This window comes from Scardinius erythrophthalmus, assembly GCF_964197995.2.
Source record: "Scardinius erythrophthalmus genome assembly, chromosome: 11".
In the NCBI taxonomy this organism is placed as follows: domain Eukaryota; kingdom Metazoa; phylum Chordata; class Actinopteri; order Cypriniformes; family Leuciscidae; genus Scardinius; species Scardinius erythrophthalmus.
Window position 1 is genome coordinate 8,569,144 of NC_138231.1, and position 134,287 is coordinate 8,703,430.

A 134,287-nucleotide genomic window follows, 5' to 3' on the forward strand; every position below is an offset into this window, starting at 1 on the left:
AGCCATAGGCAAAGGTTTATTGTAGAAAAAATAAAGAGTAGGAATATTATAATTAAAGAGTATATAAAGCCCAAAACAGTGTAATTTACATGTTCACACAGATGCAATTCATTCTCTCCCATGTAATGTGGTCTTCAAGGACAGTTAAAGACAGTTACATAACAGATGAGTATAACTTCCAACACAAACAGAAAACACAACACAGAGACAGACACCAACTCCCAGCATGCACTGCGACAGTGGGGACACATGCTCCCATTTGCATTCCAATGCCATTTCCAAAGCTCATGTATGGGACTTCAGAAAGTAACATTATGCATTCATGTACATCAATGTTAGGAAAAAGCTCAAGTATCCCTTTTATTTGCCTTACGTGAATGCTCTGGCTGCGTTCGGAATGGAATACTAGCTTCTTGCATATCGCCTCCTGTTTTATACAGTATAGTATGCGATATGCAATGAGAATGTTTCAGAAAGTAGTATGCTATATTGTTAGCATGACTGCATTACGCTGCATGTTTAATTCAGCAAGTGGCATGCAGTAAGCATCTTAGAAATGAATTAAGAAAATGAAAAAAAAAAAGATATATATATATATATATATATATATATATATATATATATATATATATATATATATATATATATATATATATATATATATATATATATATATATTAAGTGCAGTGTTGTCATTATAATAAATAAATATTAAATGAGAATTAAATTAAATTCTGCTTTTGCAAATAACTGAAATAAATAACTTTAAACTTCAGTATTACAATTCCTAAAACTAAAACTGAAATAAAAATAAATGACAGCAAAATAGAAATACTTTAAAGAAATATATATATATATAAAGTGGCAAAAGCACATAACAAATAAAAAAATAATAATACAAATAAAATATCATTCAAAATATGAATACATATTATATTAGTATACAAATAATATTAAAATAACATTGATTTTATGTAAAATGTCATAACCTTTAGCAGTAATGAAATTAATAAGAAAACAATGTATAAAAAGATGTTCAGGTTCATTCATCACTGGATGAAATGAAAGGCCAAACAGAAAGCATTGCATTGTGAGATACAGTACCCAGCATAGTGTGCTCTGTTGTATACTGCAAAATATAGTAGGGTATTCCATGCATACAGTATATTTTAAGAAATGTGTACAGTATGGTAGTATTCCATTCCGAACAAGTGTACCGACTACAAAAGTACAATAAAAAAAATCAAAAATAATAATAAATGTGAATGATTTTTTGCTTGGCAACTTAAATCCTTCAGTGTATTCCCCTCAAATAGCAGCGATCCAAACTGGAATTCTAACACGACCCCAGTCCGAGACCAGGGCGGCGCACTCATTATTCAACTTAATTAAGGAGATCGGAGCCCTAATTCTGGATTTCACGCTCTCTGTTAGGCAGAGAGGAGCCTGGGAGACGCAAACACAAAGCAAACCATCAGAAGTTTCCGTGTGCATTTCCTTGGCACATAAAAGGGATACCACAGCTGCCCGGGCGATGTGTTTGTCCGCTGGCCCGTGGTGCAGAGAGCGAGGCGTCTGCCGTGATGAGGTGCGCCTCACCTCGTCAATTTCTTGGGTTCGGTGAGAGGGGTCGGTGGGGGCAGGGGTTTGCTCGTGTTAGGCTCCAGCTGGTGAATGGGGGAGTTGGGGATTGGTTCGAGGCGGTTGGGCTGGGGCTGTCCGCTCCCTGTCCCCGTAGCCTCCACATTGGCCCTAAGATTGGCCGAGCTGCTGAATCGGGTGGCTGACTTGTCGTTCTTTCGCTTTTGCTACATAGGACGACAAGAAAAGCAAACAAAAAAAGGAAGTTGGGAGAGCTTGATGCTCCATTTTTAAGAAGTTCTCTTGATCTCCTAATGATTGCTTCCTAACAAACGTCCCACTGAAAGTCAAGCTCGCAACACTCAGCAGAGGAAGCATCAGTCGCTCTCAGCCAATCAAATCAAAATGAGTCGAAAGAGATGTGTCAGAGGAAGAGGCTGTTGAAAATTTTCAGACTGAAAAAAGAATGGCTTGGAAAGCAAAGAAGAACTGGATGTCTAAACAGGAAGAGAACGCGGAGTAACAAGAGACACTGACACTCACACACACACACACACACACATATATGCACATGTAATCACTGACACTTGGAAGTTATAGAACACAGATGAGGGCAACAGTGAAATATCTGGTGAAACAGAATGACATTGTTTAGACTGGGTCAGGAACCGCTGTGATGTATGGAACAAACATCATTTCCTCTTAAGCTCTGGAGAAACATGTAGTTATAAAGGGATGGTTCACTCAAAAATGAAAATTCAGTCATAATGTGTAATATATTCATGTATAATGTACTGGTCTCTCTTTTTTTATGCAATAGCAAGCTTTTAAGCTTCAAAATGTGCCCATAAAAGAATCATCAAAGAAGTCCATAGAACTCTGCTGAACTCTATACGACAGATCTGAGTGAGGAACAGACGAACAGAAAATAATTTCCTGAATCAGATTCAATGAAAATATCAGAAACTAAATCTAAAACTATTAAAATAGTTTTTGTTAACTGAAATAAAGCTGAAATAAAATAAACTAAATATTAGATGTAAAACTTAAATATAAACAAAATTTAAAAAAGAAATGTTGCCTTGGCTTCTTAATCAAATACATAAAAGTTAAATGCTTATTTAAGTGCTAAAATTTCTACAACTGAATTTTTTTTTTTTTTTTAATGAATACAAAATGACATAACAAAAGACTTAAACTAATTCAAAATATTAATACGTATTACAAAAGTATATAAATAATACTAAGATAAATACAAAAATATTTTAGCATGGGTAGTACTGGTAGTATTCCAGTGGTGTTGTTTTTGGCGGCCTGTTTTAATTTTAGTATAGTCTTTGTGTCAAGCTGTCATTTTAGTTTTTATTAGTTTTAGTCACGTTCATACTCTTTTTAGTCTAGTCAAGTTTTAGTCGACTAAAAGTCTGAGCATTTTAGTCTTATTTTAGTCAGAATTATCCATGACTATTTTCGTCTAGTTTTAGTCGACGAAAACTGATGTCATTTAGTCTAGTTTTAGTCAATGAAAATTGTATTTTAGTCTCTTTTTAGTAATGCAATTTTATTTAACCCAGTCAATATAGTATTTCAAACAAGGTTATCTTATTATATTTAGGGCTGTGACGGTGGCAGTTTTTTTACCACCGCGGTGGAAATGGACCAACTACCGGCGGGGGTTGGGGGGTTGTTTTAAATTTTTTTACAAATAAAAGTGTTTATTTGAGCGATTCCGTCAAAGAAACAACACACATTTGTATGCATGTAAAGCATTGAAATAAATATCAGTAAATAATTGTAACTTAAATAATATAATAAAGTTAAATCTATTTTTTTTAAAAACTTTCGTTTTATATTTCCACACAAAGACGCATGATATAGCCTACTCTGCGCTTTGAGAGGGATGTGGGAAAAGAGCAGGAAAGAGACAATCGATCTCTTTTCTGATATCTTCATGTTTTCTACTTGATGTAAATGGTCTGAAGAGCGAATTTTATCCTCCACAAGGGCAAGACATTTAGGCTATGTTTGATATTGCGCTGCCAGAGAAAGTGAAACTAAAATCAACCGTGCGTGTGAAACACGCTTTACAAATAAACTTGGCGTGCCTTACTTACCATGTCTAATAATACATAAGCACAAACTGTGTTAAAAAGAATTTGACATGCAAGAACAAATGTAGGCTATCTGTCCTACAGCGTTTTTCAACTTTACCACAGTAAAGAATACGAATATACAGCCTGAATTCTACGGGGTGGCTAATTCGTACGAATTCATACGACCTCACTCGTACGAATTAGTAAGATTTTTGCTAAATCGTACATATTTTACGAATTGCCCAATTCGTATGAATTCATACGAATGACCTACCCCTGACCCCGCCCCTAAACCTACCCATCACATGCGTTTAGACAAATCGTACAAATTCGTACGAATTAGCCACCTTTTTATCACTCGTACGAATTCGTACGAATTGGTCGTGAGATAGCGTTGGAATATAATAGGCCTAATTAAAAGCGAACCAATAAAGAAACGTTTATAATCCCCTTAGAAAATGGGTGAGACGTGAGTGAAGATTTGGGAAAAGAAACAAGAGATTCCATGCTGGGACGATTTTTGAATATTCGATTAGTTTATTTAATTATAGAATATCGAATAGGTTGTGCGATTATTCTCTAAAATAAAATCTCCATGTTTTCGGTGCTGATGCGGTGGTGAAGTGTTCATGTAACCGGAGGGTGATGCTGCCAATAACGCACATAACAGCTGTCACAAAGAATGATTGGCAAAAGTAATGATTATGAATATGTCAAATATATCAATGAGACATTTTATTTGTTTATTAATAAACTAGTGTTTTCTGTGTCAGTGTCGGGTTGCAAAGATCAATTTGACGATGCTGACTCGTCATCTTCGCAGTGAACGCACCTATAGAGAGAAATGCACATTTCATACGGATTAGCCTACATAAACAGAGAGTAGGCTAGTCGGTTTCTTTTCGTTTTGATTTGTTTTGTTTAAAAGTAGACAATTCCAGCTTTCTATATGGAATAACTAATGGAATATTGTTAAAATCGCTGATAATCGGGTGACCAGATCGCAAACCAGAATTCAAAGCTGACAAAGCTTAAATTTATGGGCTCACGCACAACTCTCTCATTCGTCGTGACGTCATAACATTGTCTCGTCTCGTTTTCGTCAACGAAAATGGAGAGACATTTTAGCATAGTTTTTATTTTGTAAACCACATTTAGTCTTGTTTTTATTCGTCCACAATATTGCATTATACATTTAATTATAGTCATCGTCACATGACCAGCATTTACGTTGCATCTCGTCTCGTTTTCGTCAGGTGATAAAGGTTTGTTGACGACGCTATTTAGTCATAATTTTCGTTGACGAAAGCAACACTATATTCCAGTGTACAAAATAAAAACATTTCATTCACAAATAAGAATAATATAGATATCATATGGCTTCAGAGGAATTTAAATATAGCGTACATGCAGTATGGACTATTTTTATGATACTTTCTATGTGTGTTTTTGTGTCCTTTTTAAAGCTTGAAAGCTTCAGTCTCCATTCATTGCAATTGCATGTAAGAAACCAACCAGTACAATAAAATACATTCTCTTGTTTTCCATGCCGGTTTGGAATCACACAAGGGTGAGTAAATCGTTAGAATATAAATTTTTGGGAGAACAAACCCTTTAATAAACAAGTGTGTGTGTGTGTGTGTGTGTGTGTGTGTGTGTGTGTGTGTGTGTGTGTGTGTGTGTGTGTGTGTGTGTGTGTGTGTGTGTGTGTGTGTGTGTGTGTGTGTGTGTGTCTGTGTGTGTGTGTGTGTGTGTGTGAGAGATAAGAGCTCCAGCATGCTCTTGGTGAACAGTGTTACCAATGATCTCCAGTCTGGCGTGTCAGTTGTATTGCACTTTGATTGCACCACAGTAACACTGCATCCTAACCAGGTACAACACTTCTGCTAAAGTCATTTTCACAGTAATATCTTTGATGTTTAATACTTTGAACCAATTAGATTTCACTGTGGAAGCAATTGACCACTGGTTGGGAACTCAGATTTGCAATGCACACATGTAAAATATCGCTTTTTGTGTCATACCTGGCTAGGATACAGTGTAAGAAATGACATTCAAGAAGATCTATCAAGCCCCATTGAGAAATGCATTGATCCTACAACATTTCCAAAACTTAGTGAGCTGCCTCAATGTCTACTCTCTTTACATTAGAAACGATGTAGAGAGAATGTACAGTATGCACCTATAAACATGCAATTTGTTTAATTTCTTTGTGCTCCGCCAAGCTATTTTGTATCTAAAGTGTGTATCCCATGCAAACAGCCAGCATCCAAACTAAAATGGAGCCTGATCAGATCACTAGGTTTTGGAACAGCAACTATGTCTTACTCAAACTAAATAATTACCAGCTCCACACACAAGGGCATAGTAGAGTACGAGAAAGAAATCCTACCTTGACAAGAGGGTTAATGACACCAACATTGGGGTTTGTGTTGAAGATTTTGTTGAAGTTGGTCTCTCTGTTTACAAGCTCCAGCTGGTAGAACTTCTTGTCATCCTGTAAAGAAAAGTAGATGCTCTCACGATTTTCATGGAATACCATTTGTCTACAGAACATACAGTGCACTAAACACAAAAAATTTTTGCAAGCTTAAATATATGAATAAAAATGGTATTATAAGCTTCTATTAAAAATACTAGATCTTGTGATGATACAAACTGTAAAATTGTTTAATATATTTATATTTTTTTTGTATATGCATTTTACATGACACAGTCAGTTATAGAAATTCGATTGCAATTTTAATACAAATTTTAAAAAATATATAGTTTTAACATCAAAACCTTGCCATGATAAAATGTGAATTGGTTTTCAAGTTTAACATTATAATATAAAATATAAATTCATAATTGTAAATATGAACAATATGTTAATTATGTATGTTCTCCCTACCACTAATGTTCCTCAAAATAATTATAAACTCTCATTACATTAATTACATAATGACGTGACATCATCATTTAACTCACATTTGACATTGATACTGTTTTTTTTCGTTCTTGACTTTCATCAAATATCACATTTCCACTCTGTCACATAAAACAAAGAAAAATATAACTATAAACGTCATATATTCTTCAATATCAAATCATATCCATGTTATTTTCATTTCAACTTTGATTCAGGTCAGCTAATTAATCAAAGCGCATTCAACTTTATTTGTGATAATGCATCAGTGAATTAAAAAGTTTTTAATTTCAATGCATAAGGTAAATTCTCTGTTGAAAAGACCAGCACATCTGCTGTAACTATAGCAGGTGCTAGAGTGATTTTATTGCAGTCTAAATCGGAATGATACAAGAAACATGGATGTCAAACGTCTAGCAACATTGCTTTAGGAAAGCATTTGGTAGAGAATGCGGTTGTTCCTGTGTTTAGAGCAGGATTAAGCTGGTCTTTTCAGCAGGGTTGTCTGTCCTGTAATAGATCCCTCCAGTCTTGCGAGACTGCTAATCTCAGCAGGATGTAGCAGGACCGTGCACCCTTGGGATACCTCGTCTTGTGTAACAAGATTCACAGCTGAGGAATTGCACAATAAACCTGAGATACTGTGAATGAGCATATCACACTTCTTAAAGTGCTCTTACCACCAGTTTCTTGACCAAAGATTCTCTCTCGGCCACCATGTCCTTCAGTTCGGCTATTGTCTGCAGATCTTCAGGCCTGCTTTCTCTGTTCCGGAATTTGTCTTCTGTCCCCTCCAACCTGAGGAGCAAAGACAAATCTTCAACCTTGAAATGTGTGGTTAACAATATCTAAATGCATAGTTGCATTTTATTATTAACATTTAACCTTTTTTTCTCCAGTTCAAGATGGTGGATGGAGTGAGAGAAATGTAGATCATCAATAAAAATATCAAGAATCGACAATTTTACCCAATTATTTGTTTTTATGCTTATTACAGTATTGCAGCATTAGCTTAGCAACAAGCTAATGAAAACTATCAACTGAAATAGCATGCAGAGTGCTATTTGTGTGAGCTGTGGAGTTGCTATGTAGAGCACCGCAAATCGGTCACTTGGCAGCAAGACAACTCACATGGTTTAGAAACTGAGCAACCAACCCTCTCTCCAGTCTGTTTACAATCAGTCTGTCATCTGTTTGAGCTTGCGACTCATTGCTGAGAGTGACATTTGACTATTCTGACACTTTCAGCTCAGTTAGAAAACAAAGCTGATGACTTTGCGCTTTGAACACAGAATTATTAAACACCATTGATCAGATACTCATGATGATATTGGCATCTATACTTCATTTTCTCTACTTCTCACTGGATTAGTTTGATAGTTAAAATCATCAGAACTTTTTTAATACCCGTCGCTTAATCATTCTTTCATCCGTAATTCTTTGATCATAAATGTCGTTGAGAATCATTATCTCCGTGTTTCTGCATTTTTGGATGTTTCAAAATGTTTGCTGAATCTTTAATGAGCATGCAATGTGACTCTTCCCAGAGGTATATGGCTGTTTTCATATGAAACCTTCCCTAAGGACTTTACAACAACTTGTAATGATGACTTTATGACTTTACAAATCAGTCCATCAGTCTATCCATCCATACATCCATCCTATCCATCTATCCATTCTATCTATCTATATGCATCCTTCCATCTATCTGTACATCCATCCATCAGTCAATCCATCTGTCCATCCATCCATCCTATCTATCCGTTTGTCTATCTATACATCAATCTTTCCATCCATCTGTCTATCTGTATATCATCCATCCATCAGTCAATCCATCTGTCCATCCATCCATCCTATCTATCCGTTTGTCTATCTATATATCAATCTTTCCATCCATCTGTCTATCTGTATATCATCCATCCATCAGTCTATCCATCTGTCCATCAGTTCATCCATCCGTCAATCAGTTCATCCATCCGTCAATCAGTTCATCCATTCATCTGTCTCAGTTCATCCATCCATCTATCCACCAGTTCATCCATTCATATCTATCTATCTATCTATCTATCTATCTATCTATCTATCTATCTATCTATCTATCTATCTATCTATCTATCTATCTATCTATCTATCTATCTATCTATCTATCTATCTATCTATCTATCTATCTATCTATCTATCTATCAATCTTAGGGTTAATATTAAGAAATGTGCATAAAGAAGTATGCCAAATAAAGTTTTTTCACTAGAGTATCTATCTGCTTATCAATAAATAACTAAATAACTAAAACTTTATCAAATTAAAACTATATATTTACTCATAATAGAGAGTTCACTGACTCTAATAGACATAATAGCAGTTCACTGAATGGGCCTTTCTGAGTAAATAAAGTTATCTATTTAAAATGAGAGCAGCAAAGACCAGTGCATGGTGCCTGCAGAGTGCACTCGAGCGGTTAGAGTAGTGAAGCCCATGCGCCGCACATGAGGATCACTGCACACATTCAATATTCATGAGCCTTAAATAGGTTGAAATTCAAAACTAGTTGGAGGACTCGGTTTGGGGAAACTCAGCTGTCATAATAATTAATTGCACAGAGGACAGGACTGTCATTTCAATAGGTTATGTTTAATTAGCTGGCAATCTCTGCTCTTCAGGGAAACCTGGAGATGGCAAGCTTAGGAAACGCTGAGAGATACAAGTTCTGACTGCTTCACACGAGACCCCATTCTGTTCAGTCACAGATTGACTGCTTCTCACACTAAAAATACTTGCACCAGGCAAACGTTCAAAACATCATTTAAAGGAATAGTTCACCTTAAAATCCTTTACTCAGTCATGTCATTAGAAAACCTGTATGAGTGATTTTCTTTTAAGGAACCCACCAGAGATCTTTTGTACACAATGCAAGTGAACGGAGCTGTCAAGCTCCAAAAATGACAAGAGAGAAAGAGAGAGAGACAAAAATAAACCATTAAAATAGCATAAAAGTAGTCCAAATGATCCAAGTCTTCTAAAGTCAACTGATAGCTATAAATATTCAGCCACCAGTGTAGTAAGACTTTTCATTCATAAATCTTTCTTCTGGTTTTAGACATGAATCTCACTATATCATATTGAACTATTTGCCTATTAAATGTTTGGAGGAATAGTTCGAAAAAATATATTTTGCAGTGCAGTGTAATTCCCTCAAAAAATAAAGTTACTGTCTTTTATCCGATTTTCAAATATTGTTCCCCCTTTAAATCAAAGTTTGTAATATTGTCCTTCATCTCAGAGCTGGTCGGTTTGATTCAAGGCTTAGAGCTCTTTATTAAAGAATTTCTTGAAATTTCTATGAACAAAATGAATAAGAAAAATGGAAGCGAGGCCGCTGAAAAAGAGTTGTGATTTATTAGCACACGGATCACTTCCTTTGATTCCTCTGTTACATTCAACTTTCATCCAGCTCAGAGTTTATTTCTTAGCTCTGACACAAATGTTCAGTCTGAGTAAATAACATTTACAAAGCACTGTGAAAGCAGCAGCCATTTTCTTTGTTCTTCTTTCTTTGATTTTTATTTAGGACATGTTCATTTCTGAACAAATGACAAATGAATTGTTTTTTTAGTCAATCAAGCCAGCAAAAAAAAAAAAGATTTTACAAAGTACTTATTCAAAATATCCCACTTTGGCAATGAAATTGAATTTTGCTTTCCCAAATATGTATTCTATTAATATTTTATTCATTTATTAAGAACCAAAAGAATCGCTAATAGGATTCAATACCACTAGGGATGGGAATCATAAAGATTTGAACAATTTTGATTCTGAAGATCAGACTGAAATTTACTAATTTGTGCTTCAACATATTCTAACTTGGTACATCAGGATCAGAAACCAAATAGACAGATGCCACCTAAAGACATTTGGCATTTAATAATGGCTTAAATTTGTTTAAATCTCACATATGATTTCATAATATCTGTAATACAGCTCATTCGGACAACTTTTATGGTGTTATGGCGCTTGACAGCATCTGTCTGCATTTAAATAAAAAAAGCAGCAAATAGGGAAATTATAGCCTTTGTCTGACAAACATGAATTATCAATTAAAAACACTTCCTCAGACATTTTGGATGAGGAATGTTGTCTTTGTTGAATTCAAATCTATGTTTCTCTTCTATTTTGACAATGATCAAATTGTCAGATCAACTCTGACAACAATATCTACAGTCAAAGAGTTCTCCCACAACCCTGCCAACTTAGGTATTCTCTGTGCGTGTATAAATATAGAAAGTTGGCAGGGTTGTAGGAGAACTCTTTGACTGTAGATATTGTTGTCAGAGTTGACCTAATTTAGGTGTACTTGAACAAGACAAGAGCACCAACAAATCCAGCTATTAAACAGCTTGCCTTGTGGTAAAAATAGTTCATCTGACTCCCTGAATGCGCTCAGTGTTATCAATTCCGAATTATAATGAATAATTTAGATTCTGGAAATGTGTTTAATGACATGGAAAGGCCCTACACCATACAAAATACAAAACGATTTTATCAATTTGAGTCTCAAAGACAACTACAGTATATACACCTACTGTTCATATACGGTTGTCTTTGAGACTCAAATTCATAAAATCGTTTTTATCATTTAAACTCAGTATCCGATATCATTCTTAGTGCAAACAATGGAATCAAAGTGGCAATAATTCATCAAATGATACACAGATACTGACAATTTGAGTTTCCATGAAGAACCTTTAACATCTATGGATTCTTTCCTCTGCACAAAGGGCTCTTTATAAGTTCTTTAAAATGTTCTTCACACAAATAAAATAAAATGGTTATTTTAAAAGGCAAAATGTAAGATTTTTTGATCAAAAACCAAGAGAACAATGTATATTTTGATGGCTTGTGTACTTATATTATCCCAAATGTGTCCAATATGAAAAATTAACTATTTTAACCAGTGCGACAGCCTGTGTCATTGCGTCACCTGTAAATGACGTCATATCCGCATCACCCTCGATTTCCGTTTTTACTTCCGTAGAAACCATGGAAACACCAAAAGATGCTTTAATATATTATGTGTTTTATTAGACGGGTGAGCAACTGTTTGGACACCTTTATCAGGTTAGTCTTATTGTTTGAATCTTTTGTTTTCTAGATTTACTGCGAGTAACGTTTTTTACCATGCTATTTTGTGGCTAATGTTAGTGGCTAACATTTGCTTTATTTGTAGTAACAGTAATACAGCATTTTCTCCACCATACAATATATTTTAAAATTAACTGCATGCCCTTTAGCGGTGTGCAACAAGTGTCTCATACCAGCCACCGAGGAACGCACAGAGTAACGTTAGTGTGATTGTTTCGACCAAGTAAAACACACTGCTGTGTTACCCCACAATTTTAATTCGTCAAATAAACTGACCAGTAAGGGTAGTAATTCAGCACTTGAGGCTATAAAATAAACATACACATAATAAGCATAATAAAAACAGCAACGTAAAATGTCCCGGGCTCTCTACCCTGCCTGCTTCATACCACAGAAACGTTAATTAAACTTGAAAAATTAGCTCATAAATGAACATTATTTCTGCCAGTCAGATTGCTTTCCATTGGCTGTGGAGGTGAAGACAACAACTCCCATGATTCCACGCTCATTCACTGAGTCATCAAGCTACGTCTTTGTTATTGTTTTGAATGAGCGACCTCTAGCGGCGAAACTTATATACTGTTCCTTTAATTAAGGCCTGATCACTGAATGGTTCTTTGGGGAACCAAAAATTATTCTTCTATGATATCGCTGCAAAAACATCCCTTTGGAACCTTTATTTTTTAAGAGTGTGGACATATGCACTGTGACCCTTCTCAGATCACAACATAAAACTTGTTTTAACAAGCATGTTTTGTGGCTAAAGGCATTTGCATGTCTTATCTGAACTATCTTGACAGCGTCATCTGTTCTGCTCTCCGTTCTCGCTAGATGTATTTCGAGATATCTTGTCTTACTCCCTTCCAGTATCTCTTCAGAAAAACTGTCCTAATCTTCTCTTTGAGTCCACATCATAGTCTGGTGTCCTTTAGTTGGCATTTTAGCTGTTTCATAGAATCTGTCACCAAACAACCAGTCAAAACAGAGGTTACAGAACTTCCATCCCCCAAAATACATACAAGGCACTATTTTAAGGATCTAAGCGCATGGTCTAAAGCGTAGGGCGCAAGTTCACTCAGGATGTGTCCGAATCCACTTTTGCTAGTTTAACGACGGGTAAAATGGTTTAAAAGGGTTATCCCGATTCTCTTAATCAGTAATGGGTGTGTTTTGGGATTTACATGCATTAAACCAATCAGAGTCTCATCTCCCATTCCCTTTAAATGCCAGTTGCACTCGCGCCATGGCAGATTCGCTATTTACATGACGGAATTTGATAGTGGAAAGACCGAACACGTCTCCAGAGTGCAAACTTAAATGCTCGTGCGCAAGCAGACCATCTACGGGACAAGCCGGATTCCACCATATCTTTATGTACACAATAATAATCTTTTACATTGTAATCCTTTTCATTTTAATATTTGGCATGTTTGTGTGCTGCTGTGTATGCCTGTGTGTTTTAATAAGCAGAATGTAAGCGCGTTGTGGACCTGCCTATAGGCGCACATTACTAACGCGTTCTTTAAAAGAAAAAAAAGATGGCGCAGTCTATTTCTGTTGCCTTAAAAAAGCAACGCGCCAACCATGCGCCTGAACACAACTCGTTTTCAGACCAGCACGCCCATGGGCGCACAAATGGGCACAAATGCATTTGCTATTTAAACAACGTGGCGCAGGACGTGAAAATGATAACTGCGTCAGGCTGAAACTAGCAAAAAACACTTGCATCGTGCTTGGCGCTGTATTGCGCTGGGTGTAAGATAGGGCCCATACTGTATATTACATACAAACATCCACTCACAGGATCTGCAGGGCTTGGATCTTGTCCTTCAGCAGTTCCTGGGCCTTGTTGAAGTCCGACAGCATGTTCTGTGTTTCTCTGTGGTGGAGAGCGTTCAGCTCGGCCATCTCCCGCTCATGTTTCTTACACAGGTCCTGCTCATGAGCTCTGAGAACACACACATATACACACATGACACACTCTCAGTGATCCTTCAAAACTCACTCTAACCCCACAGCGTTGCAGCTGCAGGCCTGAATTACAGAACTTTTATGCACAATAAAGCACAACAGGAAGGTTTTGGAAGTAAAAGTCTCAATCATTTTCTCCACAGAGATTTGAGATAAAAAAAAATTATTAAACCTTTTAGACTGAGTCTTTGTCTTAAAGAGTCTCATTATGAAACTAGTAAAGACAACAATACATTATATTTTTAATTAAATACATTTGATTGTCACTGATTAGAAGTCTAAAATACATAATTTGAATTTGTACCATTGTTGCAGACAAGATTCAGATTCATAATAGTTTATTGTATGACTATATGATAAAAAATAAAAAAATAAAAAATAACTTTTCTTAATCTATAATTCTATATTTGCATCTTGGTTTCCCGTAACATCTAAAAATCCATAAAGCAAGAACATTTACTATTAATTATACATTTATTTATAATAACAGTTTAAAATTTTAAGGGTTGGTAAGAAGTCTCTTATGCTCACCAAGACTGTATTTATTTGATCAAAAATACAGTAAAACAGTTATATTGCAAATAATTATTTTGCTAATATACTGATTTGGTGCTTTAAGAAATATTTCTTATTATTATGAGTGTTGCCTATAATATTTTGGGGGAAACCGTGATTCCGGGATTTTCTTTTTTAGAATTCTGATGAATGAATCAATTGATGAGTACAAAAACAACAGCATTAACAGAAATATTATAACATTATAAATGTCTTTACTGTCACTTTTGATCAATTTAATGCATCCTTGATACACTGTGCTGTATATTCAATTTATATAAAGATATCAAGACTTCTTTTAGGAGAACATTGCGGTTATTTTTCATAACCCATTCATATTTTTTCTTTTTTAAACATAAATCTCACTACATTTGCCAGTGGGAAGAAAAATAAACTTAATTCAATATATATATTCTTGTCTTAGACAGAAGTCTTTTTAAAGGATGTTTAAAACTGTTTGGAGGACTCGTTTGAGAAAATATATTTTGCAGTGTAATTCATTCCCTCAAAAGATAAAGTAAACTGTCTTTTATCTGATTTTCAAATATTTTTCCCCCTTTAAATCAAAGGTTGTAATATTGTCGTTCATCTCAGAGCTGGTTGGTTTGATTCAAGCGAGCTCTTTATTAAAGAAAAATGGAAGCAAGGCCGCTGAAAACGTGCAGTCACGGTTGTGATTTATTAGCACATGGATCAATTCCTTTGATTCCTCTGTTATATTAAACTTCCATCCAGCTCAGTGTTTATTTCTTTTCTCTGATACAAATGTTCAGTCTGAGTAAATAACATTTACAAAGCACTGTGAAAGCAGCAGCCATTTTCAAAAGACAACACACTTCCTGCTACATACTTATGATTTTTTTATTTAGGACATGCTCATTTTCCATATTGCAATTTCTTTGCTATAGAACTTTTTCCAAAACACATTCTCTACAATACAGCCACACACTGTGATGGCTTCACATAAAGAGCAATAAAGCAGGATCTCCTCTCGGTAAATGATATGCCCCTGGGAAACGGTGCTGCAATTTATTTGCCGCTTTTATCTCAGGACCTGGATATGTCAGTTACATAATTAAAAGTGAAATGAGATCAGCACCCCGTCTTGCATTATGATGTGAGTTACTAAACAATCACATCATCTCAAAACAGCTGCTATGTATAATGAAATGCCTTTTTTACTAATTAACAAAAGAGTGAAATATTAGTATCACCCCTTGAATAAAAATTCTAATCCACTTGATTTCTCTTTTTAAAAATCTGTGTTTTTCTTCTTTAAACAACTACAAAAGACTAAACACCATCAAAAAGAGCGTGACAACATGACAGACAAATCCTGACTTTCTAGTCGAGAGCCTGGTGTGCTTTTTTTTCTTTCATTCTGGTTGAAAATTTTTTTTTTTGAATTTCCATCTCTTTCATCATCACCAATGACTCTTGTCACATACAACCAAAGGAGAATGTAACATTAGTTGTTTAAAGATTGCCAATGGTCTCCACTCTTAAAAATAAAGGTTCCAATTTATTTTTGCAGCAATACCATAGAAGAACCATTTATTAGTTCCCTAAAGAACCTTTCAGAGAACAGTTCTTAAAAGAACCATTTTAATAATCTAAAGAACATTTTTCGAACCTTTAGTGGAACGGAAAGGCTCCATTAATATTAATGGTTCTTCATGGAACCTTAGATGCCAATAAAGAACCTTTATTTTTAAAGACCCTGAGGTTTTTAATGTTGTTTATATGTCTATGTGGTGTTTTTAATATGCTTTAAGACAAACCATGTGCAAATTCAGAAGTCAACACCATTGCTGAGTATTTTCTCCTTAAAACTGAACCAAAGACAGTCTCAATTAGGTGTTTCTGACCTAACAAACCAGATATGGGCACTCAAGTCACATTTTAATAGACTTCAGACTTGACTCGGACTCGACCAAAGGACTCGTGAATATTTTAAAAACGACTCAAGTCTTTAATCCTTAACTATTGATATAATAAAAAAAAAGAATTAGTGTTTTATTTGAATGGTTTTATAATATCTGCGTCACATATATTTCCCTGTGTCGCGGTAGTTTGGACTTCGGACCTTTGCCATTGAGTGTGATTACGTATGTCTGTATATTGCGCGTAAACTCCGAAATGTCATAGCGAAAGTCCCATGAAACATGACGGGAGAAACCGTGCCAAATGTTATTTCATTTGGGTTTATTAGCATGTCAAATCGGCTAGATGCAAAGAATGAGGGAAAACAATTAAAGAACCTTTAATGACAACATCAAATTTGATGAAAAATCGCATCCACAAAGGTTAGTCACATTATACTATGGTGTATCTGCATGGCTCCTTTGGATTGCAAGCCTGTTAAACATTAACAAAAGAAATCTAGCCTTTAAACCTATAGCACTATATTTTACAGGTTATATACAGCTTTTCTCTCTCTTAATGTATGTCTATGAGAAAGAGAATATAGAAGGATGTTAATCCATTTATTACTTAAAGCGCATATCTTAACACGTTGCAATCAGCATGTGTACAGTTTTCTATTGACGTAAACATTCCGAGGTTTGATATTTTCAGATAATGACGGTCGTCAATAATAACGGCGCTGTATAACAAACTACTGTATGACAAACCACGACTGGCACCATCTTGCGTCCACTTAGCGATTGTATTGAAAATAACTAGCCTACTTGTCTTGTTGCCAGGACGATTGTTTTATACATTGTAATGGATTATAAAGTAACAAGCTGGATTTACATTATCCCTTAAATCTTAGGACCTTTATTACAAACAAAACAGATGATGAAAAGATCATATATTTTGTCAATATAATACAAATAATAGGAGTTTGAGAAAAAAAAAAAGTTTTTGTAAGGCATGAAATGACTCGAGACTCGACTCGGACTCGTGACAAAAGACTCCAGACTTGACTCAGACTCCAGTGATAAAGACTTCAGACTTGACTCAGACTCCAGATGAAAGACTTGTGAACATCTCTGTCACAAACTACCTAGTAACCAATCAGGTCAACGTGTGATCATTAATGAGTGGATCTCTGAGCTGGTGTGAGTGAGTGGAGGCAGGGCTAATTCGTATATTCATAGAAACGTATATGAGGCAAGGGTGTAGAGTTACATTCAAGCTATTTTAAGGCATGAATAATTTTTTTTCAAGGAATCTTTTTTTAAATATGTCATTTTGGTGATCAAAGATGAGTTTTAAGGGCTAAAATGATTGACTACTGGGGGATTTTAAGAGTGAAGGACGACCCCACGCATAGAGACGTGAGGTGAAATGTACTCATCCCTAATCAAAGACTCACCTGATCTGCTGATTGGCCTCGCTACGGATCTTCAAAACCTCTTTGCCCTTGAGTTCCAGCTCCTTGGTCAAAGTGCTGATGTTCTCGTTCAGGGTGTGGATCTCGTGGTCCAGATCCGCAATGTGCTTCTTCCTGCGACTGACCTCATCCTGCAGATCTGAGATGCGACTCAGTAGCTCGCGTTCCTGAAAAACACGAGCATTCAAGGTCAACCGAGGCCACGATAAAAGCCAGATTGTCCTTACTTGAGAATGCCATGATGTGTTGTGTTATGTAAGAGTGTGGATTGTGTGAAGGCCTCATCTGTGGTGAAGGCTCTTCCAGAAACATCTGAATTCAGACAGACATGGGGTTCCCGCGGATGCTATTTTCACTTCGCACTTGAGACTATGTGGAGATCTAATATTGATGGCACCTCTCTCTGTTTCTCCTTCCTTATCCAATACATGAATAGTTTTGTTATGAATAAATAAAAAGGACGCCAGCAGATCTACAGCATTGCATGGAGGTTTTAGCAGTACAGTTTCATCTCTTGAGGGACGTCAGAAGTTAATGGGCCTTGAGTTCTGAAGTTACTGAAAAACAACTTTCGGCAACTTTAAGTATTTAGTTCCTTTTTTTTTTTAAATGGCAAAAAAAATTATGTTTCTGGTGACATGCTCTGTAAGAACTGAGTAATCTGTTTTAAAATGAGTGAGCAAACTATTGCAGAAATATATCTCAGAGCACTGAGAAGATTTATGACTTTGAATAAGACTCTGAATATAACAAAATACCACCAGTCTTAGCACTCATCATTTCACAGTAAGAAAACAGACAAAACAATTTCTTTTCTTTTTTTCCAAAGTTTTTTTCAAAGTTCGTAGTTTAATTCCACATGACCATATTTTGCCTTCTCTCTGACCTTTACAATTAAACACAGGGTGTTTTGTTACTTACTGTTAAGGTTTCTATATGCAAATGACGATACGTTATGATTGGCTAAACATTCTGTAGGCAAAATGACTAATATATTCAACCTGATTTTACCGAATACTAAAAAGGTGTTTTCCACGATATGGCATCCATTATAAGCAATTGTTTTTGATTGCACCAAAAAACCGAGACACTTTCCACATACATGCATGAACCTAACTTTATATACAGCACTTTATAAGAGCCTGGAACTCTTTAAAATGAACAGTTTAAAAAACAGATTTGTGCTATTATTTTCAAGAAATAAATTGTAAAATAAATACAAAATAAAATGAAATAAATACATAGAATAAAAGGAATGATAAAATAAAATAAAATAAAATAAAGTAAAATAAAATAAAATAAAATAAAATAAAATAAAATAAAATAAAATAAAATAAAATAAAATAAAATAAAATAAAATAAAATAAAATAAAATAAAATAAAACTGAAGATCTCTGATACAGGACAGGTCAAAATCCATTTTAAAGATATAGTTCACCCAAAAATGTAAATTTTGTCATCATTTACTCTCCCTCAAGTTGTTCCAAACATGTATGAGTTTCTTTCTTCTGTTAAACACAAAAGAAGATATTTTAAATAATGTTGGTAATCAAACAGTTGACGGTAGCCATTGACTTTCATAGTACGAAAAATATACTGGAACTCAATAGCTACCGTCAACTGTCTGGTTTCCTGTTTTTCCATTCTTTAAAATATCTTCTTTTGTGTTCAACAGAAGAAAAAAACTCACACAGGTTTGGAACAACATAAGGGTGAGTAAATGATGATAATTTTTTATTTTTGGGTGAACTATCCCTTTAGGACAAAGACATTTGCATTTAAAACTAGCTATATGTTCTGTTTGATAACAAATTATCAAACTTATTTAAAAGTTGTCACTTCACAAAACATCACATTTGTGCCTTTAATGCTTTAAGCAAATTTAAAGCAATGTTACAACAAAGTGTACGGTATTCATAGAGATTGCAACATAGGCAATCTCTACACTGTAATGTTGAGACACAGCCGTATACGTCCGACTCCAGTACAACCCGGGTTAGATTAATTAGATGCCGCTTGTCTCAAGCAATTTTCCACTCCACTGACACTTTGACTTTTAAATGCCTCGTTCACAGGAAGTAGAAGAAATCGTCCTGGATAATACAACTGAGCCAATTTCCGCTTTAATGTGGTTAATGGCTCTTGCTTAATCAAATTACAATCTGCTCATCCAACTTTGAATGTCTGTAAATATCATTTCACACAACAATTAGCTTACTAACGGTATCAGTGTGTGTGGCAAAGAAAACCTGTGGCCCAGAGGGGCTTCCTCCGGGGCCAAATTATATGATAAAGGATGCCAATGTCAGCAGAAAATGTAATAAATGGCAAACGTTTGTGTGTATCCCCGGCATAAAAACTATTTCTAACGTATACTCACTTACATACAAATATATCAACCATTCCAGATGACCGTGAAATACCCTGAAAGAGCATTTCTTGATATCTCCAAACCACAACAGATGGTTCATGTTGAGAATGAAGCATTAAACAGCACGTACACTTCTAAGAAAATCTGTCCAAATAGTAAAACTCAGAGTCTTTGCCAAGCTCTGTTTCTCTCGCTCTGCCCATGTCTCCCTCAGCAATGGTATTATGCTTCAAAGCAGTCCAATAACCATAAATTCACAGACAAGCAAAGTGCATTGTACATACTTGGCATTCTCTCATCAGATTCATGAGGTAGTCTTACAATGAACGTTAAGATCTGGACAGTCTGGCCGCTAAAAGAAAGAAGATACTGTAGACCAACAGCATGTCAACAAAACATTTGCTCTTTCTGCTGTCATTGTATTAGCTCATGAGTCTCTAACAATCTCTGAACTATAACCAGGGGTGCACTTAACTGGCGCGCAGATGCGCATGCGTGGAACAAATAAACGATGCGCAGCGGAAAATGTGGAGGGAAGCGCTTTAGAGTGCCAACATTTTTGGTGACAAGGACACGTTTACTTACTGCAGTAGGATATTTCTCCATGTCTGGTAAGATAGCTATCATGATGATAAGTGGGTTCATTAATTATAAGTTGTTAATAGGGGTGCAACAGATCACAGTTGCCATAAGTGAACAGTTGAGAAAGAAACCAGATGTGTGTCAGTATATTCGGTCCGTGCATTCGGTCTTAGTGACAGCAGCCTAATATTCCTGCTGTTGTCTGTGTCATTAAAGGGTTAGTTCACCCAAAAATGAAAATTCTGTCAGTAATTACTCACCCTCATGTTGTTCCAACCCCGTAAGACTTTCGTTCATCTTCGGAACACAAATTAAGATATTTTTGATGAAATCTGAGAGCTGGATCACTCCTCCACAGGCTTATGGACACTATAACTTGCTGGCCCAGAAAATGTATTAAAGACATTGTTAATATAGTCCAAGTGACTCCAGTGGCTCAATCTTAAGTTTATAAAGCGACGAGAATACTGTATGTGCGCAAAAACAAACAAAAATAACGACTTTATTCCACTTTTCATTTCCTTCTCTCTGGACCTCGAGTCTTTTTACGTAGTGTAATAGCGTAGCGCGTCTGTGTTGCACGTCACCACGTATCACACATGACCAGAGTCGCCCAATAGTGAGCCTACGTGGTGACATGCAACACAGACGCGCTACGCTATTACACTACGTAAAAAGACTCGAGGTCCAGAGAGAAGGAAATGAAAAGTGGAATAAAGTCGTTATTTTTGTTTGTTTTTGCGCACAAAAAGTATTCTCGTCGCTTTATAAACTTAAGATTGAGCCACTGGAGTCACTTGGACTATATTACAATGTCTTTAATACAACTTTAATACATTTTCTGGACCAGCAAGTTAAGGTGTCCATAAGCCTGCAGGAGGAGTGATCCAGCACCAGATTTCATCAAAAATATTTTAATTTGTGTTCCGAAGATGAATGAAAGTCTTACGGGGTTGGAACAACATGAGGGTGAGTAATTACTGACAGAATTTTCATTTTTGGGTGAACTAACCCTTTAATGTTAATAAAATAAAACAAAATACAGCCTTAACAAAGATGAACCTATATTTAATTTCCACAGTGAACAAATAGTGTTATAGTGAAGAGAGCAGTTAGGAGGAAAGTGTGCCGCGTAAAGTTTGAGTACCAAGCAACATCTCCATGTGCTCCCTTGAGAACCACACCAAAAAAGTTATGTGCACCCCTGACTATAACACTCATGTGCTGAGGCTCAGGTGTGTGTTGGGGAAAAACCAAGCCGTCTTTATGTGTGACGTTAATGTGCTGGAGCAGAGCTGTCAGGGGGTCTGCCTGTGACATTTCCATTTACACTAACTCAAGCCTGGGACTCCAGCAGACCGCAGGAGCAGCGCCTGGAGAACACAGCGGTCCGGTTCTCATCGTGCTCATTAGGGCTGTCACTTTTTATTCGATATTCGAATATGCATTCGAACATGACGTGAAATATCCGAAACCGAACTATAAATAAACTATCCGGTTTTTAAAGTGCCATGTTTTGCGCATTTTTTACAGTCTATGATTAGACCGTTTGCTTTTTATTTTATTGTTTGCTATCTCATCCAGTAGCGGCCGTTCTAAACGTATTGTAGAGTAGGCCCATGACCAAATCAAGCGAATAATAGCCAATAGCCAGCTTGTTTTGAAAATGGAAGATAACGACAAGACAAATGAGTCGGCGCTGTAATTCCTGCCTATTACCAGTAGCACCTCAATGCAGTACACAAGATCCGAGGGGAGGAGTCGGATCTTATATAAGGGGTGGAGATTGGTAGGTTTAGGTATGTAAGGTGGGAGGAGTTGGATTTTATCCGACTCCTCCCCCCGGATTTTATGCTCTGCAGTGAGGACCATCTCCCTATTACACACACACACACACACACACACACGACCCACAGAAAAGACGTGTGTCAGTATCGAGTTCTCTTTCAGGCTTGAACAAACCATAACACAAATTATGCCAAATGTCCGTTTTGTCGAGTGTCCTCATAAGAGCAGTCTTAAATTATTTAAATAAAGTCTTAAATGAACGTAGAGATTTGTGAGAAAATGCGACGCGTGTCAGATCGCGTCTCTGTCCGCAGCGGCTGGTCTTAAAGTGTCATTAATGTTAATCAAATAACAAAGGTAAGAGAGTACATTACTCACTCAGACCCGGCGCCAGGAGGATTATTATACCGGTAGCCTAATCATGAATGCACTCCGCTATCTTTTAACACATCTCCGGCGAACAGCTTTTTCACGCAAAAGAAAAACTCTTCATGAAGCACAGTGAAATTCAGCGACCATGTGGCGTTTCCTGATGGATCGAGGTTGTTCGTTAACTTCATTTTACATTTTACTTGTAGATATTCAAATATATTCGAATACATTTCTTGATATTCAATATCCGTTCGAATTAGATTTTTCTCAAAAGTGACAGCCCTAGTGCTCATGCTCTCAGACCGATACTCTCTCTCACTTTCTCTCACACTCGACTTGAGGGTAGACTCTTTTCAACTGGGCCACCTAGCAACCATCCAGACACCTTATCAATGCCCTGACAACGAAATTTGCACAGTCAGGTATCAAAACACAGACTTAAGGACTGTTCAAACCAACAAAAGAACTATACTAGCATCCACACCAGAGGACGATACAGTTCTGTTTATTCTGAGCACAAGCTGTATGGAGGTAGATTTGTGTCTTTATTATTCAATCAAAAAAAAGGTTGCTTCAATCAAAAAATATATTTTCAATCAAAAAAACCCGTTTCAATCAAAGAAAAAAAGTGTTTGAATGCAAAAATATATTTGAGACTCAAAAAAATGCATTTGAACACTATTTTTTTTTGCTTGAAAATGTTTTTTTTGATAGAAGTGAAGGTTTTTTTGTTTGAAGCAACTTTTTTGATTGAAGTATTGTTGTTTTGTGTTTGGGCCATATTATGGGTAGGACATTTGTGTCTTTATAATTCAATCAAAAAAGAAGTTGCTTCAAACAAACAAAACATATTTTCAATAAAAAAATCACTTCAATCAAAAAATAAACCTTTTCAATCATAGAAAAAATGTTTTTGAATGCAAAAAAATATTTGAGATTCAAAAAATTGCACTTGAACACTTTTTTTTTGATTGAAAATGTTTTCTTTGATTGAAGTAATCTTTTTTGTGTTTGGACCATGTTATGGGTAGGACATTTGTGTCTTAATTATTCAATCCCAAAAAAGTTGCTTCAATCAAAAAAAAAACATTTTCAATCAAAAAAAAATAATTTCAATCAAAGAAAAAACTGTTTAAATGCAAAAAAAAAAAAATCATTTGAAGTGTTTTTTTTTTATTGAACTTTCTTTTTTTTTGAATGAAGTGAAAAAAGTTTTGAAGTCGTTTTTTTTTTAAATCATTTTGACACAAACGTACCGCAGTGGGGGCGGGTGCTTCCCCATTGGTCAGACATGTTTGAGTGACAAGTGTCTACACCAACGACGTCTTTCTGACAAGCAAGTCATGGTCGCCACTCGCCAGCGAGCCAGGAAGCAGTGGTGGAGTTGTTGGTAAGTAGATAAAACCGTATTAAAATGATTGGTGTCACGTTATTAGCCTACTCTGTTTGATATTTCGATTAAACATACAGCTTGCTAACTTAGCTCACGTTGACTAATTTGTGTGATGGTGTTAGATATCTGACGCCTCATATTGTCAGGCAGGCTAGCAGGGTGCGCTAACGGCTAATTGAATTGTTTATTTCACTTAAGTAACGTTACAGAGGCTTGCTATGTGCTAGTGCTATATTGTGTTATAATACGTAACGTCATTAGTGGTCAAACAACAGTCCACAGGCCAACTGTTGCCCACAGCGCTGCCTGTTTAGCAGCAACAGGTCATGCAGAGCCTGAGTCTATCTTCTCACACAGCCCACAGGATTACAGCTATTTGACCGTCCCGCTCTCTCTCTCGCTCACGGGTAGTGGTCTCCCCACCATCACAGTCAAATGCTCGCAGACACAGAGGCAGATGCTGTTATTTTGAGAGCGGGGCTTACATATGCCGTCCCGTACGGAAAATAATGTTGCATACCACCGGTAACATGAATATATATTCCGTTGCTCGGTGCGCAAACTAGCTGTGTCAGGCATTATTTATAAGTAGCCTAATGTCCTGCACAACTCCACATGGAAAACTGGCAGTTCAATGAAGTGATGCTTATTGTCTGACATAGTGTACAAGTAGTTACTAGCTTAAAGTATTGTGCCAATAATGATCCTTCTGGTAAATTTGGCATTCAGTTGAGACACAAAAGCTCTTAGTTTAATGAAAATCCTTGGAAAAGAAGACAAGATGGTTTGTTTAATTAGTATTCATTTATTTATATTTCTAATATCATATAGTATTGTCCTGTCAACCCATTACAAGTCTTGCCTTATTCAGTGTTGATTTATTGACATGTTTATGTAAGATGTTTTATTAGAAGGTGTGTGAGTGAAAGTTGTCTGAAGTTGTATTTTTCTATTTTATTGCTGATTGATAATGTAGGACTCTGGTCCTGGCTTGGCCTAAGTTTTGGTGTCTCTAAATGCTGTGCTCTGTAGGCATGACACATTAATTTCTTTAGTTACTTTTATTATACAAGCCATCAATTTTAATGGCTTGTTAGTGTAACCGTTAAGCATAATGGCATTAATGCTATATATAGCGTACATTTAGCCAGATATTTTTTTTTTTTTTTTAAAGTAGCTAACTAGCTAAAGCCTTAAGTAGCTGAAATTAAGTTGTCTCATGTCTCTGTCTGCAGCAACACACACACACACACACACACACACACACACACACACACACACACACACACACACACACAGACAACGATAGCTACCTACATTAACTGCAACATCTTTCCAGGCAGCAGATGGACTAATTGTTTTTCCTGTTGATCAAATTATGTTTTTTTAGGCCAAGAACTAACATCAAAATTGATGGCTTGTATAATAAAAGTAACCATACGACACTATTGAGCAGTTATAATTGAGAGTGCAGCAATACCTGTATCGATATCAATACTGCTTATCAATACTTCAAATAATTTGATGCAAAAAATAAAGTATCACATAAAGAAATTAATGTGTCATGCCTACAGAGCACAGCATTTAGAGACACCAAAACTTAGGCCAAGCCAGGACCAGAGTCCTACATTATCAATCAGCAATAAAATAGAAAAATACAACTTCAGACAACTTTCACTCACACACCTTCTAATAAAACATCTTACATAAACATGTCAATAAATCAACACTGAATAAGGCAAGACTTGTAATGGGTTGACAGGACAATACTATATGATATTAGAAATATAAATAAATGAATACTAATTAAACAAACCATCTTGTCTTCTTTTCCAAGGATTTTCATTAAACTAAGAGCTTTTGTGTCTCAACTGAATGCCAAATTTACCAGAAGGATCATTATTGGCACAATACTTTAAGCTAGTAACTACTTGTACACTATGTCAGACAATAAGCATCACTTCATTGAACTGCCAGTTTTCCATGTGGAGTTGTGCAGGACATTAGGCTACTTATAAATAATGCCTGACACAGCTAGTTTGCGCACCGAGCAACGGAATATATATTCATGTTACCGGTGGTATGCAACATTATTTTCCGTACGGGACGGCATATGTAAGCCCCGCTCTCAAAATAACAGCATCTGCCTCTGTGTCTGCGAGCATTTGACTGTGATGGTGGGGAGACCACTACCCGTGAGCGAGAGAGAGAGCGGGACGGTCAAATAGCTGTAATCCTGTGGGCTGTGTGAGAAGATAGACTCAGGCTCTGCATGACCTGTTGCTGCTAAACAGGCAGCGCTGTGGGCAACAGTTGGCCTGTGGACTGTTGTTTGACCACTAATGACGTTACGTATTATAACACAATATAGCACTAGCACATAGCAAGCCTCTGTAACGTTACTTAAGTGAAATAAACAATTCAATTAGCCGTTAGCGCACCCTGCTAGCCTGCCTGACAATATGAGGCGTCAGATATCTAACACCATCACACAAATTAGTCAACGTGAGCTAAGTTAGCAAGCTGTATGTTTAATCGAAATATCAAACAGAGTAGGCTAATAACGTGACACCAATCATTTTAATACGGTTTTATCTACTTACCAACAACTCCACCACTGCTTCCTGGCTCGCTGGCGAGTGGCGACCATGACTTGCTTGTCAGAAAGACGTCGTTGGTGTAGACACTTGTCACTCAAACATGTCTGACCAATGGGGAAGCACCCGCCCCCACTGCGGTACGTTTGTGTCAAAATGATTTAAAAAAAAAAACGACTTCAAAACTTTTTTCACTTCATTCAAAAAAAAAGAAAGTTCAATAAAAAAAAAACACTTCAAATGATTTTTTTTTTTTTGCATTTAAACAGTTTTTTCTTTGATTGAAATTATTTTTTTTTGATTGAAAATGTTTTTTTTTTGATTGAAGCAACTTTTTTGGGATTGAATAATTAAGACACAAATGTCCTACCCATAACATGGTCCAAACACAAAAAAGATTACTTCAATCAAAGAAAACATTTTCAATCAAAAAAAAAGTGTTCAAGTGCAATTTTTTGAATCTCAAATATTTTTTTGCATTCAAAAACATTTTTTCTATGATTGAAAAGGTTTATTTTTTGATTGAAGTGATTTTTTTATTGAAAATATGTTTTGTTTGTTTGAAGCAACTTCTTTTTTGATTGAATTATAAAGACACAAATGTCCTACCCATAATATGGCCCAAACACAAAACAACAATACTTCAATCAAAAAAGTTGCTTCAAACAAAAAAACCTTCACTTCTATCAAAAAAAACATTTTCAAGCAAAAAAAAATAGTGTTCAAATGCATTTTTTTGAGTCTCAAATATATTTTTGCATTCAAACACTTTTTTTCTTTGATTGAAACGGTTTTTTTTGATTGAAAATATATTTTTTGATTGAAGCAACCTTTTTTTTGATTGAATAATAAAGACACAAATCTACCTCCATAAAGCTGCAGTTTAGCCGTCTGCTGCTTTAAATACTCGAGCTCTTAGAGCAGAATGGATTCTGAATTCTGAAAATCATTTTGAAAGTGATTCCAATGATATTGTTTCTCTGTTCTCTATTCTGCTCTAATATAAGCAACAAAATCAAAATGTAAATTACATTTATGCTTTGTCATTATGGTAACAACCTGCTTTTGTAATACTAAAATTTAGATTTTTATCTTTTAATCAAATGGCAAATTTGCCTGGACTGAGGTCGAAACACATGGATAAAAGGCAGCGTATTGTTGCATAATCTGACTGCATATGAAACCAGCTTTATCTGAATAATTGATTGTAGATTTTGAATGCACATAGTCACACAGTGTTTGAAGAGTGCAAGAACAACAATGTCCCGAACATCAGGTCAAAATTTAGCTCAAAGCTCTCTAAACCTCTCTTGAAAGACCCTCAGAAAATGTCACACCTGTCATGACAGAGCTAAACCTGGACGAACAGTCATCTGACATCAGCAGGTGTACCTTTTCCTAAAGAGACGTGGCTTTTAAAGTCCAGTGCTCATTCAACCGTACAGAAAGAGCTCTTTCAGCTCTTATCCCTGAAGTTGAAAGGGTATAATTTGCGAGGGCTGAAGTTAACATCTTTAACCTTTTCCATCAAAGACAGAGGTACTATAAATGTCTCCCTGGAGGAGTACTTCAACGTGCATGATAAGCATCATTAATGTTGGCCAAAGAGAAGACAGTTTAGAGGAGGCTGATTAGCAGGTGTCTGGGAGGATGCGTGAAGTTGTGCTCATCCTGGGTCATCTCACATTCCCTTTAAGAGCAGGTGCTATCTATCGTAATAATGTATGATTTGCAAAAATGAAAACTGCTGCGTCTGTGTGTAGATGAGAGAATCAAAGTGTATGCGCGTTGTGCACACGCTACATTGATTATGGCCCTTAAAATAGCATATGAATAACATGCGCAACGCGCCACTGACTTTAAACAGTTTTTTTCCGGCCAGTGGCGGAATTGTTTTCTAAACCTGCAAAATAGCATGAGGGAACGTTTGCGCCGGAACACGCCTCCTCTTTGCACTGAACCGCCCCGGGGAGCGCAAGTGTATTTCTTAGTTAACCGACGTGCGTCTGTGGAGGGAAAAGTCCGCATTGCGCGGGTGCAAAATAGGAATGATACATGCGTCGGTGTACAAAGTCAATTGCGCTGGGTGCAAGATAGGGCCCATAAAGTCATACTGTGAGATATTAAATCAATTCATGCCATATAAATTAGAATTTACATAAAATTAAGTTGCAATTGTGAGACAATTATTGACAATTATGCATAGTAACCTTACCTTTTTATTTTATTATTACTTTACTTTTATTCAAAATGACTTTTAGTGCATTTTTAAGTGCCTTGTAATCTTAAAACTATTTTTTTTTTTTACTAGGACTGTCAATTGATTAAAAGTTGTAATCAAATGAAGTACATGGAATTTGATTAATTAAATAAATTGCAAAGAATAATAAATAAATAAATAAAACCTCAAATGAAGATAATTCAAATACATTCCATTATTGTGCCAGGCAAAAGCAATCAATAGTCAGAGATGTCTGCCTAAGTGCCTTGCCGGGGAGCGTTTGATTCCTCTTTCTCTCATTCCTCATACATGCATGTTTATTATTGAGTGCAAATCAGCGCTGTCAAAAAAGTGGTGACCCGTGTAAGAGAGCGTTAATGGTTATCCATCGGCCAAGAGATTCATGCTGTAGAAGCCCTGAGCAGCAAAGGCTTTAATAAATACTGTGTCTTGTGAACGCAGGCACTCGTTCAGAGGAAACAGACCCCTGGGAGCCGTTGGGCCACTTGCAGAGCTGCCAAAAGACCATGCGGATGAAACGATTAGGTTTGTACTATTCACCTTTAATGCATATGAACAAAACTATTTATAATGCTGTCATAAAGCATGAGAGCTCCCACACCACGCACTAGGTATACATGACCATGCTCACTGTAAGATTCAGAATCAAGTTATGAAACTTGAATGTTAATGGCCAGGGGTTAAAACTGATCTCAAGCCAGTAGCCGAACACACAAGAGTCTGCTAGGAGACAATGAGGTGTGAAGTAGCAGTGCCGATCGCTATCGTGGTAAAACTCAATTCTTTGTATTGTGGCTTTGGCCAGCTAATCTTACACAGCTCATTAAACCAGGCATGGAAACTGGACTCTCACTGGGAAACAATTAACAATAAGACAAAAATGGAGAGAGTGTTTGGGAGAATGCGGTTATGCAGTATGAGCAAAGTGATTCTTGAAAACCCCCACAGAGTCTCTGTTACAAACTTCAAACTTTTAACTCCTGTCAATATGCTGAACGTGTTTGCCATTTCTTATTGAACATAAAATCTATCAATCTATCTATCTATCTATCTATCTATCTATCTATCTATCTATCTATCTATCTATCTATCTATCTATCTATCTATCTATCTATCTATCTATCTATCTATCTATCTATCTATCTATCTATCTATCTATCTATCTATCTGTCTGTCTATCTATCTATCTATCTATGTTGTTCACTAGTGCATCAAAAAAAACACATAAAAAATAAAATAATAATAATAAAAAAAAATACAATAAAATACCTTTGTGTGACTGAAAGTCAATAAAATAAAATAGTCTGGTTAAATAATTTAACCAGTTTAATTATCCACTATTTAAACCACTATTTATCCAGTACATATTTTAAAAGAACTGACAAAGCAATGTTTACACCTTCTGTTGAATTATTTCAACTAGAAAACCCCTGTTTCTCACGGCTCTTTCATGACACATCTGCCTCTGCTGTCATAACTAGTGGGATCAGCAGGAGTCTTGGGGGAAGGTTAAGCATTTTTTCCCCAGCCTTATGATGTCAGGGATGTTACTGAGTGTACGTGAGGGCATTACAGAAACATGAACACAACAAAGTCAACTGTGTCCCTGAGACCACTGCACAGTTTGATTGTAGATGCACATGAAACAATTCTAATCTCACAAGACACAAACATTTCACAAATATTTGACCCAAGAAGCGTGCATCTGTGTTTTCCATGTACGCTCATTTGTTATTCCTGGATGATGTATGAAGCACTGTGGCTAGAAACACTTAGTGAATGCTTAGCAAAAATTGATTCCTTCCCGACGGCAGCAGGGCAGAGTTTGTTCAACTCCTGAGAGAGCTCAACAGCTCTGATGCTGTTTTATCTGAGTTTGCAGCCTCTCTTTAGCAAAGATCACACCGAATTTGCCCTTTGACCTCTGTTATTGTCTGAGGGACATTAGGCAAGTTCTCACGATACAGATTTGAGCCCCAGGAGCAGGAGAATTAAACCTGTTGTAGTAGACCTCCAAAACAAAACTAGGAACCTTTAAAATCGCTTAATAGGGGTACTAAGCGATTTTAAAGGTTCCTAGTTTTGTTTTGGAGGTCTACTACAACAGGTTTACATGCATCCGAGGTCAAAAAACACTTTCATTTTATTATAATATACATTGCCCATCACCTCATTTATCTGAAAATGGTTAGTTCGAAGATGCAGTCTCTCTAAACCCCTCCTTTCCACGAGCCTACTCTGCTCTGATTGGTCAGATGGCCCAGTCTGTTGTTATTGATCTACCGCTTACAGCGCGTGCCGGAAACGAAACGGCCATTACCATATCTGAATTTCAGCTCTGAAGGCTTCCTCAGCGCTTGATACACAGTGATAAGAACAGTAACAATGTCATCGGTTTTACTGTATCAATTTGAGCCGAGTCTTCATCCTTTGGAAGTGCATGCAAAGTGGACTTGTTTTCGCAGCGCAGAAATGGTTCATGTCGACAACCAAACTCTTCCAGGCCTCAGCTACAATTTCAGCGTTATATTCGAAAAAGCATAATTAGAATTGATATGGTGCTACCAAAATAAAGGCCTGGGTCTGGGACATTAGTTATGTTTCCATCCAAAGTTGTGAATTTAATGTGCAAAATTGGAATATTGCATAAAATATTTGCAAATTAAGCACCGTATCCATCCAATGTGTTCCAACAAAATCAGCACTTCCTGGGAAATTGGCACAAAATATGTCATAAGAATGTAAGTTGGTACAATCGGGGGATGCCACCAAGGCTATTTTTATCTTCCATCATAAAATCATTATACTAAATCATTTTGATGACAGACATTGGCCTAGGCATTTCAGAATGACCAAACCAACATCTGAGATGCTGTGCGATGTGATTGGTCCGCTGGTTAGTCCAGTTATCCAATCAAATCCTCGATTGAGGCAAAATCAAGAGTTTTTTTTTTAATGCAATATCCTAAAATGTGCATAAAAACAGGTGGATGGAAACATAGCTACTGTCATGCTCACAAAATTCACCTGGAGGCTTAATTAAACGTGTAATTATTATGTAAAAATAATGAAATAGTACTTTTTTTGGTAAAACAATTTTTTGTTGTCTTTGGCATTTACTCTAATCATGGGCCATCACAGAGATGCAAAAGCACATTGAAGTTTGATTCTGTGTGTATGCGTGTTTCATGGATACGTTTTCCCATGAGGGCTGCATTTAAGACTCAAGCTGCACAACCTTTCAGTTGCTTGGCCCACAATTCTATCAGCGTATCTTTTGTTTAACTGTCCTCTTATACATGAAGCCAGATGACAAGAGGATTTATCAAGGCCCTTTTCTTTCATAGCAGCCAATAGTTGGCAGAACGCTATTGATTTGTCCTTTCTTGGAAAGGCATTCACTTGCTGAACTTACTGTTAGTCACTGTCTCCATTAGGAAACAATAGGACTGTAGGAGACGGTAGGAGAATGCTGGGAATACCCTGACAGAGAAGCTAGGACACAGTCTACATCGAAATTAATGAAAACTATAGCAATACTTAATAATAATAATAATAATAATAACTTTAAAAAAGCTTTAAAATGTGAAGAAACTTTAAAATGTGTACTATAATGCGAAAAAACAAAATACGATTATAAAAAAGACTTACGTATTAAACTACCGTTCAAAAGTAAGATTTTTTAAAAAGAAATGAATCATTAATATTTAAAAAGAAATTAATCATTAATCTTAAATGCCCCCATTTTTTAACAGGGGAGTATACTTTAGTGAAGTTAAAGTATATTTTTAAGTATACTTTATGTAGTAAGTATACTAATACCAATGTACTAGAAGTATACTTGTAAGTGTAATGTTTCAATACTACTTGGGACAAAATTGGCCCACTTTTTAGTAAACTTTCAGTGTAACAGTAGTATTCAACTGAGTATACAACTAAGTTTTTCATTTGTACTGCAACTATACTACAAGTGAACTTATACATATACTGAGAGTTCCCTTAATCAAATACTTTTAGCACATTTTTTTGTTTATGAAACTTTGAAGTGTACTGTCAGGAAACTATTAGTAGTTTTATACTGCAATTATACTTGTAAGTTTTCATTAAGTGAACATAACATCATACTTATAATTAACTATTTATATATTATTATTATTGCACTTTAAGGGCCCTATTTTAACGATCTGAAACGCAAGTATCAAGCACAAAACGCAAGTAACTTTGTGGGCGGGTCTTGGCGCTGTTGCTATTATACCGGCAGGATAAATGACTCTTGCGCCCGACGCAAATCTAAAAGGGGTTGGTCTGAAGTAGCTTCATTATTCATAGGTGTGGTTTGGGCGTAACGTGAAATAAACCAATCAGAGCGACATCTCACATTCCCTTTAAGAGCAGACGCGCTCTTTCCATGGCGGATTGCTATTGTAACGGCGGATTTGCCAGGCACACACGAGGAGCGGTTCACAGCCGAGGAGTTACAGTGGGGATGGAGAAACCCACCCAAATTAACTTCGGTTAAACAGGCGTATGATAATTTGGGTAAATGTGTAAGCTAGTGGTATGCTTTTATAATAAACTATCTATCTATCTATCTATCTATCTATCTATCTATCTATCTATCTATCTATCTATCTATCTATCTATCTATCTATCTATCTATCTATCTATCTATCTATCTATCTATCTATCTATCCATCCATCCATCCATCCATCCATCCATCCATCCATCCATCCATCCATCCATCCATCCATCCATCCATCCATCCATCCATCTATCTATCTATCTATCTATCTATCTATCGTAATAATGTGTGATTTGCAAAAATGAAAACTGGTGCTTCTGTGTAGATGAGAGAATCAAAGTGTATGCGCGTTGTGCACACGCTACATTGATTATGGCCAAGCATGCGCCCTTAAAATAGCATATATATAACATGCGCAACGCGCCACTGACTTTGAACTATGGTTTTCCTGGTTAGCGGCGGAATTTTTCTAAACCTGCAAAATAGCACCAGGGAACGTTTGCGCCGGAACACGCCTCCTCTTTGCGCTGAACCGCCCCAGGAGCGCAAGTGTATCAAAAATCAATTTTTTTGTCAAAGACTACTTCCGGATCAGGTTCAGAACGATGATCAAAACATATATGGAGTAGATGGAGTTCATAAACACCCCCAAAGCTTTCGTCGTTAACCCTTCCTGGGTCGACATTTCATTCAGTAACGTTAGGCAGTTTTGATTTATATGCTGTTTAATGTTTGATTGATCACGTTATTTAACATTCGCGTAATTAATGCTTTTTTTTCTGCTTCTTCTTCACCTGTGTTTTGATCCAGAGATTCAGTACTATTTCAGAAGATGCATAATAGCGACCCCTTACCGTATAACACTGAAATCATGGATTGCCAGAAAATTCTGTCAATGGCAGGGAAAGAGATTTCAAGCAAATTACATTACCAATGGACTAGCCTACACAAAAATTCAGATACTCAGTATAAGCGAAATATCTCTTTTCTTTATATATCACTATTTTCAAACAATGTGAGTTTATAAGACAGCATGTAAAACTATGTGAAAAAAGTTTTTAATAGACATTAAACAAAACTACAAGCCAAGTATACTTAGAATACTCAATTATACTTTTAAGCTTATCTCGATCAAAAGATTGAGTACAAGTATAGGCCAAATATGCTTTGCTGTCAGTGTAAGTCAAGTACACTTAAGTGCAATTTTAAGTATATATCTGAGTATGTTAAAAAGTAGACTTTCTTATTTTTAGTTTAAAAGAAGTAGAGAGGATGGGGGCATTTGACCAACATGTAAAACAACCAAATAAAGCTTTTAGTATGTGACATTTATGGGCATGTAAATCTAAAATTGATGACACCGCAATAATAAACAGTGTGCAAAAAAATATCAACGTAAACTTATATGAAATATAATAACCCTGCTGTGGTGGAGTTTTACCTGTACTCTGCTCTGCTCCAAAGCTTTCTCCAGTTCCTGTTTGGCAGCCACTGTTTCCTGTTGATGGGTCTGACGCATGTGTTCAATGGCTGATGCGTGGAGATGGTTCAGCTCTGAACGCAGTGATGCTGAGAGGAGAACAAGAGAGAGAGAGAGAGACACAGGGAATGAAAAACAAGACTATTCCAGGGAGATGAATTAAACATCATTCATCTCCAACTTTCCCTAAAGCACAGGTGGAAATGGAAGTGACACTAATTCCCCCACCTGCAATTTCCTTTCTGCACTCTCTCATTACACTGCTTTCCAGTTTCTTCCAATTATACCGTATTTCAATGAGACTGAGCTATAATTAGAGCTGTAGATCTCTTCAGGACTAAGCTTTTATATTGGACATCTAGTTCCAACACTGCTTAGTGTACAAAGCAAATACAAATGTTCTTTAAATCAAACAATTATTAACATTACCAACAAAATGCTAAATTATGAACATACATGGCACAGGGTGAATAAGGAATAAGGAATTGTCTCTTGATTCTGCAGCCAAAAAGACTTCTGACAAAATGATGCAAAAATAAAATATTTACTAAATTATTTATTATTTTAGCTTTAGTTTTCCCAGCTTCCAGAAACTCAATCATGATAGATATATGGCATATATGTGTGGCATATTTTTGTGAGTGCTGATTGCAAGATGAGCATAAATTGAAGCAACTTCAATACAGTTTAATTTGATAAATGAAATTTTAATTTGAACTTTGGAAATCATGCAATGTTGGACCTCATCATATTTCCAGATTTGCCATTTGAGTTGGTCACAGAAACTTTTAACATATTTATAATTTCCTAAAGTTTTAGAAACCAAGTCTCCAAAAATGCATTTTCTTTTGGTCTATCGGACTCAAATCAGTTTAGTTATTTGTAGCTTGAACAGCGAAAAAATAAAATAAAAGAATAAAGTGAGAACAAAAAAAACACCTACCATCCAATGTTGCTGTTCTTTATAAACAGGTTTTTAAAATAATACTTCTCTTGTGAAAATGTAAGTGAACAATTTACATGCTTTGTGAGAAAGAGTTGTATAATGATAAAGGAATACGTTGACATATTGATTCAACCTGATCACATATTGATGCCAGCTTAGAAAAGTCTAAACAGGCATTTCAGTTTGAATTTCTATAAGCAGTAGGAAAGTATTCAGCTTTTTGTGAGCTACTCTTTTGCTGACATGCAAGTCATTACTATGGTAACCTATAGATATTACAGATATTGACTCCACTGTCTCTGCAAATGGATCACTTGCAAAATGACAGTACAGACATTCATTGCAAAAGATTGCATTTGTACTAGAGTAAATAATAAATCAGGTTCTGTGGAGTTTTTACAGCAGGTGTGTAAAAGAATGTGTGTGAATTAGTGGCTGTTCTACCCAGCATGGCCTTGCCCTCGTCCTCCAGTTCAAAGCGAAGGGTCTGCAGCTCTTGCTCTGACTGCTGTTTCAGAGTCTCGATGTTCTGCCTGTGAGCCTCCCGCAGAGTCTGAAGCTCCATGTGATGCTGCTGCCGGAGACGCTCCTCGAGCTCCTACACACACACACACACACACACACCAGTTCATCAGATCAGTTTATCACTCCATGCACCATTTTGTTCATATCAACACAAGTTACAATAGGAAAAAAAGTAGTGCTGTCAAATTGATTAATCGCGATTAATTGCATCTAACATAAAAGTTTTTAAATACACACACACACACACACACACACACACACACACACACACACACACACACACACACACACACACACACACAATGAATAGGTTATTTTCATTGCCATTTAAGTGAAATTGCTGAACTTAAAAATACGAGATTGATAAAAATGATCATTCTAGAAGAAAATTTCAGATGGCACTTAGAGGCTTTTGCAACTCTTCATATATATACTTATACACTCATTTTAGTGTGTGTGTATGTATGCATGTATGTTTATATATAGTTTATATATACATAAGATATTATGTTTAAGATGGATATATATATATATATATATATATATATATATATACACACACACACACACACACACACACACACACACACACACACACACACACACACACAAACAAATATATTATATATTTACAAACTTTTATGTTAGATGCAATTAATTGATTTGACAGCACTAAAAAATTCTATACATTTTGTTTTCATCTGTTGCCCTTCCAGGACAGCTCGAGTATGCAGGAAAAAATGTACAAGGAAAATGAGAAATCATTTAGATTTTTTTTTTTTTTTTTTTTTTTTGCCATTTTTTGCTGGTATACACAAAAGAAAGAAAAAAATTTAGGAACTAGATACAGGGAGACACTTCAAAAATAAATTATTACCTTGTCCTTCAGGGCCTCTGTACAAACTGTACAAACTTCTGCCTTCAGTAAAATTGGCATAAAGATAATTAGAATATATTTGGTAAGCATAAATCTTTGGATAGAGGACTAGATGCCCAGAAGTTACAGTTAAAGCAAGGAAATAACAACAACAAAAACACTTGGAAGAACAACAAACCAGAAAGAACAAAAAAGCTGTTAGATGTTACAATTTAAAAATATGTAAGCTAACTATACTAATGTTAAAATGACAAATTACTACAGTAAATACTCATCTATCTCAATCTGGTTGCTTAACCACAAACTGAAACCACAAACTAACTGGTTTAACCAACAAGAACCTGACCCTTTAAGATTAAACCGTAAGACCAACTTGCTCAACAAACATCATCAGAAAGATCATAAGCAATGTTGATTTACCAGATTCATTAAGGTTTTCCTGGTGAAATGGATGACTAGGTCAGAACTAGCCAGCATAAACCAGCAAGAAATTCATGCGAATCTGAAGCCCTATCCGGACGGTAACCGTTTCACATGTGGAGGTCTGTAAAATCGCATGGCAAGTAAGTAATAAAACTCATTCATGGTGATTTATTCATGATGTAGATTTTAAGAACCTGAGAATGCGCTACTCACGTGGTCAGTCACATGATTGTCTGCTGTAAATAAAATGTCATATGCTTAGAATAATTACTTGAATTAATTTAATAATAGGAAAATAATATCCTATTTATCATTTTATTATTTAAATCTTCTGTTTGAAAATAGGACGATAGACACGTTATAGTTGAAATGGTTGTTGGTCTTGCATTTTATCTCAAAATGTTGTATGTCATTTTAAAAATGAAGAAATTTGCAGAAATAAGCCTCTTATTTTTCAAGAGGTAAACAAAGATGCTTGGTTTATATTTTTCATTTATAATTGTATATAATACATAGAATTGTATTGCATGTTGCTTTCACAATAAAGACCCATTTCAAATGTTGCATGATGAAATATTGTTCTTGTAAATACTTTCCAGAATTTCAGTAATAAAAGAGTATCTTTAAAATGCATGCAAATCACAGCAAAGCGAAAAAGTTACTGAAGTGTACTGCAGTGTTCAAAAATGATTTAAACAGTGAATTTTGACTTGATCTCCTCTTGTAAACTCAGAGATGTGTATTCAGACTTCAATTAAATTACCACACAACCTTGGTGTTTGTCGAAAATAAAACGGTAAGTAATTCGATAAGGGATTTTTAAGCGGGTAGTGGGAGAAAAACATGACATTCTGGATTCGGACGGCAATAAAATCACCGACTAGCGGTGTAAATGTTGAAAATACCGTATGTCCCAATGACAAACGATTACCGTCCGAATAGGCCTTAAAATGGTCTTTTTTAACAAGGTGAATGAAGAATTGCAACAAGTGCACCTGCAAAAATATGCATCACAAGAAAAGCAGCACTCAGACAGAACCACAAGCATAAAAACTTATTTTTAAAATTATTACTACTCTATCAGAAGGCACTTATGCATCTCTGCAAACTTATTTAGGATCTTGGATGGCTGCCGTCGCGTGTCTAGCCAGAGCAATGCAAATTAAAGCACCCTGAATTAGATTAAGAGAATGAAGCTGTTTGAGTGCTGGAGATACACTGGCATAATGACGGGTAATGCAGGGCACCTGCCTCCACTGAAACACACTTTGGAGTCAGTGATTTCCAGCAGAGTGGGTGCGGATGGGAGAGGAAGTGGGTTAGGCAGTGCCGGCCCGAGCCTTTTGGGGGCCCTAAGCAGAATTTGATTTGGGGGCCCCCTCCCAACACGCGGAGTCACCTGTGCTGTGCTTGACGATTATTGACACAATGTCACTCTATAATGTTACATTATAAATTAATACAATGAGGTTATGTATTAATACAAAATAAATACTTAATAAAAAATAGATATACTTAAATAAAAATGTTTTAACTTTTTCTTTACTCTTTTACTAACTCTTTGAAACTTCTGAAAACAAATTGTCACAAAACATATAAAAAATTATAATTTGCAAAATATCCTCAAACGTTTTGCAACACTTTGCAGTTTGAATGATGTCTTGTATGAACATGACGGAGTATGTTTTTATATTTCCACTGTTCGATCGCGTCCGCGCCTCACACACACACACACACACACACACACACACACACACAGACACACAACATAGCATTGCAATGATATCGCAGCCTGTTCGATATAGCCGTAATAAAATATAATAAAAAAATAGTCAACCTAACATATAAAAATTACACTGCTCTGTTTAAATAGTCAGTAGTAGCCTAATTCGTACCATTCAGCGCTGCGCAGCGTAAGCACCACTCCACTGTGATGTTTCCAAGCACATTTTTGCGCATGTGAAGAGAATGATTTTTTCCCTCGATTGGATTTCAAGCACATTTTTGCGCTTGTGAAGAGAATTATTTTTTTCTTCGATATTGGAACGTGGGTGAAGTACAAAGAAGCCTATAATAAAGAATAGTTTGCCATCCAAATCCATCGCGAATGTTGAAGCATTTTGATTCTAATGAGAGAGATACGTGAGCCCAACGCCGCTTTCACTTTCGCTTTAAATTAATTCGTTTTGGCTTGTTTATAGTTATTTTTTACCCTTGTTCTGTTCTGAATATCATTAAACTTAAAGGATAAATCATTGATCAAATCAAATTTTTGTGACATGGCTTAACATTACCGTGACTTTTCGCACGAATTGTCTGTGCACGCAAGGTTATACGCATGACTCAAACACTGGCAGTCACAGCACCAGTTGTAGGCAGTACTGATCATGAAATCAGAATTGTCTTGTCTTGAATTATTAATCCATTCATTCATTTATGTCTTTTGTTAAAGTTAATTAATATGTAAAAAAAAAAAAAAAAAAAAAAAAACTCGCTTCGGGGGCCCCCTGGTGGCGAGGGGGCCCCAAGCAGCCGCTTAGTTCGCTTATGCCTCGGGCCGGCCCTGGGGTTAGGGAATGACAGGGGACGCAAATTAGACCAACTGCTTCAGTAAACACTGACTGCACCAAACCAGTTGGCAGGACTGTTTTAAAACTGAGCAGTTTTAATGCTGAGATCACAATAAAACAACTGATGGGAAAGATCAATGGAGCTTAACAGAGGCATGTAAAAACATACCACATGGTCTTTAACAGCTTTGTCAAAGATGGCTTTTTTAAATCAATACAGCCTTGAGAGGATTGCAAAAAAAAAAAAATCAATATTTTGTCTGGTTTTCAAGTAAAAATATCTAAACATCCATAAAACAATATATATTTACTTGAGAAGAAAAATTGTGTTAGATATTTTGACATGTTTTCAGAGAAAATATATTTTTCTCACAATATTGTATACTTTATTGTACAATATTGTATATATATATATATATATATATATATATATATAAATTATTTCTACATCAATTTTTTAGTTAATGACAAAGAAAATTGCCTAAAGTTAATAAACAAAAAAGGCATTTCTGAACCTTTGAGATGTCATATTGCCAAAAGGTGAAGTGAATGGCACTATTAAATGCTTATTTTTTGTTCATATAAAGGAGATGAGAGACGACAAGAAAGTATGGTCGTGAAGGAGAAGGAATACAACAGGGAAATGTTGCGAGAGGGATTTGCCAAAGCGTGTGCACTAAATGCTATGCCACAGGTTCAAGGTATTTTTTTCCAAGCTCTGTCCCTATAAACAAAGTGAGCTGCTTACTTTGGCAGCATTTTAAGGCATTGATTTGACCCAAATATCTGTGTGTGAAAGTATCTCACCGTTAGCTTAGCTACATGTGCTAACATCAGCTAACTACATGCTAGGCAGCAGTCAGAAAGGTGGTTTCAGCTAATTTGAGCTAATATTACCCAAAAATATTCAGAAACAATTTTGCTTATACTCATTAACGGATGAATCAGTCAAGCGGCATATTGTGTCAAGTGTGTTACTGACACATTTTTTGCTAGCTAAACAACATCATGCATCAAACTGCTAGTGTCAGTTTTCTCTAGTGTAAGCCGACTCGATGCATCCCGATGGCTCTGTAAATCTGAAAAGGTCAGGTCATTTCCGTCATTCAGACAACTGTCACGGACACGGCAGCCTGAGCAGAACACCACACACTTATGAGAAAAAACAGGATGCTTTTCATCTGAATGACTACGGCAGTCACACATAAACATGCAGAGTTGTGATGTTTTTTACACATCTCTTCCCATTCTAATGTCATAGTGTCATTTTCACCTTCTTGAGTGCTACGAGAGTGATGCCACACTCCAAATGTGGAAATGAATCTGGAGTGGTAAATATTACACTTCGCTTTTTTCCCTGCCAATAAATCTTGTGCATGAATTAGTGAGTTATTTTGGGATTTAACACACTTACAATGTTCCCAGATAAATGAGAGAATCCCACTCAAACGGTGAAATACAGAAAACAACCCACTAAATGCAAACCTTTTATAGTGATAACTATAATTTAGGCCACTTGAGCTAGTGCATTACAGCAGTGTTTATATCCTTTATATCCTTAACTAAAACTAAAAGCTTTAAAAAAAATTTTTATTGAAATAAAGCTAACATAAAATAAAATATAAATATTAGTTGAAAAACTAAACAAACATTTGAAACATTGCGTTGGCAACTAACTGAAATAAGTTTAAAGGTGAAGTATGTAAGATTTTGTTTACAGTATGTTAAAATACATTCTCTAAACTCAGTTTACTGTTCACTCACTACTATTAGTATGCCATTCATGGGTTTATCTCCCCCAAACGTAAAAACATTGAGCCATATTGGGCATTATCTAAACATTGAGAGTGGGCTGCTCAGATCTGTCAATCTCTTTCCAACTCAGCCAATAGCGTGAGTTTGGCTACTGTAGCAGGCGGAGCCAGAGGGTGTTTAGCTGGAATGGGACCATTACTGATGCGTTACATGGAAAAAGACATCCAGCTTGGGGTACAGAAGTGCAAGCCAAATCTTGCTGCATTTAGACCTTCAAAGATTAAACAGGTCATGGACACGTCATAGGGAACGTGGCATTGCAAACTAGTATTGATATTACTATTAATAACAACAAAAACACAAACAAATAAATTAACATATAAATAAATATTATTGTCGCGGAAGTAATCTACTAAGTTCTCTAGAATTTCACTATACTGTATGCTATATGCAAATACCTTAAGGATGAAAAACAAAAAATGGTTTGAGAAATCCTTTGAAAGGTATAAACTAGGGGGAAAACTGAGATCAATACGAGTGAAAGCTGGCTATAACCCAATATAAGATCTTTGAAATGTCTCACCACTGGCCTTATGGTCAGGGCAGGCACGATATAAAACGTCTCTCTGGTGTCTTCTGAAACTAGATTTATTTAGCTTTGGTATGCACTTAATGTAGTTTACACCCTCATAAAAGTTCTGGAGACTGGCTATTTGTTTTCATTTCACTGAAAGCAATTTTTATGATGCTTTAGGTCAGGGCTACTGAAAGCTCAGGGGCCACAAAACAGGTGACTCAATAGGCCACACACCTAACCTAATTGTTATAGTAGTAGACTGTATGTGTGACTACAATAAGTCTTGCATCAGTGCAGCTGCTTCAAAATAAGTTAAAGAGGACCTATTCTGCTGTAATGTTGCTGTTTATGATGCAAAGTAACAAAGTACAAAGTCCACTCCAAAAAGTTATTCTCTATATCAGTGCGCACTGTTCTGAATTCCGTCCTTGATTGTAGTCTTGAGTTTTCTTCCGAGAACTTACATTCCTATATTCCTCATTTAAATAGTTCCCGCTCAAGGTATACGAAAAAAAGAGGGGATGAGGCCTGATTGAGTTGCGTTAGAAGTTTGCTGTCACCATGTCCACCAAGAGAAACACCCCAGAAAACGTGGTTATGGTAAGGGGTAACACATTCAAAGCACACACACAGGGACCCAGACCGACCCCTTCCACAGCCAACATCCCTCTGCCCTCCTTTTCTCCACTAACCGAGGAAGAAGTATCTACACTTCTCCTCTCCAGTCACCCTACCACCTGCCCTCTAGACCCCATCCCCTCACACCTTCTACAAGCCATCTCTCCCACACTTCTACCAGCACTCACACACATCATCAACTCATCCCTCCATACTGGCATTTTCCCTACAGCATTCAAGCAGGCTCGGGTTACTCCACTGCTTAAAAAACCAACGCTAAACACATCATTTGTAGAACCTATCTCTCTCCTACCATTCATTGCGAAGACACTTGAAAGAGCTGTTTTCAACCAAGTAACATCCTTTCTGTCTCTCAACAACCAGCTGGATGTCAACCAATCCGGCTTCAAGAAAGGGCATTCTACTGAGACTGCATTACTGTCTGTCACAGAAGCCCTACGGATCGCAAAAGCTGCTTCCAAATCCTCAGTCCTCATCCTCCTGGATCTGTCTGCTGCCTTCGACACTGTGAATCATCAAATCCTTCTGTCCAGCCTCTCAGCACTGGGCATCACAGGAACTTCACTCCACTGGTTTGAGTCCTATCTCACAGGTAGGTCCTTCAAGGTCGCATGGAGAGGCGAGGTATCCAGAGCACATCAACTGACCACAGGGGTTCCCCAGGGTTCAGTTCTTGGTCCCCTCCTCTTCTCCATCTACACCACATCACTGGGACACATCATACAAGCACACGGCTTCTCCTACCACTGCTATGCTGATGACACACAGCTCTTCCTCTCGTTTCAACCAGATGATCCCACAGTAGCTGCACGGATCTCAAGCTGCCTGGCAGACATCTCGACGTGGATGAAGGAACATCACCTGCAGCTCAACTTGGCAAAGACTGAGCTTCTCGTCCTCCCTGCCAATCCGTCTCTACAGCACAACTTCTCTATCCAGCTAGAGTCATCATCAATCACCCCATCAAAGTCGGTGAGAAATCTTGGAGTAACGTTTGATGACCAGCTGACCTTCACAGATCACATTTCAAAGACAGCTCGATCATGCAGGTTTGCACTGCACAACATCAGGAAGATCAGGCCTTTCCTAACTGAGCATGCAACACAACTTCTCGTCCAGGCCCTGGTCATTTCTAGGCTTGACTACTGTAATGCTCTTCTGGCCGGACTTCCAGCATGTGCAACTAAACCCCTACAGATGATCCAAAATGCTGCAGCCCGTCTTGTCTTCAACGAGCCAAAGAGAACCCACGTCACTCTGTTCAGCTCACTGCACTGGCTACCTCTCGCTGCTCGCATCAAGTTCAAGGCATTGACGCTTGCTTACAGATCTATCACAGGCTCAGCTCCCTCCTACTTTCACTCACTCCTACGAGTCTACATCCCTGCCAGAAGCCTACGATCGGCCAACGAGCGACGTCTCGTGGTTCCATCCCAGAAAGCCACAAAATCACTTTCCAGAACATTCTCATTCACAGTTCCATGCTGGTGGAACGCTCTCCCCACCCTCATCCGGAATGCAGAATCCCTGACAACCTTCAAAAAACATCTGAAAACCCATCTCTTCCGGGAGCACTTAACCTCATAAAAAAAAAAAAAACTCCCCTTTCCCTCTAAACCTCGCTTATCGGGCTTATGCTACTCTGAATAATGCCTGAACTTTGTATCTGGAGCACTTCTTGCGCTGCTTTTTGTTTTTTGCCTCTTCATGATGACTCGCTTAATCTAGTCCTACTTTGTAAGTCGCTTTGGATAAAAGCGTCTGCTAAATGACTAAATGTAAAATGTAAATGTAAAGCGGTTCACCAATCTTAACACACTGATCCAGCCGACCAATCACTACTTTTGAATAAGAAACAATATCAATTCTATAAAACTTGTCAAAACTCCGCAAATCACAACAAGCGTATCGGTGAGAACACTCGTTTAAACGGCACACACACACCCGAACTTGACTGGACATCAAATTTTTTGACATTATTGATACTGCTTTCAATCATAATGCAACGGCTGTTTACAGTGTCATACACAATAAAAGAGCCTGCACAATGACAGGAAACAGATATTAACACAAAAAACCTGCCTACGTGCCTACCTTACACAACACTGACGGTGGAAGGTTTTTTTTTGAGCGGCTGCGGGCGAATTCTTTCTACGCACACACGATATGACGTCACACTCTGCGTGTATGTTTTAAAAACTTAATTTAACATATAAATAACCCTTTTTAAATAGCCCACTTAAAGTGTTTATTACAAATAAATCACTAAATGCTACAAATTAATAAATGTAAATTAACAAAAATTTGCATTGCATTTACAATCCTGTGAAAACAGGGGGTGCTATAGCACGGATCCGCGCAAATGGCTAAATGCACTGTATTATGCATGCCATGCCAGTTGTTGGCGATGTCACTTTGTAAAGAAACTATGTGCCTATAGACTGAACACGTAATGCACGTGCATGACGTCACCGTTTTCACAAATGCGCGATTTTGTAGTTTACACAGAAACGATAATGGTATGGTTTTTTTTCATTTATTTTAAACTTGTACTTTGAAACCTGTTCTCAAAAGCTTGCATATTCAGGCCCTCAAAATGCATTGTCGTGTAAATGAACGGCCACAAAGCATAAAAAGTTTTCAGTTTTTAGTTGAAAATGGTGTCATGGAAACAGCCCCTTAAAAGGAACCGTATGTAAGATTGTGGCCAAAACTGGTACTGCAATCACTTTCAAATTACTGTAGAGTGGGGTATCCCCTCCCCCTCCCCCCTGACTCGAGGTTGCCAGATAGGCTGGCATTTTTTATCCGACACGTTTGTAGCTGCAGCTGTGGTAACTAGAGCAGAGCTGGCAACCCGGATGCCGAAACACTACTGACTTCGTGATTGGTAGATAGGTGGAGGGTGGCGCTTCAGGCCAAAACACAACATGACAACATCAACATCAGTTGAGGGCTGCAACTTCACTTTTAAATGACAATATCCTGGCCGGACTACTGTTGTCAGTGATATAAATATTTGAAATGAACATGATTTCTTAATGTCTAGTGACATATCAGGGCCATTTTATGATTAATTGAAAAACATTTCTTACATACGGTTCCTTTAATGTATATATTTTAGTCTGTCAACAATCAACACAGTTTTTGAGGAGTACACGTGTACATAAATGCGTAAGAGAACCCCGGTGCATGACGTATAAGGGAACCTGCGATGAATCAATCATTACATAAAGCAAAGCGACAGGGTCCTCGTCCTTCGTCACAGCAGCATGTCAGAATAAATAACGTGTGGAAAAAGCTGCAGACTTAATGAACCGCGTGTATATGTATGCATAAGAGTATGCAAAATACTGCATGTTAATGTGAATAAAAATATTAACAGATTTCTGTTATGTAAATGAACTATAATAATGTTAAATACATTAATTGCGATCTCGAATCGATGAATTGACAGAAGTTATAATTGCTCCAACACCCGCAGCACATGACATCATTAACGGCAGTCCTATATTGTTGAACTAATTGTGTTCAAACAACAAAGGTTTGAACGGTTTCGTAAACAGTCGTGACTTTCTACCACGATGCATCATACTATGGTGGTTAGGCAGCGAGTCACGTCATTGTATGGGAAAAGCACCCCAGGGTGTTACTGACAGACTGGGAAGAGAGGGGTTGCAACAATGTAAAATGAAAACCTATTCTAGTAGACCCCAAATACAAAATCAAGACTTTGTAAAAGGGCATAATACGTCCTCTTTAAAGACAAAAGACTTGCAAATAGTTATAGATTATAAATATGTTTGGATGAGCCATGTTTGTTTTAATATCTAAAAAAAGAAAAAGGGAAGCCGGAAAGGGCAGCTCTGAAATTCCCAGGTATCTTCACAGTGAGTCATCAGGTCCATATGCTCTCGGCCGGCGTGCTGTCGAGGATTGGCACACACAGGCCCTTTACCTACTGTGGCAGCTGCGGGATTTTCGCCTGTTCTTTCCGGCTGGGTAAAAAGCAGTGCTTGATATCAGCAAAAAGCTACAGGAGGGAGCTGAGGTGGATCTTTTTTGCCTGTTGGAGCGAGATATCAGATGGAGGAATCGCACACTCATTTTAGTCTCTGAGGACGGAACGGCGAGTGCTAAGACTGACGCTGTCTTTCTCCTCCGCAGTGCTGTCGAGCCTATTAGCAGCAGAGAAGCGTTTCTCAGCCTGACTTCAAAAGAGCCCTGCTCAATATTGAGATGCTGGTGAGCAGAGAGAGAGAGAGAGAGAGAGAGAGGGTGATGCGGTTGGTGTGAGATTATCACAGGGTGCCGCATCACACTGAACCGCTGATGATAATTAAACACAAGTCAATAAATCGGCTCCTGGAGTCTGCACGTCTACCTCGAACATGGTGCTCTGGAGCAGAAAGTTATTAAATGAGATTTCATAACCATTCTGTTGGATCTCCACTCATTACACAAATGAAACAAGGACAAGAGGGCTTATTTTAAAGGCAGGACAACTGGGATTCTACAACAATTACAACTGCTCTTGAATCTTTTATATTTGCCTGTGCTGCTGGGAAACTCATCAACATATGAACTACTGCTGTGTCTGATATCATTATGCACTATGTCCACTATGCAACCATAAACCAATCATTAGTAATAATGTCTGTCTATAACCACTGCTAACATGCATGCTTTTTTGACAATTAATATCTATAGACAAAATAGATATCAATATAAATAGGCAGATATATTATTCGCTGATAAAAGAGACACTTGAATTATTATTATGAAAACCAAATATGAAAAACAGACGTTAATTTGATCCGATAATTCATGCATCACTCATTATGTGTCAAGTTAGTGATTTTTAATCAGTTAGCTTGCAGCTCCAATTACACCAAACAAATTGATAAATGTTAATTGCATTTCATTTTAGCATTACTTTTTACACTTTTCATAGTGATACAATTAAGTTAAAGCCCCTCTGTGGTGAAAATCAAGTTTTTAATGTTGTTTATATGTCTATGTGGTGTTTCTAAGACAAACCATGTGCAAATTCAGAAGTTAACACCATTGCTGAGTATTTTCTCCTTAAAACTCCAGTGAACCAAAGACAGTCTCAAAAACACGGTTTGAAATCGCTGGTGTTTCTGACATCACAAACTACCTTGTAACCAATCACGTATAGCATATCAGTAACTGCTGCAAAGCATGGGAGTCTCAAGAGAAGCCAGGTTATCCCGATATATTTTTCTGTTGATATGATAAATCGTAAACCCATGACTAATTATAATCAAAACATTAACAGGTCATGATAATAATATATCTATCCATAATTAATATTCATGAGCTAAGCCTTTGCCATTTCGTGGCATCACAACAAGCCAGCCTGTGCCGTCCAACTGTTTCCACTAGTTCTTAAACTGTGAAGTGAAGCCTGTCATTCTGACTGACGCTGCATTTGGCGAGTCAATCTCGACTTATCACCGGTTATTCAAGCAGTGTATCCCCGCTGTCCCCCGCTCGCAGCCTTCATCTTCAGGCCTGTGGTGTGGAGCCACTTCAGCCCAGCTCAAGGCAATCACTTCCAGTCAGACTGAGCGTTTCTCTCCCCTGGAGTCATCAGAGGATAGGTACTGGATAAAGCAGACATTACAGCCTGTGACAGCAAGCGCTCAGCCATTACTAACCCACAGACAGGAGAGCTGAGAGTGAGCAGGTTATTGCAGGATCTGGGAAAGAAAGGACCTGAGAGATGTGCTGTGGACAGGGCTGGATCTGTGGCAGATCTGCCTTACCACATCAAATCTATTGGGGGACAGAAAGAGGGCAAATGGGGCTAAAGGACCATTTTACCAGTGGACAAATAGGCTGAAAGGATTAGAGTCAGCAATTGCTTGGTTGCCTCTGTATAAGAGCTTCCACAGCAACTGAAGGTTGGAGTCTCGACTGTCCGCATAAAGTCTCATCCACAATCCACTAAGACTGAAAACCGATACTCGCTAAGCACCAGATACACATAAAAATGACTCATCGGTGGCAAGTGATTTCACAAAGAAACTGCAAGATGATACATGGTTTAAGTCAAACTGTAACAGTAGTCTAATGCTTGCTGATGTAAGAAACACAAACAATTAAATCCAAAGCCATACAAACAGTCTACTATAGACAACTTGTGATCGGACCAACAGAAACAGATTCTGTTTCAACAGAAACAGATTCAAAGGTAAAACTGTAATGAAATAGAAACAGTGTTGGGGAAAGTTACTTTTTAAAGTAATGCATTACAATATTGCATTACTCATTAAAAAAATAATTAACTGCATCCCTTGGTTACTTTTTATAAAAAGTAGTGTTATGTTACTTTTTCTCACATGGGCTGAGCTTGCTGTTCTGCCATTCTGGATTGAAGAAGAATAGGACGTGGGGAAGAAAGTTCAACACTAAATAAAAACAATAAAATAAATAAACAAATTTGATGTAATTTTTGCTAATTAGAATGGTTAAATTGGATCATCAAAGGTCAGCAGCAAAGACATTGGCTAATAAAGTGAGATTAAATACATAAATTATATTTGTGTAATTTAATATATTTAATTACAGGTTTGCGTAATATTCTGAGTTTGCATTTCACTGTTTTGATTCGTTTTGAGGAATACTGAATCTGTTTTTGAGCAAGCGAGAAGAGTTCACATTAAGAACTACAATAAGCATCATGTTCACACAACGCCTCTGCACTTACTCACGATTTCTCTCAACATGACGACAGGAGAGCTGTCAGACAATGAATGGCAAAACAAAGTAACTTGTGTTACTTATTTGAAAAATAACTCAGATTTGTTTTTATTAAAAGTTATACATTACTAGTTACTTGAAAAAAGTAATCTGATATTGTAACTCATGTTACTTGTAATGCATTCAGTACTCAATATCTACAGTCGTGCTCAGAATTAATCATACCCCTGGTAAATATGATCAAAAATGGCTGTAAAAAATAAATCTGCATCGTTTATCCTTTTGATCTTTCATTAAAAAAATTGGCAATATCCTAAACTTTTATTGAAGTAAAAGAATTGAAAGTGGGGGGGAAATCACATTATAAAATAAATGTTTTTCTCCAAAACACGGCCACAATTATTCATACCCTTTTATTAAATACCTTTTTGCAATCTCCTTATGCCAAGATAACTGCTCTGAGTATTCTTCTATAATGCCTGATGAGTTTGGAGAACACCTGACAAGAGATCAGAGACCATTCCTCCATACAGAATCTCTCCAGATCCTTCAGATTCCCAGATCCATGTTTGTGCTTCTTCTCTTCAGTTCAGCCCACTCATCAGGTCAGGGGACTGGGACGGTCATGGCAGAAGCTTCATTTTGTGCTCCCTAACACATTTTTGTGTTGATTTTGATGTTTGTTTTGGATCGTTGTCCTGATGGAAGATCCAACCACGGCCCATTATAAGATTTCTAGCGGAGGCCGTCAGGTTTAGATTTTTTTATCTGTTGATATTTGATAGAATCCACGATGCCATGTATCTGATTAAGAAGTCCAGGACCTCCAGCAGAAAAATAGGCCCACAACATATAAGATCCAATGGTATATTAAATTGTACACATGGGGTACTTTTTATCCTTGTGATCACCAAACCCATCTAGCATGTTTGCTGCCAAAAAGCTCTTTTTTTAGTCTCATCTGACCACAGAAGCCTGTGCCGTTTGAAGTTCCAGTCGTGTCTGACAACTGAATATGCTGGAGTTTGTTCTTGGAGGAGCGAGGAGCATTTTTCTTGAATTCTTTAGCTATTTTCTTACAGCCACTCTCTATTTTGTGATGCTCAACAATCTTTTGTTGCACATCAGAACTATATTCTTTGGTTTTACTCATTGTGATGGATGATTAAGGGGATTTGGCCTCTGTGTTTCCTCATATTTAAACTCCTGTGAAACAAGAAGTCATAGCTGGACAATTTCATGTTCCTAGTCACCCTGGTGTGCTAAAAAAGGTTAATATTAATGGGAATATACTTCAGAGATATTTTATTCATAAAAAATTCTAGGGGTATGAATAATTGTGGCCAACGTGTTTTGGAGAAAAATATTTATTTTATAATGTGATTTTCCCCCACTTTCAATTCTTTTACTTCAATGAAAGGTTACATTTTTATCAAATTTTGTTTTTTTTTTTGAATGAAAGATCAAAAGGATAAACAATGCAGATTTATTTTTTACAGCCATTTTTGATCCTATTTACCAGGGGTATGATTAATTCTGAGCATGACTGTATACAAATATATTTGTAATTATCATAAATAATATCTAAAATGTACAATACAGTTTCTTGGTGAGTAAGAAATATTTATTTCAAGCTAAATAATCCTCCTGTCTTAATCACTATTATTTTATTATTAATAAAAAGAATCCTAATAATCCTATCTGTCTGTCTGGCACGAGGGCGGGACAACCTGTCACTCACATGAGATCGACCAATAGCAAACCACAACCATCCAATCAATTCCCCATGGACAAAATCAAGTCCTGTCCTAGATTTTTTCCTTGTTCAAAAAGCTGTTAAACTCTGATATAAGAATGTTACAATAGGGGAGAAAAGACTATTGCAACTTGCCAACTTTAAAGAAGTGTAAAATACAGTTTCTTAGTCAGTGAGAAATATTTATATTCAGTAATATTAAGTTACATATGGCCCCCTGTGCACAATGCCATTTCAAAACATAAACTAAAAATATATCACTAAAAAAACGTGTAAAAAATAGCATAGATCAGACAGTCCGTGGGGAGAGTTGTCTGAAGCTGAGATAAGAGTGTATGTGGAACAGGGTGGAACGGAGCTATCAAAACTCAAATAACAGAGAGCCAAGAGGTGAAAGGAAAGATAAGAGCGCACACATACAGGTCAGAGGGGGAGACAGGTGGCAGAATATGTTACCTTGAGGTCGTGCTGACGCGTCTCCTGCATGTCCTGTACGGCACAGCAGTGAGCCTCCCTCATCCGCTGCTCCCTGCGCTGATGCTCCAGCTCCATCTCCTGCAGCTGCTGGCCCAGGTGCTCTCGCTCCTGACTGAACTGGGCCTGCAGCTGCTGCAGGGAATGCTGGGACTGGGAAAGCTGCATCTCCAGGCTCTGTTTCAGCAAGGAAATCTGCACACAGAAAAAAAAAAAAAGTATCAAGAAACTTTGCAGTTAAATGTTATAGGCTATGACCCTGGACCACAAAACCAGTAACATGGGTAAATTTTTTGAAATTGAGATGTATACATCACATGAATAAGCTTTCCATTGATGTATGGTTTATCAAGATAGGCCAATATTTGGCTGAGATACAACTATTTGAAAATCTGGAATCTGAGGGAGCAAAAAAATTGAAACATTAAGAAAAACGCCTTTAAAGTTGTCCAATTGTGTTCACGATTATGATGCATTCACTCACAAATTTAAATGTTTTATATATTTACGGTAAGAAATTTACAAAATATCTTCATGGAACATGATCTTTACTTAATATCCTAATGATTTTTGGCATAAAAGAAAAATCTATAATTTTGACCCATACAATGTATTGTTAGCTATTGCCTAAATATACCCGTGCAACTTGTGACTGGTTTTGTGATCCAGGGTCCCACATATAAAAAAAATAATAATAAGAAAATGACAAGAGCACATAAGAAAATGACAAAAACAATTATGGAAATTAAAGAAAATGGAAAATAATTAAAAATATTATAAAAAAAAATATAAATAATACTATAATAACTGATGAAAACCAACTGACCCTAAACCATAAAAAATTATGATTTAAACAGTTTTACAGATAAACTAATATACAGTGAAAAAAAAATGAATATTAGTGTTTGTATAAAATTGTAATCTTATCATTTATGCTTTTTAAATCCTCCAAAAATTGGCCCCATTCACTTCCATTGTAAGTTTCTTCAGCATACAGTAACCTAAAAATGAGGGATGAGTCTAAATTATTTTGGTGGTAATGCCACAAAAGCTGTTGATTAACCTTAATGTATATTGAACCTGGAATATTCCTTTAAGTATAAGCAATAGTAATCGCTTAGCAAGCACTACTACTTGGCTAAACTGCAAAACATGCTCCTTGTAAAGACTATAGGAAGAGACAGCAGCGATTATAACTCTTCATTCATTTTTACAGTCACGCCATTTCTATTTCCACACACTGTTAGCAGGCTTGTGTGTGCAAACACACATTGGCTCTAGTTTCCTTCAGCGGATAGAGCTGTGAATGTGAGTGTGAACTTGTGTCTAGCAGCCATGTCTACAAGGACTGAATTAGGACATCGTCACCAATCGATATGTTAGAGCTGGAGCTTTCAGTCACTCCGGCCCACTCGCTGACCTGCTAGCTAATCGCTGCTTATGACACCGCATCTTTCCCGCCAACACATGTGGACACAATAAACCGATACTGAGCTTGTCGTCGCATCAGCTAATTATTTCATTTTCGAGCCGGCTGGAAGCGGTTCCAATATGACCGGGATATCACTGCTCCTATCACAGCTGTTGTGCTGCTGACACTGACAAAAAGATGAATGTTGTTGTTATGTGAAAACTAATTTTTCACATTTGAGGAAATGAAAGGTGCTTGCAAGTGCAAAACTTCTTTGCACAATTCTGCTGACAAAAAGCCTCAATTATATTCTAGTGCTGAGACATGTTGATGGCCCCCAGGGGCCCCAACATGGAAACTTTCTACTGTACACTGATGGAAATTAAAAAAAGAGATATGAGAAGATTTTTCAATCTCAGTTTTCGGTCCAACAGGTCCAAAAGTCAGAAAGAAATGAGAATTTCAAACATTTCTATTATCTATTTTCTAAATGCATGTTATTGATTTTTTTGTAAAGTATTCATCTGTGTGTACGTTTCATTGTTTAATATTTTTCCAGACCTCATACAGTAATTCCATTGAAACGACAGACTTCTCTATGGTAACAAATGTTCGACTTCACCAATCATAATCGCCTCTTTCTTTCTGTGAAAGAAATGTTGCCTTGGCAACTAACTGAAATGACTAAAATTACTAATTGGAAATAAACAAAAATGATAAATGAAATAAAATAAAAATGAATAGTAATATGTGTAAAATAAAAATAAAAATGACAAAATCACATAAAAAAAAAACAATTTAAAAAGAAGACTCGAAATAAAAAGCAAAAATAATTTAAAATATTAATAAAAAATATGGTCCCACTTTATATTAAGTGGCTTTAAGTACTATGTACTTACATGTACTTACATTGAAATTAATAATTTGATACTATGTACTTATTGTGTAACTACATGTTTTTACATTGTACTTACATTTTAAAAATTCCTGCATGTAATTACAGCTGGAATTAATTTATGTAATCACATTTGTAATTACACAGTTGACCCTTCCCTTACACCTTAAACCTACCCAATCCACCACACCTGTCCCTAACCTTACCCGTATCACACCTCAATAGAAGCACAAGTGTTTAACAATACAACATGAACACAATAAGTACATTGTACTTATTTTTTGATGTAAGTACATAGTACTTAATGCCACTTAATATAAAGTGGGACCAAAAAGATACATAATACATATATATTATAATAACAAACTGCCATAATAAATAAAACTACTGTAAAAATTATGATTTAAACAGCATTTACAGAAAAAATTATGTAAATGCTTTTATAAAAATGTGAGCTTCATATTAATGCTTTTCAAAAACTCCAAAAACTGGCTTCCATTATAAACTCCATTTCAAGTTGCCACACCGTATGGTAACCTCTTTTTTTTTAAGAAAAGAAGAAAATGAAAATGAGTATAAACAGTTTTTGAGTTATTTAAATCGGATCTTCCGGTGAAACGTCAGACTTGTCTCTGGTGATGCATGTCAGACTTCTCCAGTCATATAGAGCTGGTAAGTCCCGCCCATCCGTAAAACCCCAAGTGGACCTCTAGGTTGAAAAATCGTCAATGCAAGTGAATGGGAGAAAATAATTATTTTCTGGTCCCATTTGAATTGTGCCATGAATGTGAACATATGTTATCTGTGAATTTTTTATATAACTTTTCATGTTACGAGTTGGACAGTATATGGTATGATTCTTCGGCTAGCAGTTGTGGAAAAGACATAACGAGAAAGACTACATGTCGCCTATGTGACGTCACCCCATAAAGTTGACTTACCCGTGGTTTTCACCAACCTCAGCGATTTTGTCCTCTCCCTGAAAGAAGGCGGTGAAGTGCACCAAAGACACAGCCATGTTTAGCGGGATCCGTGAGCTAGTGGTGGTGACGTTTCAAACGCGTCGAAAGGAGCGAAGAGTTGTAGTCCACAAAGTGCTCTCACTCAAAAGTCTAACCGTATCAAACTTCTACCCGCTAAATTCTAGCATTCTTTACACGAAAAGTTATATAAAAAATTCACAGACAACATATGTTCACATTCATGGCAAAATTCAAACGGGACCAGAAAATAATTATTTTCTCCCATTCACTTGCATTGACGGTTTTTCAACCTAGAGGTCCAGGGGGATTAGTGGAAGGGGCGGGACTTACCACCTCTATAGTCTGCATAAACCCCGCCTCTTTCTTACAATCCACCACAAGCTCGCATTCAGATCTGCCTCCGTCCAATCAACATCCGATGAACAGAACCTACACTTTCTGTTCTTTTAAGATAATCTGTTTCCCTTGGATGATACTGTAGGTAGTATAGAAAAATATTAACACCTCAATAAGCTGCACAGTTTGAGGCATCATTCACATCTGTAGCATTCATTTTGGATGAGGTATGCCAAAATGTTGTCCAGATAACTAACACTTAATTGTATATGATTGATTGTCCTCAGCAAGCACCACTAACAATAATGTGAACAGATAAGCGGTGCATGGAGGTCTGGTGCTTCACTCTGATGCATCTAGTGCACTAGAGAGAGCTGATGGGTGAGGCTGAGGACATTTCTGTAGTGGTGGAAATCGCTTCTCCAGTAAGCTCTACGGATCTTGCCACTGCAGCAAGACTCGCTCTGACACATTTAGAGCTCTGAGAAAGAAAGAGGTCTCGGTTGCCAGCAAAACACTCTGCACACATGTACAAGTAAATAAAACAATGAAGTTCATGACGAAAGGAGACAAATTATACAATGAAGCTGAAAATAAAAAATGGGGCTTTAGAAAAGTAGTCGTCTCAAGGGTAACGTGTTGATAAGTAATGTTTTATTTTCAGCTGGCCTGAGATGCGTTTTAAAAATGTCAAAATACAGCTGGTAAGCAAAACTAAATCTGAATGAATTATATCCGACTGTAGTAAATATTTGTAGTGGAAAAAATAACTGAATATTAGAGCTGACTCTAATTAGCAATGGGTTTTCTCAGTTGTTGAGCTTAATTAAACAAAAAATAAAAAGATACATTTTTGTAACATTTGGGTGTGTGAAAGTCTTGCAAAAAGAGGGTTCACCCTAAGTTGGGACTAACTAACTACTAACTAATATTTATAGTTAGTTAGTTAGTTTAAATGGTTGGCAAGCCAAGTATCACATTTCTAAAGAAGAGGGCAAGCTGATGTGTTCATTTAGATAAAAACGTATTGAGAAACACAATATCGTAACATTACATTACCCCAAAAGTGATCAGCAGTGATATATTAAAATGAATTAATTAAAATAAAGCTAAAATATAAAGTTGTGAATAGAGGCATGTTATCTCTCATAATAATGGGCATGGGCTAGCATGAAACAATCAGACTATATGTGTAAAAGAAACGGTGCTTGTCTATACAAAACTTGCTACATATTGCTAAGATGATGTGGGTGGTTGTTACCGGCTCAATTCAAAAGAGCCAAGTCTCTGATATTCTCCTTTCTAGATGTCCTCGGGGTCTCTTCTTCAAGCGATGCAAAAACCGCAAGACTGAATGCTTAGAAACGTAACAGCACTCCTCTTCTCAATACACCTCACGATTTATGGCATCAATAACTTGCGTAGCTTGAATGGTGGGGAAGACTTGTGCTCTATGCTCTAAAAAAACGATAGCGGTGCTTGCCTGAGGTTCCTGCGCTTTTAAGTGGATTCTGAAACCGAGGTCTCAAACTGAGAGTTTGAAATGTTTTCGTCGCTGTGCCATTTTCCAGCCCGTTTTCTTTTTCCCATAGACGAGGACAAATAGACCATGGAAAAATAATTAGCTGTAAAACAAAGTGCAGACGCCAGAAGGATCAGTGAACGGAGCTAATGAATATCTGCCGGATTCCATCATAATCTTGTGATTAAAGCTGAATATTATTAATTATTATAGGCATCTAGAGAATATCTGAGCACTGTATATCACATAACCCTGCAGTTTAATAGCAAATCGACTCATTTGCAAGTTATAATGTGTCCTTGATTATTGTGAAACCATCACAAACCCGAAATAAAGAATATATGAGATAAATGAAATGGTGCAATATCCATAGACGCAGTTGAAGAAGCAATATAATTCTCAGTAGTAGACACTGTACTAGACTAGTCGTAGGAATGATTACGACAAGGGCTAAATCCCAGTTTGCATATTGCTTTCCATTAAAAGCCCAGTGACAATAGCCATAAACACCTGTCTGACATACCAATTCCATTGGATTTTCAAAGTACGCGAGAGTTAAGTTCAATAAATGCACGGATCATTTTTGATCAGGGCTCTGTGTATGTAACTACGGAGCCCCTGAAGGGACATGGTGATGGAAAAAAAAAATTAGACAGGATGAAAAAATGATATCTCAATGTTTTGCATTCCCCCACAGAGAACACAGAGCTCTTTGCAAGCAAGCACAAATGTTTTGTGAGGGAATGCAATGCGGAGAAATGCTAAACTTTTGCGAGAGAACGCAAAAGCATTGAAATATACAGTATTTGTTTCCTCCCATCTCATATTTTGTCCATTTAGCAGTTCTGTATGCATATAGCTCCTCTCAAAATAACAGCCAGCTTCAACAATGAAAAAAAAAAAGAGTTCGATAAAACGACTTTCTTGGGCAATTTTTGGTTTCAGGGCCATTCTTTTATTTAGAATAAATCAAATCATACATTTTTGATTGCAAAAATAAAATGAGCTCTGTGTACTTCCTGTCTGTACAGTATAAATGCAGCAGTGAGTGTTCAGCATATGAAAACTGCACAGAGGGTAACCCAAGGATACATCTGCAGTACCTCTTAATATTAAAGTGTGGATGAGGGCTAGATTTTCAACTGCTGTTGTATTTCACTGATGCTTTTATCCATTTAAAAAGTGTTGTTGGGGTTTGCAGTTTATTAAAACATGTATTACCCATATTGACTTGTTTGTCTGGCTTACAGTAGGTTTGCATGGTCTTTTATCACTATTAAGATGAACTGTGCAATTTCTCTGCCACAGGCTTTAACAACAGAGCTGCAAAAAACAATATGAGGTATTTTCTGTACACTCCCTTCATCTGCCATTGGTCAAATAAACACAGTGCCACACCAGATTTAAATAACTGGTTAAGCCTGGTTAAGTTGCTGTGTTAGTCTGGACAGGATGCTCAAACAAACAGAGGATTGTTTAATACTCTTGCTTAAAAGTGCACTACTATTCAAACGTTTGTGGTAGGTGAGATTTTTTAATGTTTTGAAAAAAAGTGTCTTACGCTCACCAAAGCTGCTGTAAAATAAAATAATGTGTATTTGTAAAATAATGTGGAAAAATCTTACAATTTAAAATACCTGATTTCCTTCAGAAATCATTCTAATAGGATGATTTGCTTCTCAAGAAGCATTTATTATTATTATCAATGTTGAAAACAGTTGTGCTGTTTAATATTGTTGTGGAAACCTAGCCTGGGTTTCCCCATGCTGCCTTGCGCGCTGCGCGATTTTACTCATGCTGCTAGGCAGCCTGGACACCATGGACCAGATTTTCCCCTCAAAAAGGGAACAATCACAGAACGGGGAGGGAGCAGCAAGACGATGACGACGTCTATGCGACACACCGAAGCAGTTTGTTTATATCTATGAATCCAACATGGCATCAGACGCGAAGTTACCTTTCGATGCAGCCTTAGATAGTGTTCTAAGTAGTTTAGAACGCAAGTTTATTTCGTCTTCTTCCTCGTCGAATTTCTGTCGCTCTATATACGTCATCTGGTATAATTGAAACGATTGGCTATGAGCTACGTACAGGCGCATTTGATAGACATTCGTAGCGCCCAATAAACGGCTCTGGGCATTCGTAAACCACGCCTCAAATACGAGAAAATTAACATGTGGCTCCCAGACCACGTCTCAATGAGAAAGAGGTCTGACGTTAGCCAGGCTAGTGGAAACCATGATACAATCTTTTTTTTTTTTCAAGATTCTTTGATGAATAGAAAGTTCAAAAGAACAGCATTGTTTTGAAATATAAATCTTTTGTAACATTATAAATGTCTTTACTATCACTTTTGATCAATTAACTGAGTCTATGCTGAATAAAAGTATCACTTTCATTAAATTAAATCTTACTGACCACAATTTTCTGTACATTGAGATTCTATGGGGTCCACTCAATATTAATTTGCAATACTGATAAATCAATTGAGAAAATCAACAATGAAATGCCTAAACTTGGTTAAATATATAAAATCAATGAACAATGATATAATTTAATCATGAGGATAAATTAAATAAAAATAAAAAATGTAACATTGTAAAGGCCCTTTCACACTGGACGCGATTTTTACGCACGAATAATTCGCGCAATGGTTTTATTTTTTGATCAGCTGTTTGTGTAAGGAGTGCTTTCACACTGAACGCGAATGTGCTGCGGCGAAAAAACGACTTTTTTTTTCCGTTTCAATGTCGATTTTTTTCTCCTTTTGCGGCGACAGAAAAGACTTCAGCCAATCATATACTACAAGGACAATGATTGTGTGGCGTAGCATTGCCAACCAACTCGGTTATCACGGCTGTGAGTATGTTGTGTGATAGTTTTAGTTGTTGTATAGTCCTGTGCTGTGTAGGCTAGCAGGCTAAACTACATTTGGGATAGAAAGCTAATCGTCAAAGATAGAGATAGAGACCGTGTTTACGCGGCTCATGTGATGGGTTTTGACGCGAACTATTCGCACACGAACTATTCGCTTTTTCGTTACGTATCCGGTGTGAAAGGGCCTTTACACTGCTGAAAAAATTTAACAAAACATTGATAATTAAATTGATAAATATATCATAGAAAAAGTAGAAATAAACTGAAAATGCACTAATTAAGCACTTGATTATCACGTATTTAAGATTTTTTGCAGTGTATGTGTGTTTATTTATTTACATTAATATACATTAGCTGCTCAACTGATTAAAATCAAAATGAAATGAAGTAGCACAAAAGCGGTCAACATCAGACATGTTTGCAGTGTTAGCATTTGCGTTTGTGAGTCTCTGACCTGCTCTAGAAGGTCCTCCACCTTCCTCTGCCAGCTCTCTCTGGCGGAGCACATCTCCTGATCTTTATTCTGTGCCAGCTGGGAGAGCGCTGACCTTTTATTCTCCTCATGCTCTTCACGCAGTTCCTCACGGAGTTTCTTACACTCCTGCCTGTGGACACACACACAAAAGATACACACTAATGATCATACTGTTTAGTGCTTATACATTACCAAAGGTTTTTTTGCTGAGACCTTCTGAAATAAATCTGATAAAAACAGGACATATTTGGTTTCTGGTGTTGCATACATTTAAATATAAAACCACATAAATAAAGCTCTCTACTGGGTCGGCGGTCCGTTGATCATTAATGGCTGCTAAATGGGCCGGCCCCCCGTTCGCACGCTCCGCGGATCTTTTTAAAGCACCTACATTTCTCTGAGGTCACAGAAGAGGTTAACCGCCACATTATGTGCTGTAATTGCAGGACGCCATGGGAGTGTGGTGTTGGGCTTAAATCCATGATTATTAAGTCTGCTACAGACTGTTCTAAAAATGCCCAAATAACAGTCAGCGCTGAGTACCTCACGCACTCTGAGACACTGTGGAAACCTTTTAAAGGTGTGAAATTAGTCTAAATTGCTGCTTAAGAGGAAATGGAAGCTGTAATGGGGGTCTGGGCACCTTGAAAGCCGCCCGAGACCACAGCAATAAGCACTGAGACGTGAATGGATTTAACTCATGCTGAATTATCTGATCATTTCTGGTAGCAAAAATCTCTAATTGATAATATACTGTAGAGAACATTCATTTACTGTGAAGCATCATTGGGTTTTGCAAGGTGCTGTATAAATATAAAAATATGATGTATATTTACTATGTATGCATTTATTCAGGGTGCAGTCAGCATGAGCGATGTAAATATAAATAACAAATTTCTATAATTGCAAAAGGAAAATGCATATCTTTAAAACGCATAATTTCTTTCACATTTTCATATTTTTCATATATATGCTGAATTATCTGATCATTTCTGGTAGCAAAAATCTCTAATTGATAATATACTGTAGAGAACATTCATTTACTGTGAAGCATCATTGGGTTTTGCAAGGTGCTGTATAAATATAAAAATATGATGTATATTTACTATGTATGTATTTATTCAGGGTGCAGTCAGCATGAGCGATGTAAATATAAATAACAAATTTCTATAATTGCAAAAGGAAAATGCATATCTTTAAAACGCATAATTTCTTTCACATTTTCATATTTTTCATATATATATACTGTATCTATAGTTAATATACTTAATATATTAAATATAATACAATACATTCATGAAAATAAAATTAAAAAGATTACACGAAATTCAGTGTAAACAAGTCAACATGAACAATGAAAATATAAATGATTTTTTTTATGAAAATTTTTGAATATGTATAATTTCTTTTAAATGTTTCTCAATTTTAAATCATATTGTTTGCCTTCACTTCATTTAAAATAGTAAAAGTTCATTTTAAATGGTCCTGCAGTCTGACAAAAACATTTTTAAAAATACAAAAATTCTCTCAAATAATATAATATAATATAATATTTTTTTTTTTTTATGGAATACAGCATGTAACACTGCAATATTATTCTAAGTATGATTAATAAACAAATTAATAGACAAAAAGCTCAATTACAAGGGAAAGAGGCTGGAGTTGCACGTTCAAATCCAGCCAAGTCATGTTCCAAACCCATCGCTCCTCTTTCTTCTAAACAATTCAGAGTATGATAGCAAGAGGTTTTTCAGACATCTGAGGAAATTTTAATGCAGTTTTGCCTCCAAAATTATAGCTAAGTCAGAAACAAACACACACAAACAGCAACTGACTCATCCAGTCATGTGGTGCATTACAAGGGGTGGTGAATTAGGCAGAACTTCTGCTCAGTAGACGTTGCTGTACGCGGCTTTATAACCTTTATGTACCTTCACGAAGAGTCCATTTGTCTTCATAAATGATCTCATTGCAAAGCTGTCAGTCCAGCAAACAAAAAACGCATAAACAGTTTTGATTTGTTGCACTTCGGCACACGCATGCTTGCGATATCCAGACGGCGCTGTCTCGAAGGGGAGGATCCATCTGGAGTTTTTATGAACTTCATTGTGCAGTGCAGCTGTGAGCGTAATTGCAAAACTTCAAGTGTTGATAAAGAAGTCAGTGGTTGTTTAAGACTGTACGAACGCAAGTGCCGGTGTCTGACAGATTGGCCCGATGATGAACGAACCCTCTTGCAACTCTGGCAACACAAAGTCAGCCAAACATTTGTCCTCTGACAGTGCGTGAATATCTCCATGCATCCTGCATGTTTAGGCTAACTTCATATTCTCCTACAGTACACACATTCTTACATATTTTCCTTCCCTTCATATCTCAGCTAGTTCTTACATTTTTAACCCTTAACACACAGTTTTCTCCCGAATTACAAGGTTTAATTCAGTATTATTAACTAAAAGTAAAACTATTAAAACAAGTTTTCATTCATTGAAATAATGTTGAAATGGATTAAAATATAACTATTAGAAAAGTTATGTAGTCAAGTCCCCCTGTAGTCAAAAAAAATGAAGTACTAAAACTGAAATAAAAGTTAAGTGTAAATATTAAAAACAAAAACTAATAAAAATGAAGAAAGGCACATCAAATTAAATGAAAACAGAAAAATAAAAGATAATTCAAAATATTATAAACATAATAATATATAAATAATTGCACTAATTGTACTAAAATAGCACTGGTTTAATTTGATTTAAAACCAAGGAACTCTATAATTCCAGCAGAAAGCAGTCTGTTAGCATCATTAGCAACCCGTTAGCATTTCATTCCTTGTCACGTGGAATTTCTACAGTAAAATTCCTATTGTAAAGCCAATTAATTCTGTTTTCAATGGACCAGACCTCTTAAAAAGCCCATTGAATAAGTCCTCAGCGCCATAAATGATAATAATTGAGATCATTTCCAAAGTCATGGAAGCTCCTAGAAATTCATAACAGGGGTCTCATGGAAAATGAGGCTCTCGACCTAGATCCAACATATTTACCAGCACTTATTTCGAGCAATAACGAGCTCTATATTGTTCTGCATTCCCAAAATAACAAGTTTACAACAACCATCCTGAACAAATGTAGTGGAAAATGAGCTACCGAGGATGAAATCCAATAAAAGCCTTGTTGATTTGTCATTAAAGCATGTTGAATGCCTGCTTAGGGCCTATTCAACTTCAACCTTCCCTGTTAGCTCATTTTTATCGCTTTCGGGGGATGTTATAGTGGTGAATTGATCACTTTGCAAAACTATGAGCACACAAAGTAGCCCAAATGTTCTTAATGGCCTTTGTTTTAGAACAACTCACACTTATATACTAATGACCTATTTGTCTTTTTTGAAGGCACATGATCTTAAACACTGGTTGTAAGCATGGCTGATAATGAATTAGGCAGGCAGTGCTTTCTGAGGCAATGCCAAAACACTTACAGCTGTTGGGAACTTTACAGGGTATATCAGTCATTTATTAGCTTGGCAAGGAAGGAGAGAATGTGAAAGAACGAGAAGTGCCTTGCTTGTTGACAAACCATTTATACGGATAGTCAACCGCAAATGAAAAAAATCTGTCATCGTTTACCCTCCCTCATGTCATGGAAAAAAATGGTCAGGACTGATTTAACTATTCTTACTCTGAACATTGACCTTGGAAATACCCTTTCACAACTTTTTTATTTCCAAAATACTAGTTTTAACACTGATAACACCAATGACAAAAACATTATTAAAAAATTACTTCATATTATATGTGAATATTATTATTGTTATTAATAATATTTGGTTTTTTTTTGGCATAATTGCTGGACCATGAACTATTACTTAACCCATAAAACAAACTTGCATAACAATCAAACAAAAAAGCAAACAAATAAATAAATAATGGATTTTGAATTATTATTATTATTTATTTTACGTTATAAATCATTATATAAATTAGTGTTTAGAATACAACATATTTTTAATTACTATTTTATTTTATTTTTTGCACAATTGTTGGACCTTGCACTAATGTCAAATAAATAAATAAATGTTTAATTATTATTATCTATTTTACATTATAAATTATAATGAATTATTTAGAATACAAAAACTAAATTATTTATATTATGCATTATTATTATTATTATTAATTTACTTTATCTTTTATTATTTTGCACAATTGTTGGACCTTGCACTAAGGTTAAGGTGTACTTTATTGTCCAAAAGGGAAATTTGTCAGATGGATGGATAGATGGATGGATGGATTGATGGATGGATGGATTTAATGAACTATTATGTTAGAGAAAGATGCCTTTTATATGGAGTTTTATAGAGATTTTTTGATTTAACTTAAAGGGACAGGTTTGTCCCCATATTTTGATGATGACATGGTAAGTAAATATTTCTGAAGGGACGCTTCCAAGAACTCCCACTCATGTAACATCGAAACATGTGCTTTTACCTGAGCGTCTCGGTCCACTTCAGCTCGAGCTCCAGGGCCATCTTATCCATTTTGAGCTTCTCTTCCTCTTTGGTGGAGATGAGTTTGGCATCATGCTGTTGTTTCTGAGTCTCCATCTCTCCCTGAGGAAAAGAACAAGAGCGAACATTAGCTCTGATGAGCCATTAAGCACATGACCTGTAATTGTGAGGTCTAACACGCGGCACTCAGGACGAGAGGGAGGACGCTTCTTCACAGCTATCAATCATACTGGGGCCAGGAGATGGAAATCCATTTTCATTTCTCAACTCGCTCAGTTCTTTTCTCACGTTCACACAGGTATGATTCATTATGCATGGCCACTCAGATGACCTGTGTTTCAGGTCAAGGACAGAGGAAGAGGAACCATGAAGAGGCCTCTCTAATGAAGTGTCACTCAGGGGCCAAAAACGCAGGTGGGTGTAATTCAACAGGAGCACCTATTACACATCTCAAAATGATGAACTCACTGCAGGTGTTTTTAGAAGCTATTCATGGAAACTGAGAGCAAAAGCAGTAGGAAATTACTCACATCATCTTTAATAAAAAATAAAAAAAGCCTGCAAAACTGGCCGCACTGGCAGAGTTACGTGACTTTGAAGTATGTAGTCTCATTCTCAGTTTTTTTTCTTCTTCAGAGTAATAGCTTTTGGTAATAGACCTGAAGGGCCGTTAGGAGGTTGCTGGTCTCTCGGAGTCTGGCTCGAGTGGCATCCAGTTCTTCTAGAAGCTTCTTCTGGGCATCCTTCAGATTGGAGATGTGTCCCTCGGCAGAACCGAGTCCCTGCTCTCCCTGCTTCACCAGCTCCTGGAGTCGACTCACCTGAGGAACAGTAAAAGTTACTTGCTTTTGAGCAGATACTTGTTCTCTGTGTTGACTTTTCAATGCAATGCAATGCAATAAAATGAATAATATAAAATTTTTTTTGTATTATTTCTCTATTTTTAGCATTATCAATAATTATGGTAACACTTCACAATAAGGTTCATTAGTTAACATTGGTTAAGTACTTTAGTTAACATGAACTAAGAATCTTAGTTAATATTAATTTCAACATTTACTAATACATTAATATTAAAATCAAAGGTTGTATTTGTTAACATTAGTTAATGCACTGTGAACATGAACAAACAATGAACAGCTGTATTTTTTATTAACTAACATTAACAAAGATTAATAAATACTGTAACTAATGTATTGCTCATTGTTAGTTATAGTACATATAATGATAGTTAAACAGGTTTCACATATAAAACAAAATCCACTCTATAGTCTCTATAGCTGTCTTCCAATGATTAAAAAATATATAATGTAGAAATTATTTTAGTAGTATATAAATATACAGTATTTCCAAATCTGTTTAATCGTCCAAATTAAACAATTCCCCATCGTAAGTACACATTGATGGCCTAAGACACGAAACGAGCGGTTTGTGTGAGAAAACGAACAGTATTTGTATCGTTTTGACCTCTTATACACAGCCACGTCCAAGTGATCTGATCTGAGGGCGCAGTATAGATATATATATATATACTAGAAGTCGCCTTAAAGACATTCGTTCCAATGAACTGCCGTAGACAAGGTGACATCTAGTGTATATATCTATGCACCAGTCTGCGCACACGTCACACACCAGGATGCGCCCGCGCCCTCAGATCACTTGGACGTGGCTGTGTTACAAGAGGTAAAAACGATATAAATACTGTTCGTTTTCTCACACAAACCGCTCGTTTCGTGTCTTAGGCCATCAATGTGTACTTACGATGGGGAATTGTTCAATTTGGACGATGGGGAATTGTTTTAATTTGGACTCTGTGCATGCTCTTTGAGACCGTGTCCATAGACCTGCATCAAATGACTGAGAGACAAGAACGGTTTGACCTAAAAATATCAAAATTTAAACTACTGCGGAAAAAAAGACACCTACATCTTGGATGCCCTTGAGGTAAGCTAAAACATACCAAAATTTAATTTCAAAGTGAACTATCCCTTTAAAGTGGGCAGCATGGCTAAATACGTAGCCTAGGTGGATAATTGGTTTCTAGAAGGTGCAAAAGGCTGGTCATCATCTTCGACCAGCAACAAACCAGCTACCAGCTGGTCATTACCAGTTCATGTGGTCAGGCTGGATTTCGGAACATACAGTACTCGATGATTAATGAGCTAATGACCAGCTTAGATCACCTAGAAACCACAGCTACCATTTTTTAAAACACAGATACCATCTTAAGATGGATCTTCCAGCAAGTTCAGAGTTTAATGTGCTCATCAAGCATGACTCAAAAAGTATGTAACATGGTTAAACATAGTAATGAAACATGGTTAAATTGAATGATCAGTGATGCTGCCTATTTGCAGCTATGGGACACAGCCAGATTTATGTACCGGAAGACCATTAAAACACATTGAGACTAATGAGATGGTAAACACATGACACTGAAATTAATCACCACCTCCCTCTGCTTCCGTACCTTCCTTTCTACCTGCTAAATCACTTTCACAGAGACAGCACAGGGTTTTGAAAAGAATGGACAATACTAAGAAATGCAGAGTTCCTAACAATGACTACATGCACCCTCATAATACGATTATAATGAGATTTAGGCAATATTGCGATTTAACTTTATCCTACTTTACTTCGATCAAATTGATGCGATTAAGCTCATAACAGAGTGGCCATAAACATAGTAAAATATGTGGCGTATGCCGATTTTAATTGCTATGAACAGGCATGTAAACACTGTAACCACATCTATTCCAATCTGACAAATTGCACATGTCTTTGTGATGTTCACAGATGATGCTGTCATGTAGCGGTAAAGGCGGCATCATATTTTTGGGCAGCTGAAGAAACTGAGGCTGTGTTTAACTCCACTTTTAGACATACACTCTCGAACTTCTAAAGCACTTCCTCTCGGGGGAATCCCTGCCATCATTTTGAAGTGCGTTTAACTTCAAGTGGGTGAGGGAAGTTTATTTGAACAGACCCTCGACCCCTCAATTTTTGAGAGAGCGAGCTAGTCTACTCAAATGTACACTTCAAGCAGATCCAAATACCACAAAGCAACACGATTGTGACGTCACAAAATGGCGTTCCATTTAAACCAATTGCAAGGGTTCCACCAGTAGTGTGTACTCGTGCAATGTATGCAATGACGTACGTCCGAGTGAACGAGATGGAGGGCAGTTAGCGAGGGACGGCATGAAAAGTGGACTCTGACCCAGTTTCTTTTGCTGGCTGCAAAACGCTGTGTTTTCCACCAACTGGCAACGCGGGGTGTCGAAATACTATTGGGTAAATTGGCAGTAAAAACACGCAGTCCAAAACAAAAACAGACATTCTGATATGGAACGCACATTTCAAAGTAGAACAACTGGCTGTAGCATTGTTTTTCAAAGAAACAAGTATGAACTTAGCATTTTTCCTAAATATCTGTAAACATATGGTATTTTTATGCTTTAGACACAGAAATGAACACATTTTAGGCGCGTCATCGAAAATGAATATTACAAATATTCAATATTAGAAATCCATAGATATGTTTTGCAATGTATGTAAGTAGATTAAAACAGTGGCCAGTAACACATCTACTATATGTGCGGTCATCCTTTGTGCCGTGTATTGCGGTATGTGAATAAATCAAAATAATGAAAACTGCATGTGAACAGGAGTGAAGAGGTTTACCTTTGTCATGTAAACATCTTACTGTGATTAAGTCCTTACTCTGATTATCGAAAAAAAAAAAAATCACATTATTGGTGTAGGTCTAAACGTAGACAATCAGTGTTTTATTGATTGTAAATGGCCTAAATGAAGGTTTCAGCACACACATTACCGTACCTCACTGTTGGCCATGTTGAGTTTGGCACTGAGCTCCTCTCGTATATTGTCCAGTTCCTCTCGCAAAAGGCTCTTCTGTTCCTCTAGAGAGTTACGTTCCTTCTCGAACTGATCCTCCATCTCCTATAAGTCCGACAGAACATGCTGATTAAAAATGACGGCTGCTTACAAACGTGTGAAACAATTTATGTTACTGGAGATAAGACGACCGTGTGTTAGACTATTACTTCTCATTTTGAAGTTATAGCTCAACAAAAAGTGAACATTCTGTCATTTACTCAACCTCATGTCGCTCCAAATTCATACGAGGAATGAAACTCATACAGGATTGAAACAACACGAGGATGAGTAAATAACATCAGACGTTTCATTACTGGATGAACTATTCCTTTAATCATGATAAAAATCTTTTTTAGGCTGTGGCATTTTGAAGGCATAACCGTCTGAAAACTTAATTTCAAACATGTCAGGGTAGTGCCTTAGGAAATCCACTTAATATCTGTCTCAGGAAGTAGGAAGAAATAAGATGACAAGATTTGCAATGCAAAAACAAAGCATGAGAAGAAATTAATAACTATATATTATTCATAATAAGATTCTTCAGCTTTCTAGACCTCTCCTCGAAAATAATAATACAGAAACTAATCATAGTCATCCTGTGACATTTACAGAGCAAAATGCGATTTTTGATTGTTTCCTGCCCACCACAGTCAGAGGATACAATGGGTCTTATTATTGCGCTTTCAAGGTAGTACTGAAGAAATATTCCTCAAATATTCTGGTTATACATCCTAACTCTAAGAATTAAAAATATGTAATTAATTCAGCCTGAGCTGCTTAATGTAGACACTTCATTAAACTTTGTTTTGCAGATATTTAAAATTGAAATTAGAATATCTCCCATTGACTTAGATTGATATAATGTAAAAAAAAAAGGCAAAATGAAGCATTAAATCAATAGTCATTAATATGTTTTAATGTTTTTGAAAGAAGTCTCTTCTGCTCACCAAGGCTGCATTTATTCGATCAAAAAAGTAAAAACATTAATACTGTGAAATATTATTACAATTTAAAATGACTGTTTTATATTTTAATATATTAATTCCTATGATGACAAAGCTGCATTGTCAGCATCATTACTTCAGTCTTTAGTGTCACATGATCCTTCAGAAATCATTATGATATGCTGATTTGCTGCTCAAGAAACATTTCTAATCATGATCAAAACTGAAAGAAGTTGTAATGCTTAACTTTGTGGAACATTATTTTCAGGATACTTAGAAATATAGAAACATTTATTTCAAATTATTTCAAAAAAATTTTTTATCACTGTAATGCTTTCTTGCTGGGATATATTACAGGATACTTTGAAATACACAGTATTTGCAAGGCTATAGTAAAATTAAAGTCTAAAACTGTCAATCTTGTTTCCTTTCTGAACAATGCATAATTATATCCTAACATATATTAAAAGAAGAAAAAGAAGCAAGTGGATGATGTGAAAGAGCAGAGCGATAGATGTTGACAATTGAAAGATGACAGACTAAATAATCTTTCCTGTTCATTAAAAAGAGCAGCGGCGAGCTCCTTGCACATTTTGATTAAAGTCCACGACGAATCAAACCCACGTCACTTCATTTCTGTGCATATTCATTATACCCATCACCTAAAAGAACAGCCAGTGAAAATCCTGTGCGTGTGCGGGCGCGTGGGCCTTGAGGAGAAAGAAGTCTTAAGTACGCCTGTTTAAAAAATTGATGGTTAGCACAGACGAGCAAATGGGCCAAGCGCTCAGTATAGCCGGCAGGTGTGCATAATTCACTCCATCCCCAATTCAAGGCGCACAAATATGCAAATAGCACCTCTTGAGGGTGCCGGCTGTGCCTCAGTGACATGCGTTGAGATGGTAAAAATGGATCCATGCTGTGATCCATGTCAAATTAAGTAGAATCCAGTTGTGATCTCCCTCCCAGAAAATATCAAATACATCGCACACATGGGGCTCTATTCTGTGGAGGTTTCCAAAATAAAGGTTCTTCTAATGCCACAAGGTCTGTCATCAGAGCAGTGAGTCAACAAACAAACACACTATGGACACGCACTACAAACCGAACGCGCTCTGGAAAAGAAAGATAAAGAAGAGAAAGAGAGAGGGCCCTAGGCTTCTTCTAAAATAGGACGTCAGCACGGTCGTCATGCTGCTCCTGTACAAGACTGTGAGTCAGCGGCACACTCTAACAGAGGCCACTCTCATTGATTATTCATCTGCGCCTCAATTTTTCAAACTACATTTCCATTTCTGAGAGTAGCGGGTGCTACGGCGTCGGTGAGATAAGCCCAGAGCAGTAATGTGATTAACCGGTTGCTGCTGCGGCATCACGGGCGATGTCCGCCGGCACAAAGGTTCGCTGAAGGGTCGTACAGGTTTGACAGCAGGTGATAAAGGCGGAGCGGGCCGGCTTTGGGCAGGCGTAATCTCTGTAAGCGTGAAGGGAACTTTTCAGAATGAGTTAAAGTGAGAAAATTAGATCCATTACATTAGCATGCATGCTACATTCTAAAGGTATGGGAAATAAGGTATGTAGAAAATATTAGCATTTCTAATAATGCTCAGGGGTGGTGGTGGACTTTTCAGAAGTACATGATTGCTTGCTCATGGGAACTTCTGGAGTCGGTCACCAGAGGAAAATGACAATGCTAACTAGCTAATAGCACCACAAGTACCTAAACACTTTAATAGCACCTATGAGGTAAAAATAATTATGTTTCCAGATATTAAGAGCCTCTTAAAAAAAAGGCTTGCCCTGCCAACATTTTCAACAATTTTCCTGACACACAATAATTTCTACAGTAAATGTATATTTTTCACATATAATTAGGGTTAGTGTAACCTATAAACTCCCCTGCTAGTTCGCTGTTAATGATATGCTAAAGCCCGCCCGCATGTGACGTGATTGGATACAAGGTAGTTTGTGACGCAAGAAACACCAGCGATTTCAAACCGTGTTTTTGAGACTGTCTTTGGTTCACTGGACTTTTATGGAGAAAGTACTCAACAATGGTGTTGACTTATGAATTTTCACATGTTTTTTTCTTAAAGCATATTAAAAACCACATAGACATATAAACAAAATTAAAAACTTTATTTTCACCACAGGGGTCTTTAAAAAACGGTATCGTCGTGATTTTCACAAAAATCTTAAGCAGCACAACTGTTTTCAACCTTGATAATAATCAGAAATGTTAGTTGAGCATCAAACCAGCAAATTAGAATGATTTCTGAAGGATCATGTGACACTGAAGACTGCAGTAATGATGCTGAAAATTCAGCTTTGCCATCACAGGAATACATTACATGCTGTATTTTTGATCAAATAAATGCAGCATAGGTGAGCATGAGATACTTCTTTTATTAAAAAAACAAACAAAAACATTTGTTTGTTTTTCATTAGACACCCTGATGAAGGCTTACTGGCCGCAATGCTTAGGTGTGCCGTTGCTTGTCACCTGTTTTTTTATTTATTTAAGCCATGAAAAAATAAAGGCTTTTTATATTTTTCTAAAAACTAATATTCGAGTGCCTTGGATTGTTTTTTTTTATGAAACAAAAACATTAGTCAACATCCTCATTAGACTTTGGCTTCAGAAATAACCCACTGCTGCTCTGCTATGTTCAGCTAACAATCTGTTGTGTGTGATTTATAATTACAAAAAGATTAAGTAGTTGTGAACTGTATGGATATGGATGTGCCGGGCTGCTGGCAGCTGCCTATTTTGAGGGAGGGTGACAGATTGCGCTCTGACTGAGTCAATTCAGTGCCGCTTTCTAGGCTTTCATTTCATATGCTATCGGCTAGAGAAATCAAAACAGACGGTTTAGTCATTACATTTGCTATTTACGAACCTGTCTCCGCTGATGAGTGAAATAACAGTTAAATCAATGAAGATCAAGTGTGTCTTGTCTGGGACACTTTGAGCAGGGTGGAGAGGGTGAGATGGAGGCAGGACGGAGGTGAGAGTGTGTGTGAGGTGAATTTGCACTGTTAGGCAAGAAAGCAGGGCTGAGTACTGCACTATTCCTTTCAACCAAACCTCCTGGAGCTGAGGCACCTGCGCTTTCCCTTTCTGTTTCTCTATTGGATTAGCATTTTTTCACTCACACACACTCCTAAAAATAGAAGAGAAAAAGCTTAGGATGATTGGTCGACCTACATATCGCCAAGTCCGATATATAGTGGCCGAGATTTGGCATTTTTAAAACATCGGTATCGGCCGATACGTTTACTGATTCTCTGTCTTCATTAGTTTACGGTCTCCGTTCAATAGTCCTATCTAGTTTGAACCGTTAAAGGCAGATGGTTTATGAAAAAATATATTAGCGTTTGCTTTTCTATTATTAGTAGGCTAGTAAAAAGCCAAACACAATGGCCCAGTTTCACAGACAAGGCTTAGATTAAGCTAGGATTAGGCCTGAGTTAAATTAGGACATTTAAGTAGCTTTTATAATCCTGCCTTAGAAAATGCATCTTGAGACAAAACAATGGCACAGATATATTTTAAGATATGTCAAAAAAGTTAAAAAATCTCAAACATGCATTTTAGTCCAGGACTAGCTTAAACCTTGTCTGTGATTTAAAAAAATAATAATTTTCAAATGATTTATTTCAAATGTATTAAATATTAAGTAAAATTAATATAAATTATAAATATATCGGCCATCCTGCTTTCTAAGATATCGGCACGGGCCATTAATATCGGTCGACCAGTTATGAATAAAAACAAAAGCAGCCTGTTTACATTGGAGAACCTCCTAAAATTTATTCTCTAGTTCTTTAGAAAATGATCTGGTGCTTTCAGACGCGTCATGCACCTGCTCTTTTATTTTAAGTGGCAGTTCTGGTTCACTTAATGCCCTAGGCAAAATAAGACATGACCAAAAAGAAGCATTTTTTTAAACCACTTTTTAAAATCCCAGATCAGAATTTGTTGGACACGTTCAAACCACTTTCAAATGTGGTTTTAAATCAGATACATATCCGATATCTGGACATCTGACCTACGTCTAAACACGAATATACGATTCCCCTTTGAATTCCAAGCCACCACAAGGCGGGGGCGACACGTTTGGCCACGAAAATAGCTTTTTATAGTCGTATTATGAAGCAGACTTGCCTATGGAAGCTTGTTTCCGCCACAAAATAAAAAAAATAAAAGATAATTGCGACTTTTTATCTCACAATTGCGAGATATAAAGTCAGAATTGCGTGAAATAAGGTCAGAATTCTGAGATATAAAGTCAGAATTGTGTGATATAAAGTCAGAATTCTGAGATATAAAGTCAGAATTGCGAGATATAAAGTCGCAATTGCGTCTTATAAATTCAGAATTCTGACTTTTTTTCTCGCAATTGCGACTTTATATCTCAGAATTCTGACTTTATTTCACGCAATTCTGACTTTATATCTCGCAATTCTGACTTTATATCTCAGAATTCTGACTTTATATCACGCAATTCTGACTTTATAACACATAATTGCGAGTTTATATCTCGCAATTCTGACATCTTTTCTCAGAATTGTGAGATATAAAGTCCAATTCTAAAGGGAAAAAAAAGACGGACTTTTTTTTTTTTAACCTCAGAATAGTTTATATCTCACAATTCTGACTTTATAACACGCAATTGCGACTTTATATCATGCAATTCTGACATTATATCTCCCAATTGCGTGATATAAAGTCAGAATTCTGAGATATAAAGTCAGAATTCTGAGATATAAAGTCAGAATTGCGTGATATAAAGTCGCAATTGCGAGAAAAAGTCAGAATTCTGACTTTATAACACGCAATTGTGACTTTATTTCACGCAATTCTGACTTTATATCTCGCAATTCTGACTTTATATCTCAGAATTCTGACTTTATAACACGCAATTGCGACTTTAAAACACGCAATTCTGACTTTATATCTCGCAATTCTGAGAAATAAAGTCAGAATTGCAAGATGTAAACTCGCAATTGTGAGATAAAAAGTCGCAATTATCTTTTATTTTTTTTTATTTTGTGGCGGAAACAAGCTTCCATACTTGCCTGTATGCATTTGCAATTAATTAATTTTTTTTTTTTTTTTTTTTACTGGGTTGGAAACTTTATACTTAAGAAATTACGTGTGAACAGACACATTCAGGAACATAGAAACTGGTGTTCAACCTCTGCCCCGTGAATTTTTAAAATAGCTTTGCTACTGAAAGCTACATTATAGGCTATTTCTCAGCAATGAGATAATTTCACTCTTTTTGTAAATAAACTAATGAACACATGGAATTCTCAATCTCTCTCTCGTTAATTCCTTCGAATTCATTCAAATAAATGAAATCTTAGCGCACTACAAAGATAACAATCGAAAATTGCCATTATTTCCGGTCTATATCCGTTCTGTCAGATTTTGATGTGAAATATCAAATAATTTTAGTACGGTTATTCGAGACCAGAGGGTCAACCATGTCGCATAGTAAAACAATCACCAACAGATTTGTTTTGGGTGGGGATTAATGTAAACACAGATATCAGATACCAGATGTGTCTAAAGTGAATGTAAACAGGCGGGACACAATATCGGATATGGTCAAAATATCAGATCTGTGCATTAAGACTTGCAGAGTAAATTCGGCAGTCTTAGTCTAATGTTGCAGTTGACATTTAAGACATGCGGAGCAACATAGTTAGGATACCAAAATAAAACTTTTAAATAGCAGGAAAATACACTTCTCTATGCTTTTATTGTCATATTTTCTATTTTCATGTTAATTTTAGTTTAAGTTAATGTGTTTTTGTCATTTAATTTTTTTTTAAATGTATGTAGCTTCAATGTATTTTATTTCAATTTCCAATTACCACCTCAAATTCAACTTATTTTATTTTGTTTATTTTCAATTTGTTTCAGTTATTTAAGTTCTAATTTGATACTTTTTTTAATCTAATATTTATATTTGATTTCAATTTCCGAAAACAATTTTTTAGCAATTCTAGTTTTAGTTAACAATAACACTGAAAACTAACTAAATAACGAACAAACAAACAAACAAACGAAATAAAATATCTGTTTATAAAACATAGTTTTGTATCACAACATCTAAAACCTGATCATTGTCTCAGCAGGATCTGGATCCTTGTGTGCTTGTAAATAATTGTGTTTTTTCAAAACTCAATAATTTGACAAACCAGATTAAAAACGCATATGTTCTCCAATCCTGAACCGGTTACAATTGTTCTCCCTGATCTTCCACTTGCACTCAAAGGTGCTTCCGGTTCTTTCTCAAGGTGACACCTCCTGACTGATGCTAGACAGTGAGTTACATCTTCCGTCTGAACCTAACGTCTGAAGTGCAGTCATGCTGATATCTCGACAGGACAGCTGAGAGCGTTTAAAAACTTGTATGTGGGCACAGCTGACAGCGATGTGACAGAGTTCACTCACAGACAGGAGGCGGTTCTTCTCTTTCTCGGAGATGCTCTGTGTGTTCTCCAGAGCGGCCCGGTGCTTCCTGGAGAGCTCCTCCACCGCCCGACTGTGGGTATCCTTAAAGTGAGCGGTCTCCTCTTCATATCTGACACGCAAGTTTATGAGCTCCTTCTCATAGATCTGCTTTTCCTCTCGAAGTGACTGTTGAAAAAAAAAAGAAAAGTCAAATGTATTTAAAACATGGTATGATGCTTATATGATGATATTTTCAGCATCATTACTCTAGTCTTAAGTGTCACATGATCTTTCAGAAATGATTCTAATATGCTGATTTGTCTTATTATCAATGTTGAAAACATGTATTCTTTGATGTTCAGCATTTATTTGGGATTGAAATCTGTGACATTATAAATATTTTTACTGCCACTTTTGATCTATTTAATGCATCCTTGTCTAATAAAAGTATTCATTTAATAATAGTTACATGAGGTAAAAGTTTGAAACATAAAGAGCAAAAAGATAGATTGAAATGCATAGCCTTTAATAACATTTCACCACATACATAATTATGGGGATAAGAAATATTGATTTGAGATTAAACAAATCGTACCTGTTTGTTATCTTAATAAATAACCATTACACCATTACATATCTTAATCCATTACATTGTACAAAACAATCGTCGCAAAATGGCAGCAGCTGAGTTTGTATGAAACAACAAAGAGAAAGTCCTCGATACCGGTTAACATAATTAAATAACTGTACACAAAATATTGATTTGAGTTTTTAAATTTTATTAGCTCACCAAACGCAAAACTTCCACGAAGAAAAACCATTCAAGCGTAAAGTGGCGACTTCAATTACCCGGATTGGGGTAATAATGTTTTTTATCAGGGAATAACATACCGCTGGATGGCGCGATTGACCAATCAGAATCAAGTATTCCACAAGAGGCGTGTAATAATACTAATTAAAAAAATCAGTACACATCAGTACTATAAGGCTCTTTTCACATTCACATGAATAAACAGGATTCAAAGTGAAAGTCTGAGAGTCTGTGAAAGTTTGAGTACAGTTTATGAAAAGGGAACCAACAGGTCTCAATAAGAGACACTCAGACTGCCTCTTGTTCAGAAATGTCATGAATCCAATCTAAAAGTATAACAGTGAAAACTGAAAGACACCTTCAAAGCCCACACTGACACTGTGATGCAACTGCCCGCAAGTAAATAACTTCCTATTATAAGACCAGCAGAAGTGTCGGCAAAGTGAATCACTCCACAATCCTTTCCCGCTCTATTTAGTGAGCGTTGTCATAGTAACACCTAACTCAAGGCTGTGCTGCAAACAAACTGTGATGTGGGCGACAGAAAGAAACTGAGAGAAAGATTGATGAAACCTTTTCAAAGGGGAATTATCCTGAAATTCAAGCACACAGCAGCAAACCAAAAGAGACACGACGCTTCATATATTCTTCACAAATTTGACCAGTTCGTCTTACGGAAGTGTTTATGAGGGTAATGTAAGGAACAGAGTGAACGGAACGGAGTGAAACGGGATGGGAGTCTTTATAAAAAATGTATGTTGACCTTGAATTGCATATAGCATTTCTTTCCATTTGGATTACATAGTTTTAACATTAACAAACTTAATGTAATGCATATTTGCCAAACTTAAATCTGGATTAATCAGACAATTTGGATTAAACTGCTCAATTCATATGGATTAGTTTTACGATCTCTTTATTAACTTTTTAAAGCGTCAAAGTGGTAGTTGTGTAGCTGTCAATGGAGGGACAGAAACTTCTCAAGTCAGATTTCGTCAAAAAGATCTTTATTTGTGTTCCGAAGATTAACAAAAGGATTTGGAACTATATTGGAATATTGATAATTAATGACATATTAGATTTTCTTTTCCGGGTGAACTAACAACAACAAAAACATAAAAAAATCTTACCAAACCCAAAATCTTGGTAACAAGATTAACAAGATACTTATACTTATTACCATTTGTGAAGTTGTTTATTCTTAAAGGGATAGTTCACCCAAAAATGAAAATTCTGTCAGTAATTACTCACCCTCATGTTGTTCCAACTCCGTAAGTCCTTCGTCCATCTTCGGAACACAAATTAAGATATTTTTTATTAAATCTGAGCGCTGTCTCACTCCTCCATAGGCTTCTAAGGGACTGAAACTTGCTGGCCCAGAAAAGTTATTAAAGAGATCGTTAATATAGTCCAAGTGACTCCAGTGGCTCAATCTTAAGTTTATAAAGCGACGAGAATACTTTTTGTGCGCTAAAACAAACAAAAATAACGACTTTATTCCACTTTTCATTTCCTTCTCTCTGGGCCTCGAGTCTTTTCACAGTGTTTAAGCGCAGCGCGTCTGTGTTGCACGTCACCACGTAGGCTCATTATTGGCCGACGCTAGTCATGTGTGTGATACGTTGTGATGTGCAACAGACACGCTACGCTTAAACACTACGCGAAAAGACTCGAGGCCCAGAGAGAAGGAAATCTTTAATCAAAAATATCTTAATTTGTGTTCCGAAGATGAACGAAGGTCTTACGGGGTTGGAACAACATGAGGGTGAGTAATTACTGACAGAATTTTCATTTTTGGGTGAACTATCCCTTTAATTTCATTGTTCTCAGACAAAATGGTACAAAAGCTCTCACTAGGACGATACCCTTTAAAAAGGTTCTAATATGTACCATTTAGGTACTAATATGTACACTTTTGGTACCAATTTGCACCTTTGAGGTACTAATATGCACTCTTTAGGTACAAAAGAAACTTTCATTTAATAGACAAAAATAAGGGAGAATGACCGTAAGCTATGGGAAGAGAGAAGGGGAATGTAATTGCAACGCGTCACAGGACAAACTGCACCATGGCTCTTTTAAAAGTTTCCCAAAGTCTATTCTTTTAAAAGTCTGTCCCAATTTTAGTTCTAAAACTGCTGAGAAGGATATTTCAGGAGCAAAAACAAGCCCACATTCCCACAATCTGTTTATTGGGGCTCTCAACGTATTAATAATGAATCAAAAGCCAAATGCGACAGGACAGCCAAAAAGCCAAACTGCTCGAGCAGATTGTTGCGTGAAAACAGCACGAAATCCCATACTGTAGCGAGTCCAATAAATAGCCATGCTGTCTCCGCAAAAGAAAAATGATTGCAGGGCTGAGTGAAACCACTGAGAAATAAGAATTCCCGTTCAATCAAACCAACCATCCACAAAGAGACATATTTTCTGAAGTCTTGCAGTGAGTTTTGAATTAAACATGGAGGTCTGGATTTAGCTGTGATAAAGCGGCTAGTGTTTAACACGAGAGATGGGCTTGTATATGCTTTAAACATAAAACTAATGATGTCTCAGAGGAACTCATGTGAAATAAATGTTACTGCAGAAGATTGATGTTTGAGCTACAGACAGATTCTGCAAACTTGAGCTGTTTTTCCTCGCTCCATCTCTCCTACACACACCAACTACGCTTCAAGATCTTATTGCGCTACACAAATCATGCCCTCAAAACATATTTGGACACTTAAAAATGTCATTGCATAAAGTATCAAACCAAGTGGCATCTGCATAAAATGCTGGAAGAGCTTTTCTTGACTTCCCTTTTCTGAGCCATTTTTGCTGTATAAATCCAGCTAGTATCACGCTCGTGATGTCTGACAACCAGAAAGTGTCCAAACACTCTAAGCGGGCCTAAACGAATCCATATTCAGCAAACTGCATCGAATTGATCCGTACCTTCTCCAAGGAGACGACCTGCTGTCTCTGCCTCTCGTCCAGCGTCTGACATTTGTTCTGCAATGCCCCTCTTTCCTCCTCCAGACGTAACACCTTGTCCTTCAGACGAGACTTTTCCGATTCCAGATCCCGAATGACCGCCTCGTGAGTCATCTGAGTGGCCTGCAGGCTTCCGATCTGACCTGAACAGCAGAGAGAGAGCTGGAGATAGAGCTGTACAAGAGGGTCAATGCTTTGAATGTCATCTAACGCAGATGGGAGAAATACCCCGTAGAGGGCAGACAGAGTCAAAGATCCTTTCTAACTGCCAATACTGTGAATCTGAACACAGCACATGGACTTGAACTATCACCAGTGATGATTGCTTACTCTGCAATGGCTTGATGGTTTGTCTATGGCAGGGGTGCAAAACTCCACAGCCCTGCAGAGTTTAGTTCCAACCCCAGTTGTTCACACTTGGCGTGTTTAGTTCGATTAAAACAAACCCTGGTGCGATTGCTTTGTTGGTGCGGTTCATTCAAATAAACGCCATTCAAATACTGCGGACCGGGATCGCTGAAAAAATGGGTCTCGGTCCACTTCTCAACAAACTCTGTTGTGGTTCGAATGAAATAAGAACGCAACACGGACCAAAGGCAAGTAAACAAACCAAAAGTGTGACATGATGTCACAAGATGCGACCCTAAAATGAGACAGAATGCTCAAGCGTACCGTTTTTTCTCATCACAATCACAGTTCAGTACAGGATCAGAACTGCGTGTGTGACGAAGGGATTCCTGCCGCTGTTTTGACTCCTTTACACATTTTATAAGCTCTTCAAAAGTTCTTAACTGGTCAAAATGACATCATATGTAGGCTACGCACATACAAACCAGCCCATTTAGCCCAGCACACAGCATTGTTTTGGATGTTCGGTGAGTTCCGTTCGGGAAATATATGTAAGAAAAGCAGACCAATCAGGCTGTGGACAAATCCCTATGCCTTTAAGTTTGGTATCTTTAGGTTCGGTGTTAAAATGCCAATGTGAGCTCTTAAGTGGACTTTTTTTTTTTTTGGTCTAGACCAAACGAACCACGTGAACTGAACTAAAAGTGTGAACACAGCCTCTAATGCACCTGATCCAGCTAATCAAGTCCTTCAGGCTTATGTGAAAACTACAGGCATGTGTGTTGGAGCAGTGCTGGAACTAAACTCTGGCCCTCCAGGAACTAAAGGTGCGTTCACACACCATGCTGTAATTAACCTAACAGTTCTGAACTGTAAATGAAATACTAGTGTGCTGCTTACTGCACAGTATATCCTCCTGAGACCCAGAATTTTTTTTAAAAAAAATTGAATTTAGGTTTTTTTTTTTTTCATTTTTGAAAAATGATATTTTATTCATATGTTATGCTATGTCCTCTCTAGTGGACACCAGGACTCAGTTGTTTAAAAAATGAAAGTACATGTATATATGTATATATACATGTAATATATATATAATATATGTATGTATATGTATAGGCAAAAACAATGAGATTTTTAAATCAAATCACCAATAAATGTTGGGGTTTCAGGATTTATTTTAACAAAAATTTGTATAAATATGATTCTCAACTATGTTATGAAAGATATAATGGAATGAATTGATACACCATTTTACTTTATGCAATATGTGGGTAAAATGGCCATACATTAATATTCCCATTCAATGCAATGTATCTATACACTGTATCTAATGTGCACATTAATGTGTTCTTGGAGCAACATTTAATGAAAAAAAGAAGTGTAATGATTGGAGTAATAATTAGCAACATTTTAAATATCTAAAATTTCATAGGAATATTGATGTATAACTTATTTCCATATTCACTTGTCTCCTTTCTGTAACAGAAAGTCATTTTTTTTATTTGAAACCCCATAACGTTTTCCTGAGATGTTGGTTTATGAAATACAATTTGAAAAGTAGTCCGATTTAAATTAGAATTACAATACATTATCATATTTCCATAAGAGTGCTACAATTGATCACTAAATTTATGTCAGACATTTTTAAAGACCAAGGATAAGTTGTTTTCATGGTGAAACCTCCAAACATTTGGTATCTCTGAAAAGTCCTGAATGTGCTCTTTACAGGACACCCAGGTTGTGTCATGTGACATGTATGATGTCAGAGAAATTCACTAAAATATAATGTCCACTACAGTGGACAAAAGTCTATTGCTGGGTCCCAGTTATATATTGCATAGTATTTATTAAATATAGTATGTAAAAAGTAAATATGGTACATTATACTGCATGTTTAATTCAGCAAGCAGCATTCAATAAAAATTGTTATGTAGCTTTTTAAATTCCAATTTTGTGTACAAATGTATTAACTTTTGGCAAACAAAGATGATTAAAAAAGCAGTGTTGTTATTTTCTAAAACGATTCAAATTTGTTTTCATTATAATTGAAATAAGGCTGAAAATAATAAATGAGAAATATTCAACGAAAAAAAGCAGTGTTGTTATTTTCTAAATCTAAAACTTTTAAAATTTTGTTTCTGTTAATTGAAATAAAGGGAAAATAAAATAAAATATAAATATTTGATTAAAACATTTTAGCAAAGATTACATTAAATAAAAATAAAGAAACATTTATTTCAAGCTAGTTTCCAAGGCAACATTTCTAATTTATGTTTAGGTTGAAGTACTAAAATTACTAAAACTGAAAAAATGTAAACAAACTAAAATGAAAACTAAAAGCATAAAAATATGAATAAATACTATAAAAGTTTCTAAATAATACTATGCTAATATATAAAATAACACTGCAAGAAAGAGTAAAACTTGAGGATGTTATTGCTATCAGTTCATTTGTCAAACTGGAAACGGACAGTCAAGTTTGGTGCATTGCATTCAGGGAATGCAGTATTCAAGTTTCCTTGATTTCCTTAAATTGAAATGCCCTTGATTGTTCTGGTGATACTTGCATGTTTCTGCAGTTTCTTGTCTTTGGTACAAATAAAACTGTGTTTAATCCAAGTTAATTACATTAGAGTTAATGATATCTGCACTTTATTTCACCATAAACATTTAAAAAGAAATGCACTTGATAGTGATATCCTGATGGTGAACCCGAGTTCACGCCTGGATAAAGATCTCAGAGAACGGCTTCTTCTTCATGTTAAATTCATTAATGGCGTGCAGAAAGCACATTCTCACTGTAATTACACTAAACACAAAGACAGAGAGCGATTTGAGCGCTTCAACCCCTATTGTTTCTCCCAGATAGAGGATCAGAAGTTGTTTGAGATGTTTGGCATTTAGGTGTGACAGGCCCAGCTGGGTTCTGCCTCCCTCAGGGAACATTCCAGAATGTGGGTGATGAACACAGCTAGGACACACATCTGCTGTTACCAGGATACCAGGGGCTGATCCATAACCCCAAACTTTTCTGTCAACAACAACAGCTAATGGAGCTGTGGCACTAATTTGACACGTTGATGACTAAATCCAGTTAACCTTTTAATATATTCTGATTAGTTAAGGTTTTTCTTCTTCTTAAAAAAAATCACTACTTCTTAGCCATCAACTATTTAGGTTTGAATATAGCAAATTATAAAGATAAATAGATAATACAAATAAAATCAGAATCTTATTTGTCTTATTTGTGAAGTTACAATATATTTTGACTTCAAAAAAATGTTTTACTACTAATAATAATTATAATTACTATTAATATTACAAAACATTTTTTTGAAATGCATGGGCTAAAATAATTGTAAATATTTGTATGAATCTAAAATCTAAGTTCTGAAATACAATTAGATATAAAATAAATATATATGAAGAGTTCAGATGCAAAAACCTCTAAAGTGCCATGTGAAATTTTCTTCTAGAATGATCATTTTTATCAAGCTTGTATATTTAAGTTCAGTAATTTCACTTAAATGACAATTAATAGTTAATTTTCATTGCCATTTAAGTGAAATTAATGAACTTAAATATACGAGCTTGATAAAAATGATCATTATAGAAGAAAAATTCAGATGGCACTCTTCATATATATAAACTGAATCAGGTCTTAATAGTTTTTAACCTAAATTACTGTATTAATTGTAATTATTATTATTATTACAAATAATTTTTTTAAATGCAAGGGTTAAAATAACTAATATTTTTTTAGGTTAAAATCTATTAATAATATAATAATAATAATATTAATAGATTTGAACCTCAAAATAGTTATTTTAACATAATTTTAACCCATGCATTTCAAATGATTTGTAATATTAATAATAATAATTATTCATATTAATATAAAAATATGACAACAGCACCAAAAGCCAGTGTTGGGTGTAACTCATTAAGTAATTACTGTAATTTAATTACAGTTACTTGTGATGTAATTGCATTAAATACTATACATAGAACAATTCTAAATGCAAAATAATAGCGAATTTAACAAAGATTTAACGTAATGTATGTAAAAATGTGTTTTTAATGTAACCTTCTCCAATCAATTAAATACTTGAGTCAATTTTATATTTTTGAACTAATTAAAAGAGCGGTTTCATCTATCTGGTCGAAGTTCATATGGGATTTAGAAAGCAATTAATAATAAGTAATGAAATACTTATAATGAAGTAATGCAGTAATCTAATTACTCCGTTGAAGATGTAATTAGTAGCTAGTAATTAATTATAATTTTTTTAGAGCAACTTACCCAACACTGCCAATAACAATAGTAATAATTACAAAATACATGCATAAAAAATGCACAAGTTAAGAAAAACTATACACTGTAAAAAAGAAAATCTGTTAAATTTACGGTAAAATACCAGCAGCTGTGGTTGCCCGAAATTTACCGTAAAAAATATGGTAGAAACATTTTAGATTTTACAGACTTTACTTAAATTTACAGTAATAAACTGAATTTAATTTTCTGATATAATGTTAATTTACTGACCTATTGAAGTATTTATATCTGATTATATCTGTGTTGTACCATAGTAATACACTAATAACCACCAATTACAGTGGAGATGAAAATCACATGATGAATTAAAGATCATCACAAGCATCTCTTTCACAAGCAAGTTAACACTAATATATAGAAGCTGCACGGTGTCATTCATACAAACACTAAACACCATCATGGTAACACAAGTGAAATTTTAAAAATGCAATAAACATTAATTTAACAACATTAAATGTAACATAAAACCCTAATGTCATAATTGATTAGGAAAAAACTAAGAAAACTATGAAGAAACTAGTTATTTCAACAAAAATACATAAAATGTGAGTGTCACTCAGGGAATTGTGGGAATGTCAATTTACGTTTTTTCACTGTAAATTATACAATGACTTGTTCTTTTTCACTTCCAAAAACTCTTTAACGGTATTTTACAGTAAAATTACATTAAATGTACCGTTAGATCTATCACAGTTGTTTACATTTTTAGTCTTTGACCGTTAAAATCACAATCGTTTTTACAGTGAGCTAACCTATATGAATTTCATTTAATTATACTTCAAATGACTTTTATTTTTTAATCTGAATTACAATATTCTGTACCCCGTTTGCTTCCCTTAATTCAAATTTAATTCACACCGAGGAGTTTAGTTTGAACTTGAAGGCACTTCACTGCATTTAATTCTGAATGGAGCACAGGCCTGCTGTGCATGTTGGTAATGGATTAGTAGCCTGAAGCAATATAGAAGGATGAATCAATGAAGCCGAGTGGAGTGCGATTAAACAGTGGACTGTGAGGTGATGGGAGAGCGTGCTCGTATATCTCACTGGCTTTGAGCAGGATCTCGGTGGCCTGCTGTTGCACTCGGTCTCGGGACGCCTCCAGCTCACACTCCGCCTCCCTCTGCCTGATTTCCACAATCTCCGTGTCCTTGGTCACCTCCTCCAACTGTTTATGCAGATCCTGCAGAAGCACACACACAAATCAATCAGTATAACGACCAAAACACCTCTCCAGCTCTCTGTTCATTACTGAGCTGCCTCTCTATATTTAACCACCGTGTGGTTTCTCTCCTTTGTCTCTCTCGCTTTCTCTCGTGTCACTTTTTCCATTTTTGCTCCTTTCACAGTGTCTCCTCTGATCTCGAATTCCTCCTCATTAATTGTGCATGTACACATTAGCTCTTTCTGCCTTTCATCTCTGCTCTTGCTGTCAACTTCCTGCTTCAGTTCTGGTGCCATCGCTCATTGTCTTTCAAACTTTTTCCTTCGCTTCCACCATTGCGGAGCTCACGTGCAAGCCTTTGACTTTTCCACTGAATTCATTTATGACATTTATTTTGTCCTTTATAGAAACGAGTCTTTGGTATAAGAAGAACGAAAAGAAATGGGAAAGAAAATGTTCACTTGTAGGAAAACGCATGTAGTTTTCTTACAACTTGAACGGTCATGTTCTGCAGTAAAGACATTTTTTTTTACTCCTAAGTACTATATATATGTATTCAATATTTATTTAATAATGCATATTTAGGTTCATGGTTCATCCATTCATCCATACTTTTATTACTAGCTTTCAAAAGTTTGGGATTAGTATAGTTTTTGATAAAGAAGCAAGGATGCATTAAACTGATCAAAAGTGACAGTTCAGTTAAAATATTTTTATTTAATCATCAAAGAATCCTGAAAAAACAAGCAGTTTCCTGAGCAGCAAATCATCATATTAAAATGATTTCTGATGGATCGTGTGACACTGAAGACTGGAGTAATGATGCTGAAAACTCAGCTTTGCAATCACAGGAATACATTTTAAAATTTAAAAATGTATTCAATAGAAAACACTTATTTTAAACTGTTATAATATTTCACAACTGTTTTCACAGTATTTTTAAAGAAATGTCTGGTGCTATGATACAAATGCCCTTCTAAAATGACCTGTGGAAATCTTTTAATAAGCTGACTGAGTCTCATCTGGAAAAGCGCACTATGTAATTGGGTGAAAACCTCCACCTGGGGAATCGACAAGCTCTTTGATTGATGTGCGTCTGATTTGCAAAACTGTGACTGCAGGCTATTTGAATTTAATGATTTCACCTGTTAATGCCGTTTTTCTTAAAACGAAATACTCCAGGTGACGTGGACGCTACAAACATGTCGTACTTGAGCAATTCAGCATTTGATCAGCATAAATTAACAAAAACTAGCACAGACCCCAGGGAGTCGGATCATTATGAGCGTCAGTCTGAAAATGCCACAGTGACTAAAGATCGATTCCATTAAAGATCTGCTCAGCACACTGGCATTAACACAGGCCCAGCACACTGCCATTAAATAGCCATTACAATGTGTCATAAAAGCAAGGATTTAGGTAAAACAAACACAATATTAATCCATCATTCTTCCTTTGGACGACCGTATTATAATTCAAGTCAAGCATGTATCTTTTGATGACACCCATAAATTACACTCAGTCAGTTGCTCCTTTCAGAAACAAGTCCAAGAAATGCCTTGGAGGGCCGTGGTGGATGATTGTGTTTTTCTTTCAAAGATATCTGAAGGAAAATTCAGAGCTCAGGATGTGTGCCACTGCATTTGAAGCCTCTTTGCTAAATGTGCCTGAAACATCTGATGCATTCAGAATGAAACCAAAGCGCTAGTTTGACTTTCACTGCTACGATGTTCTGTGTGCGTCATTTTAATTATTCAAAAGACACTGCAGAGTGTTTAGGAAATACTGCATTTGTTCCAACATGTGTTGATAAGGGACTTCTGAAAGGTTTAAATCAACATCAAAAAATCATAATGTGATGCATTTAAACAAGATATTCAACAAGAAAACACAGTTGTTTACAATGTGACCAGGTACGTGTATAAGGAAAAAACTAAGAGTTTAGCTGTCATTTTAACTATTAAGATTAGATTATTCTTATTAGATAAATTAGAAAATGAGATTAAACATGCAACATCATTTTTAGGGCCCTATTTTAACGATCTAAGCGCATGGTCTAAAGCGCACCGTGCAAGTTCCCTTAGGGCGCGTCCGAATCCACTTTTGCTAGTTTAACAACAGGAAAAAATGGTCGGCGTGCAATGGCGCATGGACTAAATCTCATAATGAGTAATGGGTGTGTTTTGGGATTTACATGCATTAAACCAATCAGAGTCTCATCCCCCATTTCCTTTAAATGCCAGTTGCGCTAGTGCCATGGCAGATTCGCAATTTACATGATGGAATTTGATGTCTAGGGGTGGGAATCTTTTACCATCTCACGATTCGATTCGATTCCGATTCTTGAGGCCACGATTCGATTCAAAATCGATTTTCGATTCAAAAAGATTTTCGATTCAAAACAATTCGATTTTATTCATAATGATTTCTAATCAGGTTTCTGAGCATGATCTACTCTCATCTGCTTTGCTATACAGAATGACAAACATAATGACAGACATTAAAGTGTCTTTTTCACATTTATTAAGTTCAATTCTCAGGGAAGTGCCTTTTATCAAAAACATTGAAAAAATGTTTTTACTTGGTACTTTTAAAGCAAAGTATTTATGATGACACATAACAAACTTACTTCCGATACTTCCTATATTAATTTTATTAATAAAACAAATGGAAGTGATTTGGCAAGTCAACTGTAAGGTTACATTTTCCAGCATATGTCCCAACATTGCTGAGAACCAACAGGAAAATAAATGTGTGCTTGTACTAGCAGCATACTTGTAGTAAATTAATACAAACTTCAGCATATTCTGAATCTCTAGCATAGTAGCATTTAATAATAGACTTCTAACCAACATCCTCTTGTTATTTCCAATGAGCAATATAATCCTTCAGACATAAAAAACATTTTGCTTTAGCAAATTCACAAACAGTTTTCGTTCAAAAATATAGAATTATGTACCAGAAGCTATCATAACGTATAATGCTTGTGGACTTATGCATATTCTGAATAATTAGTAACATACAAAGTCGCTCTTGACTTATACACAACTAAATAATAAAGAGTTATGACTTGAAATGTTTGCTGTATACCACAATCAAAAACAGCTTATACAAAGAAAGTGAATGAACATCTGCAGAGAGTAACTTACAGTCAAAATGTAACTTTTTGTGACTGGCATTGCACATTTGGCGCTCAGCTATCATGCGTCCGTTATGTGCGCGTCTCTGTTATGTGCACGCCACAGACTGTCCGCACACGTGCACGTCCGCTTCAGAGTTCCGCCTTTTGCGTTCCGTCAATGTTACGTTATTAGAATTTTTTTTTTTTTTTTAGAAAATCGATTTTTGACATTTGTGAATCGATTCAGAATCGTCCACGTCCCGAATCGCGATTCATCTAAGAATCGATTTTTTCCCCCACCCCATGATGTCTATTTCTGTTTCTGTTCTGTTAAAATACCAATGCGCCAACAATGCACCCGAACACACCTTGTTTCAGACCAGCATGCCCATGGGCGCAAATGAAACAGGACATGAAAATGATAACTGCGTCGGGCTGAAACTACTGTCACGCTTGGCGCTGCATTGCACCAGGTGTAAGATAGGGCCCTTAAGCTTCAAGTTCATTTACTTTTCTCAGTGAAAGTGAAATTTTACACAAAGTGTAAAGTCTACCAAAAAAATACCATATATATATATATATATATATATATATATATATATACATATGTATATATATATATATATATATATATATATGTATATATATATATATATATATGTATATATATGTATATATATATATATATATATATATATATATATATATATATATATATATATATATATATATATATATATATATATATATATATATATATATATATATATATATATATATATACACACTCCCTGACAAAAGTCTTGTCGCCTGTCCAAGTTGTAGGAACAATAGATAATAACTTGACTTCTAGTTGATCATTTGGAATCAGAAGTGGCTTATTTGAAAGGCAAAGGCCTCTAGATTACGCTTATTTTACCAAAATAAAATCTTATCATGGCTTGATTTTTAATTATTTAATTAGGACAGAAAGGTCAGACTTTGCATAGACAAAAGTCTTGTCACATCGTTAAAGGATTCAACTAATCACAGATTATAGCGTCACATGTAACAAATACTGTAATAAACAGATTTCCAGGTGTGTAGAAGAAGAACCACAGCACACCCAACCTTCATTTGAAATGCATCCTGACCTCTGACAGCATGCCAAAGATTCTACCACAGACCAAAGTGCTGATCATCAAGAGCCTGAAGACCAAGTCTCCCGCTGAGGTGGCAGACATCTTTAATGTATCTAAACGTCAAGTGGAGAGGATAAGAAAAAGATTTGAAGAAACTGGTGAAGTTTTCAGACCCCGTAAGGCAGACACCGTAAGACAACTGTTCGAGAGGACCGTTTGTTGGTTCGACAGTCCAGGGCCAGCCCTTTTTCAACTGCAGCAGAGCTACATAACAACTGGTCACCAGAAACTCCTGTATCTACAAGAACAGCTTGTTGAATTCTCTCACGCAGTGGTCTCAATGGCCGAATTAGTGCTCAGAAACCAGCATTAAACAGAAGACAACTAAAACATCGTGTTGCATTTGCCAAGGCCCACAGCCTTGCAGGTAGGATGGACTGTGGAAAAGTGGCAGAAGGTTGATTTTTCCGATGAATCATCTATTGAACTGCATCCCAATCGTCGCAAATACTGCAGAAGACCTATTGGAACCCGCATGGACCCAAGATTCACACAGAAAACAGTCAAGTTTGGTGGAGGAAAAATCATGGTTTGGGGTTACATTCAGTATGGGGGCGTGCGAGAGATCTGCAGAGTGGATGGCAACATCAACAGCCTGAGATATCAAGACATTCTTGCTGCCCATTACATTCCAATCCACAGGAGAGGGCAATTTCTTCAGCAGGATGGCGCTCCTTCTCATATTTCAGCTTCCACGTCAAAGTTCCTGAAAGCAAAGAAGGTCAAGGTGCTCCAGGATTGGCCGGCCCAGTCACCAGACATGAACATTATTGAGCATTTCTGGAGTAAGATGAAGGAGGAGGCATTGAAGATGAAACCAAAGAATCTTGATGAACTCTGGGAGTCCTGCAAGAATGCTTTCTTTGCCATTCCAGATGACTTTATTAATAAGTTATTGCCGTGACGTATGGATGCAGTCCTCCAAGCTCATGGGAGTCATACACAATATTAATTCTTTTTCCACTGCACCATGACTTTATGTTCTGTACTGTACATTATTTCTGTTAAGTGACAAGACTTTTGTCTAAGCAAAGTCTGACCTTTCTGTCCTAATTAAATAATTAAAAATCAAGGCATGATAAGATTTTATTTTGGTAAAATAAGCGTAATCTAGAGGCCTTTGCCTTTCATATAAGCCACTTCTGATTCCAAATGATCAACTAGAAGTCAAGTTATTATCTATTGTTCCTACAACTTGGACAGGCGACAAGACTTTTGTCAGTATATATGTCATTTTTTATTCACTTTTATGTTATTCCAAACAGGTATGAATTTATTTCTTCTGCACAACACACAAAACATTTTTTTCGAAGAATGTTACTAACCAAACAGTTTTGTTTGCTATTAACTTCCATTGTATGGACAAAAAAATACAGTTTTTGTTGATGTTGATGGGAACCGTTGGTTGCTGGCCAACATTTTTCCAAATTATTTTATGTTACACAGAAGAAAGTTTTGGAACAAAATGCATTGTTTTAAAGCAGCTTTACTGCTATACAAAAATAAAGGAGATAAAGGGAAAAGTCATAAAGTGCTTGTGTTGTTTTGTGTCTAACCCCTATCATTTAATTTCAGAAAAAAAGGACATGTGATGTATCTGGTGGCCTTTACCTTGATGTTGTTCTCCGCAGAAATGAGGGAGGACTGCAGTTTGTGGGTTTTCTCCCTGCTCTCCCTGGCCTCCTCCTGAACTCTCTTCAGTTCACTGCGCAGCTTCCCCATAGTCTTCTGGAGCGCCGCTTCCTGCGCCTGGAACTCCTTCCTCAGCTCCGCCTCGGTCTTCTTCCAGGCCAGCAGGTTCTCTGCGGTCATCTGCTGCGTGCGCTTCATGGCCTCTAGTTCGCGTTCGTAGAAGGCCTGGGCTTTATTTAGCTTGGCCTCGTACTCCTCCACCAGACGCTTCTTGTCCTGTTTCAGTTCCTCAACCCTTTCGGTCAGTGAATCCACCTCCGCTTTATGAAGCTGCCCCAGTTTCTCTTGGTCTTTGCTGTAGTTGGCGTTCTGGCTTTGGTGTGAACGAAGCAGGTCTTGGACCTGTAAAAGCAACATTTATTTGAGATAAAGTAAAAAATAAAATAAAAACACAACAGCAAAAAAAGATAAACCATTGAGTAATTTAACTTAATTAACCCAAACTTAAAAAAATGCTAATAAATAATAATAATAATAATAATAATAATAATAATAATAATAATAATAATATGTATTATTAACATATTGTTTTTTTTAATGCTTGGATTTCTTTGAGGTAAATTAACCTTATAATATATTACCTTTCCTATATGTGCCTTTCCTCAAGGACACTTTATAATCAACCAGATTAATCTTTATGGTCTAAACAGCCTAAAATAAGACCATAGGTTTTACATTTCACTATGCTATTTTTTTATCACATGACTGTAAAATTAATTATTTGTGTTAAATTGAGATTAAAAATCTATATATGCTAAGCAACAGTAAATATAATGAGCATGTGCACAGATTCTGCTGTGTTAATATCAGGTCCATAATAGTCAGAAAAACTTTAATGACATTACAGTGCTGCAGTGTTTCTAGCAGCAATATCAAGGTGCGATTCCCATTAAACATGTATATCTATTTCTTAAAATTATGCATAAATGCATACATTTTAAGAAATTTTAGAAAAAGACATTTTAGCAACCAGTCACTAAACTTATTTTACAGACTATGGGCCAGATTTACTAAACAGGGCAAATTAGCGCAAGAGCGCATTTCCATAAAAGTGCAGGTGGAAGTGGAAAGTTCTGCGCGTGATCTACCGATGACACGCAAATTAAAGAACGAGACGCAGCCGGATCATTTCCATAATGACCAACGTAATCTACCAAGAGCAGTGCAAATTAGAGTCTGGTTTAAGGCATGCCTTTTTGGGCGTTAAATAATGGCGCAAACACCAGTAAATTGACTAGCGCAAACCTTTCATGATTCATTTAAATACTCTCCTCCCATAAATTTTGCATCTGAAAGGGACACTCCTACAAATGCATATGCAATAAGGTCAGCCGCAAAAAAAAAAAAAACCCTGTTCATGCCTTTTCAGGATTGTTTCAAAGCAGTTTTACAGAGATACTGTAAAAGGAAAATAATGCGACGAGAAGAAAATAGCATCATAGTCCAGCTTAAGTAAGTTCAGTGATGGTTAATTTTTGTTGTTAAAGGAACACTCCGTTTTTTGAAATAGGGCTTATTCACTTTCTTTCCTACATTTAGATAGGTGGGCAAATGCATTTTTGTCTCAGTGCATGCATTGTTTTAGTTTGACAGGGTCGGCGCTAGCTTAGCTTAGCATAATGAATGGAATCCTTTGTTGCCAGCTAGCATGTCCTGAGTAAAAGTGATATATAAAAAAAAAAACACCTAATTACTTCTTGTGGCCTGCGTATTCACAACAAATACAAATAGTGATGCAGATTAACACTAAGCGATTTCCTAGGCAGATATCACTTTTACTCAGGACATGCTAGCTGGCAACAAAGGATTCCATTCATTATGTTAAGCTAAGCTAGTGCCAACCCAGTCAAACTAAAACAATGCACGCACTGAGACATCAACATCAGACTACTTAAAAGCACAATTATTATTATTACCTATATAATCTGGAATTATTTTAAATCACATTTTAAATCAAGGTCAGATTTATCAGAAAAACCACAATTAGATCTTTTCTCCAAATCGTGCATCCCTAAGACAGACCTTTTTAAATGTAACTACAGGTAAAAAGCACTAAAAACACTCCACACACCTCCTGCCGATGTGAGGAAAGTAGCTCCTCGAGAGCCTGCCGTTTCTCCTGCTCAAACTGGGCCTGTAACTGTCCGAAGGAGCGGAGCTTCTCCTCGAAAGAGCGGCGCATGTCCTCCACCTCGCGGGACATGGTGACCACACGCTGCGTGTGCTGCGCCTCTGTGCACAGCTGCATGTCCTCCACCCGCTGACGGTACGTCTCGAACTCCGTCAGGGCCTGGCGCTTCATCCGTTCGTGCAGCTCCATGGACTCCTCCAGGGACTGAATGCGTCGCTTCAAGTCCATCTCGTCGCTGATCTTGCTCTTGTACTGCATGATCTTCTCCCGTGTTTCCGAGAGGATCTGCTGCACCTCTTCCTCGTGGGCCTCCTTCAGGGTCTGGATGGCCGCTTCGTGCTCGTCGTTCTTGGTGTTAAGGGCGTAGATCACCTAGACAGGCGAGAAGATGGAAAACTGAGAGATCTACACTGGAAACCATAAACGAGACTCGAATGATGTGATCCAATCCAAAGTTAGATAGAATGGCAGTTGCATCATCTTCTAGAACATTCTAGGCTACAGAAACTGAGTTTGTTCATAGAAAGCAAGACGTCCATGACAGATTAAAAGGTTGAGGAAGTCTGTGCAGACCAAGCATTATGGCAAAGGTTAAGTAAGCACTGTTTTGCTGATCTAGAGCACTTGTGCTTAATGCATTACACATGTAAAGCCACACAAGGGACTGACACTTTAGCAAGCTTTCATTGACTGACCTTTAAGTCCAGAAGATTTATGTCCGGCTTAAATATGGAAAAATGTGACTATAAAAGCTTTTTCATCATACATTTATAGGTTAATTCCTTATTTACAACAAAACTTTTCTGTCCCTTTCTAAACCTTTTTTCTGTAGTGGATCTAAAGGGTACTTTAGACATCAAGTGACAAAAAAATGCTGCACATAATTGTACAAACATAAAAAATGTGTGTATAGATGCAATATATATATATATATATATATATATATATATATATATATATATATATATATATATATATATATATTAGCAAGGCTGTATATATATAAAAAAGCTATTTTTATTGTGTCATATTTTCATTTACCTTGCATAGTTTTGTTCATGGTTTTTGCTTCTACAAAGTTACAGACGAATTTGCACCAAAATAGAGTAGATTGTAGTTGGATGTTCTATCTTTGACAGAAAAGGGTTTCTCCTCTTTCTAAAATAATAATACAAAAATGTATTTTGCTATCCTGTGCAATTATTAAATATAATTATATTGTTAGTTGCAATTTATCATTTTAATTATTTTGCAGCTTCCCCGGTCTGTGACCCTATTAGAAAAGAAATGTGTCCCATTTTTGGGTTGCAACCAGCCAGCTGAGAGCCGCCCCAGAGTATTAGTCCACAGAGATTAATTATTAAAAAGATTAATTATTTAGTTTTTTTATAGCATGAATGTGTTGGCTAATAAATCATTTCTTTAAGAACGCTAATAACAAAGTCAAAACTGTAGACAAAAACATTTTTCAGACATGTTTTTAATTTTTAATCCCCTCAATTACTCATGAGAGAGCATGAAAGTCTCCAAAAATGGGTCTGAGATTGCCTTCACAAAATAAAACTTTCGGGTTGCTCATGAACACTTATGATTTTTAATTTGATTAAAATAATGTAAATGACAGAAACTAAATCTTAACTCATGAATATTAGGTCACGCACAATTAATTTAACATGATCTTTTACTGTTTTGACAAGTATTACACAGAGATTAGGAGATAAATGAATTCCAACATACAGCATTGTCAGTTCTGGGATTTTAAAATGCACATAAACAATAAACAGCTCCTATTTCTTCTCAGCCTTCCCCTGCTTGATTATTTGGAAACAAAGTGACCTTCGACGGCAATTCTCATGCTTTGTGTGTCCAGCTCCCACTTCATTTCCATAATTGTCTAGACATCTGATTAGGTGAGAGCAGTTCGGCCACCTGAAAGCGGCACAATAGAGTTATCTCCTTTACAAATCCTGCTCTGAGAGAAACTGTGACTCAGTCAAAGACGTATGCGCTTCTCTCATCACATCTATAGCGGACTCTCTCCCAGGATTGACCATGGAGGATTCCATTATTCTCCAGTTTTCTTTCACCACACTATTCACACAGTTCATTCTCTCAGCCAGACAAAATTGAGCTGATAAGGGCACCAGTGGACATAGAAGAAAAGGTGGTCTGGTTACTTTGACTGTGTTTTCTCTCTCTCAGTCAATGTCGATGCCTGGAGCCTATCCCAAGCGATATGCAAAAACTAGCCATATCTGTTGTGTTATCTGCTCCTTTACTGTGTGAATGAGAAAATCTTTACAACCTGTTTAAGCGGTCTCGTTTGGTTTCCACCTTATCGGAACCAAACGATAATAGGCCCGTTTTCGAATGCCGACGCAACTGCCTTACTGACTCGTGATGCGTTATTTATGCATATTATCTAATAATAATTGGAAACACTTTGCAATAAGTTTTCAATGCATTTTTAATTAGTTTTTAGATTACATATGAACTAACAATGAACAGATTAAGAAAAAATGTAAAAATGTTTGAATTATTATTTTATATTTTATTTAATGTAGGTTAAAGGTGAAGTATGTCGTTTCTGCGACACTAGTGGCACCTATAGTGGAATTATTAAACAAACTAGCAAAAGCCCTTTTTTCATATCGTGCCTTCCCCAACTCAAACATCACAAATGCAGCTCTTACGGGTGCTTGTGAAGGTATGCCTCAACAGGTAAATGTAGGCTACTTTCAAAAAAAGGTCCAAAATATTATTAGGAATACTTTTAGCTTTGTTGCTATGTGTCATGAGAAAGCAACTTCTTAAGCTAACATTCACTTATAATAAACCCATTCAACGTATCTGCACTGGGCGCATTATGACGTGTCTCTACACTGGACCCATCAAAATAAACATTATAAACTGGTACATATTTGTCTTTCTGAATGGGCGCATGATGATGCTGTATGCTAACTGTAACTGAAGTTGAACGTCTTTTCCAATGTAGCTCGCCATACCAGCTAAACACCCTCTGGCTCCTCTAGCTATAGTAGCCTCGCCCCAAACTCACAGTTTTGGTTGAGCTGGAAAGAGATTGACAGATCTGAGCGAGAAATGTGTTTTGGAGGAGGCGTGGCTTTACAGACGCTCTGAAGGGAGGATGGGATCTCATGCTCTCAAAGCTAACTTGCTATTGCTAGCCTCTCCGAAATTGCCTACACTAACGTTACAGGGCTGCCAACTCTCACGCATTGAGCGTGAGACTCACGCAATTGACACTTTTCACACGCTCTCACGCCACACATCCATTTTCTCACGCACAGAAAATTTGCGGAGCAAAGAGGTACTTTTAATATTAAACTAATTCTCAGCTCTTAGATTCCGTCAATTTTATTACGAAATTCAGACAAAAATAGGTTTGGCGCTTGTAAATGTGACGTGACAGATCGCTGAGCGCCTCAGTTCAAGTGCACGTGAACCGATCATCTGTTACTTTTTTATTTAAAGATGCAGTACAACTTACCGAAAGTATACATAATATCGTCCAATTAGTGTTTTTCAACCACTGAAAGAGGTCAATATAACAGCAGGAGAACAATTGTGTCACATAACGTTACATTTACCTCAGGAAAGCCATTTAATGACCATAGCACGTTAATTGAATAGAAAAAATAGCCAGAGAGGAGATTTTGCTGAGCACTATATTACATATTTATTATATTTTTACTTATGTCATTAAATAATTGTTATTATAACAAAAATTACATTATATTTAATTTAATTTGTTATTTTTAACCTTTAATAATACCAGCAGATTGGGCCCTCTATGTTTACAGCATTATGTGAGATTATTTTTTTAATAAAATTTAAAATAAACATGTATCCAAATTAGTCAATATTGAATCAAAATCAGAATCAAACCACAAGAATGGAATTGAAATCTTGAAATTTTTGTCAAGCAATAATAAAAACTGTATCCTACCAGTCATTGTACAATGTAAACACTGTACACTGTAAAAAAAAAAATTACATCCCCAAATCAAAAATTTCTAGTGACTGATCACATCTAAATTTTTCAGTTAGTCTGACGTATTATTTCTCATTGAACCAATGTTAACAGACTATTGCAACAAGAATTGCACTTGGGCCAATTTAAAAATTTAGATATGACCACTGACCAGTCACTAGAAAATTTTGACTTGGAGAGGTTAGACATTTTTTACAGTGTAACATGTTGTCACTAAACTTCATAAAATTCTATTTAGTTACCAAATGTTTTGACAATCACAATTACACTTATTGTGATGCAATATTTGTTTTGACACACCAAAAAATCTCACTCCAAGCTAAACTCAAAAGTTGGCAGCCCTGGTGTTACCAAATAATGAATTTGCATAAAACGAACTATGAAGTGGGAGTTATTAGTTTGCACTGGTTGAGTAAAAGCTTCTTAAATGTTGTTGCTTTCCACCATCTTTCACATAGACAGAATTTAGGTATCACTGAGAAATCATTATATGCTGATTTGCTGCTCTAGCAACATTCTTATTATAATCAATGTAGAAAACATGCATGATTCTTTGATGAATACAAAGTAAAAAAATAAAATAATGTAGTGCATGCTTGCTGAATACAAGTAATAATTTCTTTTAAAAAAAACTGACTCCAAATTATTGAACAGTATTGTAACTCATAGTTATGATATTTTTGACTCCCCTTAAGGGAATGCAAATATATTTCTATGAAGGACAATTCATAATGTATCCCCTGTAGAACCCCCTTGGAGAACCTTTCATGAGAGGACGTGTAAAGAATAACACTAGACATCTATCTGTGCAACAGTCAACAGTGAAAGGCAAAACACCGTCCTGAGAGGTTGCTCATGAAATGAAAGTGGCAGCCATCCTGTATAGAACTATATTAAAAATTCAGTAGGCAGCCAGAGTGCCAGCATTCATTTTAAATCTCAGAATGTCCTGGAAGTTATACACTCGACCTGATGCACACTGGAACGCTCTAGCTATTTCTCTTGCAAAGAGAGTAAATTTGACAGATTTTTGGGCTATTATGTTTAAGTCTAGTCATATTTCTATGAAAATGTTCAATTGGTACATTCCAGTACAGTGCTAAAATTGCTACTATGCTGTAAATAAAAGCAAAAGCCATGAGCTCTGTGCGTATAGCAAATCGGGCGAGCTAGCCGTCTAGACAAGATTTAAAGACATTATTACGCTTCTGACCTGGCGTCTCTTCTAAACAATTTTTGACCAGGTTCATCTATTCAAAAGTTGACTATATACTTGATTTATGTTTTGAATTGAGTTCTGACAAATAGTTGAGCAAGCATAGTTAGAAATGTTTGCATCACATAAGATACAAGATTTTTTTTAACGCCTGCCTATGTAGATAATAGCCATCAAGGCAGCTCTCAATGTTTTAGAACAGCCTTTGTAATGGGGTTTCACACAATTATTGGTCTTTTCTGATTTGCCACATTGGCTTAATCTTTAGTCCAGTAAATTTGGCAGTCAATGAGTTTTCAGCCCACTCAGAACTGGAATATGAGAAAACCCATTAACTCCCACAACACTGGGAAGTCTTAATGACTTTGTACTTGAATCTAAATGTCATTACAACTGTTCCAACATCAGTCAACAAGACCAAGACCATGATAATGATAATTACAGTCATTTGCAATGGTGCAGAGTGAATACCATATTGTTCAGTGTATAAAGGCTGTCTGTAAATTGGTCCAGATCACTTTTGGGTGACAAAGGGTTATTGTGTGGCTTCAATCACAGTCTGTTTCACAAGATGTGGCTCGGTTGGAGTTTAAATGGGTCTATAATGTGCAATGAGAGCTTTCCTCACAGCTATCGACTTGGCTTCAAGCTTCAGCCTGTTATATATAAAATATTCTGTGTTTTAAAGAATGATGGACCATGTAAAATAAATATATATCCATTCACTCCAGCTCTTATAGATTCTGCATTCTCTGGTACATGGGATCGGATTGTAATTGGCAGGCTTATGAATATTCATTAAGTGAGGAAATGGGTTATAATGAAGTTGGGAGATAGTGCTAATCAGTGTAATTATATGCATGGTATCCACTAAACTGCAAGGCACACCTTCAACGAAGAGGTAATTAAAGTAGTTGCAAAAGAACAGTTTGCTCTAGCAGGAAAAACTTAGAGGCAAAAACAACTTGGTGCAGACGACTTCCCTCTATACTGTGTGCATTAATCATGATTAAAAGGCTCATGAAGGGTTTTGTAGCTCTAATTTCTTGCTACGTAAATGGGCACTGGCTGCAGAGAACCTGGAGGTGTAAATACATTTATGTTTGGTTCCTTTGGTTTCATAGCAAAGAGTTTCTTAAATTTTCACAAATGTCAACTTCCTTTTCATTATGCAAAAGGTAAGAGGGAGTATAATTTCTGAAAGTGTATGGGCCTAGTTGAACAAACACCCATTTATATATATATATATTTTTTAAAACAGTTATTTTAAATTTTAATAATATATTTTACAGTATATCTTACTCAATTACATCTTACCATGATCGAAGTATGGAAAACATCTCTCAATGATTTTTCTCTTTCATTTGCATGTGAGCATATGGAGAGATTCTGACACATTATCAGGATGCTTACAGTATGTGCATCACAGTCACGCTTGAGAGCAGCTCCACCAAAACAAGCAGGATAAGGCAGGGTACAATCCTTAGGGAAAATCATGTTTTTTCTAGTCTCAGAGTATATGACGAACGATTGCATTTTTTTATTGAATAGGGGAAAATATGACTAATCTACAGTATGAATGCAGAAATACAAGAGATGGATGGCTGTGATGAAATATGCCTGCCCGGATGAAAATATTTCTACACTATGAAACTCAGAATATCTTTGCCAATTACAGTGTTGTTTCACACATTCAATGAAGGGGTCATACAAGGTCTCAAGCTACACATTCTTTGCCACCGGCATTGAAAAATAAGCTCCCTTTAAATTGTATGTGCTGCCTTTGCCTTGGGTGCTACAGCCAATAGCGAAAGCTGTCAGGACTGTTTACAGAGCCAGTTTAAAATCAATTCTACAGGGTGTGAGAATGCTGTGAGTACATCTCTACAACACTTGTGGAATCTCAGAAGAAAAACTCTTCGCAAGTCAGATCCCCAAAAGTTTAAAAGGATCTCCAAAAGATACGCTGCATTTTATTTTGAAAGTCTAAAAAACGCCCACTAAAATTGAACCAATGCCATGCAGACTAAAAAGTTTGCTAATCTAGTCATCTCATTACTGAATCTATACAACAATCTCAAAAAGCTATATTTTAAGTTCTATTATAATTTTTGTGCTTCGATTATTATATACCGTTCAGATGTTTTTTTTATGTTATTGAAATAAGTCTCTTATGCTCACCATTACAGTAAAAACATTACAATTTAAAACAACTGTTTTCAGTTTAAATATATTTTTAAATGTAATTTGTCAAAGTTGAATTATCAGCATCATTACTCCAGTCTTCAGTGTCACATGATCCTTCAGAAACCATTCTAATATGCTGATTTGCTGCTCAAGAAACATTTCTGATTATTATCAGTTGTGCTGCCTAATATTTTTGTGAAAACTGCAATACATTTTATTTTAATGTTCTTTGTTACTAAAAAGTTCAAAAGAACAGCATTTATTTGAAATAGAAACCTATTGTAACATTATAATTGTCTTTACTGTTACTTTTGATGAATGTTAAAGTGCCAATTTCTTTCAAGAAATATTACTGACCACAAAAGTTTATACTGAATGTATTGTATGATCCCTGGCAATTCTCCTTAACAATGCCTACTGGTACCGTCAACTTAACTTTGTTAAACTGAATAAGAATGTTCTCAAACAGAACCCAGACAGTGTTTGAACAGAGCATTTTGGTTTTACTGGATGGGTTGTTGCCAATTCTGTGAAGCACGGCGGCTATCCATTTCAAGTGTTTATTTTATCCTACACTTTCCTCAGAATTTTAGCTCAACATGAAAATTTACACTTCAGTTTAACTGTACTTAATGGCTGCTTTCTAGGGCAATAAAGTTAAGAGCCAAATAAAACTCCTCAAACCATTTAGAGTATCTTTAAGACAGGCCTGTTGAATCTAATAAAGTGCAACTAACTTCAAAAGTTACTCTACCACAACGTAAAAGCAGATTAATGGTACAAATGCTGGGGGAGGTTCATTGGCTTATGTTTAAATCTTATGTGTGCACTAAGAACAATCAGAACACAAAGCCAATGATCCACTTTTAAGATAACACTTGCCTTCTCTGCTCATTTTTTCTTTGAGGGAGGAAAAGGGGTCAATATGCAGTTGGAATAACAAATGGATTTTGTTATACTTGTAAGGAAAATAGGGTCACTCCAAAGTTTCCAAGCTGTTATCTAGAGAGACAAAAGCTTTCTGCACAACAGCCCATTTGGTTCATGCTACTCCTGAGGACAAAAGGATATAGAGTGTTTAGAGAGGGTGGCAGTGCTTGTTCAATGTCCTGGAAAGTTTGCTGCACCAAGCAGCTTTGGGTTAAGCTAACGCAGGCAGCGAAGTTCCAGATATTGGCAGAGTCTATACTGCAAATATCAATGGGATTCTTGAGCAAGATAATAAATCAAAAAGACATGGCTATTTGAAAGCAAGTCAGGAATAGACATTAGACTACAGTAGATTCAATAATCAGCAACCCAATGGCCCAGGTTATAGAATCATTTACACCTCGAAGTAAATGCTACTTTATTTCTTGTAAATGCTGTATATCTACACAAAATTATATCTCACAAATTCTTAATTCATTTTATCTCACAATGTAATTTTATATATTTCAAAGTGACTGTTTCTCATAAATGTGAATGTGTATCTTGCTAATTGACTTTTTTATCTTGACTAGTGCCTTTGTAACTCACAGTATGACTTTTTTACTTAAAGGCAAAACATGATTCATGTAGAGTCTGGGGCTGGAAAACCGTAGGCTGAGATGCCTCCTACCTGAGGTGTCATTGTCCTTAGTTTTTTCATGGTTATTATATATATTCTCCACTTCTTCACCAGCAATCAAACCACAGATTCCAGAAGGTATTATGCAATACTACTGACACCATTCCTCTAGAGAGTGAAGATTACAGCAACTAATTAGTCTAAGTTCCACAATCTAAGCAAAAAAAGCACCACCTGGTGAATAAGGAAAATGAAAAAGCAAGTGCAATGTGAGGAAAAGGAGCCATCGAAAGTTTCCTTCTATGAAAAGCAAAATACTAAATGAGGGCATAAGAGAAGTTCAAGCAAGCCAACTCTGACAGCTGAGCAAGTGGGGTCAGAGCTTTGATGGGCAGTTAGGACAGAAAAAAAAAAATCAAGGCGAAAAGACCTATTTGCAGGCTGAGATTTACACCCGGTGGAATTTAAACCTGCAGGAGATGTTTTAAATCAGACTTCAGAGCACTTAAAAATCCACATCTCCATCTCAAAAATGCTTTCTGGGAACTAGTGAGCCGTTGCAGCTCACATCACAGGCATAACTTTGTGAGCTTAAAACTCGGATATGGGTTCGAAAAAAATGAGAAAAATCTTCACTGTTCATTGTATGACTCCCTAGTGGGGTTGTGCATCATGTAGAATTAAATTAATATTGAATTAAATTGAGGCATAGCAAACAGGATGCAAAATTGCAGTTTGAACGTGTATGATTTGTATTTGAAATGTAAAATGTACAACTGAAAATTCAAACAAATTCAAAGAACTATTTGTTTTGAATGTTGGCTAGATAGACAGACAGATAGAACAAAATAATAAAAGAACAACAGACAGACAGACAGATATATTTCCCAGAATGCACTGCATGTGTTGATTTTTTATCGCAATTCAGTAAACTCCTCTTCCTGCAAATCTTCCTGCAAATCTAATTACAATTCAACTCCTGTGTGCCAAATCACATTCACATGAATGGGAACCATTTTATTCCAATGGGAACATGAATGGGAACCATTTTATGCCTGAATTATGCATAAACCTGTTTCCCTACCATAGGTCTTTGATTAGAAATAAATAAATCCCAAGAATCTTAGCCTGTCTGTGGGGATTCAACTTCATCCCTTTAACTTCCTGATAGGACGTTCTATAAATAAAGATATTCCAAGTCACTCGAATAGTGTTGAAAAAAGTAAAAAAGCCTTTATTTCATCATGGCTTTATCATTTAAAAACTGGTGACAAGTACGCATTTATTTGTTCCATAGAGACTGGTAACACCTGGAATAAGACTGGCTTGATGAATCCGATGTTATTTGAATTCTCCACTGACTACAAAACCATCCCGCCAATCTGTATTTGAGAGGAAGCTCAAGGCAATGCATGTGGACACCAGCAAAAACGTCCACATTTTGGTTCTACCCCAACAAGTATGCCTACATAGCAGTTGGTTAACACTACAACATGGAGAAGGTGTTGAGTAGACCAGAGGTACCCAAGGGAACAGTTCACAACACAGCCGTGCTGTGAAAGAAAGGCCAGAGCAGACTGAACTGTCTGACGTGGCTCAGATCTCTGAGTGCAGCAAGCTGTTAGCAATGTGTAATGGCTTCTTTTTCAATGCTGTCATCTGCTAAGGGAACAATAGCAGTTCAGATGATTCCAAAGGCTTGAACAAACCAATCAGGAGGGCCACCTTTGGTACCGCAACCACTTTGAACTCACTGGAGACAAAGCAGGGAACAGGACGGTGGCCAAAATAGTCCATAATGAACAGTGTGGCATCTTAGAGGACCTTTAGCCAGGGTTTATTCCAGCATGGTGCTCTAAGAAGCGCTACTGGGGATTCTTCTTGCCTGGCGCCAACAGGCTGTATAATGCCATCTGTCCACCTGCACGGTCCCACTGGCAATGAGGAGGAATGACATTGGACAAGGTTACTTACTTCAATTCACTGACCCAATAACGATTTCTTACTTTTTGCTTAGCAATTATTGTATTACACTGGCTGATAGTGAGAATTCAAGAACAAATATGTCTACCAATCTATTTACAGATAAGGCTAAGTACAAATTAAGATCTTTCCAATTCTTTATTTGAATGATGTTGGTATCAATTCTTAAAGCCCTATGATCGATCTTGTACTCTTTGCCAATTTTTCGTGCATGGCTGAATCAAACCATATTTTACCTGAACTTGCAGTAGCAAATGCATGTGATGAGATAAAAAGGACATGAACTGCAAAATTATTACTTAATAACTCTATTAGGCTGTCCTTCTGGGACGCAAGCAATGACATGAGTCATTTGTTGATAAACAGTAGTCAGGACTACATTGTCCATCAGTGGTCTGATTCATGAAGAAATTATGCTTATGAACCAGGTCTTTTTAGTGAATCAATGCACAGGCTAGAGCAAAAACAGTGTGGTCTGATTTATGCAAATTTATGAAAATGACTCTTATGAACAGGTTCCTTTAAAATATATATATTACTTATTTTCATTTAAATGAACAATCTAAGTAGCTGACCAGGTTTGTATTTTACTGTAACTTTTATCCTGTATATAAAAGTGTGACAATTAAAATATTTTATTAATATTTGAGTGAATCAAAAAACATACAGTGCAACCAATGTAGCCAAATTCACATACAAATTATTCCTTTGATTTGGTCCTTTCAATTAATCATTTAAAAAGATTTGCAAACTCAAGAGTTTTCATTTGACTCATTCAGAGCATTTACTGAATCAATATCAATTTATCATCACTTCCATTGATGGGATATTTTATTGGATGGATGAATTATAATAAATGTGAATTGAACCCCAGTCCTATCAGACTTACCAAAAACAATTTGATTATTGATATCGTTCTTGTCACTGCAGGAATCCTTGCTCTTTTTGCTCTCAAGAGGAGAAAAACTTTGTATCCAAAGATGTATGTGGCAATGACAGCCTGACAAACCAAGCACAAAATGATGACACATATTTGCTCTGGTGCCTCCCAAAGCCCAGAACAATCTGAAATGCAGGAGGTATGAAGGCCACGTCCCAAAGTACAGCAACAGGTGCATCTCCAGTCCTATCCATCTGTTTGCCAGCCATGTCTCTCTCTAAACCCCCAGGACTCGCAAATGACTGAATCTCATTACAAAACCCAGCAAACACGGTGAACGGAAGAGACACAGAATCATTTTAGCGATTAAACTGGACTATAAATTTCATGAACCAGTCACAAAGTTATACGGTTATTTCACAACATCTTTGGGCGTTTGATTGGAACATTGATGTTTAAAATAGATTCAATCTTTCATTGTTTATGAGCTATAATAGAGGACACAGTCTCAGTGTTCATTCAAAGGAAAAACCTGACCGGGTAGTTATATTAACTCAGTTATAGGAATTAACCACCAAGGTGATCCCCTGTGAACTAAATGCTCCCCTATAGGGCCATTCCTGGTTGCATTTGCACCACTAGTAAGAACACTGAAGTGACGTAAGCCATGTCAAACCAACATCGACATAATTTACAGTAAGTGCGTTCCACAATGTCAAAAACTCCATAGAGTAAAGGTTGAGAAGAGCCCGGACTTCTTTGGAATTTTTTTTACAATTTCATTAAAAAGATCTTTGGCCCATCTATCGATGTTTTCCATGTTCGTGGAGTATGTAAACTGTTTGTTTACATGGCTTTTAAAAAAAGGTGGGTGCCGGTGTTTCGTATGACATGTGTTCAGTCATTCAACATACACTTATGTCATGGGTAGTTCATATTGTGCTGGGTTACACCCTACTCTGAAGTAGGAGCTAATTTAGTCCCTCCCAAAAGGTGTTCCTAGAGCTAAAAACGTTCCTAGATCCTGTGCTCCGAACATGCCAAAAAACGAGTACTTTGGCCAAACAAACATTCTTGCGGAAGCCCCTATAGTCGTAGCATCTACTCACCAAAATCACGGGTGCAAATTACAGGGAGTTTTGGGTGGTCTGACCCTCCTGATAAAGGATTGCAAATGAAAGTTAGGGTCTTAAAAATGACAAACTAAACAGTTTTAATTGTACATATTGCATAACATGTCAAACAACTTTACAAAATTTTAAATACCTTTCAAAAGATTGGGATCGATAAGATTTTTTTGTTGTTGAAAGAAATCAATTATTTTATTCAGCAAGTGTGCACTATTTGCATTTACAGTGTTACAAAAAACTTTTGTTTAAATGAATGCTGTTCTTTTGAACTTTCTATTCATCAAATAATCCTGATTTTTTTAATCAGTTTTTAGAAGAAAAAAAACACTTTAGTTTAGGGTCCGATTCTCACTATTATCTAGTTACTAGGATATTGGCTGTTTATTAGTACTTATAAAGCACATATCAATGCCTTATTGTGATTTTCTACATCCCTTAATCAGATCCAATACCTTAACTTAACTACCTTACTAACTATTAATAAACAGTAATTAGAAGTTTATTGAGGCAAAAGTTGTAGTTAATTGTTAGTTAATAGTGAGAATTGGACCCTAATCTAAAGTGCGACCTAAACTGTTTTCACCATTGATAATAATAAAAAATGTTTCTTGAGCACAAAATCAGCACATAATAATGATTTATGAAGGACTAATAAGACTGAAGATTGGAGTAAAGTTGTTAGGATATCTGTGTTAGGAGTTAGGACCGTTTTAAATGCGATTTTATGAATGATCCAAAAATATATTAAAAAGGAGTAGTTCACTTTAAACTGAAAATTAGCCCATGATTTACTCATCCTCAAGCCATCCTAGGTGCATAACTTCTTCTTTCAGACAAAAACAATCGGAGTTATATTACTAAACACCCTGATGCTTCCGAGCATTATAAGCAGTGGATTGCAACCATTGCAACCATCAGATTGAAGCTCAAAAAAAGTACATCCATAAACGAACTCCACACGGTTAAAGGGATAGTTCACTTTGAAATTAAATTTTGGTATGTTTTAGCTTACCTCAAGGGCAGCCAAGATGTAGGTGTCTTTGTTTCCGCAGTAGTTTAAATTTTGATGGCCTAAGACATGAAACGAGCAGTTTGTGTGAGAAAACGAACAGTATTTATATCATTTTTACCTCTTGTACACAACCACGTCCAAGTGGCCAACTTTCCGGCGCTTGCGCAGATTAAGCCAGAACGCGCGCACACACCAGGAAGCGCGCGCGCCCTCAGATCGCTTGGACGTGGTTATGTAAAAATGATATAAATACTGTTCCGTTTTCTCACACAAACCGCTCGTTTCGTGTCTTAGGCCATCAATGTGTACTTACGATGGGGAATTGTTTAATTTGGACTTCTCTGTGCATGCTCTTTGAGGGGGTGACCATAGACCTGAATTATATGACTGACAGACAAGAATCGTTTGACCTAAAAATATCAAAATTTAAACTACTGCGGAAACAAAGACACCTACATCTTGGATGCCCTTGAGGTAAGCTAAAACATACCAAAATTTAATTTCAAAGTGAACTATCCCTTTAATAAAGGCCTTCTATTGCAAAATGATGAGTTTGTGTAAGAAAAATATTCATATTTAAAACTTATGCGAGTAATGCGACGTATTGCTCATATTTACGCTACGCCATGACGCACTACGCTACTTCCGACGTCACAAGTTCCCGGAAGTTGCACTTTAGGCGCAAGACTGCATATGGCTTATGGCCGCTTGGTCGGAAGCTAAAATTTTACTTTATAAAATTTTAAATATATTTTTCTTACACAAACTCATCGTTTTGCTTTGAGGTATCTCTGCAAGCACTCGGCCCGCCATTCGCAACAAAATGGATAAGTGCATAATCAGATTCATAAATATTACACCACAATATTTTAACCGTAATAAAAATGCACACTGAGTTACTGAAACAATCTGTCATACTGTATGTGCTTGTTTTTTTCATTTTCAAGATCTGAGGTGAATTATGCATTCTCGTTTTTTGTATGGATATAAAGGGCACGAAAAACGATAATCAAGCTCACATTAGACGCTTTTAACATGTCGCATCTGCTTAGGACACGGTGTAAAATGTTGTTGCTGACCCCACTGAAAGTCATTTTTATAACTCGTACACTAAAACAACAGGAACAAAGCAAGCTTATTTGAGTTTTTCAAAAATATGAATTATATTTACATATTTTTTGCCTAGTAACTGCTGTTCATACTTTCATCTACAGTAGCAACGCACCACCCTGCAGTTAAATCCTCTGAAAACTCATACATATCAACTGATCCGTTCCCTGACCAACAGTAATTATCTGTCAGTTCATAACCAGCCCACTCAAAACTGAAACTTCTCCCTACCCCAACCATAAGCAATGAGTCTAGCAGAATCTATCCCGCAGGAGTCACTCAACGGCACCATCACATGTAGAAGCACTGTGACCGTCCTTCATCACCATGGCAACTACAGTACATGATCACAGTCTTTCAAAAGATTCAAGATATAGATTGGCTTTTCTTATAGAGGGTGCAATTGAGAAAAAGGTTCTAAAGCAAACGTCGAGACTATCTGGGTTGCTGCTGGGGATCTTTTGACTGGGCTGAGATCACAAGAGACATCGTATCCTTGTGGTTTACTTAGGCCAGTTATTTATGAGGCCCAGAGCTAATGGTCTAGCATTTGTCTTTGAAGTGAACGTCTTTGTTCAGATCGGGGGTTAAAACGTCTGTGGGTCCTGCTTCCTCTGATGGACAAAGATTTAATAAACATCATATCTATTCAAATGTTTATCTCTTCATCTTCATCCAAAAATGTATCTCTTTTCATCAAGGTAATATAATGTGAAAAGAACATTCAGCCTTGGAGAACTTAAAGGGATAGATCAATTCTGTATACGCTCGTTCTAAAACTGCATTTAGGGTTCGTACAGATACTGTAAAATGAAATTACAGGACTTTCAAGAACTTTATGCACTACACTACTTTTTTGGTTTTCAAGGACTACACAACATTTGACACTAAGGACTGGAGTAATGATGCTGAAAATTCAGCTTTGCCATCACAGGAATAAATTATATTTGAAAATTACAGAACAGTTACTTTGAATTGAAATAACATTTCACAAAATCACAATATCACTGTTTTACTGTATTTGTTAAATCAAACAAATCCAGCCTTAGTGAGAATAAGACATTTCTTTAAAAAAAAATCTTACCGAACCCAAACTTTTGACCGGTAGAAAGCCTTTTTGGGGAAAACAAACCAAAATATCGATAATTCACAAATTCTTCACAGGGATGTATACAAATTTGTCAAATAAAATGATCTAGAATGAATTAAATTCTCTGTGCCACCTGAAACCCACTTTTTTCACATTATAGTTTGCCAGGCTGGGAAGTCAACTAAAAGCAATTTCTATGAAGAAAAAAAATGCAAGCAAATTGTTTGTCATTTCATGGGGTTTCATTTGAGTTGCATTAGTGGAAAAAGAAAACAAGCCAGGGAAATGGATATTTTTGATGCACTGAATCAAAGCTCAGTGCCCAATTAAATGTATTTTGGCGGTCAAAAAGAGAAGATAAACAAAGGGAATAGAATATTTACAAAATATTTATCTCCACGACGCATGCGTGTCATTTTGACGTGAGAGCAGACATTGCTGATTAATAATATGTAAATAAAGTTGTTGTAAAATTACACAGATTTTTTTTTTTTTTTTTTTTGCACAAACAAAGCACTCATAAGTAGCACCTCATAAAACTGAGGTTAAACCACTGGAGTCACATGGATTACTTTAATGATGTCTTTACTAATTTTCTGGGGCTTGAAAGTGGTAGTTGTGTGGGCTGTCAATGGCGGGACATAAAACATAAATCTAAAAAGATCTTCATTTGTGTTCCGAACGTGAAGATTAACGAATGTCTTACGGGTTTGGAACGACATGAGGGTAAGTAAATAATGAATGACTTTTCATTTTTTGGTTAACCAAGGCAATAATCAAACACACTCTCACACAGTGAACATAAATGTGTAGAGCTGGGAATTACAATTAATTTTAGTGAACAATTCATTTAAAAGGCACAATATGTAACTTTTTTGCTTTAAAAATAGCAAAAATCACTATATCTATGTTATATATTTTGTTGTTGTTGTGTACTTACTCTGAGGTAATAGGTGCTATTACCTCAGAGGAAGTGTGTGGTTACACAGATCACAGAATCGAGTAGTTGATACTTCCTGTTGTCGAATGCGCATGCGTCGCGTCTGAACGTGTTGTTGTCTTTGGAGCTCTATCGATTTGATTTATAATTCTTGATTTTACTCTTTAAACTTACTTACAACAAACATTTTCTACTTTTCCTCACTGAGAAGCACTACTGCTCAAACCTCATAGTTACAACGCGGACTGTTGAGCAGACGTGTCTCAAGCCTGTTAGTGATTCTACGCTGGATACTCTTATAGGTTACTCCCGGGGATCACGGCTGAACGCGTCTTCTCAACACTCACTTACAAACATTTTTCACCTATCGTGCGTCTACTCTACACCCGTACCACTTAAAAGACGGATTATATCTAAGACGCTTGTCAGAAATTAGTATTAATTGATAGCATCACTGGTAGTGTCGTTGCTAACTTACTGTCCATCTGTTAAAATGGCGAATATATCAGATGCAAGTAGTCTACCTTTTGGTGCAGGTGAGGACACATTTGAGCTGCACGCGGTACAGTCTGAGCTGGAAGCTGTTGAGAAACAGATCCACGACCTTTTAGTGAGACAGGCCGAGCTGAGAGACCGGCGTTTAGCTCTTGAAACATCACGCGCTGATGCTCACAAATCAGAGATTAATGTTACTAACCGGCTGACTCCGACCTCGTCTACTCCGTGCGTTACTCGGCATCGGTTCCGAGCGCCAAGGTCGCGATCAGCCATGGTCTCGTTCACTCCGGCTCCAACACGCCACCACGAAGCCTGGATATTTCCGCAGCGGAAGACGCGAGTCAGGTCTAGACCAAGACCCTCTCCGACCCTCCCGGTTTTCGAGTTATCCACACAAAACCGCTTCTCCGCTCTTCGCGAAACAGAACGCGATGCTGTGATCATCGGTGATTCCATTGTTCGGCACGTCCATGCTACATCAGGTAAAAATAAGGTGCACAGTCACTGCTTTCCTGGTGCTCGTGTTTCTGAAATTGCTGCTCGCGTTCCCGAGATTCTGAACGATAACGAGCGCGTCGGAACTTTGGTATTGCACGCGGGAGTGAACGACATCAGGCTGCGCCAGACGGAAGTTCTGAAGAAAGACTTCAGGAATCTGATCGATACGGTACGCAGCACATCGCCTGATATAACGATCATTGTGTCAGGACCGCTTCCCACGTACCGTCTAGGACATGACAAGTTTAGTAGATTACTCGCGCTAAATGAATGGTTAACGTCATGGTGCAATGAGCAGAAACTGCTCTTTGTAAATAATTGGAATCTGTTTTGGGAGCGTCCTAGGCTATACCGTGCTGATGGCTTACACCCAAACAGATTCGGATCGGATCTTCTGTCAGATAACATCTCCAAAACGTTAAATACCTTTTGACTAGTAACCAAAAGTCCAAATCATAGTCTCTGCTGCACCAAATTAACTGATATAAATACTAGTGTAGAACATTGCATAGAAACTGTGTCTATTCCTCGTTTAGTGCGATCAAATAAATCTACTGCAGGATCTAGGAAAAATCTAATTGTTATTAAAACAGAAAATGTTGCTATTAGTAAACAAAAACAATTTCTAAAGCTAGGTCTTTTAAACATTAGATCACTCACACCTAAGGCAGTTATTGTAAATGAAATAGTCACAGATAATAGCATAGATGTACTTTGCCTTACTGAAACCTGGCTTAAACCAAATGATTATTTCGGTCTAAATGAGTCTACTCCATCAGGATACTCCTATAAGCACGAGCCCCGTCTGATTGGTCGTGGCGGCGGTATTGCAACTATCTATAGAGATATTCTCAATGTTACTCAGAAAACGGGTTATAAGTTTATTTCATTTGAAGTACTTGTACTAAATGTTACGCTCTTAGATGATAGAAAAACATCCCTATTATCTTTAGCCTTGGCTACCGTATATAGACCACCAGGGCCTTACGCTGATTTCCTAAAAGAATTTGCAAATTTTCTCTCAGATCTATTGGTCAATGTCGATAAAATATTAATTGTTGGAGATTTTAACATACACGTAGATAATCAAAATGATACGTTAGGGGCTGCGTTTATAGACTTATTAAACTCCTTTGGGGTTAAGCAAAACGTTACCGGACCGACTCATCGTTTTAATCATACACTCGATTTAATTATATCACATGGAACCGATCCAACCGATATAGATATCATTCCGCAAAGTGATGATGTAACTGACCATTACATGGTAACTTGCATATTACGTACCCCGGTAATATATCATGCTGCGCCGCGTTATCGATTAGGCAGAACAATCCTTCCATCCACCATAGATAATTTTTCAAATTGCTTATCGGATCTGTCTCAGCTGCTGCCTGAACCTAAACAAACAGATGAACTAGACGAACTAACCAGCACTATGAGCACCGTTCTCTCTGGAAAATGGGATATTGTTGCACCTATGAGACTAAAAAAGGTCAGAGAGAAAATTAAAGCACCATGGTACAACAATACTACTCGTGTTCTAAAGAGAGAAACCCGTAATTTACAGCGTAAATGGAAACAAACTAATTTAGAGGTTTTTAGAATCGCTTGGAAAGACAGTACGTCACGCTATAAAAAGGCCCTAAAAGCGGCCAGGGCTGAGCATCTCCGCAAACTAATAGAAAATAACCAAAACAATCCTAGGTTCTTATTTAACACCGTGGCTAGACTAACAAATAAACAAGCGTCACCTGAACAAAATATTCCGTTACAGTTTAGTAGTAATGATTTCATGAATTTTTTCACTGAGAAAATAGAAAACATCAGATCCACAATTGTAAACGTTCAATCTTCAATCGCGCCTTATAATTCAGCCTTGATTATCACCCCGCAAGAACAATTACAGTGCTTTACAACTATAGAACAAAAAGAGTTAAATAAATTTATCATTTCCTCTAAAACAACAACATGTTTATTAGATCCCATACCAACTAAACTATTGAAAGAAGTGTTACCTATAGTGGAAGAGCCTCTCCTCAATATTATTAACTCGTCTTTATCTTTAGGTCATGTTCCAAGAACATTTAAATTGGCAGTTATAAAACCACTAATTAAGAAACCACAATTAGACCCAAATAACCTAGCAAATTATAGACCCATTTCAAATCTTCCTTTTATGTCCAAAATATTAGAAAAAGTTGTGTCTGCCCAACTGGGCTCTTTCTTGCAAGAAAATGACACCTATGAAAAGTTTCAGTCTGGGTTCAGGCCGCATCATAGCACTGAAACTGCGCTCGTTAAAATCACAAATGATTTACTCTTAGCTTCTGACCAAGGCTGTATCTCAATACTAGTTTTACTTGATCTTAGTGCTGCGTTCGATACTATAGATCACACAATACTCTTAGATCGGCTACAAAACTATACCGGTGTTCAAGGACAAGCATTAAGCTGGTTCAGATCATACCTATCTGACCGCTACCATTTTGTCTATTTAAACGGAGAAAAATCGATCATAACTCCAGTAAACTATGGAGTGCCGCAAGGATCTGTGTTAGGCCCTCTATTATTCTCAATATATATGCTGCCACTTGGAAATATTATAAGGAAACATGGAATTAGTTTCCATTGTTATGCTGATGACACTCAACTATATATTTCATCACGGCCGGATGAAAACGCTAAATTATCCAAATTGACAGAGTGTGTTAAAGATATAAAAGATTGGATGACGCACAATTTTCTTTTATTAAATCCAGATAAGACAGAGGTAATACTTATCGGTTCAAAAAACCGCCCACAAAACCTCCTTCAATACAACTTTAACATAGTAGGGTGTCCTGTTACTTTATCCTCTACAGTAAAAGACCTGGGTGTTATATTAGATTGTAACTTGTCTTTTGAAAATCATATTTCATATGTTACAAAAACAGCCTTTTTTCACCTTAGAAATATTGCTAAATTACGTAACATGCTATCTGTTTCTGATGCAGAAATGCTAGTTCATGCATTCATGACCTCGAGACTAGATTACTGTAATGCTTTATTAACTGGTTGTCCTGCATCCTCAATAAACAAGCTACAGTTAGTCCAAAATGCCGCCGCTAGAGTTCTTACTAGATCAAGAAAGTTTGACCATATAACACCAATTTTATCATCACTACATTGGTTACCTATAAAGTTCCGTATTAATTACAAGGTATTGCTACTGACTTATAAAGCCCTAAACGGCTTAGCTCCAGTTTATTTAACGGATCTTCTATCGCCCTATAATCCATCGTGCTCTTTAAGATCACTAAATTCGAGGCTTCTGGTCATACCTAGGATATCCAGATCCACCAAAGGAGGGAGAGCATTTTCACATTTAGCACCAAAACTCTGGAATAGCCTTCCTGATACTGTTCGTTGCTCAGATTCGCTCTCCCAGTTTAAAACTAGATTAAAGACGCATCTCTTCAGCCAGGCATTCATATAATATTTTAATCTTACAGTTAAATCCGGTCTCTACTTCATAAACGCCAGAGGAGAACTGGCCCCCGACTGAGCCTGGGTTCTCCCAAGGTTTTTTTTTTCTCCATTAGGTCACCTAATGGAGTTTTTCGGTTCCTTGCCACTGTTGCCTTTGGCTTGCTCAGTTGGGGATACTTAAAGTCCCTGTAAAGTCAAAATTAAGTATGTGTTCTGAGTTTGTCACACCACAGAAAAATGTGTTATTAGCCACCCAGTCAAATTTTAATGATAAAAAAAGCCGGCAAGTACATAAAATAAGCGATCAAAATCTTGAAAAAATGAGCAGTAGTCTCTGCTCTCAAACGCTGGGGGCGTGTCCGCTGGCTGCGCTGAAACCACGCCCACTCGCGGGAAAGCACGCTGCCGTCGACTCACAACAACACTCAACTGTCACCGCTACAGCCGGAATGGATGCTCCTAGCAGCTTAATTTGTTTTACAAAGCCATACATGTTCGAGCCTGGACTACCTACTATAATTATAACATAAGCAAAGCACACAAGCAGGCCCGGCTGCAGAATGAAATGACTGAGGGGGCATGCGAAATTGTTAAGGGGGCTTAACTTAATACCATCAATGAACAATACACACTGATAACTTGCTTAGTAAAAAAAGATAAGCCAGCGTCATTTATTATGCATATATTAACCCTTTCACGCTTAATTTTAATATTCTAACTGACTCTGAGTTTTTTCAAGGCGACTGTTATTTTAGAATTTAGAACGTTCCCCCTAAATGTTTCCATGGCAACGCGTCATATTTGTCACGTGACACACCGCGGATATATCGCTTTTATTTCCTTTTCCCTTTTTTATTCAAAATACTCACAAACTTGCTTACCATGTCATCAACTATCCGATATTCCGATTCTCAAAAATGTGTATGTGAGTGTGTTTGGTCATTTAAAAACCTTTATAAATAATCTTGATCTTGATCTATAACGTGAGATGGCTGTTTCTTTGCGCCGCAGAGAATCCTGTGAGTCATCAATTTCTCCCGAAATACATGCAAGAAAGTGGAATAGAAGAATAGAATAAACTACTTTATAGTTACTTCCACTGTGTTTGTCTGATATGATATGAATAACACACGTCGGAAAATTATATTTGAATAGATTGTTATTGCTGCCTCCACAGACATCAGTGTGTATTTTACAAACTCCAAATGTATTGTTTTACTAGTGCTTAATGTGTATTTAAATGTCTGAAACCTAAAATAAACATTGTGATTGTGAGGTTGAAAACACTGCATAGTTGTGATATATGACAGCGCTGAGCGCGTCCGACTCTGGCTCAGCGCCAACCAACGCGCGAAAGCACAGTTTGAATCTGGCAGTTATGTCACGTAACCGAACATTCTAAATCCCATATGTGGGACCGTACTCTCAGGGGCACTGAAATAAAAAAAAAAATCCCATATATGGAACTGTACCGCTCAAAAGGTTAAACATTTAATTTGTAACCATAAATACAAAAATGAAACTGAGGGGGCACAAATCAGATCTGAGGGGGCAATGCCCCCTTTTGCCCCCTCGTGGCGCCGGGCCTGCACACAAGGCAACTTACACTCATTGGTGGGCACGCACTGACGACGATGGCACCAGTTGTCGGCGCGACGGGAGGATGAAGGCCGAGGCGGGAGATAGTCGGTTCGGCCACATTCACCAGTAACAGCGGATTATCAGTGAATGAATCCCAGTTGTCTCCGACGAAATCATGTAAAATGATCACTACAGAGGCGGGTTTTGGCGGTGATCCTCAGCTCTCCATCAAGGTGGCTCTTCACAAAATTAATCCACCACCTCTTGTTGATTTACATTTACATTTACATTTATGCATTTGGCAGACGCTTTTATCCAAAGCGACTTACATTGCATTCAAGGTACACAGTTTACATTGATACGTTGATCAACATTACGTTGATATGATAGTTTTTCGGAAATTTAAATAAGGACACCGATCTGTTTTGTACGTGATCGCATCCAGGTAATACGCATTTCCGTGACGAAGGCATAGCTAGCTAGCAAACTGTAGGATGTAGTAAATAATAGTACTGACAGTAACTCGCGATTGAGTTGCAAACTGATGCGAATGGGGCTCCAGTGCGTCATCAAGTAGGGGCGTGTCCAATAGCTCAGGGGGCCTCAGTGCGTCATCGAGCCCCCGTTTTAGCCCCGCCCAAAAAATCCGGAACACAGCAACGGTGAAAAACTGTTTAACGGTCTAACTCCACAATTCAGTACTTTACAGTGCATAGTCTTTGTAATATGATTTAGCAATACATTTCTAACATTTATAATGTGTTTAGAACTTTTTTTTTGAATTGCCTTTACAGGGACTTTAATTTGATTAATCGATTCAACAGTGCTATTGATCTGCATTACCAAACGTGGATGTTTTACACCAGAAACATACACTGATGTACTATTTTATTTAATACTGTGAAGCTGCTTTGATACAATCTGTATTGTGAAAAGCGCTATATAAATAAAGTTGACTTGACTTGACTTACTTACATTATCCCGACTGTCTCGAAAAACTTTCAAACCAGGAGAAATTTGTAATTTAATTCGAAAGACACGTCCCGTTTCTTATTTCCGTTTTGTCGCCGTCAATGGCGTCATATCCGCGTTGTCCCTGGTTTCCGCTCGTACTGCCATAGCAACCAGAGCCCTCTGATAGTAACCAAAGCGACTGATGTGGACCACTGTTTAGTTCGCAATGTCTGTTTGCACGCTGTTGTTGTTTAGTTCAAACATTATGGACCATGGCAAGCAGACTTTGGATAAAAAAGGAGAACTAAAACGAGAATCAATATCAGCGCGGTGTTTTCGAGATGCCGAGAGCTCCCATAGACAGTATATAAACGAGAGCTTCACGTCCGAGACTTCGACCGCTCCTACATGTACTTTATTAAACAGGTGAGCACATTTACATAAAACGAATCAATGTTATATAGTTCAACAATGATAAAATGTCAGAATATGATCTGTATGTTATTCTAATGTTGATCTAGCTTACTGCTAGTCTCATACAGACAAACTAACACATTCATTTCAACACATTCAAATGCAGTTTAGTGTGCTAGTGTAATGTTAGACCAAGTGAAACAGCGCTGCGTTACCTCACAAGTTTAATTTGTCTAATAAACTGACCTGTGAGTATTAATTCTGCACTTGCGTGTAGTTCGGTAGAATGAAATGTCCATATTCCTTTTATATCCGCGGGACTCGCGTCGCGTGTGGAGCTGATAGCTGTCTCTTAGCAATCCCGACCTGCTTCATATCACATTCATGATAAAAGCATTGATGTATTTACTCATCCATAAACATTATTAGATCGGTTGGCTTGCCGTTGACGACAAGATCCATAATTCTTAGCAAATGTTGCGTCATCAAACTACGCCTTTGTTATTGAAAATAGGTTAGTGACCCCTAGTGGCGAAAAATTCCATACTGTACGTTTAAATGAACCACTTCACCTAATCAATAAACATAATGTTTACTATAAAAAGTCAAGCACATTTAATTACATTCTTAAGCTATAATGAAAAAATACAGTAATATTGCTGGATAAGTTCACGTCACATTCAGTATTCATGTTATATTTAGCCCGGCTAATTGCACAAAACAGCATGTGAAATGAGGAGATTTGTGTAATTTGTTTCCTTTCTGATTGGCAGTGCTAACTTGAAAATAACAAGAGAGTTACCATGGCAACTAGACACATCTGCTTCTGCGATATAAAATGTTGTGTACAAACAGAGCCACTAGTCTTGCTCCCCCACAACTTGCTTTTTTTGCTTATAGAGCTTTGATTACAGTAATATAATTTTGCAGCTGATAATTACACATTTGCTAAAAAAAATGCTGATTGATTGCATATTAGCCATACTACGTCAGTTACTTAATGCAATGATTAAATGTATCCCAGAGAGCTTTCCTGCATTACGCTGCAAAACATAAGACATGGAAACTGTTATCATAGTTATAGCAATGATAACAAAATAGTTATAGGAAGACAAGGAAGAGTTTTTATGTCTAAGGGCACTAAATTACAACTTACACTACTAAATGTTTTTGCATTGCACAATTATATAGGTGAAATGTAAAACTGAATATTTACAGAATCCTCCAATTGAATCAAGCTCATTTTACCTGACAGACTTCAATCCTTTAGACATAAATGATAATGCTGACATGTACACTTGTTTACACTTTAAGTGAGAGAACAACTCAATCAAAATAGCGCACCTCTTGTGTCCGTGTTGTGCATGTCAAATAAAATCAATCATAATAAATAAATGTCATTTCTTATAAGTATTTATTTACTAATTCATTAATTTCAAATACAGTTTCTGAATGTTATTTTTTCATTTAAAAATACCTATTATGTTATTCCTAATTAAGAAGTATTGTTTTTCAATGGGAACTGTCAAGTTGGTTTGAGTTTTGGTTCATTTATGTTTTCATGTCTTTTAATTTGTAATTTTGCCTTAGTCATGTTTCCTGCTTCCTGTTTGTCGTGATTCCCTTGCTGTGTCCCAATTTGCCTACTTATACTATGCCCTAAAAGTATGTACTCTTTTTGTGAAGAAAAAGCACATACTTTTGAGTGTGTAGCAAAAGAGTAGGCAAGCTTTGGGACATACTACTTAACGGACAGATCTGTCGCATGCATCCTGTCACTGCAAACTGCCCTGTCAAACAGCTTGTCACAGTTAAAATCCTCCATTCAGTCTAATTTAATTTCCTACCGTTTCGGAGAGAAATGTATTTGCACGTTTATCTGCCAGTCGTGGGTCTTTCATGCGTAGACTCTCCTCGTGTGTTTGTAATTTGAATATATTTATGCATTTAAAAGTTAATGGCTAAACGTATCTTTACAAAAGTTCACAATGCATCTGCAGATGCAATATAATGTAGACAACATTGAATGAATACATTTTCGTCAGGTTAGATACTGATAATTAATCACTCAAACCCCTTTATCTAAACCTCTCTACATAACCGCCGGACTCGCGCGTCCTCCATGTCTGTAGTTTTTTTTTTTTTTTTTTTTTTTACACTTTTCACTCGTGTTTGTAGTTCTAACCGAATCCTCGTCCAACGCGCGATGGGTTGTGGGCAATATTAGCAGTGAGAGTGTGCATCGATCGGAAATAGTAGACCATTCGGGTATCTTTGGAACACTAATTTCAACATACTATGATTTGGGATATACTAATTCTATTTTCGAATACTATTTAGGACGGATAGTATGTGAATTGGGACGCACCACCTGTTCCCTTCAAGTGATCCTGTCATGTGCTTCCCTTGTTCATGTGTCTTGTTCTGATTGGTTCCCTTGTCTATGTGTCACATTCTCATTGGTTCCTTGTTGATTATTCACAAGTGTATCTTGTCAAGCCATTAGTCTTTGTGTGTATAGGCCTCATGCTACCATTGTAGTCAAGTAAAGTCATGCCAAGTCAAGTCAAGTCATGTCATGTCAAGTCAAGTCACGTCAAGTCATGCCAAGTCAAGTCTTTGTTTTGTATTTTTCTCACGTTTGGATATAAATAAACTGCACTTGGGTTCGTCTACACTAGCCTCCATTGGACTACTTTACAGGAAAATATTTTTACAGTTGTATCGGCTGTTCTTTTGATTATTAAAATGTTCTTGGCACTAAGAAAAAATGGTTCTTTTAAGAACTGTTCACTCAAAGGTTCTTTAGGGAACACGAAATGGTTCTTCTATGGCACTGCTATGTGTGAAAACCCCGCTTTGGAACTTATTTTTAAGAGTGTATGTTACTGTAAAAAAACAGAGGATTAAAAACTATTAGCATTTATACAGGTAATTATTACATACATCTCAACTGCTTTTGAACCCAGAACATTCATTTAAAATTCATCAGAACACAGTTTTCTAATTACCTGGTACAATATGGCCACATCTTTCCATCTGCTGTGCTATCTGAGGTGTAAACATCATTATCTGATGTGATATGACACTTTCATTTCTGTCTGGCAGGTTTGTGATGTCACTCATTCATCACAAAGCAAGGCGTAATACGACTGGCTGCTCAGGGGTTGCGTCTGCAACACAATCGTACACGCAGTCGCAATGAGAAGATGTGATGGATGGCCCCTTTCATCACTCGTCGACAGCTTGTGAAATTGTGCGCAAGACAAGATCCTGCTCCAGGCACGAGGGGCAGCTGTTTGGATAGCATTAATCAGCACTATATAATCTACTACGAATAATCTGAAGGATAGAGGCATGCTAGAGATGGTGGAAAGGATTTTGTCGCAACGAGGATTCACATAAATCCAATTCATATTGCAACAAAAAGACAAATCATACATAGTACAGGCAAACAAGCAATATACAGCCTTCAAAAAGACTAAACAGAGGGGAAGACGCTCGATCAAATCATCTCTTGAGATTTATGTAGGCCACAGTGGAGTGTTCTCAATATTTCTTCAACTCTACACCCTCTCACTTCGGGCTCCGTCAGACAGAAGCATTATTCAGCACCTCAAAGTGAATCCTCCATCAAATGCAAAGACCTTTATCCAGTGAATCCTGTTTCTAACTTTAGTTCCTAATTCATCACAAAGCAAAAAGGATCCAGGAGAACTAGAGAGAAGTGCCCAGACGTAATTCACAAGGAAGTAGAGTAGTTTGGGCTGGAGACTGAGAATTTTACAAGCTATCATACAAGCATGATTTATCCATGTAGGAAATGTTCCTGGATCAATGTTCTTGTTGATCTGGGTTTAATGCAATGATACGATGTCCTGCCTGTCAACAAATGTATTTCCATACTTCCGTGCGCCCTTCTCACGCAGACATCACACGCCATCAACGCTTTCTGTAAGGCTGCAGAGTTGTAGACAGACTGTCATTGAGTGACATAAACAAACAGCAGCCACCTTTTACAGTTCCTCCTTAACCAAAACAACGAGCTTACGCTGCGTTCACACCATGTCATAACCGTAATTACAAGATGGCAACCCGTAACGCTCTACTCAGAGCTGTTCATGTCCTCAGACTCAGATTTATGCATTTCTGTCAACTCTATCAACGGTGAAATGAATCTGCAGCAGTCAGGTGGTATAAGTAAGAGCTCTTTAAGTTGTTTACGTTCATTATTATTGTAATGTTTTGTGCTTTGAGACATCAGGTAATTTAACGCAGTCTCTCATGACTCTGCTGTGTGCGTTCATGTGTTTTGAAGGAGGCGTGGCTTTGGAGACGCTATGAAGGGAGGATGGGATCTCATGCTTTCAAAGCTATCTTGCTATTGCTAGCCTCTCCGAAGTTGCCTACACCACATTTAAAAGGCAATCTCAATTCAAATCTGAATGCCGCACAGACCTGCTCGGCAAAATCACTGACCAAGCAAAACTGTCCAACCGTTTAACATGATTTAGCATGATTTAAGTAGGACACTTTCCTGGATCAGCATCATTGTTCATCCCGGCACAGCAATCTAACTTGGCTAGATTACATGAAATTTATATTATGTGAAACTTAATCCCACATTGCTACACTGTCTCTGTAATAATGCTGTATTTTATTTTCCATAAAACCGTCTCCTAAATGACTGGATTTTTCATTGGGAATGCATTTTCATGAGTGCAGACTGCTCTTCTCAACACTGGTACTGGTCTAAGATTAAAAAAAAATCGCCATGTAGGATTAAAGCTGAGTCTGACTAGCTCAGGCACTTGACTATTTGAATGGGTCAAAATTAGCTAGATGGCCAGGGGCACGGTCACACCACGGGACACCTATGGAAAGCGGAAAGGCTGAATGCAGGTCTTTTATTCAGTAGCACCTCACTGCAGTACACAAGATCCAGGGGGCGGAGTTGGATCCAGATCTAAGGGGTGGAGATTGGTAGGTTTAGGGGTGGGTTTAGGGATCAGGGGGTAGAGATGGATAGGTTTAGGTATATGTAAGGTGGGAAGAGTTGGATCTGGATCCAACTCCTCCCCCTGGATTTCGTGTTCTGCAGTGAGGACCATCTCCTTTTATTGGAACATTAGATGGCAAAGACAGCAGCACCCCCACTTTCTCACAATAAGTTTCAGTATACACTCTTCCAGCAACATGACACTGAGAAGTTGTGTCTAAGAATGTACCAGCCGTACACGATCATTTGAGTTGTGCTACTCCCACTTTTTCCAATTAAATGTATCTGCTGCACTACAGCAAACCAGTCAGAAATCTGGCCGACTAGTCTTCAAGTGTGTACTGCAAAAAAAAATGACTCTCAGTCTTCTTTAATTGTTATCTTGTAAAAAAAGCAAAACTTAAAAGTAAAACTTAAATTTACTTAAGAAGCAACACTGAATGAGATATTAAGACTTATTTTTATAGACTGTAACTTAAATACAATTCTCTTGTTTTTAATTTAAAATAAGTCCAATAAGACACTTGTATTTTTTTTTTAAATCTAACTGTAAAATAAGACAATATGCTTGTTGCATAGAAAGAGGGAAAAACGAAAATACACCAAACGTCTCCCCACATCTCTCAAAACATTGTCTCATCCATATGTCTCTATTTATTTTTCCTGTTTTGCTCAAATCATTGTAAAAAAAAGCCCCAGGCCATTTCTCCATGATATGTGTTGACATGTTGTCAAGATGAAACCATCCCGTTGATATGTGCATAACAACAGTCGGGGAGGAGAAGGATATTGTAAGTGATGCAACTATAGCCTGCGATCACTTCTGTATACCAACACAACAAAAAACAGCAAAATTGTGCAAAGGACGACAGGCTTCTGTCTTTTTAGTGTGCGCTTAGTTTAAAGGGAACAATGGGATCACAGCCAACTAGTGAATTAGCAAGGTTAACTCATCTATTTAGACTTTTGTTTATTTTTAGATTGATTTTATAATTTAAATAGTGTGCTAATATCTATTTAACACATTAAGAGAGAGGTCATTGGCCACTGCGTCATGTCTTGTTGTTTCTTGAGCATCCCTCCACAAGCATTGCCTTTTAAGACAGAAAAAGAAAACAGTCCAGCTTAAATAAAAAGTCAAAAATGTTTCTTAAAATCCCTGAATTTTGTTTCTTTGTACTCTGTCCAGCTGTTGGAACACAAGAACGCTTTTTAAATAAAGGAATTCTTAAATTGTTAAACATTAATTAGGACCGATCAATAATAATAAATAACAGAATACAAATTTAAGTCATATATACAGATCAGTGGTAATTTTTCAGATACTGTAGGATATACTGTTCAAAAGTTTGGGTCAGGAAGTTCTTATGCGCACTAAGGCCACATTTATTGGATTAAAAATACAGTAAAAACTGTAACATTATGAAATAGGCTATTATTACAATTTAAAATAATATTTTCTATTTGAATATATTTTAAAATGTAATTTATTCCTGTGATGGCAAAGCTGAATTTTCAGTGTCACATAATCCTGAAATCATTCTAATATGCTGATTTGCTGCTCAAGAAACATTTATTATTATTATCAATGTTGCAAACAGTTGTACTGCGTAATATTTTTATTTTTATATTATTCATGATTATTTGATGAACAGAAAGAACTGCATTTACAGAATTTGCACGCATTAGAAACCTCTTTTAAAATTATAAATGTCTTTACTGTCACTTTTGATAAATTTAAAGAATCTTTGAGTAAAATATATATATATATTTTTTTTTTTTATCAAACTGACCCCAAACTTTTGAATGGTATAGTGTACCTAGTTTGAACCACCAACCTTTTGATTACCAGCCCTGATAACCGTGCAACCCCTTCCAGAATCTCTTCTCATATAGAGAATCACCTCCACACAGGTGATACAAAAACAAATTACCTTGCTTTCCACTGCAATGTCAGTGGATACAGAATCTTGTGCAGACCATACCCAGAAAAAAACACCTATATGCCAACAGCTGAATTGGGTGTCACCTGCAAATGGAATCCTGGGCACCTCAGACACAGGGTGATGCTCCTCTATTGTGGCTAGCTGGATGCTGAGAAGAGAGGTGAAAATTCATTAAAGAAATAAAGAGTTGATAATAGCATGACTCGACACCCAGAGGGACGCGCGCAGACACACCCGTACGAGAGTGGAGACGGATCACAGCGGCATTGAGAATTGCCCACAGTGGCACATTTCTTTAACCTTATATTCACTTGTGGAAGCAATGGATCTTCATTTAAGCAGAGCCCTGAAACGGCACTGAAACTTTCACCTGCTGCTCCTCTCTGGTCAGCCTCATTACACTCTGCCTCAAAACACCTGAGGAAAGCAAAAATAAATCTTTAACGCTCCACTGATAAGATGCAATTTATATAAAATGGGACTTAGTCCTGCAGAAAGGATAACAATATCTCCGGCGGCACGCCATGGACTTCTGCTTATAAAATGACATCAGCTAAATGTGAATGGTCATAAGCAATAGATGTAACTTACTGAAGTTCCACAACATGGTAATAACTGTCAATGCCCTTGTTCATTATTTGCCAAAATTTCCCTGGCATACAAATGCTTTATGATTAGACTGAAGCGATTCGCTTGGGATTAAATCAACAAAGGCGTTTTTAAATATAAAAAATATTAAATATGCAGACTAATCAAATGTCTCCTCAAATTAATGTGGTCTCCTATAGAGAGGAACTGCTGGACGCCTCTTCCAATCACATTTTCAGGGCTAATCACCTCATTAGCATTCCTAACCGTGTCTCTTGTAACTCCAGCAGGCTACTTAAAGAGTTTTTCATCATTTTTCAGCTTGGACCATTAGCAAACAAAATGAGTTCAAGCTGAAGGTCAGTCAGACAAGGTAAGGTCTTTGAGAACTCCAAGGCACTGGAGGTGTGCACACAAATGGCAAGTACGCTCATTAGACGCATCTAACTGCAGTGAGAAAGGTTTACATCAGTAACATCTATGGTTGGGAATGGAGAACTTCTCATTCAGAACCAGTTCCATTTTTATTTAGAAAAACCCGAACCCATTATTTAATAGTTCTGGCTCATGTTCTTTTTCTCTACAGAACTCTGCATAAACATAGGCAGCGTCCGAAAGCTTAGACAGTTGACTTGTTGCTTGCCCTATCAGGCAATGACTTTGCAGGCAGCGTTTCGTGACTCACTGATTTCGGACAGACTTCTGAGGCAGCATAACAGTTTAATGATCTAAAACAAAATAATGTGAGCTTTAAGTGAATATTTAATAACTACAATAGTAATTTCTGGCTAGAAATGACATCAAAAGTGGAAAATGTACATTTACACACAGTCTGACCACCAACCACAACTTTCAGACACCATCTTTATTTTTTTTTAGCTTAAAGTCCCCATGAAATCAAAAGTGAAAGTTTTTTGGCTTTTAGTAAGAATATGTTATTGTTAGCCTTACTGTTATTTATAAGCTATAGTGTGCTCAAAACAATAACAAAATTTGCATTAAGAAGATATTCAAAACTTACAATCTCTCACTTCCGTCAATATGGATCAATGATTTTGATGACATCACTCTGCACTTCAGCTTCTCATCAGATTTTCTGTCCAATCAAATGCTCTCTAGAATCTAAAGAGTCCCGCCCCCTACATTATAAATAGACACTGAAGCTGAGGCTGAAATCAGTCACTTGTTCACACAATTCCTGTTTTCTACATGGTGAATGGCACATAGAGCACATACAGTGGTGTGAACTGTGAACTGAAGAGAAGAAGCACCAACATGAACTTGTGAATCTGAAGGATCTGGAGAGATTCTGTACAGAGGAATGGTCTCTGATCTCTTGTCAGGTGTTCTCCAAACTCATCAGGCATTATAGATGAAAACTCAGAGATCTGTTATCTTGGCAAAAGGAGGTTGCAAAAAGTATTTAATAACAGGGTGCCAACAATTATGGCCAGCGTGTTTTGAAGAAAAACATTTATTTTATAATGTGATTTACCCCCACTTTCAATTATTTTACTTCAATGAAAGGTAAAATTTTTGTGAATTTTTTGAACGAAAGATCAAAAGGATAAACAATGCAGATTTATTTTTTACAGCCGTTTTTTATCATATTTATCAGGGGTGCCATCAATTTTGACCACCACTGCAGGGAAAGGGAACGATTCAGATTTCAATTGCTTTCCATTGTGGCGAATGAAATCTGGTTTCACATTATCGTGTGACACTAATCATTAGTGTCACACGAACCGCTGTAGCGCACAGTCTGCTCCGGTCCAGAGACGTGCGAGTCGGTGCAAACCACAAAACGTATGGGACCCATTTGAATTCTGCACAGAATGCTATATTTTAAAGCGATATGGAGGAGATTAGAAGGAGAAACGGATAGAGATGAGGAGGAAACTGTGGCTTTACAGAGCTCAACGGCTCAGGCTGAGCTGTGACAAACTAAACGATATTGGCTATTTTAAAAAAGGGGAGGAGCTGGTCAATATGTTCCACCCTATCTTCCTGTTTCGTGGAAATTATGTCAACACATTAAATGCTGTGCGTTTCAAGGCAATTCAGTTGGCTTTTAACTGTCACAGAATGGAACGCACAGGATTGTGGGATATCAAATACAACGAAGTATACATCTATGAAGGTATCTCACGATTAATCACAATTAACATGAAATCTCGCTTAAACGATTTGGCTTATTGCGATTGTGAAATCGCAAAGGCTGCGATCATTTTTTATGCACATTTTTGTTTTATTAATCAGTAAGGGAACCATTAGGAAACAGAATCGTTAACAGGTAGCAGATCTGAAATAGTTACATTTTTGCAATTCCCTAAATGACAACACAATGCCATTTACCAGACTTCAACTAGACATCTAGCTAAAAATAGCTCTTATTCTAGCCTCAATTCATCAGAGCCTATCAGATAAAAATGTGTGAGGGGGCTTCACTGGAGAAAGCTGAATGAGCTTCTTATCACTGATTGCGCGTTTACCTTGAAGGCTTAGCCGATTCAGAAACACGATAGCACTGGAACGTTGATTGCCTGCTAGAAGCTGATTCGAGAGAATGGGAAGAAGTCATATCAGAGGCCAAATGAAATAATAGCGAGTGGGAGAGCTTTACCTACATAGACCAGAGCCGGAGTTTGCTAATATTCTTTGCTTCAGTTCACACGGGTATGAACTTTGCTCAGCTGGCCACGGGAGAAAGTGACGAGAGACAAGGTCTAGGTCAAACCTGCACTCGGCTGACCCACGGTATGCATGAACGGGTGCAACTGTGTGTCTTCTACAGTAGCAGTGCGGAGGTAGACTTAAAAACTTGCCCTAGGTCAAAACGGCTGAAACGCACATTCAGTAATGAGCTCAGGATATGAACTCTGCAGGAAACCGTGGGCTGCATCCCAATTTGCAACTTTCTACTATGCACTAAATCATTGTACTGCTGATTTGGGACACACCAGTCGTACTCTTCCATACTACAGTAAATATCCGTCACTAGAGGGTAGAAAGATGGTGATTCTCGGGGCCCCTGGCTGTTGGGTATTGGGTGGGGGAGGGAGGAGGGTGTTTGGCGGGGGGGGGGTGTCTGGGGTTGGGGCAATTTCAACTGAGGGAGACAAAAATTACACCAAACGGTAAATGGGGTGTGTTTCCCAAAAGCATCGTTAGCCAACTATGGTCGCAAGTTCCGTCATTATCAGCATAGTTCAACAAGTCCGTGTTTCCCAAAACCATCGTTCCAAACAGCATCACAAATTGTGTGTTTGGAACGACAGCTTTCGACCTGTGGTCAGAAGCACAGTTTCTTGTTTGCATGACACGAGGACTCAATAAATCCTTATCTTGAGCAAAATAAACAAGCTGACATTCAGTACAATCTATATCTTTTATTTAGAGTATACAAATGTCATTTCTACTTCTTTTAGTTTGTCAAGAGATTTAAAGCACCTTTTTTGAAGAGTGTGCATGTGCGTTTGTGCTCTAGAGCTTATAAGAACTATGAATGAATCTGGAAAGAAAGAAAAATAACTGAGAAAAATTAGAAATAGCCCTCAGATGCCATGTCTGTAATTTATAGCACAAGAGAGAAAAAGATGGGAGGCGGTTAATAATCTGAAAGTGTGAGGTCCTGAAGTCAACAATTATTAGCACCTTCTGATGTGAAAGGAAAAGACATATTGGGTCCCTCACATCCCATAACTGGGACATTTCTACCACTGCCAACTCTTGCTATAAGCACAGAGGAAAAGAAGTTTATGTGTAAAATGAAAAGAGAGGAAATCAGCCAGATAGCTCAGAAGAATGAAGAATGAAGTTTTCAGTTAACTGAGCCTTGCCGATCAGTCGGTGGTCTGACTGAGGTGAAAGAACTCTCAACAAAACTCTGCACAACAACATGCAATTTCTTTATTTCTATGGTATAAAGAACTCTCAACAAAATTGCTGCTAGGAGTGAAAAGATGAAAACATTCTTTTATCTCCAGTTTTCCCCACCCTCCTCGACTGTTTCGGGTGACTGTTTATCCCAATGAGGGGGATGACAGAAGGGGCAGGGCAGAGAAGACTGCAGGGCGCCAACAGCGCAGGGCTTTAGGGAGCATAGCCTTCCTCTCCTGTCAGCACTGACCTGCTACAATAATGCATACACTGCATCTTTATTCCCCAGACCTTTTCCAGCACAGAAATAAAACCCAGAGAGTCTATTGCTCTGGTGGAAAAATAGACTTTTTTGATATCATCTTGCTGCCCACACTAATGCCTTTTTTATGTTGTACAAGTGGGACAATGACACATATGAATGTGCTGATGACTTATTTTAAGAAAAAGTGAGTGGTGTATCTGTGTGTATGTGTGCATGCATTGGCTTTCATCATGTGGTTTTCTATTGAGCCACCTCTATTATTGTGATATTTATCAGTACATTTTAAGGTAAAATGCAGATTTTGGTAGTTAAAGTATGTATATTAACATTATATCACATTATATCACAATGAAATATATGGTTATAAGTTGTAAATTATACAGGCATTCTGTAAAACTGGAAACAATGTCACTGTTTTTTTTTAGGTGAATTCTGCCACAGCTGCCAGTTATATATACTGTACATACACATATACATACATACACATATACATACATACACATATACATACATACACACATACATACATACACACACACATACATACATACATACACACACACACACATACATACACACACACACACATACATACACACACACACACACACACACACATACATACACACACACACACATACATACATACACACATACATACATACACACACACATACATACATACACACACACACATACATACACACACACACACACACACACACACATACACACACACACACACACACACACACACACACACACACACACACACACACACACACACACACACACACACACACACACACACACACACACACACACACACACACACACACACACACACACACATACATACATACATACATACACACACACACACACACACACACACATACACACACACACACACACACACACACACACACACACACACACACACACATACATACACACACACACACACACACACACACACACACACACACACATACATACACATACATACACACACACACACACACATACACACACACACACACACACACACACACACACACATACATACATACACACATACACACATACATACATACACACACACACACACACACATACATACATACACACATACATACACACATACACACATACATACATACACACACACATACACATATACACACATATACACATATACACACATACACATATACATACATACACATATACATACATACACATATACATACATACACATATACATACATACACACACATTTGAATACTTTTATTTGGATCTGAAAGACATTACAAAGAAAACAAGATCCAAATACTCTGGGAAGAGTCTTTGACAAGGTGACAGATCTACAGTTCATTCGTGGCTCACATACTTGTACAGGTCCTTCCATTTATGATACTCAACACATTAAGGATAAACAAAACATCTCCATCTCCATATTTCCATGCTCCCTATGGTGGCTGAAACAGAGCAGAATTTTGCCTCCTTTTTTTGCATCCCCCCTAACTGCATCCCCCTGATCACACTCTTAAGGACATGACCCAAACTTCCAAATACCAGAATTATTAATCTACAGTTGTATCCAAGTTGGAAAATTAGATCTACCAGAGGTTGATATTTCAATAGTTTGGAATAGTAGCAAGTATCCATGTACAGGTCAAAACAGCAGCCCACCTCAAAGATACATACAGATTTCTTAACCTCATTTACAATTACAATGTCAGGAGTATTTGGAATATTTTTAAAGTAATCACTGTCAGATATGTTATGATGAAACCAGTTAATTCGTACAGTGCTATGCTTGTAAATCTTACTATAATGTCCACAGATTACCTTTTGCAAGTCTTTTGCAACTAGATCAACCAAACGGTCATGTCTGGCCACATAAAGTCCTTTATAGTTGTAGCATCCATTTAGTATGAGAGCAACCGTTTCATTTTCCTGCTGAGTTGGATGTAATACAATAGGGTTTATGCTTTGATGGAAACCATATTGCCAAATTGTACTTTGTTGGTAGACACTGTAGTCTTGCTTTAATCATGAGTATCAGAATGTCGTCTGAGATTGAGGGGTTTGTCAGGACAGAATGAGACACTGAATGGTCGGCAAATTGGAGTAATGCAAGTTTTCCTTTTAATCTGAGACCCGTCCAGTGCTGTCTGTTTTGGGTCTGTCTAAGATGAAGAATTGAGGCTCTTAGCTGGTGAGGTGTACTGTCTTTATTGAGGATCGCCAGGGTGGAAACCAGCGGATCGGTGATTATGCTGTCATTAAGAGCAACTACTTCTCCGGCGGGTCCCAGCCAGGACAGCTGTATTCCTGTATGGCAGCAGAGGTCATTTAAATCTAGCCAGTCGGTGCGCACTCCGAATCTGGCTGCTCTGATGTCTAACTTCCCGTTCTGCTTTAGTTTAAATCCAAGAAACTGGGACTCGTTTGTGGAAGCAGCAGGTATTTTGCGACGCTGTAGATGTAAAAACAGCGATTCGTGTGATAGTTCTCTAACAGTTGTATCGTCATTGTTAAGCATGTTTAGAAGATGTCCTGTTCTGGAGGCGGTGTAGAGCCATTCAATGTTTGGGGCGTCTCTACGTATGTCCCGAGTTGTACGACTATTAAGACAAGACCACTTCCTCACCAGCTTCACCATTTCGTTGTTCATCGCTGACAGTGTACATTGTGGAATATGTACGTTCGGTGTTGGATTTTAGCCACTGCGATCAGCCTGATGGCTTCAATCTTCATCATTATGGGGAGTGGGGCAGCATCAATCAGCCCAAGTCTTTGGGTATACTCGTGACACAGCTGTGTGATCTGTTCCTCCCAATCGCCACTGACGTTAAATTTATGACCCAGATAAGGATATGGTTCGTGGCGTTCATACAGTAGGATGGGTTTCTGCATTAATGAAAAGACTGGGGGCTTGTTAGACTTTGCTTTATACCATCTGTTTCCTCCACTGCGTCTTTCATAGAATGCAGCACATTTTGTTTGTTTGATGTCTAAACCTGACAACCTTATGAACTCATCTGTGCGGAGGAGCATGTTGGAAATTACACTTTCATCTCTTGAGGAGATTTCCACATCGTCCGCATAGCCTTGCACTGGGTTTGGGGATCTCACACCTGCTGGCGCGCACTGGCACAACCACTTCATCCAGGAGTTAATCGCCAGAATGAAATTGATGGCGCTCCACGGGCAACCTGTTTTGATGCCGATTTTAAGTGGTATGGGATCGGTTAGGGCGCTTCCACATATAACTTGGATGTAAGAGTTATTATAAACATCTTTAATTACGTCTGCATACAGCTGTGGTAGTTTTATTTTATCTAATGTGTGAAACATGACATCATGGGGCAATGTGCCAAATGCATCACGAAAATCCAAAAAGACAGTGAAGAACTTGGTAGATGAGTGTTTGAAGTCATCTATTCCCGTTTTAAGACAGAAGACATGTTCATTCATCCCCTGCCTATTGATATAAGCTTTTTGCTTTGGTGAAAGTATTCCTGTCTCTACTAACCAAGGAAGTATTCGTGACAGCATACATTTCATAAACACCTTATAGACTGTAGGTAGTAAGGAGATGTCTCTCTAGGTAGACGGGTCGTCAGGAATATTATCTTTTTTGGGGATATGGTGGATCAGGGCCCCTTTCCATGATTCTGGAACTTTACCATTTTCCAGACAAATGTTAAATATATTGGTCAAAATTGGACACACCATTTGTTTGGTAGTTTTCAGCGTTTCATAAGTCACCCCATCAAGTCCGCTTGCTTT

At 36.9% G+C, this 134,287-nt stretch overlaps 1 protein-coding gene across 1 annotated transcript; it reads right to left on the bottom strand.

Moving 5' to 3' along the window:
- Window positions 1–1,595: 1,595 nt before the first annotated feature.
- On the bottom strand, window positions 1,596–94,466 carry fam184ab (family with sequence similarity 184 member Ab; the record flags this gene model as incomplete). The annotated part of the gene is made up of 18 exons (XM_081378144.1): window positions 94,221–94,466; window positions 92,069–92,491; window positions 86,038–86,173; window positions 80,268–80,449; window positions 76,414–76,705; window positions 71,406–71,524; window positions 69,047–69,169; window positions 65,866–66,027; window positions 65,187–65,308; window positions 60,683–60,833; window positions 52,187–52,399; window positions 36,324–36,477; window positions 34,895–35,022; window positions 17,568–17,752; window positions 13,521–13,667; window positions 7,263–7,380; window positions 6,067–6,171; window positions 1,596–1,808 (listed from the first exon to the last, which is right to left on the bottom strand). The coding sequence occupies exons 1-18, from the start codon at window positions 94,449–94,451 to the stop codon at window positions 1,596–1,598; spliced, it is 3,204 nt and encodes a 1,067-aa protein (XP_081234270.1). The 5' UTR covers window positions 94,452–94,466.
- Window positions 94,467–134,287: the final 39,821 nt, after the last annotated feature.